The sequence below is a fragment of the Plectropomus leopardus genome, chromosome 10 (assembly GCF_026936395.1).
Source record: "Plectropomus leopardus strain MGB_pleo_1.0 chromosome 10, ASM2693639v1, whole genome shotgun sequence".
NCBI classification, from domain to species: Eukaryota; Metazoa; Chordata; class Actinopteri; order Perciformes; family Serranidae; genus Plectropomus; species Plectropomus leopardus.
In genome coordinates, this window is record NC_142185.1 from 16,889,834 (window position 1) to 17,034,012 (window position 144,179).

The following is a 144,179-nucleotide window of genomic DNA, read 5'->3' on the forward strand; positions in this document are numbered from 1 at the left end:
ATATCATTATCGGCTTCTATATTTCAACAATATTTATGTATCAATGCAGAAAAACACAAAATACATGGATGAATTGCTGAGTGGGTCCACAGGGCACAAGGCACAGGTCCCAGAGTCCAAACCCATTAAGAGAAGTTTAACAATAAAGAGATTTAAAACAAACATAAAGAGATGTGATGCCACCAAAAAGGGACATAAAATAACCACATGGAGGTGTGAAAAAAATGCAGACATGTAAAACAACCATAGAGGTGTAAAAATAAACAAACAAACAAAAAACACAGAGGCATAAAACAACCAAGAGACAACTACTGATGACAAAGACACACTAAAGGAATACAAAACATACAAACCCCTCCTGCCGTATGTAGGAGGGGTGGGGGGCGTTTAGATGTCTGGGCCCAGGTGCCCATTGTCTTGTATCTGTAAAATATTCAGAAATTTCATTCATAGACAGACAGACAAACAGATAGATACATAGCTGAAGTTAAATTGAAGGTAATAAATGCATGCATGTTCAAAAGAAAACAAAAATTACAATTAAATATATGATTATAACTTGTTTATATATTGGAATCAAACAGATACACGTCAATATTAACAATAAAAGGAGCTCTCTTTACATGGTACTTTTCTAAAATGGCTACAGAATGCTTTGTCAAAGGAAACAAATGTAAAAAAAAAATAAATAAATAGAAATAATCAAAAGTAGTAAAAATAGAAAGTTAAAGTAGATAGAGAAATAGTGTTTACTTCATTCAGCTAAATATTTTCACATTTTCTACACATTTACCTCTAATGTTAAAATAAAATACAGATATAAGCACTACATTGCTGTTATAGCTGCGCTGTGAGGCAAGAAAATCACCAACATATCATTACATGTACATACTTTTTTTAAATACCTCTACTTTTGTCTTTAATTTAGCATGTCTGTTATGAAACTATAAAAAATGTCAAAATAGAATCTTATAATATTAAATAAATACAGAAACAATCTAATAATAATTTTTGCGTAATTGCTTAAAATAATTGTTTTAAGTTACTATAACCAGTAGGTGTCACTGCATGCACATTAACAAATGTTCTTCACAGGCAAAGGATGTGCTGTATTAATAGGTGGCTGTAAGCAAGTTTAATGAAAGTGATGAGGATAAATCCTCTATTTTAAGTAAAGATCTTTCCTTAACGTATGTTTCAGATCAATTTGGTAGTTTTCTCCAGAATCCCTCTTCATATGTTCATAGATGGCTCCATTCACCTCGGTATGAACATCAAGTAGACGTGTTTTCCTGTCAGAACACAAACAGTTTAGTCTTTGGTTCATATGAAAACTGTCTGATGCTGAACAGAAGTTAGACTTGCTGTTAAGTGTTTCACCTCATTTGACCTCTGCATAAGGCGTCTGTCAGGGCCTTCAGGTAAATGGAGCGATGGTGTCCTTGCTCCAGTTGACGCTCATCTGTCCAGCAGTGACTCCAGAATATGTCTGCATCTGTGGGGATGAAATCACATCTGGAGAGCCCATCACACCCATCTGTCTCCAGATCCTCATCCCGGTGCTCCATCCTGGCACAGGGCTCAGGGTCGCTGTAGCTCTGGATGAAGAAGAGTTTGGGCTTGCCAGCCAATATGGGGCATTTATCAGCAGTGAAAAGGCGTCTGACATAGTCCAGATGTAGACCTGCACCGTACAAGTCTGTACCCAGGAGATGGTTCGCCGTACCACGGCTAATGATGCAACAGACAAAGCCGTCACCTTCAAGATTCTCTCTCTCTTTGATCCCATTGAGAGTTGAAAGGATGCCATCCACACTCAGCCATTTGTGGAGGACCACGTTGAAGTGAAGAGCTTTAAATGTCTGTTCCAACATGTCTGAATAAGTAAGGAAAAGTGAAACCAGAATTTAACTTTACCGTGGTAATATGTCACTGAAAGCATCTATGACAAAACGCTATCAAACGCTGCTTCTAATGCAACCTTGAACCCTGGAAATGAGACGACACTCAAACTATTTAAACAATTGTTTGAGGCAAACAATGGTAAAGTAATCACAGACAACACACACCCTGGCCACTCCCTGGTGGAACCGCTGCTGTCTGGTTCTGGACAATAAAAGCAAAACAAACAGACTGAGAAACAACTTTTCCCCTACAGCTGTGGCCTCTGTCAATCATACCCATCTTGACACAGGGACTGTAACACACAACCCACACATAAACAAAACTAATAATATCTGCACAAGTCACTTTTTACATGGTTGCTAGATTCTGATGCTGTTTTGATTTATTCTAGTTCTGGTTTTATTTTATTTAAATTTATCTATTCTGTAATTTGTTCTGAAGATTATCTTATTCATACTTTCAGTTTTTGTCTTTGTCTGGCTGTTTTGTTTTTGTTTCATCTTAAATTCGTAAGAGAAAAGCCAAAGTTTTATTTTACCAGTGCATATAGTGACAATAGGCTCATTCTCTTTCTATACTCTTATTTCACACAAAACAAAAAGATCAGAAAAAGTCCAAAAAGTGTAGAAACAAATTTGCGTAGCAGAACAATTCCTTCTTCCTCCCCTATTAATTGTTGAATGGCCTCTCTGCTTTATCTTGTAACTTTTTCGAGGGGGCAAAAATCATTGGACTAAACTATGTAACTGAACATAAAGCAGTTAAAACTACCTCAATCAGCTTTAACATGTTTACATGCATTAATGTTAAAAAAAAAAACACTTTTTTTTCAACTGTCTGCCTGAATTCACCTGAATTCACTCTGTCTGAAACACTGTTTCCTTGCCCTGTTGCCCTCCCAGTAAAGCCCAGCCTGCTCTGATTGGTCAGCATGTTCAGGTCTTACATATTATTGGCATCTTGGCTCTGTCATTATAGCAGAGGAATGACTGTAACCTCACTGCAGGGGCAGTTTTTACCTTTACATAGTATAGTTGTAACATCACAACTTCACTTAAGTCCTAATGGTTTGTTTAAAGGCACAATTACTAAATACGGATTGAGTGCATTTCTCTGTAAACTGAGCATATTGCTATTTTGACAGGATTTATTTAAACCTGCTTTAAATTAAACTGTGCATTTGTGCAATATGGAACCCTTGAGTAGGATTTTGAATGCAAGCTATTCACTTGTAATTAAGTATCTTAATACTGACATTTGGACCTGAATACTTCTTCAACCATTGGTGTGTAGGTACAAAGTGTTTTGTGTCTCACCTCCATCAATACCCACGCAGTCTATGATAACACAAACTCCTCTGGGATTAGTGTTGAATTTGTAGCAATCTAGTTGAGTCTGTAATGCAAAGGAGCAAGCAAACAAGTTTCATAAAAGCACTGGCCCAAATGTACAAGGGGAAAAACAGCACCTCTGGTGATGAAAAATGTACCTGATAGTTCTGCTCTCTGTAGACAGGCATGGGTATTTTTTCTGTGGCTGTTGACAAAGAGTAATGTGGTATTATGAATATAAAATGTAAATACAATGACTGACCTGGGGCTTTCCAACTATTTTTACTGCTTGGCTATAAAGACTCATGTGAAATAACATTTACTTATGCTTGTTCCAAATGTTTGAAAGGGGTATTTTCCACTTACAGTATCTCTGGCAATTGCAAATTTTTGAAGTTGCTATAATTTTCTAATATGTAGCCTGTCTTACCCATGTGAAGGGACTGTGCTTGTCTTGTTTGTTGTATGGAATGGGAACTAGCTGGAGAGGGAAATGGACCCTACAGAAAAGATTTTTTTTTCAAAAGTTAATTTGGAATCGAGAACGAAAACTTCACAAATAGCCTTTGTGCACTACTTACAGGAGCTCTGTGCCTTTGCTGTTGAGATGAATGTCCTGCAGATGTTGAAACTGTGAAAGGTTTACATGGACAGAAATAACAGTGAATACAAGTATAGTGATAAAGTATAACTTTATGTACTCTGTGATTGTTCTTTCTACACAAGTCCACTTTTAGCATGCATCCCTAGTTTTACTTTATACTACACTTTATATCTAAATCTGGAAAGCAGAACAAAATATTATTTTTTGTCACCTTCATGTGAAATAACTTTTTTGATCATCGGAGTATCTAGACAATGAATATTCACTGAGAAGAAGTGTGTTGTAAAGGCAGCTTTTGTTTTGTGTTTCTGTTCTGTTTCTGTGTAAAACATTTCATTTTATTTTCTCTAGTTGAGGAATTGCACTTGAAAGTCATCTGCCATTGCTTTTTCCCCCCATTTCTTCAATCTAAAAGTAAAAGTAAAAAGTCTCACCTGACATCTTGTATGCAGTCACTTTTTTGGCCAGGTCAACCCTGCCAATGTCTCTTAAACATCCCTCTACAAAGTTGACTCTTTCAGGTGAAACTATATCCAGCTTCTCGAGTTCAATGATCACATCAAGGAAACTCTGTCACAAAAAAAAAAAAAAAACGGGAAGTTGGGTTTTTTTCTCTGAATGACAGTTAAAACCACTGTTACGTTATCTTTGACATTTCTATGTCAAGTGGGTTTCCACCAAAACTCCCCACCCACAGGCACAATAATGAAAAATCGAGGAAGTGAAAACAAAACAAAACTTAATTCGTTTTATTTTACCTTTGCTTTCTCGATCTTCTCTCGGGGTAATGTGCTGCTTAACAAGAACTTCACACTGTTCAGATCTTCATCGGCCATATCCTCATTTATATTAGCCATCAAAACTCTGCAATAAGGGAAACAATTATCACTTAAGGGACCAAAAGTACTGGATTATGAAAATATCTATGACATCCGATTTTACCTGAACTTTGGCAGAAACTGCCTGTGTTTCAGAGTCCTCTCCACCTCATCCCTGCTGGTTTTATAAACCTTCCTCAGAATGTCAAAACGTCTCAACTGCAGCATCAGCTCTGTCAGAAACAGGTGATCCCTCCCGTGACACATCACTTTAGATTTCAGCATGTCCTTCACGCGGGCCACACTATCATCCGTGTCAAAGGTCTCACACAGGTAGAAGAGCCTCCTGCGCTCACAGCTGCTCAGAGCCTCCGCTGTTTGATTAATGACCTGAAGCTCACGTGGGTCCAGAAGATCCATATGGACTTTTGTAGAAGAAAAGTCAAAGCTGATGATTTTTAACTGCAATTAAGACCGATGTGATCGAGATATCGGGACCGGATATGCCTGTAAATGGGATTATTAAATTAAATAGTTGTAGCTCAGAGTTATCATGAAATATAACAAACTGATAATATGATTAAAACGACCTACCTTACACCGCCGACATGTAACAGCAGAGGAACAAACTAAAGAGGAAATTATAGACAGAAGTCCCACGCAGAAAAAATGACGCACCACTAAAGCCTCCTTTAGGGAAGTACCTCGTTTATGCAGGCTAGACTTAAACAGAAACCCATCAAGTCCTGCACTACGACTTACTGGCAGACATCTGTAGATCTGCACCCAAAAAAAACGCGACAGGCATGTGATAACAACTCAATTGTTTTAGGTTTTGTTAATAAGTGCAGAAGGCTGATCGTCAAAGTGAAAGTGAAAGTCAAAAGGGCGGCAGCGCTTTGAAAACAAAATTTAAAGGCACATCCGTGGCAGCACACCAAAATCCATGTTAACTTTTATATCTATATATATCTATATCTATATCTATATATATCTATATCTATATATATCTATATATATATCTATATATATCTATATATATCTATATCTATATATATATATATATATATATATATATATATATATATATATATATACACATAGGCCCCGTGTGTGTATGTATGTATGTATGTGTGTGTGTGTATATATATATATACATACATATATATATATATAAATATATATATATATATATATATATATATATATATATATATATATATACATACATATATATATATATATACACACACACACATTGTATTTGTGTTGATATTAATAATTACTTGTGTTTTTTGAGCACTTTTTTAGGATATTTTTTGTTTATGTTCTACTTTTTGTGCTTATTTTCAGGTAAATTCTGATAACTTTTTAACCATGTTTTGGCTAATTTTTGGGTTTACAAATTTGTTTGTTTTTTCTGTAACATCATTTTATGTTAAATTTTTATAATTATAAGGAAATAGTTTTCTGTACATTTCCCCTATTTTGGATAAGGTGGGCTAATTTTCTTCTTATATTAATTTCCTGCAATTTGTGGGACATTCAAGACAAGTTGCTGATTTTGTTTTTTTGTTTTTAAAATAAGTCCAACCAATTTTCTCGGGTTTTAGAGGTTTAAATACTAGTAAAAGGCGACTGAACGCAGCACAAGAACAATCATGCCCCCATCCCCACCCCCACCCCAGGTGTTAAAAGGTTACGGTTAATGCACAGGCGTGCTCAAACTATGATACTGAGTTTTCCGATAGACGTGAAAGCATCCCTTCTGCTCCCCCTGCAGGTCGCCTGTGCTTTCTGCTTACCAAAGCGCACTGAGTTCCGCTCAGCCCGGCCAATCGTGTCGCGCTGTGCTTCAGCACCATTGCAGTGTGGGGAGATCATACGGAGGTGTAGCTCGCTGAGACAGGGATCATTTGGAGGAAAGATACTCGACCTGGGTGACCGCTCTGGGCAAACACCATCCCCAATACAGTCACCGTGTGACATTGCCATAAGCAGCTTCAGTCCGGGTGAGTATTTCTTTACCTGGTAGCTGATGAAACAGTCAGGATTTTCCAGGTAGTCGCATTGAAGGGCTGCTAGTGACTTGGATCAGCATCAGTGTTTGGTGTGGATGTAAACCCGGGGAGGCTTCAGCGTTAGCGGGCTGGCACTCACTGTGTTTAGCTACAGAGCAGATGCTTCGGTGCTGGAGCCAGAGAGTGAGCAGCCAGCCGTTTCGGCCTGGTCACGACTGGTGAGAGAGGAGAGATGAGGATGTCCACCAGCTGCTGACTGGAGCAGGCACGCTAACGGCATGCCAGCCGAGCTAAGGTAGCTAACGTTGACGTACAGGTTCAGGCTGTCGTGGCAGTGTTGTAACGACCGTTAGCCAGTTAGCAGTTTACTCTCCAGCTAACGGAGCTGCGGAGAAACACCCAAGATATGTATAACATGTTAGCTAGCTACTGTGTGTGAGGTTAAACAGCACGTATGTGGGTTGTCACTTAACGTCAGCCACTGCACATATCGTGCTTAAATCCATTCACTAATTCAATTTGAAGTTGAATCCACAAAAACGCCGCAGCTTATTCGTTTAAAAATGGTTTTATTTTGAAATTTTAAGCGGAAGTGTAAATTTTTCACTTAACTTTTTAGTGCTAAAAGCAGCTCATCCAGTACATCTCATGCTAAGTAACCTAAAGATAAGGCGTTGGGTCCGCTTAAGTCTCATGTACGGAGCTAAAGTCTCTGAATCAGCCTTGGCTTTATTGTCAGTTAGCCAGAGTGGCCTGTGAGAGACTGGTATGCTTTATTTCTCAATTCTGTTGGTAAGTCATCATACCATCATGTATCTGAGTTTGTAGCAGTACCATGTGATTTAAAGGTCCCATATTGTAAAAAATCAGATTGCCCTATCTTTTGTTATGAAGCAGGTATAGTTACTCATAAATACAGTGAAAATATATATATATTTTAAAACAAGGCTAAAGAAATGCAGTCTTTTTTCAGAAATGGTGCTTTTAAATGAGCCGTTAGGACTTTCTTGAAGTTGTGATGTCACAACTATATCATTAAATTGCCATTACAGTGCCGTTACAATTATTCCTAGGCTGCAATGACGGTACAGAGACACCAACAGCACAGATGAGGAAGACCCCATAAACACTGAACAGTCAGTAAGGATGCATAATAATATTGACATTTTATCAGAATCAGCCCATATTGGCTTTAAAATTAAATATCAGAATTAGCCAACATGCTGATTTTGGCTTATATATATATATATATATATATATATATATATATATATATATATATATATATATATATACAAATTCCACTACAAAAGAGACTTTATGATTACCAAAATTAGGTATTAGGTAATACTGTGCATCCCTACCAAACAGAGCAGACTGGGGTCTTTTAGGAAAGGGGCTTAAAGAGATGGACGCTAAAAGGGAGTGTATTAGACAGGGAGAATACAGGTATATTCTGAGAGACAGTATGGGAAAAATAATGTGGGTATGTACTTGAAGAAATCCCAAATACAAGTATGGACCCAAAAATTATCACAATATGGGCTCTTTAAAGGTCCAGTCTGTAATATTTAGGGGATATATAATAATAATAATAATAATAATAATAATTGATTGATATAATTTTATTATTGTGTCATGCATAAAAAAATGCCCAGCCCAAACAGGCTTACAAGGCACCATCATTAAAAGAAAGAGACCTAAAACCAAAGTAGACACTTAACAATAATGAAATACTAACGAAACAAACCATCCTGATGTTTCTTCCAGGCTTTAGCCACAAAAAACTAAACAACCTAATAATATAACATGTTTCAGTGTATAATCACCTGGAAATAAGAATAGATGTGTTTCCCTTGCCTTAGAATGGCATGTTTATATCTATATAGGGAGCAGGTCCTCATTCATGGAGATTGCAATTTCACACTGCCATGTCTGTACAGTAGCCCAGAAAGGGACAAACCACTAGCTCTGAATAGGACCATTTTTGTTTCTGCATTGGCTGCAGTTAGAAGCCCATCTGCAATGTGGTTTTTTTTTCTGGTTTTAATCACCTGGTCCATTTGTTTTGGAGAGGAAGAGACTTCTGCAAATAATTTGTCTCCCGCTAAAAATCTCCTGAACAATGAAAACTGAGTTTCAGCAAGTTGCAATCTACAATCCCCCCTGCTAGATGCCAGCGAGTAAATCTTACACACTTTACCTTTATATGACAATATCAGTTTGTAAGTATGCCACATATACATTGCAATGCCTGTGTTTATATACATGTCTCAGTGGCCATGTTTGTTAGGTATGAACAAATAACTGAAAGTAAAAAAAGGGGAGGTGCACACTGCATAGCCAGTTTTGGAGCATCAGACCAGGAGCCTGGTGGTGCTTTAGCTTTTCACCCAGAAACAAATCATCTGGGTAGTTGTTTTAAAAAACAATGCCTACTCCATTTGGCTGAAGCCTCACTTTTCTCTCAGTGGCTTAAGATGAACTGAGTTTGGATAGAACAGTGTTTTACATCAGACCAGTAGTTCAGTGCTCACAGTTACCAGCAGCAACCAACACTCTTTACAACAGCAACATCACTAATTCATTCCTCCCCGCTCTGCCAAGCCAGTTTACTTCTGCCAAGATGCTTTCTTGTTGATCTTTTTGCAGTTGACTTGCTGTTGTTTTTTATACTGTCATCAGTAAATGAAAATGAATGCTGCTTGGAGTGGTATCGGCCGTGATAAGTAAACTAACTCCCACTAATAATGGCGTCATCATGGGCAAAGATGTGGTGTTGAAGATCCAGATAATTCCATGCCATCTGCTGCTCACCCTCAGTCATCATCCTCCTCCTCTCTCTTCCTTTCTCGCTCTATCTTTGCCACCATGTGTTTTGGGACTAGGCTATCATCAGAACTGTGGCCCATTTTAGACAGAAACTCCATTTACCCACTTAATCTGTGTCCCTGTCGCCATGAGTTGAGTTTCTCCTATTGCTCAGTGTAACAAATTGTAAATTATTCAGCCTAAATTCTTCAACAAAGCCAGAGGATGTATCAGATTATATTGTGGAGTTGGAGAAATCACTTATTGAGTAGTATACTGTAGGTCAGTGAAACTCAATTTATGGCCCACAGCTAAATCTGGCCCCCCAACCATTTTCTAATCCACAAACAATTAAGAGATTCACTCTGGGAAGTGTTTTTGAACTTTTAGTATACATAGTGTGCCAGAATGCATAAAACAGTCTCAAAATAGAGCTTGTTTATCAAAAAAGTGCCAGTGGAGAATCCCCTGCACCCCCTGACAGAGGTCATAGTTAAGCCCATAATGACACAAAATCCTAGAAACATCTTAAAATCCTAGAAACAACCTAAAATCCTAGAAATGTCCCGAAAATCCTAAAAACATCCTTAAGCACTTGAGATGTCCTAGAATTCTAAAAACACCCTAAAATCCTAAAAACATGTATGGGGCTGCTGTGAGTGGCCCCTGGCCTCTTGACATTTTGCAAAACTGGGCCTCAAGCAAAGCAAGTTGATTATTCCTGCTGTAGTGAGTCATGTGCTCTTGAAACTCTTCAGCTTGCCTAATGTTTTCAAAGGGGATTCACTGGAAGCTGAACTCTTACGAAACTTGAGTTGACTAATAATGCAAGACGTTGTCGTTTGTTGCCCACATGTCTGCAGCAGCTTAATGGGACAGCTCCAAACAAAAACAAATTTAACTGTAAGTGTATTGAGCCCCAGAGTGTGTTGCCTCCCTCCCACCTATGGTGATGCACACGCCTAGGGGATCAAAGCTGTAATTAGCCTGCCATGGATTAGCAGTGGGGGCTATTTTCCACTGTACTCGCTCCCACAGAGCCAGAGGATCACAGAGGCAGCAAGCCCCCTGTCCTTCCTCTTTTTCCAGTAGAGAAAATCTGAATTGCCATGTTTGTTGTTGTCCCCTCGAGGACCAAAAAACATCCAAAATCTGCCCTGGAGAATTTGGACATGAGGCATTTCTCAAATTGATATTTGTTGTCATTCGGAATCCAGATAGTCTCTTGTTGTACTTATCAGTCCCCAGTGGAGTCATTGTAGTCATGTTGCGTGCAGACGGACTTGAGAATCAGCTGGATGTGTGGCTGGCATGCAGAGCGCTGTGTTGCTGCTGACTCACTGCACTGCCAGGTATGAGCTCTGTCTGTGTGTTGGCTGTCTCCATGATGTACAGTATGCCTCTCCCCCAGCAGCCCCCCCTCTCTCAGAGACTTGTCTCTCTGTCAGCCAAACACGAGTTCATACTGTTCTTCTGGGGGCTCCAAAGAGGTGGAGCCGCATAATATGTGTACTCTCCTGTTTGTAAATGAATCAGGACTTTCAAAACTGATTGCAACAAGGTCTAGGAACCTCAGGGTCTATTGCCCAAGCTAATACGGGCAATTGTGCAAGATGCAATGCAAGTCTGGAGGCTGACTGATGTTTCATCATAATTCTTGTGTTTAGGGCCGCAACTAACAATATTTGCCTGTTGCAAATGCCTGTTACAATTTTGCACACTTTAGTTACCTAAAACTGTGTTTGCGTGTCCGTGAAAGGCCACAACATAGCGGATGGTATCGTTATCAGTGTAGGTAAGGTAGTGGTTGACGTGTAATAGAGAACTGCATGCGCTTGCAGTGAAAGATTTTAAATTGTGATCTCACATTATATGTGGAAAGTGGCCTATGCTGCTAAGCTATGCTGCCATCATCTGACTGCTGGTTTGCTGGGCGTGTGTAAATGTTTTGATTGGGTTAGATTAACTTTATTATCCCTAGGGGGGAATGGCTGGTTCCCATGGAAGTGGTGAAAGGCTTTGTCATTGTTCAGCTGTACAGACCGGTTGATTTCAGTGTGCCACAGACTCTCACCTCCTTCAGTTCATTTCATTGATTGCTATGTTTGCAGGCCTCCATTATTAATACAATGCTATGTTGGTAGATCAAGTGGTTAACCTTTAGTCCACTATTCTGCATCGGAGACAGTGACAAGCTCATTTACAGCACGTATTTTACACAGTTGGTACTAAACAGAGGAAAAAGATAGCTATGTGTACTTAAAGCTTCAATTTTTGTATTCTGAAAAAAATCAACTGATGGTATTGCTACTACAATTATTGACTGCCAGTATTAGATCCTTCAACTAGGTAGAGAGGACACATTAAGTTTCAGTGACAGGTGCACATAGGGTGTCTGCAGGTGCTTAGTTTGGTTTTAAAATGTCTTAAATTCAATTTTATAAATATAGGGTCTTAAAAGTCAGGAAACTGTCTTAGATTTGAATGTATTAGGTGTTGATTGCCACAAACATCTGATGGCATTTATCCATCTTTTAATTTATGTTTGCCAAAATGAGTTCAGCTCTTTTGCATGAAAATCCACATTTCTGATTTAAGAAATCTTTACCAATAAACCTAATATTGTCTTTTTACTTTATCATTGCGCTTATCTGTTGGCAAACCATTGAAACGCAGTCTAATAACCATACCCCTACATAAAAACCTACCTCTGCATGGGACTACATATATACTGACATTTACCTGCAACGCTTGAACAAGAATAGACCGTCCTTATTGTTGTTAAAAATATCATCAAAAGGTCTTTAAATTTAAGTGTCTGATACCTGTAAACTGGGTGCATATGGTCCCTATCACAGTTTATGAAAGTTGCTAAAGCTCAATTTTCATGATGTAGACATGTTGCAGAAGTAAAAATCGAATTAATCAAATTAATTTTTGATGTTAACGAACCCTATTTCCATGCAAAACCCCAACAAATTTAGATACAGTAAAAGAAAAACAGAAGCTCCTTACATGAGATACTGGAGCCTGTGATTGTTTGACATTTTTGATAGACCCTAGTGCTCTGTAGCGGTGCCCTAGAGGTCAAAATGGCTCAGAAGGTTGAACATCACAAAGGTTTTTCAAACCAGGACCAAACTCAATTCAAGAACTCTGTGGATGAATGAATTAGTATTTTGGGAGCTTCTTGCTGCTGGATATTTAACACTAATTTTTGCCCCAAAAAAGTTACCAGTTAAAATAAAGGATTTCCCAATCAAGTTTTTTTGCCCCCAATCCTGATCCGAGTCATTTGATGAAGGTGGTTTTTATTAGGAATGCACAATATGTTTCTCATTGCCGATACCTATAAGATAGCAGCTGCTGCTGTTGCTAACGCACCATGGATGGTCCTTCAGCCCTGCATCAGTCTGTTTAAAGGCAGCAGGAAGTTTGCTTATTTGGTTGGGAGTGAGGTGGTCAGGGATCAGACCCTCTGAGCAGTCATGTTGTCTCCTGAAACTGCAAAAGTGTGTAGATGCTGCTGTTGTTGTTGTAAACAGCCTGGCTTGATATTATTGGCACTATTTATCGACCATAATACATAATAATACATAACAAGGAAAATGTCCCATTATCTGCCAATAATTCACTGGCCCAATATATATTGTTCATTCCGTCCAGTTGTTCTCAAAGATTGTTCTCCATCAAAGCTTACATCTTTATTGCATAGTTTGACCAGAGGCTCATTCGACATGCTAACAGCAAGTAAAAAAGGAAATTACATTTCCTGCTGTTGACCTGAACACAATTTACATGAGACCGTAAGGCACTTTCACTTTTCCACTGTTGCACTGAATGTACGTGGGGAAAAACAAGCTTTTTATCATTAATATGGCAAAATTTAAGCAGAGATAATAGGTCATCATCCTCTCAGGGCCACTTTTTTTTCTGCTGGGCTTTACCTTCAAGGTGATCACCTCTCTGCTCTCCCGCTCAGCTTGCCGGTCACGACTCCGCGGCTGTCTGAAGTTGAACAGATGCCAGAGCCTAGTTTATTCCAGGAGCCTTTGAATTATTGCCAGTTATTTGTTGTTGTGATATGATGTGAAAGGCGGGGAGGGAAAGTGGGGGCTTGTGCTGGATTAAGCTGTGGGAGATGTTTACTAGAGGGCGAGGCACCTGTTAACAAAAGTGTTCTCCTACATGTAGTAAGGCTAATGCTGCTGCAATTCTGAGCAATGTTTGGTTTTAAGGTGTTGGAGGATTTCTAAAATTATGCAACCTAACTGATCAAATACAAACAGTCAGAAACACAGACAGAGTCTACAGTAAACAGTCAAAAGGAACAGTTTGCATTGTGTAATTACTTTTTTTTAAAAGTGTCAAATCCTAAAAATACCAAGTGTTTCATTAGCAAGCCAAAGTCTGGCCAGGGCTCAGTGGCTTATGCTTATTAACTTGGCTGCAGTTTCTAGCAGAACTCTGTCATTGTCCAGCTAGTGTAATTCCTTTGCGTCTGCTGCAGTGGGATAGACAGAGCCAAAATGTAGCCTATATTATTGTTGTTTTTCATACTGTAGGAAACAATTTGATTTAACAATCAGTCTCTGGGGTGGGAGGAAGTTTAGAGGCCAAGCTCTCTGGCTTGATTTTCTTGGTATTCAGCAGTTTTGCAGCCCCCCCCAGCAGAATCTGAGGTAGTGTAGTAATGCGCCCACTCTCCTCTATATCCCCCCCTGTTGATCCTTTGGTCACGCAGGCTGTGGGGCTTTGCAGTGGTCTTGGCATGACACAAAAGCTCAAGGTGGCCAATTGTTAGAAGACTGCTGAGCAGCTCATTTGGCAGTACAGCATTTTCCTCCATTTCTCTGGAGTGAAGTTAAATGCTTAGCTGCTCCCCCACACACCATGCACCCTGTCAGCAGCCGTGCTAAATACTGTGGAATTAGTGGTCATGTGTTTGTAGTCTGAACTGTCAGTGAACTTGTGACTCTAGGCTTTCATAAAAACAATCCCCTCCTTTCCGTGGCTCTTGTGTTGCAGTGTTTATTATTTACAACCCACAGTACGTTAACCCTGCTGGAGATCCTACCTCTTTGATACTTTTAGACAATTGTTGAATAACATGGTATTATTTTAAGATTTAGCGAGTGGTGGTTTTAAGGCCCAGACACACCAAACTGACATCAAAGATATAGGCATGTCATGATACCAGAAATTTAGGGGCCTATACTAGTACTAGTGAAATTTCACATTTATCAATACCAAATTTCATACCATGTTAATAAACAAAAACAAAACAATAATCCCATGTACTCGAACATACTCTGTTATTAAAAACACTTTAATAACATCTAATTAAAACTTTATTGTTATTTCCACAGGGTCCACTTCAAATGCTAAGTAGGCTACTCATCTATGAGATTTTGTAGGCTTGGTGAAATATGTTCACATAGCCCACAGTATATTTACATATTTGTCCTCCATTGTTGTTGTTGTTCAGCATTTTTACATAGTTGGTCTTTGTTGAAAGCTATTTGTCCCGCCCCTGCTCCACTGGGATTGGACGGCTGGATGACTGTGACAAGCAAAACGTTTTTATCTAAAACTGAATATATTTCAGTCCGTGTAGACAAGAGAAGAACATCAAACCTCCAGCGTTCAGCACAGAATAGACCCTCAAATGGTCACGCTTTCAGAATTTTGAACATCTAAGTATTGGTTCTTGTGACACCCCCCTGTTAGAACTCGTGGCAACTAAGGCTAACTGTTGCATCGCATCACACTGCCTTTGTCTGGGCTAAATAGTTGCACATGAACACATCTCAAAGACTATTGCCGACAGCCAACTTGCATGTATGTTCTTTGCCTGTTTGCCAACCATTTCCACACTGCTTTTACTCACTGCTTGGCCTTCTGTTATTTAATTCTAGATGGCCATGTCATTGTGAAAATATTCCATTTACTGGAATGATCAGATCAGATAAAACAAAAAAAGAGGAGAGCCTTTTGTATGTCCCTTTTGACTTGAGTCATTTGCTCGCTTTCCTCTTTTCCATTTCTCTTCATGTGCCCCGATTTGCTGAAGCTGAGCAGCCAATCAGAGTGATTAATCTCACAGACAAGCTCTGCCCCTGATTCATTCAACATGCTCAATCGGCTAAAAAGCCGCCATCAAGGGCCAACTAGTGACAACAGTGCTGGACACACCACAAAACCTGGAACCTAGGTTCTGTGAACGCAGCACAGGCAGTTATCCACCCTGTCACGGGGTGGATAACTGATCTGTAGATCTGCTCGGAGCTGATCAGATAAGATCAATGGAGAGGAGCAGCTGCTGCAGAGGCAAGTTAGACCTAGTTTAGACCCAGCAGAACGAGCGGTTAAGTTTTCAAGGCGGCTGATGTTCTACTGCTATGTCTGTGCTAAGAGTGCTCTCTGTGCTCCGACAGTGTGGTGCTATAAATAACCAAACATTATACATAAATTAACGCAGCATTCCTAATGAACGGTCCAGCTCCAAAAATAGAAAATCTATTTATGGCAGCAGATGTTTTGATCATGGCTGGCCGCCACAGATAAATGCATGTGTGGGGAAACCTTGCAATCTAATAAAACACCACCACTAACCGTATCTAAAAAATAACCTTAGTGTTAACCTTCATCATTTATCTATTTTAAAACTCTGTATTACTGACATTTTTTATGTATTGTACACCAAAAATGTGTGAGAATACATGACTTACTCAACAGCTTTGCAAATGGGACAACAGTAGAGTATAATGGTGTTATTTTGCTTTTTGTAAGGAAATCCATGACCTGTCAAGACGCTACAGCCTCAACACTTACCGTCTATACTAAGAGCTTGCTTACTATGATGCTCATCGGCAAAATTACAGGGCGTTGTTCAAAACAACCCATTGTGTGCAGATAAGGTCGCAAAGTAAATTCTTGAAATATAGCAAATGCCAGTGGCTTTTATAAGTTGTTCCTCTTTGATTCCAGTGCTGATACATGTAAGTGAGGTTACTATCGGGCACTCTGGGGGGTATGTGCATGTGCTTATCCTGTATGAGGATGTGTACACACAACATTTGCATTGGCAGCATTTGTATTCCTGAGTTTAGAGAGCAGAGAGGAAGGAGGCAGGATGCTGTTGGCATTCACCTGTGCGTTGTGTGTTGTGGCTGACCCTATCTAATTGGTGGAACCGTGTGTGTTTGCGTGCGTGTGTGTGCGCACGCTGGATTGCAACGCGGGCCCATCCCAACACGTCTGGCCCTGCAGCTGCAGCAGAGCTAATTTTAGCCCAGGATGTGCGTACGCCTCAGTTCCCCTAGCCTGGCCTATGAGAGATGAGGAGAGGATGAGGGAGAAATAGTATCCAATCTTTCACTCCCTCCTCTTTTCTAATTCTGTGCACCGATCTATCTTTCTTTCTTTCTTTTCTGTGTTACTACTTGTAGTATGTATTTTTTTATGCATTGCCTATGTCCACGTGTCCCAGGGGCAGAACTATTGATCTGCACAGGAACATATTGACTGTAGTCACTGTTGCCTGCCTGTTCATGACCTTTACCCACCGAAAGTCCTTTCTGTCAGCTGGCGTCTCACTGAGGTGTGTACCAGTCAGCCTCACTATTTTTATAGCTGTATATGGTCAAAGTCAGGCAATTGGGGTAATTTTTCAGAGCTGTATCAGCTATTAATAAACCCCATTGTATTCATGTGCAGACAGCCTATTGCACTGGTGAGTGGCTGGTTCTTGTTACGATTAAGAGAGGCACGGGGATGGAGATTACAGCCGCCTGGTTCACTGTGGTCAGGTATTAAAGTTAATCCCTTTACCTAGGCGAAAGTGTGTGGGTAAAATGTGAGTGTTTGCACTAGTATGACTGTGTGTATGTTTTATGATGAATGACCACCTGCAAACACACACAAAGAAGGTGAGTAAAATTCCCATGTAACTGTGTCAAAACTAGAGCCCGAAAGATATGGGATTTTTGCGACGATGCCGATTTTATAGTGGAAAAATTCACTAATTACTAATATGGCGACCAATATAGTGACTTTTTTTTAGCTGGAATGAAAATAGATAATTTCTATATGGATTGTGCACTCATTTTGCACCGATATGATTATGCAAGTACTCAGAAGGCTGCTCTCTTAAACAAACAACTTTTATTCAACAATTTACTTATTGAACATAACATGCAAACAAAATTAAGAACAAATAAAAAATAAAAATAAACGTCTGTACTGTATGTGTTAAGCATCAGTCTGCGATGACCATTCAAATAAACAATATAAAAATAAAATAAACATCAGTGCTATATGGTCTTTGCTGACCATTTAAAAAAACATCAGATATCGGTTTATTCTTTCAACATAACTGAGCTGGAAACTCACTACACCTGAATTCACACTGCGAGCAGCGTCTCTTCTCGTTCGCCTGTCACCCTCACACACACCTGGTGCAGGAGGAGGGACAGGGGGAGACGCTGGGCTGGCTCCTGCTTACAGCAGCGTTCCATGGTTATTGAGAGCAGCGAGCATGGTAATAAATGGCAATATATTCCCTCCTTGCTCCCTGATTATCGAAATAAGTCGCTAAATGTGTCTCTTGTTGCTTTTAAATATAACAATGCCCAGAGGGTCTGAAAAGCCACTAAATAGCGACTCAGTCAGCACGTTAGTAGTCCTCTCCTCCCGTCACCCTGGGAACTTAGATCGTCTTGTTGGTTTGTTTATTAACTTAACAATATGTATTTCAATGTGGCTTAAAGTGAAACATCCCCTTGACTGAGTCTGCTCCCCCATCTGCTCTGCCGTGACGCTAGCTCTGCTACATGTACTTCAGAGTGCTAAGAGTAGTGTAAACAATGGAGTCGAAGCGCACTGCTGAACAAACTATATAAATGAAACCATTTCTAAACCACCAGTATATCCAGTATATCTGTGAAAGGCTAATATCGGCCGATATTAGCGTGGTCATGAACCTGCACTAAATTCTTGTAAACCTAGCGTTTTAGCAGCTGGAGACTCACCTTAGTTCAGTCTCAGTTCAATAATTGGATTTAACTTTTATTTTTGGTTGGAGCAGATAAATTGCACTCATTTAGAAAGTGAAACTTAATAAAATTTTACAATATTTGCATGCCACAGTACCAACAAGCTGATTATCTTGAGCAAGAAAAACATCTTAAGTACTGTAATGGCATACAGCCATGCTTAAGTGTGACAGATTTGACAGTCTTTTTTTGAGGATTGGAAAAATCATGGAATTGTATTATGTGTAATAAAATATTTTTTGGGTTATAATCTTCCACGTAATATGTAACATAACATCAAATTATTTTCTGTAAGTTAGTCGTTGACAGTTAACTACAGCTGTAGTTTTAATATATGTTGAGTTAGTGCTGCATAATATATTGTTTCAGCTTCAGCACTGTGATGTGCAATAGTCACACCGAGAGACATATGATGTGAAGTAAGGCAAATTAACAGAAACAACTCATTTGCTGCTTTATATAATTGGAAAACTTGCACAGTTTAATTTTCCATGACTAATACCGGCCAAGCCCTTCCCTTTAGGACAGGTTACATAGCTGGTGAAGTGTGGCGGCATTTGTGAGTGAAAGCGAGACTCCTGCGTGAATGTAGAAGAGTGCTGCATATGCAGTGAAGAGTGTGCTTTTTTACAAAATGGAAAATTTATTGTGGGTCTTGAAAAGCTGTGGAAAAGTTTTTAAAATGTGTCCATGGAAATGTGTGGGAATGCTAAATAATTCAGTAAATTGTTTAACAGTGCAAGACATATATTGTTGCTTGCAATACACATGATATCAGTGTAATAAGAAGTAAAATGAAAAATGTAAAGTAAAAGGTGGAATAATCTAAAGTATCAGGGACATACTAATAATAGCATTGATATCCGTGCATCATATGACAATGTTAAATATTATCAGGTGACAGCTTACATATTACAGGTTTTTCAGTCAGTGTGAGTCCAGACGTGATCCCAAACTAGTGCCTTACCCTTGCTTCTGTCGTTCATTTTGTTAATCATGGACTCATATGAAGCAGTTTTTGTCATGGTGTTAGCCCATTTCCTTAATGACTGAGATTTAGGGCTGCAGCTATCGAATATTTTAGTAATCGAGTATTCTACTGAAAATTCCATCGATTAATCGAGTAATCGGATAAAACATATTTTTGTTTAGTTAAAGAGCAATTATAAATATACATGGGACAATAAGACATTTCACCTAACATGAACCATTGGTTTCCTTTTTTAACTACCCAGTTAGCTTTATTATGTTTTTATTTTCCACCCTCATCACTCTACAGTGCTGTGTTTTTACAGATTAAATAAAGCCTGTATGAAAGGCACGTCAGCCACGCATCGACAGTAGTCATAATTAATAGAAACCTAGCCCTCCGCAGGGCTAACGTTATGTTAGCAAGGTACAGTAACGTTAATCTCATTAATTAGCGCTACGTTAACTTAATTTTGCCTTGTCTCCGGTGACGGTCCTCCGCTCTCGGAGTAAACAGGGGGCCTTCGGTGAAGATGCTGCAGCATTGAAGACGTACTTTTGTGGTATGCAAGCGCTGTCTTACAGTGAATACACACAGCAGTGTTCGCCTCGGTGTCCAGCTTGAAATGCTCCCACACTTTTAACATTTTCTGCCTTTTCTTTGTGCCTTTCGCTTTCGTCGCCTTCTTCGTCGTTACCTCTACATCCGTGGTTAAAACCAAACATATCCGCCGCCTCTTTTTTATTCCTTTACGTGCGTGACGTCAGCGGCCGCATTAAAAGTAGTCCGGGCGAAATACCATGCTTTGAGCTGGCAAAATTAAACGATTCCTCGAGGCAGAGAAAATTCCTCGATCATTTTTTGTAATCGAGTTACTCGAATTATTCGAGGAATCGTTTCAGCCCTACTGAGATTTGGGTGTATTCCAGTATCTAAGTATTGTCCGAGCAGCCACTGTGTTGCCTACCATAAAATTCTACACCTGCTATGTTGTGTGTTTTGGTCCTGTTCCCTAATTAACATAATTTTGGAGATAACAGTAATTTTTGTTTTTAGCCCTTTGCTCAAATTTGCCCGAAATGTTTCTCCAGAAGGGTTAGATAGTTGGGAAATCCCAAATGCAGTGTATCAAAGTCCCTTTGTCTGTCTGACATTTCCAAAACAAATTGCTATTTGCTTAAGGGGATAGTTTGGATCTTTTGAAATGGGGCTCACCTATCTGATTTTTGCATATTACATACAGTAGATGTCTGTTGGCACATCCCCAGTTTGGTAAAGCAGCAGAAGCTAAGCAATGTTAAGCAATGTACTGCTGTGAACAGGGGCAGCAGCAAAGCACATTTAAGCCACCTAACAAAAGTTCCACATCAACAAATATGTATCAGTATGCTATAAAGACTATTTCAATTGCTTTCATTTTCCATCAGATAACCCTTTCCGTTTGGAAGCAGCTTCTAATCTATGCTTATCAAAACCACCAGACTTCACTGACAAAAACGGTATTTTAAAAAAAAAAGTTTGGCCATTTTTTTAGGTGGCTAAAAGACACCTTTACTCCTACATAGGAGTACATTGCATAGCATCAGCATCTCTCCAGCCTGCTTTTCCAAACTGGGGGCATGCCGAATAGCCTTCTAAAACCCCACATCAAAAGATCCGAAACTTCACAGTAAATGTATTTGAGCAAGATACTGAATCCTCCTGGGTCTTTGTTTGACCTGGTGACCTTCCTGTTGAACGGGGTAAACACAAAGGAAATTTCCCAACCAAGATCGATAATTGGTCACGCCATCGTTGTTGGATATTTAGTTTGTCATGGTCACAGCAAACAAACTTGAAGGAAGAAGGACAGCGTCAGAAGTAGCACAAACGGAACAGGCACAGAGCTTGCTAAAGCTCAATAATTCATGGCTGGCTGAGCTACGCTGACCTTGAAAAATCCCCAGTGTTGGACTGTTGAAACCTGGCACTGCTCATTTAGGGCAGAGAGAAGACGTTGAGACAGATAGATACAAACCCGCACATACAGTAAATTAAGTAAGTTTTTTCTTACATGTATTGATGCAGTTTAACATTGGTGTTTCTCTTTATCACAAAGGGAATTATTTTGGGTTTCATTGCTGTTGTTAAAATGATGTCTTTATTTGACTTTGATTGTTTTTGGCATCGTCACTGAATTTAATATCAAAGTACAGAGAAAAGTGTTCCACCACTTTGAATTACTTTGTTACAGTAAAGAAAGCCTGCCTGGTGTCTGGGTATTCATTTATCAGAGAAAAAAGGTGAAAATATGAGTAAGAGTTGGGCCAGCAGCCGCTATGCGATGAGACAAATGACATTGGAAAAACACTGATTTTGAATGTGAAACTTCTTTATTCAGTGTTTTCACTGATTTCAATCACCTGGTCTGTTTGTCCTTGACAGTAAGAGACCTCTGCGGATAATTCAGCTACCGGGTAAAGGAAGGAATCGCAACCGGGAGGAACTGACTGTAATGACTGTATTGCTTCGTCTTTTGGTATTGTTTTGATTGAGAGACTCTTAGTGGCAGAAAATTAGGTCTACAAACAGTTAGCCAAAACAACATATCTGCCAACACTGGCATAGAAAATGGCAAATTATGTACCCAAAAGTCAAGAACCAATACACGCTCAGTGTTGATTGCTTTATCTTTGGTATCCTGTGTAAAGGCAATTCCTACTTGGACAAACTAACTATTCAAAACATCCAGGTCTGTCATCTCTTCTCTGTTTTGGGCGCAGCAGCAGTTAAAAGCGGTTCTCTGTACTTTGCTGGGCTGTAACCTTGTGTATGTTTACATTGGTTTAATGAGTCACTTAGTCACGCATGCTCGTGTGATTCATCTCTCTGTAATGAATGATGAGTATTGTGCCTCGGGAGCCCTCCATTCAGTACTCACTTGACATAAGACTCCAGTTACCAAGGGGAAGCTTTTAGGCCAAACCTGCCAAGTTTAATGTTATGCATTGTTGCTAATGTGTTCTTTTATTGGCATAATCATTTGTTTTACTTGGGCTTGCCTCCTAATGTATTGTTCAGTCAAGCTCCAAGTGAATAGTTTCTCTTTTTTATGCTGAAACTAAGGTAAACACAAATATAGTACAGAGAACAGCAGTGTGGATTAGCAAACAAACGTGCTGTCTGCCATCGAACTGCCTTGATTAGCATGCTTGTTGTGTTTGTTTATAGAGCTGCACAGCATGTCGATTAGCATGCTGCAGCTGTTGTTAGTCCTGTATGTCCTGGCAGCTGGCAGAGGAGAGGGCTGGCTGACGCGCTGCGTAGGTAGGGGTGGACTTGTGGTAAACACGCAGCAGTACACATGCCCCAACATTTAAGATGTTAATCTTACGTTGTTGTTTGGGATTTTAGCACTGACTTGACTGATTGTATGAAGGGATTTTTCATTTACCAGCTGAGCTAACAAATACTTATTGAGTCATGCGACTGCTGAGGTTCCAGGCTCCGTTATGAAAGCAGTCTGAGTCACAGTGTGAATAGTGCTTAGTTCTCCTTCATAAGTGAAGGTAGAACAACATGTAGCACTCAGGATCTGCATGACTGGGCTGCCCACTGGACGTTCTCTTAGTTACGTATTAATGAGTGGCTATGTGAAAAGTTACACTATTTCAGCCCCATAAGATCAATGTACGAACAAAGTTGTGTCGAGACAGTGAAAGGAAAGCTTGTAATGTAATGGATTTAATATTTTGATTTTTCTTTATATTGTTGCCCTGTTTATAAAAAAATGTCAAAGTAAATTAAACACAGATTAAAAGCACAACAATAATTGCAATTGTTGTTTGGAACTTTGTCAATATTAACTCTTCAGTCTCTTTTCAACTTGAAAGAAAAAACCCAGCAACATCTGGCTTTTGTCTTTAGTGGGTAAGGTGTATTTATCGGTTAGCCTACAGCTCTGATTGGCTCCAATCTGCAGTAAAGGAAACATGACATGCGGGTGGGAACGCTAACGTCTGCCATTTTTGCACTGCAGCGCACTGACGGGCCTCCACAAATTCTTTCCATCTTTGTCCAAGCAGCGATCAAACATTGTGACCAGCGTTATATTGTCACTGGCCTACATGTATCTTTTAGTTCTGGCCCCTGAAAGTCAGTCTCTCAGTGTGCAGTTTACTTTCACGGGCGTTATGGACCCCAAATTTTGTTTGATATGTAATTTCAGCAAAAAACTATGTTGTGCACTTTTGAGCTGTTGTTAGTGTAGTTAGCAGCATATTAGCCCAGAGAGCTAACCTGGCTTGTTTACCTTATTACATGAACTTTACTTTCATCCTGAATGTCCAGCTGAACTCAATTCAGACTCTGAAAAGAAGGAACGAATAGTCAAATATTCAAATTGAACAGCCACGTCTCATTTGATGGACATATTTCTGAGTCTGGTACAGCGTTAGTATCCTTCTAGCATTTACTAACCTGCTTTCTGGCCTGTCCATGATGTCAAACGTACTCATCAAGTTACTCCTTGGTGCCCCCCAAACTTCTCTGCCAGCACCATCAGTAGGTCCATTAATAACCAGTGAAAATGTCTCATAATCTACAAGATAGGCTGACACACAGTTGGTGCTGACATCCATCTGCCTGACTGCTAATTCACACTGGGACATATTGTGTGCTAACTACTCTGAAACAAAATACACAAATTACACTTGTTGGCTTAGTTTCAACCTTGTGTGCCGTTAAGCAGTGTGTTTAACAATGTCATTGTGATTTGGGGTTTGAAGTGCCGTAAACAGGATGGGTTGGCACTCTTCTATTCCCTTGTGAGCCCCGCCACAGGACAATGAGCAGGTCCTGCATAGAGGAAAAGCGGCTCTTGAAGGAAAGTTCGCTTATTGTCATTTTCCAGGCCTCATTAGATGTGTGACATATTTAGCCAACAGTGACGGCTGGCTGGGGAGCACTGGTGTTACTAGACATGCAAATACTGGGATGAAAAGAGTGCAGAATAGGGAGGAGTTACACTGTAGTTCAAATGTGCATTTACAGCTGATAATGTTGTTGCTGATTGTTGTGAAGGGCGGGACAGAATTGTAATTCCTGTTACCCAGCCTTAGCTAGATGTTTAATATGTCTTACACTTAATGTAGTTTTATATGGATACTGTGGCTTTTGGGTTGCATCTGTAAGATGGGAATAGCTGCAACAAAATTGTTGTCAACTAATATATACATTGCCAACTAATTTCATAACTGATTAATCACTTATATTTTATTTTATATTTTTTTGATGAAAAGCTCAGCTCCATTTTTTTCCTTGTCCCAGTGATCGGCACATGTGGGTGATGTTTTCAAATGAGCATTAGCATGTTCGATTAACGGTGCAGCAACACCGACACACCTACCTTGTCTTATACACAACTCTCACTCCTTTGCTGTTGTAGCTGTAATCCACAGGCTGGTCCTCCAGCTCCAGAATTTAATTTGCTTGCTGTAGTGTGATGGATGCCTCTTCACACTATGAGTGACACAGCATTAGGCTACAAGTCATTTTCAGAGGAAGCCGGTGACATGAAGCTGCAGACTGAGTCCTGTCATTTGTTGTTGCTGATAGGCGTGATGTGCTACAAACAAAAGTTGAGCTGGCCACAACTTATTTCTAGACGTTGCAATGATGCAATGAAGTGTCAATCAGTCGTTTGTTTTTGTTTTTCGCTGTGGTACTGTGTTGTTAAGGTCAGTTCGCTGACACTTTACTAGCTATATGTGCATCGTAGTGCACATGGGAATACAATGGAGCAGCAAAATGTGACATAAAACTGGGGTCTGACATTGATCAAAACCACAGATATTTTATGGCTAAATACAATCTATAGATGACACTCAGTCAAGGTGCTTTGTGATGACGTAACTACGGTAACAAGCGCATGAGCAACACTACCACGGTGACTCTACGATAACGTAACTGGTTGTGCTGTTGCATTGTCGCTCGTAGTGTAAACACAGCATGACTCACACGCCAGTCTGCTTTTTGTGCTAACTATAGTTTTTGTTGCTAACGATATAAGCCTAGGACAAAAAGTTTTTGGGTGGAAGTCATGCTTGGGAGCTTTGTTACCACATTACATCAGCTGTACAGCTGCAACCAATGAAAATGTTTATTCACTCGATATTTGGTTGCACTCTGGAGCCCTCTTCGTTGTTTTGTCAGTGTAATAATTTTGAGGCATCAACAAAATGCTGTCTGACTTGTGCAACAGTTCAAAGACCAATCCACTGCTATTCTGATCATGTTGGTCTCTTTTAATCCTGCTATTCTTTGAAAGGTCCTTAGAGAGACTGTATTGATGGAGATGCCTTCTGCTTACTGTGTTTTTTAGTGTTACAGAACTGTGCTTTGGACAAAGCACAGGGGTCATAGACAATAGGAGAAACATATTTAAGATATCTAATATAGTTAGTGTAAAAGGAATGTGGGATATGGAAAATGGGAAGAAGGAAACCTCAGAAAAATGCTAGTTAATGCTAGTGTTTGCAATAAAGAATAAAGATTTACTTCTCTGTCCAGTATATGTCATTTTTTACTGCAAAATAAATAAATAGTGATACTGTATTATACTTTGAAAATCAGTTAAGGAATTGTTCATGAATAAAATAACTAAACTGATTGCCTGTTTTGGGTTAATCCAGCAAGTTAAAAGGCTGCCAAATCAAAGCATTTCATACGGATGCAAAAAAAAAAAATCCAGTGTAACTATGAAACAGCTGTGCTCATTGATTTGTAGCATTGCCCACAATGGCCTAAAGCTAAAGTGATCATATTTAATGGGTACTTGTGGTTGCCTGTTGTCCATGGGGAAGTCAAAAATATTTCCCTGTCAACCTTTAACTTACATAATTCTGTCATCTAATACGTAATATATTTACGTTTGTGTTGTATTAATCATCCCTCGTCCCTCCCTTTGCTGTATTCACTCGTCCTGGCGCCACTGTTACCCTCGGTTTGATGAGTCATACAGACGCTTTATCTGGCAAAGGAAAATAAGAACCTTCTTTATACACATCACTCTACACAGATGGGACTCCTGCATGGTAATTTCCTTAAGTCTATGTGATGAATTGCTAATGTAAGAGTCCTTCAGATAAACACAAGGCTGTGTTGGAAATGCTTAACATCAGATGGAGTGCTCAGTGATGTGGCACTGTCTGCTTCTCAGGGACACGCAGCGGCTCTCCACAGCGTCCTCTGAAGCCTTGATTCATTTCTGCCAAGTACAGTAAATACTATGGGTGTGGATCTTCAAGATGCATTTTTAGCTGTCGAGGACAACAAATCGCCCAGCTGACTGTTGCTATGCAACAATAGGAAACTTGGAAATTGACTTCTTGTGCCATGCCTCAAAATAACCTTCAAAACAAAGTGTTTGTTGAACAGATGCATAGTTTTTATCATGAAACAAAATTCATGTTATTGGTTTGTACTGTGAGAGCATGTACTAAGGCCTATCTTCTTCACAGTACTGTCCTCAATACCAAAGGTGTGCGTATTTAGTGGCGGTATTGTTGTAGCAACCACTGTTGGTTTCCATGTTGTCATGTTGTCAGCTGCTTTGTACATTGTCTTAGTGATTGTTTGTCATGTGTGCTGTTTGCTGCCAAGACAGTTTCCTTTTCCGCTCTTTGAAGTTTATTTAGAATTCCTTACAAGGTCTTAAAAAGATTAAATCTTTTTAATCCAGTATGAAATGAAACACATTTGAAGCAAATCGTACAGAACAATAGGGGTGCAACAAATAATTGTTTTCATTACCAACTAATCTGCTGGTTGTCTTCTTAATTGAAAAAAACTTTCAGAAATGTCCAGCACAATTTCTGGAGGCCCAAGGTGATGCCAGAAATATTTTGTTCTGTACGACCAACAGCCTAAAACTCAAAGCTATTTAATTTATTATAATGTAAGACAAAGTACACATACACACACACGTGCACACTTATAGTATGTATGATACTATGAGATATGTATGTATATGTGTTTGTCTATATATGCACTGCATAAATATATATATTATTCTATATCCTTTACTAATTTAAATACCCATTCTACTCTATTTTACTTATTTTGTTATTCATGTTATCTGTTGTTAATTTCATCAACTGTATTTTGATTGCAATTGTGCTTTGGCAACACATGTCACATGTCCTGTCAGAGAAGCCTATTGAATTGAACAGCTTGAATTATCAAATGTTTGTTTTATCATTGTAATGCAGTTGACCACTTTTCCTGTCATATGTCTTCCAGTGATGATCTGATCGTGTTTTCCTTGTTGCAGGTAACCCTCAGTGATTGACAGATGTGTGACACTGTGGAGAACCATCTGCCTCTCCTAGTGGAGATTTGAGTTCTGGGACACTGAGGTAAGCACAAAGGGAGGGCAACATCAGGCTTCTCAAACCACCTTATCTTGTTTATTTGTGAAAATTGAAATTTTTGAGTCTTTTAAATTGTGCCAGCCATTATTTACCTATATCATGTTTGTCAATTTAATAATTTTGCAAGTCAAGAAAGTCAGTTTGTCGTAAAACTGTTGAAGAGTAAGACGATGAAAATGTGTAATTAGAAGTCATGTAGATGACGTCATAATTGCAATGCTTGTGTGTTTTGCACCAGGATATACTTGGACGAGCAACAGGTATTTTCATTTTTATACTGATAAAAAGACCAGTAGCAGCTAGGTAAAACACATCAGATAAGATAATATCATATTTGTGCATGAAATATAACAGTTAAGCAAGTTAGCTAGCTGGTGTCGTTGATGTGTATTGTGAGACACAATAGATGTGGTTCACAAAAGACTAAATGGTTCAACAAACTGCGACTGCCTTGACTTGCAACAATATGTTTTAAATTGACAAAATATGTTCAATTCATGTTGCATCATTAAATGACTTGTCTGTAGACACTGACTACCATACATACTCCAAGATAAGTCCAAGATAAGATCCCATCAGGGAAGTCAGAAAGTGAAGGACTTCACCTCTCTATCGATACCCATGGTCACCAGAATCAAGAAGGTCTTGATGTTATAAAAATCACTCCTGTGCTCATGTGATTCCAGTATCAATAGATGATCATTGACATTTATGTAAAATGTTACTCTTGAAAATGACTTTTGATGCCAGAGACTGCAAATGAGATTTAAATGTGAGCTGTTGACGCTTCTTCCCCAAATGATCTCATCGATGGATCATTATTTTGCTTAATGTTGCAGTTTCAGATGTTTTCATTAAGGTTAAGAACTTTTTTTTTCATGTTTTCACATTAATATATCATCTTTATGCAAATAACCAAAAAAAAGCAGCTGGCATATGAAGGATAACACCAACATAATTTGACATCTTTTCATGTTTCACATCTTATGTTTTCGGATTTTTTATTGTGGCAGTGTATCAGTTCATCCCTTACGCAGCAGCTACAGCAGCCCCCTTGTTTTATATACATCATGACAGCAGTATGATTAAAGTTGCTTTTACAAAAGGACATTTCTTTTTGGTGAATATTTGCCATTGCCTGAAAGTCATTTGACTACAGTTCCCATGGTAACTGATAAGCCTGCCCTGCCGATGGAGAATTTCACTTCAGTGAGCCTTTGACAGTTTGACAAGCCAGAGGAAATGAATGAGTCAGCCTTTCATGAAGAGCTGAACAAGCTTACTAAATGGAGTCTTTCAATTCACACACTCCGATTTAAGGAGCGCGTTCACACAAAAAAGATTTGACTCGTTCAGATTGTCATCTGCTCTGAGCAGCAAACATGATCACAGTCTCCTCCAGCCTCACAGGAAATCGGATATTTTGCTCCCCTAAGCCTGTTTTGTAACGTTTTTAGGCTTATCTGCATCGTTCAGAGAGCCTTGCATCGTTTTATGTTGGATTTGTTTAAGTTGGGAACATCTAAATTCGGGTTTGAAATACTGAAGTGACTTTAAACTGTTACAGTCTACTCACAGGTAAAATTCTGCCTCTGAATGAAGTGAATGTGTCATGAATTTTAAGAAAGAACACATTTTTCCTCTACAAAACAATGATGGCACGTGATAGCAGTTGAGATATAAACAGCTGTTAGTGTGACATAATATCAAAGAATTGAATTTATGAAATTGTACTGTAAGATTTTAATTGTAGTATTTATCTATTAGTTGCACCATTCACTACTATCCATTTTATTTGCAAGAAAACAGTAAGAAAGTTTATATATCTTGTCTTGCACAAAAACTGTTAGAAACATAGAGAATTAGAAATGTAATTCCAGAGAAGCCTAAGAGCTTGTGCAAATTTCCTGGCCTGTAATGATTTGGGTGTGCCAAATAAGATTAAACAGGGGTGTGTCAACATGGCTTACTGTGGGGGTGCGCATTAAGAACTGTGCACACAGTTTTAAACTGTTTGGGATTTACAAAAAGGAACAGCGTGTGAACATCTTATAAGCAGGGGTTGCTAAATCTGACAAAGTCTATGTGTGCATATTCCCAATTTTGTGCCCACACAGCTTTTTCCTCGTGAATCTGAACAGTTTCTTACGTCTGAACTCTCAGAATAACTGCCTGTGTGATCTCACTTTATTCAGTTCTCTATGTGTCAGAAAGTTAACCCAAGGACACTGACCCAGATGCAGCCGCAATGAGTTTATTTACAACACTCTTCTGTCACATGTCGCACACTGCGGGAGCACATGTTGGTGTCAAAGGGAGGAACACAGAGTACGGAGAGGAGTACGTTGGTCAGATCTTAAATTTTGATTGTAATTGTAATCACAATGTGAACACATATGCTTTAATTAAATCATCACAAAGCACTTAACCCTTTGAAACTTGGATCAACATCTCTTTTCTTGTGCTGCATTCAGACATCTTTCATGCACGTTTAAAACTGTAAGCAAATAGGTCAGGTTTCTTTCAAAAACATGGAGAAAAGGCGCGAGGAGCAACATGGCATGAAATGTCCTGCACATAGCAAGGAGTTATTAAAAGGTGACAAGAAAAATGACCTTAAAATGCGAGAGAGAACTTTTAGAAAACCATCAAATAAATAAATAAATAAATAATTAAAATAAATAAATAAAAATAGCAGAAAAATGTCCAAAATGTTGTAACATTCTTATAATTATATTTTAAAAATTGTGTTATGTAATATGTAGCACTTCTGTCAGGTCTTTTTTTTTTTTGTCATTTTGTTTTTTGTTTTTGCAATTTTTCAGTAAATTATCTTGTACAGTTCACTAATTTCTTGCACATTTTTGGGGTTATTTTTTGTAAAGTAATCCATGTTCTTAAAAGAAATCAGACCATTTTGTTCAGGTTTGAAAGGGTTCAGTAGGGTGCATAGTTATATTTTGTCTGGACTGTGGCATCTGTGCAATAGCCAACATTAACAGTACAAATAACACGATGTCATATGTAAGTACAACTATAGTCTTGTCCGTGTTACCTCGATTAACTACCATGTAAAACTGATTTACCTGCACGTATGTGCTGCATATTATAATCTGTGAATGTATGATAACCCAGAAATGTTGTCACATCCACAGTGTTTGACAAAAAGAAAGACTAAAGGAACTGTCTTGAAGCAAGTGTGTTAGCTGTAGAGGATCACCTTAAAGTCAGCCAGCCAAGGCTTTTGCCTGAAATGTTAAGTGGGATCTTCCCACTTTGAAATGAGAATGTATTGAGTTAGTCCTAATCCCTAATCCCATCAACTGAAAACTATAAGGAGTTTATGAGCTGCACAGGTTTCCTGAGGCTAAAGACTGTAAGGCTGTCATGGCTGAACACAGGTGACAGAAGTAAGAAACCAAACTGAGAAATACACCTTTAGGATGGACATACACTCTGATTTGATTTTAGTGATGTTTAATCCCAACTCCTACTGCATGAGTAAATCATCTGAAATGTCAAGAAAAAGCTCACAATTTATGTCCTCACACACTAGAAGGCAGAAGTTTATATGGAGGTGTGAATCACAATAATGTAGAGACAGATGTCCCAAAAAGAGCTTAATGATCAATTTCTGCAAAAAGGGGTCAGTCTAAGTTTGCCCCCCCCATCCCCCTTTTTGGTCTCCTTGTCTGTCTCACTGTCTCTTTGTCACACACATATGCAAATACACAAGGTAGCAACACCAACAAACTAGCTGGGTAAAGTCCACAATGTATGATTGATTGGGAAAAAAAGCACTGATCTTTGTGAATCAACCCGTAGCTCTGGTTTAACCGTGTGATACACTGACGATAGCCAACCAAAAAAGTGTAATTAGCCCCCTTCCATGGCTGATACCACTGGATTCCTGAGGTCTTCCAGCATCATCAGTGTAGCTTTAAAACTCAGCCTGGTACAGCATCTGAAAGACAGGAATGTTGGCTGGTGAGTAACGTAACTAAAAACACACACATTATGCACAGACCTTAATTGCATTGCGATCAATGCATTAACACTGACAGCCCTAATACATGGTGTTATATTTTATTAGTTTTTCTAAATGTTTGAAATAAATTGTATTTAATTATTTTTTTTAAGCAAATACACACTGCAGCACCCAGCTAAACGGAGCCAATGTTGCCATGTTTTTGTCGAGCTTGTTCAAACAAACATCAGTAACTAAGGAGGGCAGGACAGACAATCTTAATGTCGAGAACTCGTTTTCAAATTTCTCAATATTGACTTCGCTGCATTAAGATATAATCTTTCAAGAGAGAATTTCAATGTATCCAATAATATTTTTTTTCCTCCACCCCAAGTTTTCACAGTAGCACCAGGTCCTTGAAATGACACAAACCTCAAGCAATTCCTTAATCATAAGATAAGACATGTGGCATGCGAGGATGAAGTCATGTGAACTGTGAGCTTGTGTCTTCAGGAAGGCTCCAGTGTGATTCAGTCACTACACTGTGGTTTTGTTTTTGAGGTTAGTTAGATATTTGTTAGACGGGGATTTTTATCTGTAATATTTTGCCGGTTGTGTGTGGTTCAGGTTTAGTTGCTTTGCCATTGAAGACTCATTCTTTTAAAATTTAATTGCCTTTTCCATCTAGTCAGAGTTGATGATTATAGATTTTATGCTGTGGCTTGTTTTTAAATAATGTATTTTTTTTCTTTTGTTATTGTTGAGAGCTGGTTGTTGTCACACTTTTATTGTGTTCTCTTTGCTTTCTTAAAGGCTAACAATGGTAGCTCAATCATCATAAGTGAAGGTTGTCAGATTGTATGAAAAGATTTAAGCATTTATGGTAAGCATTACCCTAACTTTAAAATTACATAAGCAGTGTTTAGGCCTGTCATTTTGACAGCTTGGCACACTGTGTCTCTTGCAGTGTCGCCTTCAGTCTAAATCCAAACCGTCACTGGAGTCTGTGACTGCTCCACCTCACTCCACCAATCCACACACACACTCGTCATAGCTAGCCTTTTTATGGGATAATTAATGAGAATGTATTTTCCATGGGACGAGGTCTGAGGGAGAAATGGCTTTTTATTTTGGGCAGTTTGCTGAAGTTAATTTTAGCTTCTGGATACAGAGAAGGAGACCAGGGATAACAGTGTGCCTGTAGCTCGAGATCAGAATATGTATGAAGAGACTAGGGACTAACTGTCTTTTGTTATCTCATCTCTCTTGATGTGCTATGAAGAAGAGGTGTCCAAACACTGAGGAAGTTTAGTTCTCTGGCTTTCTGTTTTAATTAACGTAGGGTTTTTATTGGGTATTTTTGTTTTTAACATCATTGCTGGTTAGATTAGAGTATAACTGCCCTGTGAGGTTTTGTGTCTGTTTCACAAGATTTCATAAGAATGCACACAAGCCGGAAAAGACTCAAGCTTGGCCACTTCAGATTTGAATAGTCAAGGGAAAGCCCATATGACTGCCTGTAGTGCTTCATGTTCATTTCATCACTTATACACAGTGACAGGCGAGGTCACTTAGGTGGCTCCTTATGTAACAGTGTGGTCAGCGTCAGATCTTCCACACTCAGAGGCATTTTTCATGTTGTATTTCATTTCCTACAATTAACACCACTGTTGACCTCTTTCCAGAGCATATCATAGTGTTTTGAATTACTAATTAGTGTTGTCCCTGCGGGGAATGTTTTTTTTTTAATTTTTAACTTGCAACACTTTAATGCATGGATGTAAAAAAAGAACTGGATACAGCGTTCGAGGCAGAGCTCCATTCATTCCTATAAATGTTGCACAGTGGTGCATGAAGCCAGAAATGTTCATCTACTACATATACAATTATTTGGATGATCAGAATTAGCTTTTTGCACTGTGTGGCCCATAGAGTAGGTGTGCTAGAAACTTTCACTGGCTAAGCTTCTGACTTTCGGTTTAGCACTCTGCTAATTTATATAGGGATAAAAAGAGAGGCAATTGTTTTGCCGAAATTGTGACGCTAAAAAGAAATATATCTGCTGATTTACAGAATTCTCTTTTGGCGTGTAAATCTATGGGAAAAAAAACTTTTTGGACCCACTGACATTTCACTGATTGACCACTATGTAAATTGTCAATAAAGCCTGGTACACTTCCTGTTGGCCTCCTTTAAGACCTCACTCCAGCCAGTGTTGCTTTTAGTTTATTGGTTAACTTAAACAAAGACTGGGGATGTTATTGTTAGTTGGACGAAATCCATAATTATGTCAGCCAGATTGTTCTAGCGTATGTGTCAAAAAGATAGCATGGATATTGAATAGGGATGGATAGGGATAGCGGTAACTCTAACATAAGTTAGGTGGTGGAATTTTCTCCACCTCCTTTACCTGATGGAAATATGAATGAGTATGAGTCTAACATTATCTGGAATACAATTACTTCTGATTGACGCCCGCTTAGCTTAACTTTTCAATTGACAGCAAACAGTGTGTATGTCAAGAAATTGTCACAATACATTATGTTTTTTTAAAATTATATTTTAATTGTTTTTTTTTTTTTTAAATTATAACAGATATTACATATCCAGTAAATAAAAAAGTCTTGGCAGCAAATATAGTATACCATAAAATGCAAAGGCAAGCTGTGAATCAGTGTATTACAATGTACAGAAATCTTGAAGATAAAATGGGCTACAACACTTTATATTCTTTTTCCGATTGCCCTGTCCCGACTCCCATCTTTGGTTGTATTGATCTTTTTCAACCTTTTGTTTCAAAATGTCCATGAAGTTCCTTTAGATATTTTCAAAAATTACCACTTTCCTTTTGTAATATAGTTTTTCCATAGCAACATGTCGATAAATTCTTAATATATTGCTTTATTCTTTTTTCTTTTTTTTTTTTTTTTCATCTTTCCATCCTATAGCCATAGCTCTCTCTGCTTTTAAGAGACACAAGAAATACCCAAGATGCACAACTTCGGCCAACAAGGGATTTTCAGTTTTATTATCTAGATAACCATGTCAAGTGCCTCCCTCAAAAAACGCCTGACCACATTACATTCCAAAAAGCAGTGAAAGAGTGTGCTTTGGCTGGTTTATTAGGATTTAGTTTTGATGGTGTAATATAGGTTCTTAAACTGGAGTGTGACTTTAAACATATACTGTAGTTAACATCATTTTAAAATCATTATCATTGCATTGCAGTTGTTATCACAGGCCAGATTGAAATAAGTCTTGGGCACCCTGGTAGCTCAATTGTTAATGTGCATATCACATAACCATAACGTCTACAGTTCAAGCAGATTTCAAGTCTCTGCAAGTTAACTTGTATACAGGACTGGAACTGAAGAGGAACACGTGGCTGCCTATTTAGTTAGAAAATGAATTGTACAACCTTTTCTAAATTGGATTATGGTTGGAAGTAGTATGAAGTGTATGTATTTTAAGAAAATGCACTGGTATTACCCCTCATGTTATTGCACATATGGTCTGAGTATATACTCACTGTTCTCATTTTCTTCCTCCGACTAACTCTTTGCTTTGCTTTGCTTCTCTCCCCTTCTGTCCTCTGTGTTTCTCTGTCCACCAGGCAGCCGAGGGGGGGTCTCTGAGGAAGATGCTGGGTTCAGAGCGCGGTGTTGTCGAAGAATGGCTCTCAGAATTCAAGGTAAAAGGCCGTCCTCTCCTCCTCTCTCCATCATGACTCATGCCAGTGAAATGTTCTCCTGGAGGTCATCTTTTTTTCTGCAGAGAAACCACAAACTGTGGGTGTAACTGCCATGAAAGGTGGTGATTAGTGTACAGGTTTGTGCATGTTACCTCCTCATCATTTTAGTCCTTTGTAAATTGTAATTAATTTTGGTGAATACAAGCAAGAACCGTGGGCATTTAAGACGGTTAAGACTCGGGGTCAGCTCTGCTTTCATCAGAGGAAGCTGAGCTTGTCCAGTTCAAGCTCAACACAAACTATACCTGAAGCATTTAACCGGTCTGTCATCATACAGAACAGATACTCTTTGATTTGATCTCTGAGATGTGTTGTGCAAAGTATAAACAGACTTTACACACACCGTTTGTGCATGAAATTTTAACAGTTTTCCTGTCGTCAGTAGTCTCCATGGGTTAGGCAGTTTGTCAACTGTAATAAAGATTCGCTATTAGTTGCCGGATGTGAATATTAGCATTAGCAGTTTACTGACGCACTCCTTTGTTTACAATATATTTTAATAATTCAACACCTTCACTAAGTCGCTTGGCCCTTGTTTGTAGACATGTGAAATAAGGTTAGGGTGCTGTCTACCTAACTGGCATCTACATCTTACGCATCAGCTACTGTAAAGGCATTCATTTTGATGCTTTCGTTTATACTTTGTATATGTATGTATGTTGGATGTGAATTCCCTTTTTATTTTTTTGAGCCCATTCACAGCCCATCTTCGTCTACTCACTGAATTTTTCCTTATTTTTCCTCCCTATTAGTGATACACAGGTCAGGTCAAGGTTCGTGCGGATCCTTAAACAGTCTTAAAAGTCATTGAATTCATTGATCTAAAAATAAGGCCCTAACTGTAACTTAAATAAACTTAAATTAATCTTTTAAAAGTCTTAAAAATGCCACCTGAAGCCGACTCAACCTGTAAACCACCAACTTTTTGAATTAAAGTAGCAAATTTGTGAGGACTGAGTGAAATAACAACTGAATGCTGAAACACCGTGTGTGTTTGAGAGAGAGTGACAGAGAAGGTGGAATATTAGGCCAATGGCATCATCTATCAATCATGTTAGAAGAATGAAGGTTAAAACTTAAAAGATGATTGCCACAGCAGTATATTTATGAGTCACACTGAGATTTCCTCTTGAAAGTGTTGTATTAGGATGTACTTATTAATATCACAAACACTGACAAAAAACATAATAGAGTCTCAGACTCTGTTCTCCATCTTTACTCACAGAGTCTATTTTTGATGGCCTAGCTTGTCTCGGAGGCTCAAAATTCACTTGTGAATGTATATAAATGCTGATTTACTTGTAAACAGACACAATTGTTATATTTAATGACACATTTTATTTCTTATCAGCGTTGTCTTTAGGAGAAAAATAGTATTGTTTTCCTTTGAGGCAGTGTGCTGCTATATTCAATAAAACAAGTGATGTGCAGCCATTACCTTATCAATCATTATTCAGATGTTAGACAGTATTTTGGATGCTTTTAAACGCACAAAAAAATGTCAGCCAAATAACTGTTAGCACTATTGCAAATAAGTGCTGCTTCACTTCTGAAATGTGGACAATGAACACCAGAACCTGTGGCAGACTCATCAGGATAACCATGACAACACATGGGTCAGACCAGTGACGGCTGACCTAAGCCTGTTAAATCTGAGATGCCCCCATATGGCCACTGTACATTGAGTATTTGAAATTATGTGTATGACATCTATGGAGTGCAACCAAAAGCCAAAAAATAAGAAATTATGTAGTTAAGAGGAGAGCACAAAATTGTGAAATCAAAAAAAGAGGGAGTATGATGATGAATAGTGAAGGACTGGTATGACTCATTGTGTGAGTTGGTGCAGATCGGGCACATTGTGTTCTGTCCTCAAAATGACCATACTTAGGCTGTGCAGAGAGGATATCTCTGCCTTCTGTCACCCGCAGACAAACACACAGTCTTGACCATTTAAAGAATTCTACTGCAGGATACTCTGAGCCTGTCAGATATCATCACCCTGTGACGTTCGGTTCCCTCAAAGTTAATTTGTGATTTTTGACACAGCTGATGCATGTGGTGTAAGTAGTAGTAGTGCATAAAAGTGATGAGGGAGGTGTCAGTGAATCACAGTTTGCTCAGGCCTTCACAGTGCTGTGGAGAGGCCTCCAGCTACATAACTGAAAACACCAGAGTTGATAAGTTTTAAGATGTGAGGGGCCTGAAACTTAAATGTCAACATTTATCTACTAATATTAAACCCTAGTAGCTATTTGCTAAAGTTATTTATTTTATTTTGAAAATGTTATGTCCCAGGGTAACCTCTAGCTCACCAGGTAGAGTGTGCGCTCCATATGCTGAGGCCTGGGCTCGAGTTCGGCCTGTGGCTTGTTGCTGCGTGTCTTTCCACACTCTGTCTCCCACCTTTCCTGTCCCTACAACTGTCCTACAAATAAATGGAGGATGCCCTGAAAAACAAATAATCTAAAAAAAAAAAAGAAAATATTATTTCCCATTCATATCATGAATGGGAAAAAAATTCATATCATGAATATTGTGACTTTCTAGAGGGATGCGGGGGGGGGGATGCATAAGACTTGTACCATTGTTCTGAAGAAATGTGAAATAAATTAAAAAAAACAATGTGTGCATGCGCTCAGCAAACCGCTCTCTCTCCTCACTGCAGTCCTTACCAGAAACCCACATCCCCAGCTACGCCGGCAGCCTTCATCTGAAGAAGTCCCTGGTGCCAGCTCTCTACAGAGTCATCCAGGACCCGAACAATGAGGTGAGAGGGCACAGAGGGCACGCACGTACTCATAGAGAGTCCCAAGTATGGCAATTTTTAGCTCTGTGATGTTTGTGAATCATATGACGTCATCTCTGTTGTCAGTGAGCAAGATAGCAACACACAACTGTGTCTGCAAGTTACACACGCACGCTAAAACACAAGCACACTGTACTCTGGGAGAGTATGATGGACGGGCGATGCCAGTCATCACCTGTGAGACGGCACACAGTGTGTTCCTTACACACACGCACACACACACACACACACACACACACACACACACACACAGAGCACCCTGACAGACTGGAGCATCTGCTGCCCACACTGGAAAAGATACATGCACAGTGTAAGATACAAACTCAAATAATTTTATAAACAAACTCAGTTTATTATTAAGTGTGCTGCAACACACAGTCTGTTTTTAAATGGGTAGTTTGATTTCTTTTTTAAGTAAGGTTGTATGAGGCTCTTATCTATAGTGAGTGCATTATAGACAGTCCACGGCGGTTGGCATGCCCCCAGTTTGGAGAGGCAGGCAGGAGTACAGAAACAAAGCAGAAAAGCAGTGTACAGCTGTGGATGGGGGCAGCAGCAAAATGTAATTTAGTCACCTTAAAAAAAAAACAATATTCGTTTAAGTGTATGCTACTAGTGTTCCAACTGTGAACTGTGGCTGTTATCTATGCTCTCTTCCAAGCCACCAGACCTTTGGAAAAAAAAACAGTAGTTTTACCTTGAAAAACAAAGTAGCTGCTGGTCTGATGCTGTCTTGATCAGTTGGTTTGTTTGTTATTGGGTGACTTTGGTGTTAAGAGGGGTTAGTTTGGATTCGCCGAGGAATGCCTGTATTTATGACAGAAAAACATACCTTCGGGATTTCTAAATACCCTGATATACCGTGATACGGCCCAAGGCCACTGCCAGGTAAAGTCAGTGTTATTTTCAAAGCAGCGTGGTGGCTGTGAAAAGTACAATAAAACAGCCTAAGGTCTCCATCAGAGAGGGCTTTCTGACTGCATGGTAAAGGGGTTGACATTTTTCTAAGTATAGCATACACTTACACTCAAAGATTATCTGTGGCTTCAATACGGTTTGCTGCTGCTCCCTGTCTACAGCAATATATTTCTATCTGCTTGTTTCTTTAAACTGGGGGCATGTTAACCACCATCTATAGGCTGTAGATACAACACCACTATCCCAACACAATCCCACCTATCCCTTAATTGTCTTCTATACCAGCATGACTTAACCAGTATTTTCTCTTTAAGGACCTAATGACACACTTTTTGAGCAAAAGGCCTGAGGCACTCAATGAGACAGGACTTTAATTTCACTCTAATGATACAGTTGGTGCCTCCAACCCCCCCCTCCCTTTTCCACACACTTTCATGGTTGAAATTGGGTGTCAAGCAACCAGGGATCTAAATTCCATTAGTGTTGTCAATCTGGCTGCACAATCCCATTAATGGTTGGACAAGTGATCCAGGAGAGAGAGAGAGAGAGAGAGGGTGTGTGTGTGTGTGTGTGTGTGTGTGTGTGTGTGTGTGTGTGTGTGTGTGTGTGTGTGTGTGTGTGTGTGTGTGTGTGTGTGTGTGTGTGTGTGTGTGTGTGTGCGCGTGTGCGTGTGCGTGTGTGAGTGTGTGAGAGAGAGAGACAGAGAGACAGAGAGACAGAGAGAGACAGAGACGGGTTGCAAAGTGTGCTTGACTGTCATGTGTTTTGGGTGGTTTCTTGCTGATGACATGGAGGGTCAAATGCCTTGCCAAGTTCATTAATGAGTTGCCGCTTATTTCAGGGTCAGCCACAGTCCAACACACACACACACACACACACACACACACACACACACACACACACACACACACACACACTTACACAGTAATGCTGTGTGGGCACTCACTTCACTGACCCTAGGACAGTATAAACACATTGGCTCAGCTGGCTCCCCTGAGAGTACATCGGACCAGACTTCCATTGTAGTGATTTATCCCCTCTGCTCCTACACACCTCCCACTATTGACCGACAGCAAAACTTTCCCTCCATCTGTCTGAACCACCAAGTCAGAATTACATTCATTCATGCTTTGAAAGACGAGATGTGAATCAAAGATACTGTCTTGATGTATGTCTGAGGGCGATTCAGAAAAGTTGCAGCTGAGACTGAGAGTTTGACATATGAGAGCGAGCAGTTTTCTTATAATTAGGTTATCATATCGCCTCCTCCCTTGTGTGCTGTACTTATTTGGGGATTTTTTTTTTATCACCACAGGCATATATTCATGCTAATTTGGTGTATTACCACTCTGTTCTCAGAACTGTACTTATTGGCTTTTACTCGTATCCCCCCCTCCAATCCAGCTGCTGGAGCCTGTGTGCCACCAACTGTTCGAGCTGTACCGCAGCTCTGAAGACCGCCTGCGCCGTTTCACCCTGCAGTTCCTGCCTGAGCTGGTGTGGGTATATCTGCGCATCACAGCAAGCAGAGATCGCCAGAGCAATGGGTGCATCGAGGCCCTCCTCCTGGGCATCTATAACTTGGTGGGTATCTGTGAAGGGCAAGATCTTGTACATTAAATACATTTGGGAGATGAATTCTTGACTCGTCAGCTGTGAGACACATGTTTGTGAGCCATTTTGTACCTCATATTCAAAGTATCAACATTTTTACTAAAAGGGATGCAAATAACAACCACAAAGTGGCTGCACGAAAGCAGCTGACCTGAAACAGAGCAAAGGATCAGTAAAGAATTAAAAAATTGTATTGATCTAACTCCCCTGATGGATTATTGGACTTGGCATTGATTGTCTTTACAGATGTGACTGTTAAGATCACATAAGTAAAGTGTTCCTTTGAGAAATCCCTACAGTTTAAGGGATGTTGCCCTGTGACTGAACCGGACAGAGAATCACACCATTGTTATCATCCTTATTACCGTCATAAAAGGCCAGCAAGGACGGCCACTGTGTCTCAGTGTTTCCCACACACAGACTTTGCTTCAGCATCCCACTAACCAAATATTAACGACTGCCAAAGTATATTTGGCAACCCATTTGTAGCATTTTTTTTTTCAGAGTATTGTATACAATCATGACATTTCCATTTTTTTGCTGTTGATTACAAACAGTTATAGTAATGCACTTTCGACTGTAAAGAGTAAATAGAATAATATGAAGTAACATAAGATAAAATATTACATACATAAATGCCTACATAAATCCTATATAAATCTTTATTTGTACAGGCAATCTCATTGAGACACGGGATCTCATTCTCAAAAGAGGCCTGTTTCAATAACACATACTCATATGCATACATACATTCACCCACATGCACACATTCACCCATACACACATACTTCCACATATTAAGGAAAATAAATGAGTAAGTTGAAAAATAAATAAATATAAAATATAAAGTAAAAAGTAAAAAAAGTTTTGTTCATCCAAGAGAGCAACAGCATCTGCGATTAACTAATGGGCAATCTTTCCTCAGTCTTCCCGTCCCTGCCTGTCACCGTCCATTCTGCTACCAATGCCAGGCCGAAGCTGGTGTTGTGTAGAAGTGTGCAACAAACCCCCCCCTCAGGGGCAACAAATATAGATGGAGAAACAGTCTTTGACACAACACCAGATCGTGATGTGCAGTGATAGTTTTGGCATCTGTTCTATTTTCTCTGTGAGCCATGAGAGAAACTTATTACTTACTTCCCTACTACTTATTCTACATATTTAATATATAAATGTCTTTAAACAGAGTTACAGAGCATTCAGACTAACATACACACATACACACAGTGTTGTTTTTGAGGTCACAGGTATTTGTTGTTAGTCACATGTAGCAGACCATTTTTGTGCTGGACCCTTTCCTCTGGGGGCCACCACAAGTGTATTTCTCAAGTGACCTGTGAGGAAAAACTGCAGTTGAACTTAACCCTTCAAACACATGATGCAATAATTGGCTAACCAAAATGGTGTGGCTGTTATATTGCCACACCGCTGTCAGTTACCAAAGAAAACCTCAGTATCATACTTTGAGGATCGCATAATAGTCAATTCAGTTTTTGTATCGGTGGATATGAATGAATATAGATACACATATTTTTTAAAGCGAAGTTTGTACTTTTCTTTGAAGCATATCTGATTACATGTGTTTCTATAACCGTGAAGATAGCAATGAATGGCCCTGCACCAAAACACTGATATGTCAATCTTTTAGACCTAACACAGGTGGAACACCAGTAAGGCTGTACATCTGTTGACATAAAAGACGATCTTCAGGGAAAACCCCAGTTAATGGATAGAGCCAGGATAGATTGCATCACCAGGAAACACCCTTGGGAATATGGGCTAAGAGCTAGAGATATCAATAGAAAGAGCTCCATGTCAGGCAGCACGGCTAAAGGTATATCCATGCATAATTTATTCCTCCGTCTATATACCACTCCACATGCAGTACATGCTCAAAGACCTCTCTCCTATGGTCATTGATGACTGATCTCTGATAAACAGCTTTGCTCTCAGCAGGCCCATCAGATATTCAGAGATATACTGCTAGCCAATGAAGGGCAGGACAAGGTTTGAAGCGACGGGGAGAAAGGGAGATAAAACGGATAAAGCCTTTTTGGTACCACATTCCAAAACCTAGATTATGGATGCTTGGATGGATGAATGGACAAACTGGTGTTGTTTCCTTTGCATTCATTTACTTCCGATAAAAATCTGACCACTCTGATCAGCACGTGTGAAAATTATTGCACATTTATCCACGTTTAATGATATAACATAAATGCCCCCTCCTTCTCCATCTGCCATAGATAATACAGATAAAACTGAGAAACGCTTGAATAAAATGATTATTTCTGTCTCTCAATCAGTTAATGATGCCTGCATTGCTCACATGCAGTAAAAAAAACAATTGCTTTGTAAACTCTTACACACTGCTTGAATCCTCCTCAGCTGCACATAATTGGTTTACAGAGCAAAGTAGGAATAACAAGTGCTTTCTGCCAAATGAAGAAAGCTCAACTCAACATCTCAGTGAATGTACTTCTTTATCATTTAGACTGTGGCTGGGACTGGTGGAGATAATCAGGCATAACTTTTATAAATGGCATCATTTTTAGGGACGCATTCATCTTTGTGTTATGTATCGCTGTGTGAAATTGGAATTGAGTGGCGAGGGTGCTGGCAGTGACATTTAATCTGTCAGAGTCAATAACATGTACCAGCAGAATGGTCTTACAACAACAGCGTGAGGGACAGTGGACTGTGCGGCCGTTGTTAACTGTGTGCTGCCAAATGCTTTCCTCCAAACCAAAGAGAAGGGCTAAACTGGGATAAGTTATGGAGGCAGAACTGTTCATTTCATTCATTTTTTTTCATTTATTTATTTGCACCAATAAAGACAGCAAAAGAAAACAGTTCAGAAAGAATACAGAAAAAACAGGGTGCCAGAGAGGTTAGAAACCCAAATGGGCTCATAGAAATACCTCACAGAAGGTAATACAATAAACTATAATGCTTTGATTCAAGCAATAAAACAATGGGGTCAACAAAAAATGGCAAAAAAGATCAAGACAAACTGTGTGTGTGTGTGTGTGTGTGTGTGTGTGTGTGTGTGTGTGTGTGTGTGTGTGTGTGTGTGTGTGTGTGTGTGTGTGTGTGTGTGTGTGTGTGTGAGACACACACTGTCACTGCCAGCCTGTTAAAAACCATCCTCCACTCCTTTAATGACACAGCTTTTCTGTCTCTTTGGTTTTGCAGGAGATCGTGGACAAAGACGGCAACAGCAGGCTCCTTTCCTTCACAATCCCATCTCTCTCCAAACCATCGATATATCATGAGGTGGGGCTGCTGTCTGTACTATCAATCAATGTTTGTCAGGGTTATTGTTGTACTTTCACTCTTCTTGCCTTTGCCATCTTTCTCTCTTTTTATCTTTCTTGTAGCTTTTGTCTTTTGTGTTTTCTCTCTGTCTGTGCCTCCTTTCCACTGACTGTTGGAGCATTATAGAGACTTATATCAGTGACTCTTTGGAAGATGACACCCCTTCAGTGTCCATGGCTACAGAGGGACACCTCCAGGGCTTGTTCATCTTTGTGTTTTAAAGGGGGGTGGGGCTTGCCCCTTTGCAAGCACAATGCAATGAAGAGGCCCTAGAAAATACAGTCCGTCTTGAACATCTTTCCAAATTAGTCTGCACTGAAAGGAACAAAGATGAAAAGAAGAGACCACCATAACGTTTTTCACTGGCCTCCATGCCACTTTCTACTGTTGACTAACCTGTTTTGCAGCCCATTCATGACGTAAATTGTGACACACCCGAGATAAAAAAAAAAAACACACATAGAAAGGCACAAATTTGCTAATCTCTTTTTGCCAATTTTCTGAAAAAATCTGTTAAAATTTGCACTACATTTGGATAGAAACCTTACTCATGACAGCTGGCTTTTCATAAAGATATTCTTGACATTTTGTATGCTTTTATTGATAGTGACAGAGATATGGCAGGGTAGAGAGAGGGGTGAACATGCAGCAAAGTGTCCTCGGCCAGACTTGAACCTCAGCCGCTGTTGTAAGGACTCAGCCTTAATGGCGTAGGCTCTACCTGGGGAGCTCCTGGGCACATCATGACAACCGCCTTTAATAGCTGAAGTCCATCTCTGCCAGTGCCATTTTTCTTACACTGAGTTTTCCACAAATCAAGTTTTTTGCATTTAAAGTTCAGACAAGCCAACGAGGACTAGCCAGGAATAAATTTGTTTGCACTTCTTCTCAAAGTTTTCTGTTTTAACTTTTTTATTTTAAAATAAGGTGACTTTTAACCAAATATTTCCTTCCTGTTTTTTTCTGTTTTAGTCGCCCACTCTGTCATGCTGGGTTTGAGCAACGCCCCTAACTTCTGACCTGACTGCTAAAACAGGGCACAATATTGACTACTGTGTTAGAATTCATTAGAAAGGTGTTTAATGGGACTTGCTGACTGAGGACCATTTACTGAGGGCAGAGAGAAGCAGTGTGTATTCCAGCTTTTCGACTTTTCTCCTGCTATCCAAAGCCGAGCAAACGGTTCACAGTATATTTTCATACAGTATGACGGCCCTCAGTGGGTGCTTGTGTGTGAGTGTTGATGAGACTTCAGTGTTTGGCGTGTGCTGAGGGCGATTTATCGCTGTAATTACAAGCTTGAGAGGCTCGTCCCTCCATGCTGTGAGATTGAAGAAAGCATGGAGGCGGGGTGAGAGGGTTCCGTGTGTGTATATGTGTGTGTGTGTGTGTATATGTGTGTGTGTGTGTGTGTGTGTGTGTGTGTGTGTGTGTGTGTGTGTGTGAATCACAACAAGCTTCCAAGGCTGCTGTAGTGCAGCGCTACACAAAACACAGCCTTGTCCCCAGGCCTCCAGCATTAGCATACACTCCACTCACTTTTCATATTAATCCATTTTCCTCTCCTCTGCTCAGGATCACCAAAGATACTGAGGACAGAATATCAATTCTATTTAGGGGTCACTTTGGCTCTGCACGCCATCAGAATAAAGTGGTCCAGCGACATATTCTCACACATAAATCAGTCATTACCTGTGCCACTTCCTCTTTCTATTTTACTCAAGAATGAAAGACACAGTTTATAGGACAATTCAACCCTTAATCAAAAAAACACATTTTTCCTCTTATCTGTAGTGGTAATAACCAATTCAGATCATTTTGGCGTGTTTTGCAGAGTGTTGGAGATATCGGCCGTAGAGATGTCTGCTTTCTGTACAGTAAAATGGAACTAGATGGCACTCGGCTTGTGGTGCTCAAAAAAATTTGAAAAGCTCAACAGTAATGTCTCTTTCCAGAAATCATGACCCAGTTAATCAAGATAATTCACACACCTTGTTGTGAGCAGTTTCATTTTTCCAAGTATTTTATTGAGTCAAAGACGAAATTACATCTCATATTATATCAGTGCTTGTTTCAGTTTACATAGAAGAATCTGAAATAATACAATCACAGATGAAGGAAAAAGAAAAGGAACAAAGACAAGAAAAAAAAATACAAAGAAAAAAGGGAGAAAGCTGACTAAGACTAAAGCTTTTTTAACCCATTTGTGTATGTGTTCGAAGCTTTATTCCCATATGTCGTCTAGTATTTGAATACACATTTTTTCCCAGCTGGTTTCACAATTTTCAGAAGATAGAGAGGTTGAAGGTGTGCACAGTTAAACCTAAGAACTATTTTTGGTCGACCAAAGTACACCTGCCAACTGTATAACTGCACAGAAGAAATCATTTATCTACTCATGGACAAAAGGCTCGTACCTGTGACAGCGTTAGATGTAAACATTAATGGCGTCGTCCTTGGCTTGGCTGTCACATCAACTGTCTCAGTGGTGCTAACTAAGTTAGCAGTAGAAGCATGCTTCCTTCTGCGCAGTGATACGGTTGACAGGTGTAGTTCAGCAAAACGTTGGACACATTTAAATCATTTTCATTGGAAAAATGCACATGTTTTTATTGGCATGCGTATCTGTGGATGGGTTGCTCTGTTGATATGTGGCGCTTTGTCTTGGAACATTTTCCCCTTTGGCCGAATTAATAACTGTCTCCATCTTGTTGTGTAGTGGAAGGTGTGATGAAACATGAGGTACATTAGTAGAAATAAGTCCTTCACTTTATTGTGAATGTTATATATACCTGGATCTTTTTTACTGCTGTATTTAAATTCTTTCCAAATAAACTAAACTTAAAAGGTCCATATGAAACTGCTCACAACAAGGTCTGTGGATTATCTTCAGTGACCGGGTCATGATTTCTGGAAAGACGCATTGCTGTTGAGTTTTTCAAATGTGTTTTTGGTGCTTAGAGCACCACAAGCCGAGTCCCATCTAATTCCATTGAATTAGAGAGAAGACGGACATCTCTGCGGCTGATACGTATCTCCAGCCCTCGGCAACTCTCACCAAAACAATCAAGATTAATAAATAGCACCACAGGTATAAAAAAAAAAAAAAAAATGTACTTTTGATTTTGGAGTGAACTGTTCCTTTAAGATTGATTTGCTTATTTCTATATCAGTCAGTTGGGAACTCTTCCAGTTGTTCTGGATTCACTCAATACAGGACATGAGTTACAAGTACTGCATCCTCTACATATCTGTTGCCAGTAGTTATATAATAAGATCACGAACCAGTAAAGACCAACAGAAGTAGAAAATGGTGGGTCTTCAAATGTAGAAACCCCAGGAAGTTGTTTAGCAGAGGCAGTAAGCCACCAAGATCCTGGCAAACCTCATGATCAGCTTAGTTAGTTAGATGACAGCCTAAATGAGTCATTGAAGGTCTCTTGTGATGTGCGAAATGACATTGTGACATTTTCCCATCAAAGGTTAATGTTTGATTTCATGAAAGTGAATTACCTTTTATCATGTTAACAGAGGGGTTTGTTGTGTCAGGTGAGGTGTCTCACCTTCACTTTAAAGCAGGAAACTGACCTGTCAGTGCAGCCGTGCAGAGGCCTTTTAATAAAACGGAGAGACTCAAATAGAGAGTAGTTGAAAAGAACTGGTGCAGAAATCCTGAGCTCAATGTTGCATAAAGGACTTTGTAGAAGACAGAGGAAAATTGCAACATATAACTTTTAGTGAAGGAGTTTTTCAGTCAGCAGTTTATCTACTAAAATTGGAAACAAATCTTAAATTTGGAAACTGATAAATACATTAGAGCCAACAGAAAGAAGTTGCCAGTTTGGCAGAGGTCCAGTAGTATAATCATCCCGCTGTAATAAAATCTGAGCACTAATCACAGCAGGTTTCCATCTGAGCGGAGTGAAGGCCTCCAGTTAATCAATCAACAAATTGAAGGGCGCTGCATCCTGTTTGCGTCATCATCACTGCACATTTACTAGCAAGTTTGAATAGCCAACGTTGTGGACAAGTGTTTAATTAACTATGTATTTCTTTTGTAGCCTTCTAGCCTGGGGTCCATGGCATTGACAGAGGGGGCCCTCTGTCAACATGACCTGATCAGAGTGGTGTACAGCGGCCTCCACCCTCAGAGAGAGACCTTTACGGCTCAGAACAGGTACCACTCTGACTCCACCAGCTGTTAACAGAGAGCAAATAACCTGAGACGCAGTAACATCACAAAAGACATTAAATGGCAGCAGTTCAGAGATGCTTTTTAGATACAGAGAAATGGCAGCGCTGTAGGCCGTTCAGCATCAGCAAACACACATGGCACCACCAGACTGTCATCATTCTCTCTTATATATTTAATTTTTTTGTTTCTCTCGCCTCACATCTCATCTTTCCCCATAAGATGAAAAAGACCTTTTAAGATGATCAGAGCGTAACCCTTGACACTCATTCAGCCTCCTCCGGCCACACTCAGCAGGCCTGAAAGCTTTTTTGGCTCTTGCATTTTCTTTGCCGCTGTGGATGAATGATAATCTTAGCATAGTAATGAAGCATGCTGGAGTCCTGCCAGAAAATGCTCTGCTGTTTGTTAACAGTGGCACATGCGCAGAGACGCGTCATGACTGCTGATACTTCAGAGCGGCACAGATAACACGGGTCATCCTGCATGTTGTCCAAAGCAGCGTGGCCCCTCGGCTATGATGAGCAAAGAGCGTCATAAATATAGTGAATGGATTTCAGCGTGGCCAGGCCTCGTAGCTTATCTGGAAACCCATTTGTGTGCCTGGGCCTGAGATAGTGTTTATGAGAAGAAAGCCCGGAGCTCCTGAGAGGTGCCGACTCACTCCGGCTGATGATCTACAGCCAGACCATTTACCTCCCCCTGTGCACAGAGTCAATTATGGCCCTTGCACTCGAGGTCCTCCTCCCGGTTGTCCTCCATCAACACACACACCCTAAAATACACTTGCACCAAATAGGGATGAACAATATTGAGATCTGTCCCAATATATGAAACAGGATCATCTCAAGTAGATTTATTTTGCTCCCGCTGTAATTCCACCATTTGTCTTTAAACAATAACTCTGGTTATATCTACTGTATGTTGTCATGCAAACACTGCCTCCGTCTAAACTGATCCCTAAACAATCATTGTTCTCAGGTATCAGCAGTCTGTCAAAAGACATGATTACGATAGAGCTCTCATCGGGCCATAATAGCAGGCCAGACCTACATTAATCTTCACAGTTTTTGTTCAAGCCAAACCCAAACCCGAACCACAGCAGGAGTTTTTGGTCCGAGCCCAATGGAAAAAACTGAATACCTACTGTAGAACAATATATTAATTTTATGTATTTTTATATTAATATACGATGATAAATTCACTGCTGGGACGCAAACACTGCTATTAAGTCGCATTGCAGCCACCCCGCCCACTCTTTTTTCTCTCTCCATCCTGATTTAAACTCCTCTCATTCACACATGAGAACTGCCACTTTCATTAAAAAAAGAAAAAGAAAAACTAGTACATGGGCGAGAACCTAACCCAATTTAAGCCCAGGGGAGTATTCACAAATTAAAGCCCAGCCCGGCCTGAACTCAGGGTCATGGGTAAAGTTGGGCCCAATCTGGCAGACAGAGAAACAGAGCTCTAGATCACAAATTACTTAAACTGAAATGTAAAATTTATTTTTGCTTTACAATTTTAAACATCTCTGTTTGTGCAGTTATTCTACAGCAGGTAGATTCTTCACAGTTCAACACAATGTACTAACCTTTGCACTGCTGAGTCGAGTGAAAATGAGACATTAGCTTGTGATTTACATCACATTTAAACAGACATGGCCTATTATGGGGTTTTAAATAAGGCACATTTTAAATTAACAGTCTAATTATACCCATAAAATGTGATGTCCGATATAAATCTGAGTTTTGCACTAATTAGAACCTCATTGCAAGTATTTTACCAATAAACTATAGTCTCATGCACTTATACATTTTGCCTGACTCTGCACCTCACACATAGAGTGTGTTGATGGTTTAAGTGTGATTACTGCAGTATAGTAGAGTGTCACCTACATAAAGTACTAGGCCTGGGTATTGTTCATTTTTTTTTTATAAATTCTGTTTTAAATTTAATAATGTGCTCTAATGTCAAGATAGCTGAGCTGTTTAGCCAGTCGACCCAATGGGTAAGCATATTTGTTAATCTTAAGTGCTTCATCTTTTGATTTAGCTAGCTATCTATAGTCATTAGCTAAAGCCACACAAACAATAACTAACATTACAGGGGTCAAAGTGTAAGTCACCACACCTACTACAGTAACATAAGTAAATAACCACACACAAGATGGACATATTTTTTGTTAGCTAAATGTCCCGCTACAGTCCCAGTCATCATTGCGCCTTTCTCTGTAATTTCGAATTGGAATTTCTAATAAGGAGAAATCAGACAGAGGAGATTTTGTAGGAGACTGTAACATAAGCTGGATTTGAATGCAGAGAAGAAGAAGGCCGCAACCCATTCTTCTTCTTACAGTTGAACACAGAGTAACTATATGCTTTTAAATGTATTCCATATACATTCCAGTGGTTCATTTTATTCATCAAAGTCTTTTACTTGTTGGTGTTTTAAAAAATGTCCCTTCTGCATATATTGTATTGTGTGCTGTCGGCGTCAAGCTGCACAAAATGCAACCATGCTTTTTATGGGACACACACTGTCAAGTCTTTGAAAACACAACACACGTGAGCACTGTCTGTAGGCATAATCATTTATGAATAATTTTTCTGTATGCCTCTATGACATTGGCTCACTGCACTGATGAGATTTACTCCTTAAGTATGGAAATTTGGTACAGAATGATTAGCTGATAGCATCAAAGCAGTTTGGTTAGTGTCATAAAAGTATTGAAGTCTGGTAAGCAGCCCTTAACAGTACAATAGTTGACAATGAACAAAACTGCTAAGGTAAGCAATTTGCTCAACAGACTATTTTATGGTTCAGAGTTCATAAATTGCATGAGCAACTCTGCGTAATTGCCTACTACAGCAAAGGTGTCGGAAACTGGTGGATGGAGTGTTAAACAGGAAATTGGGATTTAATCAGATTAAAAGTGAATTTTCTACATGATGTTATTCTTCTTGTGTCTGTAACTGACATTAATAAAAATTTCTATTACTGTGTTTGTGTACTGTTTTCTGTTCGCAGGTTTGAAGTGCTGTGTTTCCTCATGCTCTGCTACAACTCCGCTGTGGTCTACATGCCCCTCTCTTCCTATCAGTCAGTCTGCAGAATGAGCTCACGGTGAGGAAAACATGTGTAGAGCATTTTTTTGTCCGTTCTGTACCCAATTAGTGACCACCCTTTTCTCTTCTACCTCCATTACCTGCTCTTCTGAATCGAGCATGAAATCTCCTCCTCCTCTCCCCTGTAGCCACGCACTGACCTCGATACTCACTGCCCCGGTCGCAAGAGGATTTGATAAGTACGAGTTCTTTAGGGCTCTGTTGTCGGCGATTGGCCAAATGAAAGCGTCCCAGCTGGATACCTGTCTGTGTCTGTCTGTCTGGGAAGCTCTGACATGCCCTGGAGTTCAGGAGAAAGGATCAATGTGGAATTCATAATATGAGGCTCTGTGGTCGAGCTGTCGCCCAGTGATTGTTCCACCTGCAGCGTGCAGACGAGTCAGGATATGAAGACTTCCCCACTGTGAGCAAGCGCTCAGACAATGCCTGAAGCGAGCTCGGTCTAGACAGACGGCAAACTGTGACTGTGAAGTTTTCAGAGCACGAGAACAATGCTCTGTGTTTGAGTTTAGCCTCTGTACGTAGACCCCAGACACCCCGTCGTCCAACCTCTCCTGACCTCTACAGGTGTAAAGTAGTTTAAATGTCGCCCCCCTCGCTTATTGTTTGATGTGTTTGCTTTTTGTGTAGTTTGCTCAGGAAGCAACTGATATATTGATCCTTTATTTAACCAGGTAAAAGACTCATTGAGATTTGAAATCACTTTTCCAAGAGTGACCTGGCCAAGAGGGCAGCTTAAAACATGGTTACAACAATAAATACAGACAAACAAATATAACTAACCCCACAGTAAGAAGAGCAAGCACAACCTCCAGTAAAAATAGAAAACAGCAGTATTTTGTCAGAGCAACACCCGACAACTCACAACATCCAAACAGTCATGCAGACAGAACAGACAGAGACAGACGTGATGCAGCCATCTTGGGACGAGGTATTGGTATAAGCTATGACAACTGATGTTCTCTTGAGTTCTTCTCCTCATCAAGGCTCATCTGATCTGTTTCCTCCCTTTGCAGCATGACTTAACTCACTTTACTGACTTGCCTTTGAATGTTTTCTCTCCTCAGGCTGTGTGTGTGTGGCTTCCCCCGGCAGCAGCAGAAGCTTTGGAGGGAACCGTGCAACAGAGTGCTGCTGGACCCCGAGTTCATGGTGCAGATGCTGACTGCTGTTTATCACGCCATGTATGTATTTTACTGCAGTAACTTATAGTTTTGTCACACTTGTTAACAGACATTTGCTCATTTGCGCGTCCTGCAGTTACGCAGCATAATTATAATTCAGTTGGAGTGGTGTTTGTGGCCACCTGGTGAATACAAGTCTAATATTTACTTAACTCTGCTTTTGGTCTTCTGAGGAAAATATTTCTTTCTTTAGCTGCTGAATGTTCTGCTATGGTCAGGAGTTATATGCTAGCTGTCTCTGGCAAAAGGTAGTTAGCAGTGGTTATTTTACAGCTTTTTCTCAGGAAACAGCTGCTTGCTACAGCCAAAAATGACGCTGTGGGAGCATTGAGAGTGAATCAAAACAGTAAATCTGCAGCTAAACAGTGAGCTGAAACTCATTGTACATTTCTGTAAAGCTGAGCAGAGCTGATTCCAGTGACAATGCCCTTCAGGTTTAGACTGTATACAAAGATGCAACAGGTCCTCACTTTCTCCCAATACACAAATATAAAGCCAAAATATCCAGGATAGGGATGTAACCATCTTGTGCTGGTGATATTATTTGGAGCCAGAGTATCCCTCCTATTAGGCTTGAGTGGTATATAATTTGTTATACCAGGGTATATGGTATATGATTGTTTGTGTGGCAGCTCTGGTTTGGTCGAAATGAACCCTTAATTGATCTTGTTAGGTGTGAAAGTATGTTTTTCCCAATAGCCTCTCAGTGCCGAAACTGGGCGGTTGTTAGTCCTGTAGTCAAGATATTTGTCAGCACAGCTGCCTGCTCCACCTGTAGAGACAGACCTCTTGTGACGTGGGATTTGTGCACTACAATACATCCTCAATCCAGCATCTCCCTGCGGGTTTGATAAAAAAGAGAAAATCCTGAAAATCATACATAGGAATTTCTAATTACTCAGGTATACCATTATACCACCCAAGCCTGCCTCCCATACAACCGCCTGACTCAATCGTGAGTTACTACAGCTTTCACTCATGATGTCACACACCCCTTTCTTATAGCATCAATGAAGTGATTAAGACCAAACTTATCAGAGAGACAAACCCTTAAACAAACATCAGGGTAATGAGAACTATCCAAAATGACTGAAGTATCTTTGGGAAAAATGTATACGATGTATACTTTTTAGTGTTTGTATTAATAGTGTTTGATGTAAGTCAAAAATTCTCCCTAACCCCAAGTATTTGGTGTCAGGTCTTTTTTTTCCCCATTTTATCCCCCTGTTTTGGTTCACTGAGGACATTGAGTAACTGATAACAGCTGATTGTGAGGAAGATAATCTTGTTTGTTGCTCATCTTAACAGATATCATAATGCACGATTTTCTCTATGAGCAACTCAACACTGCATTTCTTATTTGTGTTATTGCGCCTCTCCGGGACATCACTAATGAGGGCAGTCTCACTACTCGTTTGCTGTGATCCGCTGCAGAAAATCTCCCTAACAGCATACGCTAGCACTCCACCACGGACAGAAGCTCCCCACTGTACAGACTGATTATATCAGCAGTGCATTGTGGGAGCAGGTGATTTCATCCCCTGTGAGGACAGTCGTTGCAAAGCTGATTACGGCTCCGCGATGATAGCTTGTCCTGGGCGATGGATCCCCTGATACGATAGTGACTGGAATCACCACCGTTAAGGATGGTGCAGCATGAGAGAGAGCGGAAAGAATACATATGCATTCTGCCTCATGGCCCCCACGAGGGCACACAGCAGCAATCAGGAGATTGAAGCAAAAAAAAAACAGACTGTGTGTGTGCGTGTGTGTGTGTGTGTGTGTGTGTGTGTGCGTGTGTGTGTGTGTGTGTGTGTGTGTGTGTGTGTGTGTGTGTGTGTGTGCGCGCGCGCAAGAATAATAGCCTTTTTAGTAATCCCTACCATAGGTCACCTCAGTGACAGCCTGAGCTCTCAGATTCACCCCTGGCCCGGGCAGGCGCACATGAAGGGCAGATAAACATGAATCCACAGCTCCACACATGCAGAGGGACCTTGGCACTTGTTGAGGACACTCTGGGATTTAGGTTAATATGTCCGCTAATGCTACAGTGCTGTAATACCACATGAAGAGAGAGACAGACGCACACACAGGGATATCAGAACAAATACACACATGCCAAATTTTTATTTATTTATATATTTTTTTTTCTCATGTCAGGTTTAAAATGTATTCTTGTGCAATTTTCCAGCCTTCAGAACATCAGACAGTCTGTTTTTACCTGCCCATTCATTTCATCCTTTTCATCTCGAGCCTAAAGGGAGCCCCACGCATTTGTCCCTGGCTGTGTGATTGTAGCATGTGCAGGACCAGATCAAAGAGAGTTCAGCTGCGCATTTCTTCTTCTTTTCTTCCTTTTAATGTTTAATGCATTTATTTATTGTAGCTGTTCTATTTAATCCCTCTTGATCGACTATGGGGTTGTGACATAGCCTCATGCAAAACTAATGATATTCTTCATCTTGTGCAGAGACCCAGGTGATAAACACAAAAATGTACCTACACCTGCAAGACCATTTATCCTTGACAGTTTTATTATTGCAAAATATGCAGGGTGAACGTTTTTTGCTGTAAAACTAAGCTTTTGCAAGAAAAAGGTGAAGTGTGAGTAAAGCTGCCAATAGTGCAGAGGTATAGTCACTCTGTCTCACTGAAGCTGCAGGCATTACTAAATTACTAATAATAGTTCACAGGGATGTAACTCAGACTTCAAGGCATCTTGTCGGACACGCTTGTTCACTCAAATAAGCTCACAACATGAAGTCGTTAAATGCCGGTGTGCGTGCATTTGTGGTTTTTTTGTTTGTTTGTTTTTTATGTGTAGATACAATGGAGAGTGGGAGATGGGACGGGAAGCTTTGGAGGACATTCTGTACAGAGCCCAGCTGGAGCTTTACTCCCAGCCTCTCCTGGTAAGAGCAACAACGTGGTGTGCACGGAGTTAAAGAATACTTCACCCCCAATTGGTCATTTGTATATCAGTTTCTCACCCTGTTTCATGTTGACTTTGTTAGGAAAACTCTTTTCTCACATACCTCCATGATGAAAGACGAATTAAAAAACTGAGTGAATTCTTGATGAATTGAAGTAAAGATGGGGGCCGTGTCTAACAACAGCAAAACTATATCAAAAGATGCTTTGACAAACTCGCCGATAACTTGTGCAGTATAATCAAAGTGGCATTTTTCAAGTATTATGCTCAGAAGTTCCCAAACACATGCATTTTTTCGTTAAAACTTTACTTTCTAAAAAATTCTTTCTAAATTCTTTAATAGTATTTCACATAACTAGTCTTACACATTAAGGGATAGCATGCCTGGAAGTTTGTCCATTGGCCAGGAGGAGACAGTCATGGGAGAATGACAGCAGAACTTCTGGTCAATGAACAAGATGGGAGCCAGGATTTCATTGCAATGCACGAGCAAAGTTCAAACACTTCTCATTTATGTGTGTAACTTTTTAGCGAAAATGCATGTGTTTGAAACATATTAAACATACAACTGGAAAAATGAGACCTGGAATATACCACACAAGTTATGTGACAGTCTGTAAATGGATGACTTGATATAGTTTTGCTGTGAATTAATGCGGCCCCCATCTACTTAACATCATCAAGATTTTCTTCATTTTTGGACTTTTTGTTCAAAAACGTTTTCATGACGAATTCAGCATAACACGCGATAACTTATAACTTATGAACAAATAATCATTTTGAGTGTGAAGAATTCCTTTAATTACACATTTATACTGTCTGCAATTGTGGAACTTGAGTAAAATCCAAAAACACTTAAGTAAAAAGAAATGCTTTTGATCAGCTACGTGTTACACAAATCAGCACGGGCTCTCAACAGCCCTCAAAAACTGTGATGATGGCCATAATCAGGCTTCAAATCTTGTAATACCATCCTGGTTTTTTCATTTAATTGTTTATTAATCTCCATCTGTGTATGTGTCATCTTCAGCTGGGGAACGCCATGAAGAACTCGCTGCCAGAGAGCGCTCCCGATGAGCCACGGGGGCGCAAGGTGCTCCAGGTGGAGGTGACGCCCACCATCAGCCGCATCTCCATCTCAGCCATCACCACCGCCTCCATACGACGCCACCGCTGGAAGAGAGAGGGTAAGACTGCAGCAGCCTTAGAAGCCATGCCATCATGGCTGCAGCACATAGTGAAGTGAACCAGGCCTAAGAGCAGGAGAGATCTCAGTAGATTTATGACTGTACTTTTTAAAATGGCCCGATTTATTGATTTTAGCGTTCTAGGGTAACGTGTTTTGTTATGCAAGAAAAAGCACCAGTTCTGATTAAGCTGTAAACTTACAAAAACTTTTTTTCCGATCAGTGAAAAGCCACAAGAAGGGACTATTTGGTGAGAGAATGACTCTTCTGATGTTTGTCCCAAGCAGTGAGAAGGAAACCTGTTTCCGTTGTAAACCAGTCACACCATTAGCATCATACAAATGGTGTTTCATGTCAGTTACTGTATGCAGTTGTGGTCATATAGTCTCTGTGTTGCAGTGCCTGTGCCACTCACTGCTCCTTATTGCTCTTTCTTTTGCTCGTCTTGTCTATCAAGTGTGTGCTGTGCTTTGTATCACCAGATAAGTTTAAGGTTTGCCGTTTAAGAGAAACTGACAAAATGGTGCCTGTAGACTCTATTTTACCCAGTAAATGGTCAATTGATGGGGCAGGTTATTTTTCTTTTTAGAGCTCTGCGTTCCTCTTTTTTTATATTTTGTGATCTACAAATGAATGACAGTTGTGCCCGTGATGAGGCCCGAATCGGTTGAGGCTTGCTGCCACTAAAGAAACACATCTCCCCATCTGTGTTGTTGACTCCCAGATTGTTTTGACTACTCAACCGATGCAGAGTTGAGCCTCGTCGTCAATCCTCCTAGCCTCGCCCAGCACCAGCAGCACCACACTCCCTGGGAGCCCGCGGCCAAAGAGGAACGAGAAGGGCGGCCTCACAGCCACCACAGCAGCAGCAGCAGCAGCATCATTCCCCCCATCACATTTGAGGGTAGGGGACAGGGGCAGACGCTCAGAGCAGAGAGGGTTTCAGGAGGAGGTGCCCCTTTGATCTGTATCCTCCCAACCCTCCTCCCTCTCCTCCTCCTCCTCAACTCAAGGGGGTTAACTCTGCCGTTCCCATTCTGGCTGCCTCTTCACTTCCCCAGAGTATACTAACTCCTCCAGTCTGTAAGACCCTCAGACAACAGCCCCGCTATTACCACGCCACTGCTATTTTCCGTCTTATCGAAGAATGGAAGAGTCGCCTATTCTGGGTTTGAAGGAAGTGCGGCTAGTGGCCATTTTGCATGGGCCTGTCATCATGTCATATCCTCTCTCTTTTTTCCTCATCATGCCTCCAACGTACTTTAGACTGCTGCCCTTGTCACTCACTGAGCATGTTCAGTGCCCAGCCCGCAGCTTGACCTTTTACTCTGGGCTTCCTCTGCTCTCCATGTCCGATAATTGGTTTTATAGATTTATTTTTTCTGTGGGTTTAACAGGAAAAATACACAACAAAACTTCCGCTGGATATCTTGTTTCTAGCAGTGTCCCTCACGGTGTTTGACAGCACCACAAGTTTTGGGTCACTCAGGCCAGCAGCAAGCTTCAGCTGCCGCCATTGTGCGGAAAGAGGCCATCCATTTCGTTTTTTTTAGCCCAGCAGCTTTCTTGTATGCTAATTGTGTGTTCTGCCGCATTTCTTTTCCTGGGCTCAGTGAGTGGGAACGAGCCCGTCATCATGCATGCGCACGCTACAGCAAGCTTCAAAAAAATTCTGCTAAAACATGAAACCCTAGAACACTAACATGTCAAATGACAAGGCCAAGTGAGCGGACTGAATATTGTCAACTTTTACAAATCCAATACTTTGAACCACAAAGGCTACTCCACTGCCAGGACCTGTCATACGGCCCATTTTGTCTTGTTGAATGTGTCCTTTTCCATGTGTGGTTGCTACATGTTTGTAATCTTGAAACCTCATTCAGATCCTCTTGACATGACCGAGAATCAGCTCATTCCCTGACTTTAAAGCGTTTGAGTGCTAATCAGTCTTTTTCTCATGACATTTCATTGTGAAAAAATAATTCACACCATTTCATTAGATAGAAATCTGCCATCTATTGAAGAGAGAACAGTGATCATTTTAAAGATTGAGTGTCTGTGTACCATTACTGGACATTCTGTTTCAGAAGAAAACCTACCTCACATATTCCACTGCACTAATATTGGAAGCTTCCACACTGATGGGTTTGCATGTTTAATCCTGTTAATTACAAATTGCATCACAATCATTTTCCATAGTGTACCATACTTTTTTTTATTCTGAGTACTTGTTTGATCCCTCTTGGGGAAAGTCAATTGATTTTCCTTTCTTCTTTGTAAGTCATTAGTTCCCATTCATTTCACTTCACAGTGGAAACAAACTTGTGCTAGGTACCAGCGTTGCAGTCAAGATGACCTAAGCCAAATTAAAGTCATGAACAAGACTAGAAGGTATAGATCGAGACAATACCAAACCTTTGAGGGGTTGAGACCAAGTCAAGATGAAGGCAGGGGGAGATTAAGTCAAGACTATGACCAGACCTGTGAGAATCCCACTTGGCATGACACACTTCTACACACAGTAAAATGTGGGTCATGCAAACCAAACGCATTCCTCAAACTGATCTGAAAGATTCACACTCATAAGAAACACCTACAGAAATCAAATGAAGAGCCCCCCTTCATTCACATCTTTAACTTTCTTCTTGTCTCTCAAAATAAAATGTAGGCCTGCCACACAATATTGATTAATCAGGCAAGTTAACTTCGCTTTCACCTCACAATGGCCTAGCGTTTTTACAGTTTGTAGACATGCACCAAGTAGGAACTACACAGGTGGAACTTCTGTGTTTTCATAAACAGACTTTAAAGAAGCAAACGAACGTTACCCAGCAGTTGACATTTCATGCTAGGTAGCAGACATGGTCACAGCAAAAAAAGTGTAAAGACTCAGAGTTTTTTGTTATTGGTGTGGTTTTTTTAATCACTCATATAACCCGAGAATCAGCCCCCCCCCCAGCACCTAACAAAATAACATTGCATTACAAATGAAGACAAAAACATGTTTACTGAGGTGAATGATCTGTCTCGAGAACATTTCCAGCTCTGCAGACTGATTTCCTCAGAACACTGAAATGAAACCAATAGCAAGCACAAACAAACCTGAGCACATTGTAATCAAAAGGCTGAAACATGCAAAACACCAGTTTGAACCTTTAATTGCAAAACTTTAAAGAAACTTTTAGCTCTCTATCTGGGATTGGGTTGACTTGGAATGGCTTGCAGACTGGCGCATTTAACCTCGTGGGCTGTCAGCTCTCACTGGAATGCTATTTATCTGATGAGGTGTACGAACTCGCCTCGGTGCTCTCCACAGATTGGCTGGCTCGTCTCAGCCGGCCGACCACCTGACCAATGGGCCAGTGCTGCAGCAGAAAGGAGGGATGGGGCAGGAGAGCATGTGTCTTCTCCTCATGTTATGTGCATGTCAATCCAGACCTTTTCTTCTCGGTTTCTCCATTTCTTTTTATGGTGCTGCCTGCGGTTCCCTGTCGTCCAGTTTTGCTTGTCCCAACGATGCATGACGGAGACAGGCGGCTGATCCTCTGTCTCTTCTGTTTAACAGGCTTTACTCTGCATACTGTATGTCAATAACATGCTTTTTTTCAAACTCAGTTTATCATCTTTTTCCTTTTCAGCTTTCAATGAGGTCTTAGATGGATTATTAAGTGATTTGTTTAATGTTTTCATGTTGTTAAAATTCTGTCAAATTTTTCACCAGATATTAATTATCTAAAAATAAATATGACATCATATGCTGGACAAGCTCTGCTCACTTACCCAGCAGGTTATTGAACTCATAGTTTTTCTAAGCTAGTCAGATTTTAGTCGATCTGTATTACATCAGATGATCAAAGAAGCTCAAGGTCATAGTGTATTGAATTGTACCTCTGTTTTGTGCATAATGAGTGAGCTAATGAAGCAGCATGCTCTGTTGAGTGTCAGTGTGAGCACTGGCCTGCTGCTAGATGGCTATTAATTTAGTCTGCTTATTTATTCTGCATTATTTGTAAACATTTTTAGTCTTGTTGCTCAGATCTGTATGAATTTTTCACAGGCCTGTTCACACCAGTGTTAACAAGACACTCTTTCTCTGGACTAAGGGTACATTTATTAAGTTTCTGAAATTCACCCACGAAATGTGTATCAATTACTCACCCAGTGTTACATTCAATTCTTGAAGAAAAACTTTTTTTTTCATGCCTCCACGGTGAACAAAGAATCCAAAAATCTTTATGAATTGAAGTCATAGGGGATTGCATCAGTCAACAGCAAAACTATAGCAAAACCTCAGTTTCCAAGCACTCATACAACTCGTAAAGTATAATCCTAGTCTCATAGTCCTAGTCCTTTCCAACAGAGAACTGAACTAAAAGGGAAACTTACTCATTCTCTCTTCACAGCACTTCATTGGTAAACTAGATAATTTTACCTCGCTGAACATGGGAGCTGCCAGATTGGTTAGTTTGTCACTGTTTGACTTTTGTGTTTTTTATTGGGTTAGTTCAAATTTACCAAAATAACACAAACAAACTGATCGAGACAGTGGTAGGCCACCTACTCCCATATTTAGTGAGGTAAAATGACAGTGGTTTTTGTCAGTGGGACTCTGGCTTCAAAGAGAAAATAGATAAGTTTAACTTTTCGTTCAGTTCCCTGTTGGAAAGTGTCCACTCGTGAAGTACTGAGCATACGATTGGATAGCTGATACTTTGATTATACTGCAGAAGTTGTGTGGGAGTTTGTAAACAGATGTGTTGGTAAAGTTTGGCTATTGTTTAACAAGGACCCACTTTTATTTCAATTCATCAAGAATTTTCTCAGTTTTTGGATTATTCATTTACCACAGAGGCATGTGAGGAAAACAGTTTTCTTCACAAATTTAGTATAACACAGAGGGAGTATTAGATATAAATAGTCATTTTGTGGGTGACGTATTCCTTTAAGAGTTACTGGTTTATTAGTATTTTGGAAGTTGCTTGCAGACTCTATCTCAAGATTTTCTTTTAAAAAGAATATGTGCATAGGGCATTAGGGTTAAAAGTTTTGTTCAGTCAGATTTAATTTCAATTTGTCAACATAACTTCTGTCCTCATCTGCTGTTGCTCACTTTTCTGTTTGTCTATCACGCTGTCTGTTTCTGTCTGTTCCTCCATGTTCATGTTCAGATGCTGATGGTATGAGCGGCGGCGAAGATTCCTTCAATGTCAATGACCCGGATGAGGGTTTCTCCTCCGGAGCGTCTAACAGCAGCCAGCCCAGCGGCACCAAGGCAGGCGGCGGAGTGGGGCCGAGGGGCGGCAGCCTGAACAGCAGCAGCAGCAGCATCAAGAAAGCCATCACAGCCCGGCTGTCTCGAGACAAGGAGAGGGAGCGGGAGAAGGAACGGGAGAGGGAGGCGGAAAAATCGGCCGATTTGTCAGCGGATCATCAGGCTGCTGTGAGGCGGCACCACCCGAGGCAGCAGTCGCCTCCAGCCAGCATCAACTTGGATGCCATCCAGCTGAGTCCCATAAAGAAGCACCTGAGCTTCCCTGTGGGGCCAACGCTGGTGCGGACTGGCAGCACCTCCTCCAGCAAGTCCTTTGACTGCATGAATTTCAACCTGAACGGAGGCGATGACGAACGAGAGGAGGCGGCGGGAGGCTCTGACAAAGAGGGAGGGCTTCCAGTAGGCGGCACCCACCGCCACTCTACCATCAGCCTGCAGGAGGAGCACCTCATCAGGCCAGAGGACGCCCAGGACCTCCTGTCTCCTGGAGCTCCTCTCACCAAGCAGTCGCGCTCCCCCAGTTTCAACATGCAGATCATATCACAGGTCTAACGTGCAATGCAGGGCATGGTACACACACACACACACACACACACAAACACACACACAAACAAACACACACACTCACACGTACACACACTCAAACACACAAAATACCTGCTCATAACACTCATCCTCATGCAGTTTTTCTCTGCAACTCTTTAAAACCCTACTATGACAACTTCTGTCTACCTATCTGTGTTGGTGTGTGTGTGCGTGTGCTCAAGAGTTGTGTCTCCACCCTTTTAACATCCATAACAATCTTGACCTGTAGTCATCGCTGGTGGGTTTTAGCGTTACTGAAAATGCACCAAGAGATAAATGATGACATCCCACTGCTGTAACTCCGATCCAGCATGTCACTGCATCCTCCCGTCTGACGGAGCTGAGCGTCCCACACACAGACTCCGCTCTGAAAGGAGGAAGTGTTGAGAAAACTTGTGCAGATGCCATGCTAGCTGTAGGGGACGTGTTTTACATTTCAGATTTTTTTTTGAGTTCCTGACTGAATCAGTCAAAAAAAATGAATCAGCAATAACACTTACCGTTGCTCATGTGGAGAAGAGTTACTCTTTCTCTTCATTCCTTCCCTTTCTTTCCCGGGCTCACGTGCAATCGTTCTTGCTGATTATCTTCCTTGTTAATTAGGCATAAAGGGTTTTATGAATAAAATGTCTTTAATTTTTTTTAATCACAATCCAAAGAAGGTAGCATTTCTTCTTTTTATCACTTGTTTGACAGTAATTTGGCAGCAATCATTCAGGAGTGATTCTCTAGTTTTCAGCCCATGACCTTCCTTTTATTCTAATATTTGATCTGTAAAATCAGTCTTTTAAGATTGTTGAAAAACCAAACTGGAATGTGGTATGGGTTTGTCTTGCCCCAAGCTTTTAACTGGACAAATCTGAAGAAATAACTACTGTGCAGCTTCATCTTGGGACTTGATTTAAAAATCTGAAGCTGAATCTTGTGGAAAAACTGGATGAAAACGTTGTAGACGGTGCGGATTTGTGTCTGAAGCCAAAAGGCAACGACTGTATTTTATATTGGATTGTTATTATGGTTCAAACCATTGAATGGGTCCTTCCATCTGAAAGCACTTGTAGGTGTGTTGTCGGGCTCCGGCTTGTGTAAGTGGTGTCGTGTCTGAGCTGGTGGCGTACTGCCCTCTGGAGGCTTGTACTTGTGCTCTGATTGAATGCTCATGAAACATTTTGTTCTACCTCATTGTGTGTTCACCCTGCCACTCAACCTGTCTCCCAGTCAAGATGCGGGATTCAAAGACCCCCATTAGGAACATGGAGTGCTTGACCAGTTTAAATAGTGCAACTGTAACGACACTGTAAAATCTGTTCATGTGAGGAGCTGCGAATGAATATCTCGGCCTTGCATTTCAGTTCACCACGCACAAAACCGAGCTGCAAAACTAGAACACGACTGTCTTCAGGTTTTCTGTCATATATCAAACAACCATGTCAGGATTACCCTGATCATTTCAATTCCCTACAAATGTCCTGCTTATCTTTTTTTTCTTCTTTTTAATGTAATATTTTTGAAGTGCAATTTTTTTACCCTCATGTGCATGGAGTTGGATCTTCTCTGCTGTTAAAATGCCTGCATCTGCGCACAGTGCTAGCCAGCCTTCTGTAGTGCTCCCTGCCCAGGCTGAGTGATTTGAACATGGCGTGCTTGTCTTGCATGTTTAGTGCCCTGCAAAGCACTGCTGTTTCAGATGCGTGAAACAGCCAGCGAGCCAAACCCCAAGTCTCGTCCTCGTCCTTTTGCCAGATGTGCCAATACACATCCTCTCCTTAAGGAAATTATGTTTTGCTTGGGGTGTCTTAAGTTAAAATGCCTATTTTTTTTCTCTGTTTACTGGTCTTATTTTAAAGTTAAGGGACATAAAAGGGATGTTTGGACGTATGGCTCAACGTGCCCTTAGATGCAGCTTCACCTCTTTTTTTTTTTGCCATGAATTTTCTTTTCACTCATCACAGGTGTGTGCTGTACTTTGACAGTCATCACTATTTGCTGTTCACATGTAAAAGCAGTATATTATGTGTACCGTGGATGTCAGCTGTTGTATTGCATTTCCCACGTCTTGCTCACGTGCTCGTTTAAAATGAGGATGAATGATTTAATGTATATAAAAGTCAGTTCAGTCTGCAGTGAAAAGTCCCCACATGCTCCCACTGTGCTGGAAAAACCCTTCACAGCTGCTGCTCCTGGTCCTGAGTGAGTCCTGTGTGCGCTTTAGCCTTAAACATTTTCAGGCCACAAAGTCGTCGGCTCTTTGGCCTCACGTGCTCCTGCTCCTCCTGGACTGTGGACGAAGAGAGGAGTGCAGCTACAGTTCACACTCTCACCTGGTCTGTCTGCTGTCACCCCCATGCTGTGTGGCTCACAATAAGCCGTGTTCCCATTTGCTGTATTTTGCGTGGCACCTTTTTTGCTGTTTTGAATACTGGTGACGTGTTCATGTCATTATTATGAGTGCCCCTTACAGAGGTTACCAGCAGCTATGTTGGTACTGTATGTTGACGTAGAGTAATGGATAGACGATTATCCCTCTGTGTCTGGTGTTATTTGCATGTGATCAGGGCGGGAAATGAACACCAGGTGCTGAATGTTGATAAAACTCAACTGTGGCTGCAAATTTTATCTGCTACCAATTTTTGGTAGCTCAGACATCCACAAGGTCCACTTGCATTTCAAAAAAAAACATTGAATTTCAGTGGTTTAAAAAAAGGGGTTCAATTTGTACTTGTTCAACCTCTTTTGCTGGTGGAAAAAGTCAATTTCCTGTCCTGCATGTGATAAGTGTGGGCTTTTGTTTTCATACAGTATAATGCACTTTAATCCATCCACCTCTCTCCTCAAGATAGTTATTGAAATGATATATATAGATGTGCAAACATGTATACACTCAATGCAGGGTTTTAGTCTCTTAAAAGTAGTACTTCTATGTGATGTCACATCCAACACAATGCTATTTTTTTTAAAGTCTAAGGGTACAGCTATTTATTTTTTCTTTTCAAAACCAAAAAAAAAAAAAAATGTTAAGGGGGTTCTGGAAGGTCTCAGGAGTTCAACAAAAAGCCACATTTTTGGCAGCACCAAAATTTCTGTTCTTGAAGTCAGAATTGATTCTATGCAACATTTTTTCCCCCTTTTTTTGTTTTTGGTGTAACCGGCTTTCATTGATCCGTGTCGGGTGGGAAGGGGCAGATGCATTTAAGCTAATTTTTAAAGTGCAACAGCGTCCCCCGCCCCTATCCACAGATTCTGTTTATACACCCTGTTGTGGTGCTGCAGAGCTAAGGACCTCTCTCATGTGGGTGAAATAAGACCATCCATTTGTCATCCGACTGCCCTCACAGAGTGAAAGCCACACCGGGACCTTTGGTGCATGTCGAGCCCTTCTGTCAGTTTGCTGCTCTGTGGCTCAAAGACGTCAGTTGGTGTATGAAACGTAAAGATTATCAATGATGAATCTAATCTAGATGCTTCGAGGGAAGCTGCTGGACGATGTGATAACACTGTACTATTGATGTTGTATAAATGGAGAGAAAGACTTATTTTAAATCTTGTAAATAGAAAATGTACAAAGGTGAAAGCAAAATAAATATAAAAAACCGAACATCAGTCTGAGATGTAGAGAGAAATTAATCTGTATATTGTTGAATAAATATTGTGCCGTAAGGGATATGCAAGTGTCTGTCTGCTTTATGTGTGGAAGTGATTCAATATGATTTTGCTCAGTCAATCATCAACATACAACTGCTCTCAGTTAATAAATATCCTCACTCAAGCTTAGTTTTACTAAACTTCTGTTATACTAGGTCACTAATCTAAAAATTATTAATTATTATTAATCTAAAATATTGTAAGAGAAGTTTTTTTATGTTACAATTTACCATCAATTCATAGATAATTATCTAAAATGCTAAAATAATTTTCTTGCAAAAATGCAAATTATTGTCTGGTTTCAGCTTTTGAAAGGATTTGCTTCTTTTCTTCTTTACTGAGATGATAAACAGTAACACCTCACAGACTTCATTCATCAGAAGGAGAATTAATGGATAATGAAAATAATAGTTAATTTCAACCCTAGTAATATATATACTGTATATATATTTATCAATGTCCTCTTATTTTAGGTGTATACTGTTTACCACACTGCAAGTCAAAATTACAATGTATTGCAGTCATATGGAATCTTATACCTAATATATATAAAGTATGTAGCAGTATATGTAAGTTAAATCTGACAAAAATAACTGAAATGCCTACTTGCAGAGAGACGTGACTGGATCTGTGATCAGTAGTGATGTGCTGACATCTAATGGTGGTAATGCAGAATAACAGTCAGTCAATGTGCATCAAAATCAATTAAACCTGTAAACTAGGGGATAGAACCCCAATACACAATATCTCAGATGGGCTGTTCTCAGTGATCATGCCCGAGCATCACTGTGGCCGCCAGGACAATACATAGACACAGGAAAACACCCAAGTCTCCACTTACATGATCTTGTGACCTGACCTTTTGAACTTTTAGACCTGGCCTATGCACTCTGCATACTTCTGCTTTTATGCTGCATCCACACTATGACACAAGAGGAGGTTTGACAGCTTGTTAGACAGACATATTATCAGACAATAAGGAAGATTAAGATGCCGAAGTGTGAAGTAGCTCGTCAGCAGGGTGGGGACTGTTTGATAAGTTAGACAAGATACACCCTGGCCCTCCTCAGCACTTTGTTTGACCTCTCCCAAACCACATGTTGTACAAAAACTGTATAAATGGTCTGTACATTTGTTTCTTCTTTGCCTCTCATGATCAGATCCCCAATCATGATGAAGCCCTTTTGTACAAAAGCAGCTTTAATAAAACCCACAGACGTTTCGTGTGTTCTCACTTTATTGGTCTTTCTTTGATAAATAGATTTATATGTTGGTATCAACACTAAACAAAAAAAAACCTTTGACAAACATGACAACATTGTGTAAACAGTTTCTACACATAACAGGGGGGCACTAGGACCCAGGCACAATTTGACCGCTCAAGGTGACAGCACCTGAACTGTTGAGACGCTCGTGGAGGACAGGTGTGTGTCAGCGTCATTCCTGATCTGTGTGAACTCCTGTGCACGTGCTTCCCTGGTGAGCCCAACAAACTTTGTGATTAAAGCACAATTATGTAATTCTTAAGGTAAAGTAGAGGTACCAACCAACCCAGAGGTATTGGATTTTTATTGAAATATTGTATTTGTTATATTTTTTATTGTGCAATCATTGAATTATAAAATATGGGTCTGCCAACAATTTCTTTCTTTCTGTAAAGGGTCCAGGAGTAGTTGCAGTGGCAAAGTATGAGAGTAATATTTAATATTAAACTGTGTTTGCCCGAGTTGGATTAATATTAACGTGTGTTGTGTTTAATTCACAGACCAAGTGCTGCTGGTCACATTATATATCACATTATTCATTTTAATTTGTTTCATCTGTATTTTAGTGCATATTAATTTACAGTTGTCTGTCTTAGTGCTGCAGCTGGTGTTGGCCTCCGGTCACGGGAGCAGCTGGTGCAGTGGGAGTTCACCTGTTGAGTTGTGGTGATACAGTTAAAGGTTCGTGGTGGCACTGCTAATAATTTGGGTGTTTTTCTGTTGGGGAGAGGGGGTTGACCTTGTGTGTAGTTTTGGTTATTCACTGATAGTATACTCCCAGTGCATCAGCCTGTTTATTGGTGAGCCACACCCCTGCAGCAAAACGTTTTAACTTCTAACTGCTTCTGTGGTTAAAGTACTGACCCCAGAGTTTAATAAAAAGCCTGTTATGGTACTTTGACCCACACTGACTATTGGCTTTGTTATTGAAGTTCACTTGTAGATATGTGAACGTTTGGTCGGGGGCTAAATATATAAACCTCGTTTTGAGACAGGGCTGGGCAATATATCGATATTAACAATATTGTGATAATCGAGTAGATGTCTTAGATTTGGGATATCGTTGTATTGTAAATGTTGTCTTTTCTTGGTTTTAAAGGCAGCATCACAGGAAAGTGATGTAATTTTCTGAACTTACCAGACTGTTCGAGCTGTTTTATTTTTCACCTTTACTCATTCAGTCATTATATCCATCTTACTGATGATGAATTTATTCAAATCTCATTGTGAAGGTCTAAATAGATAAATCGATACAGCATAGTATTATGATATTTTGCATTGCAATATTGTATCATTCCACAAATGCCAAGTATCAATGTTTTTATTATTACATTTATTAATATTTTTGTAGCTAATTGGACTAGTAGAATAAATTGCATTGGCAGTCCAATAGATGCAGGTTGCTACAGTAAAATTTCTTGAAGAAAATGAACAAAATGAAAATGTTGTCTGTGTAGATAAAAGCAGACGCTGGTAGTTTTTCCTTGATTTGCTATTGAAAAACATTAATAAATGGTGGGTCTGGCAAGTCCCATGCTTATTAAATAGTTTCAGAAAGCACCAATAATCTCCCTTAAAATATTGTCCCAATATTTTGCTAACCCTTTAACACCTGGATAGACATCAGATTTTTTTGTGCTGCATTCAGATGCCTTTCACTTGCATTTAAATCTCCTGAAACTTGAGAAAATTGGTTTGATTTTTTTCAAACCAGAATGAGCAATTTGACAAGGAATAAAGCATAAAAAATAAAATAATAAAAAAAAATAGTGAAGGTGACAAGAAAATTATCTGAAAATTATCTGACCAGCAGCTATGTTGGTACTGTATGTTGACGTACTTTCTTGCTGTTTTGGGAGGCATCTCTTGTTTAGGGCACTCTGTGCTGAGTATAAAGTGCTATATACCAGATTAGCAATGGAATAATACCTGAACTGTCAAGCACAGTGACTATTAAGTAAGTGGTGATAGATTTAATGAATGACAACCATCAACACAAGTATACAATAGCTACTGAGAGCAATCAGAGTTGCATTCGGTAACAAGATCCCTAGATGAATACTCTGGAGGTGTCACCTAGCAACTAAGGCTGTAACGCCTGGCAAAGGACATTAAACACACAACTTCACACATGTCTCAAAGTGTGTTTTGTCGAGTTGGAAGCCAGAAGCGACTTCATGCTATTGCTGTACTCCATCCAAGTGAAAGGAGCATCTGAAGGCATTAAACAGGTATGTTGACTATGATCAATTATACCTTAAATGTTGGCATTTTGTCACTAATGTTTGCAAAATTTGTGCTGATGAAAACACAGACTGAAAAGTGTTGAAGTGTGTGCATGAAACACTCAAACCTGTGAATCAAAGTGTGCTTAGATCACATTATGATATCACAGTCCTTTGATTTGGTGTTAATGTGAGGCCTGAGTGAACGGCAGCTGTCTTGACAGTAGGAGGCTGATATTTTTTTGAGAGGGTGGAGCAATCAATGTAGTATAACAAGGCAATTACAGCCTCTCTGTCCAGTTGATCATGAAGGATTTGCTACCGCTGCAGTCAGATATAATGACTGAGTCAACAGGTTAGTGTGGATTTTAAATATGTGGTATTGTGGGTTTAGGTCTAACTAAAAACACATTTGTTGGAGATGAGTTTCCAGTAGAGGAAGCAGAGATAATGCAGAACAGGTCACATGTCAGCAGTATAACTACATTACATCAGAATACTAAAGGCTCTGCAGGCTTTATAGATTACATTTCTGTAACTGAACTGACAAGATGCACTCTGGCACTTCTCTCTTCAGACTTCCTCTCCATCAAGCACTTCTTCCAAGCAGAGGGTGTCACAACTTTATGTTTTTCTTCCTCAGAAATGCTGCCTAAATTTGAGAATCAGGTTCACCCACATCAAAAGATTGAGCAGCTGCAGCAGCACAAACTTGAAGGGGTGGTTACTCGTTTTAGAAAGGTGAGTGTCCGCCTGTCAGTTTCCGTTTTACTTGCCTTTAAACTGTGTGATGCTGCATGTAGTAAAAGTCCTGCCTTTAAAGTGTATTTTAAGTTAAAGTTAAAGTTAAAGTAATATAAAGTAATATAAAATAAAGTTTATTAGTAAGTAAGTAAATACTGTAGAAATACTGTAGAATGTAGAATGTAGAATGTTGTTTGGATGGAGTAAAGTAATTCATTTTTAGAAATTATATGTTTTGTGTATAAAATGTTAATATTAAAAACAACAGTGAAGTAAAAAAAAAGGTACAATTTATTCTGTTAAACTGTGGCGGTGTAGAAGTATAAAGTACAAGGGTTGGAAATTGTGGGCATTTTCCTCAAGCAATTGATTATTGTTAATTATTGATTATTGTTAAAATTAATCGTTTTAATTGTCATGAAAAAAGGCAACAAAACAAAAAGCTTTATTATTTATTTGTTTGTTTTTTTCCCTTTTCTTGCTTATTATAGTTAATTTTCACATAATTTTCTTGTACCTTTTTTTTTTTTTTTACTAATTTCCTGCTAATTTTGTGGGTAATTTTTTCTCTCCTTAGTCATTGCGTTCTTCCCGTGTTTTGAAAGAAATCAATCCAACTTGCTCAGGTTTCAAAGGGTTAAGTATAGTACTTATGTAAGTGTCGCCTACTGTCCAAAAAATGTATAATTTCACTTGTGTGATAAGCCTGATCTATATCCCTTTCTTTCAAGTACAACAAATAGTTTTGAATTGATGCAATTTAATCATTTACAAACCACACAATGTATATCTTTCAATTTCCGTTTTTCAGTCTGGTGTGTATTTAATCCACTCTCAGTAATACAGTATTGTATCGATTCAGAGCTGGCGCCCGGCTTCTTTCTGTCCTGTAGCTGTACGGTTTATTCGTGTTTCAGCAGTGCTCAGCTTTAGCTCGCCTCTGACATCATTGATGCAGTGCTGAGTGTGAGCCAGCATCCTCAGCCCTGACTGCAGAGCCTGCGCTCACACACTGTCATGCTGTCAGCTCTCAGCCGGAGGCAGATCTGTGCACCTTAAGCCCCCCCATGCTGCATCCAGGATGAGTGAGGGGGAGTCACGGCTGGTTCACACTCTGGCGATCAGCGCAGCCAAACCCTCTAAGCACCTGTCTCTCTCCCCTTCTTTCCAGCGCTGCGCCTTCGCGTCCTGGACCAGGGAGAACATCAACAAAAGGGAGTGCTGCTTCTATGAAAAAGATGTAAGGTAGGAGAAGATGCTGTGATGTTTTGGGGAGGAAAGTGTCTAAAATGACCTTGTAGTTTACTACTGCTGCTGCACAATAATACAGAGACACTGTAGCATCAGCCCTCTGTTGTGTTTCTGGGAGGAGGCATCGCCCTCCGTCACCTCCAGGGCGGCTGTGTTAATGTTAACTGAATCTGTTGGTTGTTTGTGGTAGCTGAAATATTACAAGATTTCTTTTTGTTTCTCCACCAGAGAGGATGCTTGTAAGTGTGGCTACTCAAAGACTGATCATGTGGACGAAGCCATCAAGCCGGAGGACTTTGCAGGCGAGTTGTGGGACAGACACAGACACGTTCGAGAAGTGCCCACTGATGCTTTTGGAGACATCAGCTTTGGCGGTTTGGGACAGAAGACTGGCAAGGTGAAACCCATCATTCCTCTCCACTTTAATAACATTACATGTGAGTTTGGTTGTCTTTCTCCTCACCTTTGTGTCCCTCTGTTGTTCTCAGTATGTGCGAGTGTCCACAGACACCAGTCCAGAAATCCTGTACCAGTTACTGACTGACCAGTGGAAACTGTCCCCTCCCAACCTGCTGATCTCAGTGACCGGAGGAGCCAAGAACTTCTATCTGAAGGCTCGACTCAAGAACATGTTCCACAGAGGTCTTATCAAAGTGGCCCAGACAACAGGTCAGACTAAGATGATGATTAACCAGAGAGTCTGTGAAAGCATCTGTTATATGACTTCCTGTGTAGCTGTGGAGTCAATGTCTGCAAGTGATGAAATATACCGGATCACCCTCAGAGGTTCACTCCTTCTGCCTGAAACAGAGCTACTTAAATTGCATTCACTGCCCACTAATCTTGCTGATTGTGTCCCATTTCATACTGGTTACATTCTAACTGGATCTTACCTATGCCGTGTGTTCACGTGTACTCAAAGATGCCAGCGAGTAAAAGTCAAAACAAATTTTTTTGTTGGTAGTGAGGCAGCGCCAGAAAGAAACAAACAAATTAATTATTTACTTGGAAAATCATTTAGCTCTCCAGTTTACTGTAACTGGCAGAGGCTTTTATAAGCTGCTGCCAGTTTGATTGACATCTGATATTTGCTTGTAGACTAACTGCAAAAACAGTACATGGGACAGATGAGCGTGCACAGCACTAACAAATGCAAGGGAAAATGTCAAACAAGAGTGAGTTTTACAAACAGTTACAGATACTCCTGCATGGTAGACCTATACCTGTAATGCTACAGCATGTACAGCATATTTTACACGACCATGTGCTTCCAAATTTGTGACAGATATTTTCTGTTTGATATGAAAAAGCTTCATACACACATTGAAGTTCATGAAACAGTTTTGTGGCTCTGGTGTGAGCTCACCCCACTCAACACCTTGAAATACATCAGGACCCAGACTGCAGGCTAGATCTTATCTCCCAACCCAAACCTTGGACAATTTTAACTGAGCTTTTGTGGCGTAATAAAAGCAAATCCCTGCTGCTACCCAGCTGGCACCGGATGTCACTATGATATCAGAAGGGCATTTACTCTTACATTGAAAAGACATTAGATTTTGGCTGGAATGAAAATCAAGTTAACAATATTTCATATGCATAACAATGTTAGAATTTAATGTTTGTTGGTTGTTAACATTGAAATTTTGTTCTCCATATCACACTAAATGCCTAAATGTTGTTATTCTACATCATATAATGTTGGCATGAGACTTTGGATTTTGGTTATTTAATAACACAACTTAAAGCCAACAAAAAATCAATGTTATCTGTCGTCAGTATTCAACATCATATTGATGTTGGCATTAGAAATTATCCCAGTATTGACTTTTGTCATCTGACATTATAACAAAACAAATTTTAATGTTTAACATTTTTAGCGGCCAGCTGGGTTGCTTCCAAATTATTGTGGAAAGCCTTCCTAGAGGAGTGAGTACTGTTATAGCTACATGTTATAGCTCAAAATTTTTTGACAGTTTGGAAAATATGCTGATTGGCTTAGAGAGTTAGATGAGAAGATTGATACCACCCTCATATCTTCCATTATATATGATGCTACAGTCAGCAGCCAGTTAGCTTAGCTTAGCATAAAGAGTGGAAGCAGGGGGAAACAGCGAGTTCACTGAATAACATTTAATTTGTGCAATCTATGTAAAAATCAAACTGTAAGAAAGAAAAGTTGAGGTTTATTGAGGGTTTATACGTGTAACTTTATCTTGGCGATGAATAGTTACCAATAAGCATAATGACAATTTATCACTCTAATGCCCATGATTTTTTTAATGACATGCTTAAAAATCACAGATTTGTAGGTGTCCACATATTTCCCCCCAAATAGTATTCATACATACTGCAAATATACTATTTTGACAAATCATTTGGACATATAGTGTATGTGCAGTATGTAGTATTGAATTGACTCATGTTGTACACAGGTGCGTGGATCATCACTGGAGGTACACACACCGGTGTGATGAAGCATGTTGGGCAGGCTGTGAGGGACTACGCCCTGAGCAACTCCATGCACGGCCAGATTGTGGCCATTGGAGTTGCAACGTGGGGAATCATTCACAACAGGGACACTTTGGTGCATCCAGAGGTACACTAAACACATTTACACATGTGGCGTGTCTCTGTCTCTTGGTAAGTTTCATCAACTGCATATACGTCTTCCTCTACTTTACTTTCTCTTCACTTCCTCTTTGTCTGCAGGGTTGTTTTCCAGCCCATTATTTAATGGACATAAAGGACCAGGGCAGACTCTCCTGTCTTGATAACAACCACACCCACTTCCTGCTGGTGGACGATGGGACCCATGGACGCTACGGCGTGGAGATTGAACTGCGTAGCCAGCTGGAAAAGTGCATCTCCAGAAAGCGCCTTGGAAACAAAGGTTGAAAATAGCTGATGCAACGTCCACAGAAGCAGCAAGCTGTTACAGATAACATCTCAAATCTCGTTCTGGTTTTATCTGTCCTGCTTTTAATATCGATTTTTTATTGTCTAATCTGCAGAGAGTGGCGTGACCATCCCTGTGGTGTGTGTGGTTTTGGATGGAGGACCAGGCACTCTGAATGTGAGTCGTCAGTTTTCTGTGTCTCTCTTTGTCTCACTGTCTTGTCTGACTGTTCTGTGTTTCTCCTCTCAGACCATCTATAATGCCATGCTGAACGGTACACCCTGTGTGATCTTGGAGGGCTCCGGGAGAATAGCAGATGTGATCGCCCAGGTGGCAGGACTGCCAGTAACCCGAGTCACCATCGCCCTCATCCACCAGTTAATGAAAAAGTTCTTTGGCCAAGAGTATGAAAACTTCCCCGACCTCAAGATCATAGAATGGACCAAGAAGGTATTTTTCTGATTATACAGACGACTTCAGATATTACAGACCAGTTTCCAAGCTACTATTTCTTTCTTACTACTATCTTAAATTAGCATTGTTGTATGCTAGAATTTGCTGATGGTGATTTTTCAGGCATTTAAATTTATACCAAAGTATTGGACATATGGAAAGCCATAAATGAAAGAAAAAGGGATCGAAGTTATTACAACTCATCTTCTGGGGACAATGAATGTACCAAATTTAATGGCAGTCCATCCCATAGTTGTCCAGACATTTCACTCTTAACCAAAAATGTCCACCTTATATTGACGCTCGAAGTAAAGTCAGGCAATCATCAATCTATCCAATAGTTGTTGGGAGATGTCAGTCTGTTCTGGATAAACTGGCTGAAACTTTAGATCCATGGCTAAAAAATTTGTATTATCTAAATAAGTAGTATTATTAACAGTATTTTAGTAATAGCAACAATATGTTTTAGAGAAATTTCAATTTCACTCTGGGTTTAGATACCATCAGAGACATATAAACCACCCTTCTGCAGGTTTTTAACGATCTTCTAGTAGTGTCTGATGATGGAGACTGCTCATTATTATTACTGAACTGTAGTGCTGCATTTGGTACTGTGGACCATAACGTCTTGCTTAATCGCTCTGATACAGCTTCGTTTCGTTCCAGTGATACCTCAGTCATAGCATGGTTTATAATACTATATGTGATGCTTCATCCATCTCAATTGTGGTGCACCACAAGGCTCGGTTTGGGTCTTGTAATGTTTCCTGTTTTCTTTCTCGATCAAGGATCTTAAAAGAATACTTTACCCACAAAATGATCATTTGTATGTCAATTAGTCAGTGTGTTTTCCATTGAAGTTGTGAAGAAGACTTTGTTTTTCTCACATGCCTACAGTGTGATTGAAGGATCCACAAAAGGTGAACATTATTTATGAACTGAAGTCAGTTATATATAACATATATAACCATATATAACAGCAGTACAGTACAACAATACAACACAATGTGTTAAAGTATTAACACACATTATATCCAAACATCCATTTAAAAACTCACACAACTCATGCAGTATAATCCAAGTCTGAAGTATCCAGCTTGTGCTTCCCAAATACATGCATTGTTGCAATAACCTAACTATCTAAAATACTCCCACCTTAGGGTGCCCTAATCAAACCCTTCAATTCAAGTGCATTGACATTTTAAATCTGACTGTTTTGCGAAAATGCACGCATTTGGGAAGTATTGACTGTAGACTTGGATTAATCTGCATGAGTTGTAAACAGATGTTTGATATAGTTTTGCTTGTGTTAAATGCAGCCCCTCGCTACTTCAATTCATAAAGAATGTTTGCCTTTATTGGATTATCTGTTCACTGTGGATGCATGCAAGGAAAACAAAGGTTTCTTCAGGAATTTAATGTATCATATGGTGAGTAGTTGATATACAAATGGTCATTTTGTGGGTGATGTATTTCTTTAACAGATGAGACATGATCATATGATCCTTATTTTAGCCTCCCTTTCCTGGCTACCAGATGATTTCAGAAATGATTTTGAAATTTGACTCATCACTTTCAAGGCTAAAGGTCAAGCTCCCAAATAGACCTCTGAACTCTTGAACCCTTATTGGCCTCTGGTCCTCTGGGTCTCCTGGTTCTTCTTGGGTCCAGGTTTGATGTGAAACTGTGCATGTGTGTCTTTCTGTACCAGATTCAGGACATCATCAGAATTCCTCACTTACTGACGGTATTCAGAATAAGCGAGGACAATCATGGAGATGTGGATGTAGCTATTCTTCAAGCACTACTGAAAGGTGGGATTTGGTTTTCACGCTGATACTCAGCACAAGATTGGACTGACTGTAGGCATCCTACACAACATTAAGTATGAAGACGGAAAGGCTTGGTGCCAAAACAGCTCTTAGGAAGTATAATGTTGCTTCTCAGAAAAGTGATTGGACTGCAGTATCAAATGTGCCCAAATCAAAACCAACACAGATATTCTTGCAGATACGTTCACATTAACGATTGCTTTTTTATACAGAGAGACATTGATAACCACACTTGATGTGTTTTATAAAATTATGTAATGCTTGCAAATGTCTTCCTCCTCGTGCTGGTCTTGAGAAAGACTCATGAAACCCATTTAGATGAGGCTTAATGCACATTGTTATAAAGTACACTGAGCTAAAGAGCACTAAAAGTGGGTCCACCACACTGGACATTCACTTAGCTCATGATCATGATGATTCATGCATCTATCTAAACTGCTTTCCCTGTAGTCTCCATCTCTAAGCTCTTCGAACAATAATTAAAGTGCATTTCCAGGCAGTCATCCTGCTCACTTAGCAAGGACATCTGCTGTCGTTTTGGTCTGTGGCCACAAAGTTCATTACAAAATCTTTGTTTTTAAAGTGAAGCCTTGCAGTTTGCTGCTTGACCATGTGGTGCCATTCCAGTTTTTCTAACAGTGTTCCAGCATTGAAGTGCTAAAACACGATGTTCAATCATCATTTTATTGATTAAGAGAAACTGAATCATTAGCAAGTCAGTTATCAAGCAAAAATGCAAGATTAGTTTCCTGGTTCCAGCTTTTCAAATATGATGATTTGCTGATTCATTTATATGCCCCCACATCGCTGTAAATCTAATAATATCCATTCAGGGTTCCCACAATCATGAAATTCATGGAAACATGTTTAAACTAGAAAAACAGTTTTTCAGGCCTTGGAATGGTTTGGAATTAACGAAATGTTTCAGGAAAGTTTTGAATATTTTATTTTTTGTTTTAAATATGTCCAAAACATTTCTAACATTACACGAAATATACATTTCTTGAAGAACTCATTTAAAATATAGTTCTGCACTGTGTGACGTTGAAATGTCATTTGACCAGACTGGCTTCGCCCCCTATTGGGGAAAAGAAATGTCCACATCAGGGGAGAAGCACATGAATACAATGAATATTCACTGTCAGTGTGCAAAGTACCCCTCTGTGATAGTCTGGTCTATTGGCAAATCCAACTAGTTTGCAGTGGGAATGTCTGATGAGCAGGTTAAGTTAGTATGCATTAGTTTTTGCATCAGATTTTGCTTATCCGCAAATGTCTGGGAAGTGCGTGTTTAATAATGTTTGGCTATATCACTGTTAAGGCCTACCCATTTTAAACTAGTCAAATAAAGTCATTAAATTGGGTAAAATATTACAGAAAAGATCTGACAATTCATTGGAAAAAATATGCAGAAACCCTGACTGTTATTTGTGAACAATAGACATTTCTCTCCTGCATTCAATCAGTCTTTTGACTTAACGTTAACAGAATTGACTGACATATAAATTGTTTCTCCATGCAGCCTCGAAGACCAGCGTGTTACTGGGAACTGAGTCCTGGAAGAGGCAGCTGGAGCTGGCTATAGCCTGGAATCGGGTGGACATAGCAGAGACGGAGATCTTCACTGAGGAGAGCCAGTGGAAGGTTGGTTTTTGTTATTCGTTATTATACAGCATAACCATTTAATAAGTATTTAAACCTTTAAACTCTAAGCAAATTGGTGTAAAAAGACATGGGAAAAAGATAATGAGCAACTTGGTTAGAAATGTTCCACAAATTGCAAGAAAGTAGAAGTTTTAGAATTTATTTTTTAAAAAAACGGGGATAATATCTTGGAATTAAAGTTATATTTCTAATTATCATAATTATGTATTTAAAATTATATCATAGAATTATATAATATTAAAACACTCATTGTGTTATTTGCTTTAAAAAAAAAACTTATTTTAAATTTGTAATAAATTTTGAAGTTATTTCCGTGTCCTTTTTTTGTTAATTTCTTATGTTGCTCATCGCCTTTTTCCCATGTTATTGAAAGAAAAGCCAATTTGCTCAGGATTCAAACGATTTATCATCCAATTTCGAACAATTCTCCTTGCATTATAAGCTCAACATCCAACTTTTCCATATCAGATTAGAGAAGTGTGTTGCTTGATAAACTGTCATGTTCTCTTGTCTGGTTCCCACTCAGTCCAGTGACCTCCACTGGGCCATGTTCTCAGCTCTGGTTAGCAACAAGCCTGAGTTTGTGAGCCTGCTGCTGGAGAACGGTGTGAGTCTGAGGGAGTTCCTGCAGGATGAAGAAACTCTGTGCGAGCTCTATAAACAGCTGCCCGGCTGCATCTTTCTCCGTAAGCTGGCCAAGCGGGTCCACAGTGCTAACCGCAGCAGGAGGAAGGCGCCCCGCCTCAGGCGTCGAGCTCACTCAGGGGAAGGCGAAATGATCTCCTTGACTCACGTGTCTGAGGAGGTGCGCCACCTACTGGGCAGTTTCACCCAGGCGCTCTACCCTCCCTCCAGCACTGCATACAGCTTCAACATGTCTATGGAGGAAACATCTGCCTCAGTGAGTCTGTTTATCCATCATCTGAGACTGAATTAATACAGTTTAGCTATCAAAACTAAGTGCTTTGTGCTTTACATACACACTGAGGGGGGGTATTTCACTGGGCGAATTTTCATTCAAGTTTCATTCAAACGAATACATGATGAGTATTTTAGGATTCCAGTACCTTTTAAAAACTGCTTTTAATGTTTGAATAATGTTGCATGTATTTTTAGTGTGCTTTATTTTATGATCTTTAATGACTTGTGTGTTTTGGAGTACCTTGAAAATCACTCCATAAATTAATGTATTATTATTGTTGTTATTATTGATATTATTATTATTAGTAGTAATAGTAGTAGTAATAGTAGTAGTAGTATTTAAAAAAAGACTACTTTTGAATAAATAAAGATAAATGAATCAGGATTTTTTCCACCAGAATTGTGCACATGACATTTATCATAATTTGGGGAAATGAAATTTACAGAAGATGTAATTTAACAGTTATCCAAACAAAAATGAAATATTAAAAATCAAATTCTGTGTCTGGACATGCTTTAGTAGAACTGATATGGATACGTCCAAAACCCAGACAGTAACAGAACACGTTCCTTTACTTTCCATCTAGCTGTCTAAAAGTCCCAGTTCCCAGGCTTCAATCAGAGAGGACAATGCTGAAGCTGAGAGGGACCCAGCCACAGATCTTTTCCTTTGGGCTGTCGTCCAGAACAATAAGGAGCTGGCTGAAACTGCCTGGGAGCAGGTGCTCACAAAAAACACCAATGCATGCAGAATTTGAAAATAGTTGTTTGTATGTGGCATTGCATCTTTCTGTGTCTGTATCTGCATGTGCACAGTGTAGAGACTGCATGTCAGCTGCTCTGGCCGCCAGTAAGATCCTGAAGAAAATGGCAGAGGAAGAAAGTGATGTGGACGAGGCAGAGGCCATGAAAGAGCTCGCCAGTCACTATGAGGAACACGCAATTGGTAATAATATTACAGGCATAACATGTGTGGCTCTAAAAATGTGACATATAAGAATTTTTTACAAGGTTAGCATTTGTCTTCTGTGTCTGTGTGTGTGTGTGTGTGTGTGTGTGTGTGTGTGTGTGTGTCTCTCCCAGGTGTGTTCAGTGAGTGCCACAACAGCGATGAAGAGCGGGCTCGGAAGTTGTTGGTTCGTGCGTCTCCGTTTTGGGGAAGGACAACGTGCCTGAGGCTGGCACTGGAGGCTGATGATAAAAACTTTGTAGCTCAGTCAGGTGTTCAGGTAGAGCAGAATTTCAGATTGATGTTTTGCAGCCTTTTCTTTCGACAATTTTAAAATCCAGGAGAACCTTAAAAATCTTGAAACTTAAAAAAAATGTCAGCTGTTTGCACCCTGGCATTCACTGCACAACTGAGTTGAATACACAACTTTATGGAGTAAAAAACATAGAGTTGAATGTGATGACTGAGACTTTTGATACCCATGAGGTTTGACCTAAACAACATTACTGCTGTAGATTCAGTCTGATAATGTGTCTGTCTTTAAGGCTCTTCTGACACAGATCTGGTGTGGTGAACTTTCAGTGGACAACCCAGTGTGGAGAGTACTCATCTGCATGGTCTTCTTCCCACTGATCTACACCAGCTTTCTGGTTTTTAGGTGAGTCCTGTGTGTTACATGTGTGAAACTGTACGGGTAGCCATCTTATCGAAGTCAGCCCGGACAATGATCTGCATGGTCATACAAAGTCGAGGGGTCCCATGGTCATGAAATTCCTGGAATAGTTATGAAATTAGAAAAAGTATTTTTCAGGCCTGGAAATGATACTTATATGATATAAGTTTTGAATACACAGTATTTTGGCTATTGCTTAAAATATGATCATAAAAATCCCAAAACATATATATAGGTGTCTGGATAAGCAATATTCACCCACTGTGTTGAGTCTTCATCCACCTGGACACTGGAGACCTGTAAGGACATGAACACAATCAAACTTATTTTATTAAAGTATTGCGATCGCGCAAGTTGCAAAACAATTATCAGACTTGTCCATAATAATAATAATGATAATAATAACTTTATTTATATAGCACGTCTAAAAGCATAGTTTACAAAATGCTTTGACGCCATCCTATTGAACATAAGTGAGACAAAACAAGGGTAGGATTAGGATAAAATTAAAACAAAAGAGCAAATAATGCAAGATGCAGGTGACAAAATGTCAAAATAAGATAATACAAACAAATAGACCAAAAACAGCAAAAGTGATAAAAGCAGTAAAACCACACATAAATAAAATAGAATAGAATAGAATATATTTTTATTGTCCACCAGGATGGAAATTTGTCCTCGGCCCACCAAACACAGAAGACAGCAAAATGAACTGCAAACAATCAGTGGATAAAAACAGAGCACATAAACAGGTCATTAGGGACACTTAACACAACAGGTTCAGGTCATTGCCAGGAAACTGAAACCTAAAAAAAATACAAGACAAGACAAATGCATACAAACGTGTAAAAAATTATGATCCAGCACACATCAAATTGCACTGATATCTAAAATGTGGGTTTTTATCCCCAAAAAAGGGGCAGGGCCTTGACCTTTTTGCAGTGTACCCATACGTGCTGGTCTGGTCAGCTACTTGGCAGCTTGATGAGGAAAATAAAGTTAGTTAGTAGTTTGATTATCAAAATGCCCAAGAAGTGCTGGTTTACTGGTGTATGGTTTTATCACTATACAGGTGTGCACCTGCTTTAAACTACTTAAAACATGTGTGGGACTACTGAAAACCTCATGACGATAACAATGCCACCATGGAATTTGAGTACAGTTTAAAATGGTTTTATTATATCTGTATGAAGTCAAAAACTTTTTATGCCCCCTGTAATCACAGAATAATGTTTATACCAGTCATAAAGGACCTTAATGGAGTGCAGAGTCCAAGGCCACCCCCTTATTTGAAAAAAAAAAACCCCAAACAAAAACAAAACCTGGCTGCTTCTTGAGAAACACTTAGTTTAGGACTTTGTTACTTTGGAAGCATGTGAAGAAGGTCTGAAGCTGTTGTGCACAAAAGTGAATATATTGTGGGTTTTTTTATGAGACCAAAAAAGAAGAGAAGGGTTAGACTTGTATCTCACTTTGCGATCAATAAGGGACATTCTTTGCAAAAAACCAAAAGCCTTCAATAAATGGGTTTATCGGCCATATATTTCAACAAAGTCTTCAAAGACACCCTGAAGTTTAACCTCTCGCTCTTCTTCTTTGGTCATATGATTTGTCCTTGGATCCAAAGAGCAACTGTTGTTTGATACCTGCACTTGTGAAGTAGCACTCTTCACGTGATCTACTGGCCTTTGCTGTCTCTATCATTCCTTTTACCTCAGCTGATTAAAAGTTAAAAGTGTTTCCGTTAATCTGTACACACAGTAATAAAAAAGTAATAACCTGGATTATAGATTCATACATTTGGTATTATATCGTAATGGTTTATTTACTTATTTAAAAATAACACATTTCCATTTGTATTCATTTGAAACCCCCTGGCATCAGCGACAGCTCTTACTTTTTTCTCTGATAACCGTAACAGATTGATGTTCTTTGTCTTTTAATGTCTGAATGAACAAATGTACCACATCTATAGTGTTGTTCAAAGGCTTTATGGTTTCTCAATGAAGTTGTAATTCTCTGTAGACGTGATGAAGTCCTCCAGAGAGAAGCTGATAAGAATGAAGAGATCAAGACAGTGGAGTCAGTGACAGGAAGTACACTGAGAACAAATGCTCGCTGTCCGTAAGTTGACAGTTACTCTTTAATACATTGATAAATTATGACCCTTTTCACAGAAAAAAAGCTCATTTTTTTCTGGCTGTATGACCATTTCCAAGAGTTTCTAAACACTTAAATATTTTGAAACTAAACTATTAAAGGTCTGGATTTTAACTTCTAACAGTTGTAAGAGTTGTGATTTTTCAGGTAAGTGAGGGAAGAGCAAGAAATGTGTCTGAACAAAAAACAGTCACACAGTCAAACAGTCTCTGATCCACAGTGACCCCAGTCTGCAGCGCCTGAGGCCTCTGAGCCGTTGGTCCCGGCTGGTCCGCCTGTACAGCTCTCCGCAGGTCAAGTTTTACTGGAATATTGTGTCATACTTCGCCTTCCTCTTCCTGTTTGCTGTGGTGCTGATGATTGACTTCCAGACCACGCCCTCTGCTGGTGAGGTGCTGCTCTACATCTGGCTGCTCTCTCTGGTGTTTGAGGAGGTCCGACAGGTGAGAGGATGCAGCTTGGACACTTATTAGAAATATTAATATAGCTAATCTACAAAGCTAAATTAACTTTTCTGTCTCAGCTGTTTCATGATCCTGATGGCTTTGGGTTTCGTAAAAAAGCCAGGATGTACATCCAGGACCTGTGGAATATTTTAGATGTTCTGTCCATTGTCCTCTTTATTATCGGCCTCACATTCAGGTAAGGTTTCTTCCCTCCCAGACAATCACTTTAAGCCATAGAAGTGGCAGTCTATGAATAAACAAGTTTTTCTATCTCAGGCTGACGACTGAGCTCTTCTACGCGGGTAAAATCCTCCTCTGCATCGACTTTGTGGTCTTCTGCCTCCGTCTCATGGCCATCTTCACAATCAGCAGAACCCTGGGGCCCAAAATCATCATAGTCAGGAGGATGGTGAGAGGCTCACATGACATTATAATGAATCCAGAACTGATGTAATGCAGCAGCAATTGCAGAGAACAAAATGCTACGCTCCAAAACACCTTTTATCTGGTACAAAAAGAGGCCTCTGCCTCATTGGGGCCTCCATCTGGAGTCTGTTAATGAATGTGTGCACATTAAGTGAAAAGGTGTTTTGGAACAAAGTGTTGCAGCTGGTCTGTTTGGTCCTGCTCAGGGTGCAGAGATTATACCTAGAGCAACAGGCAGCCTTTTAAATTACTGAAACTTGTCACTGCTAAATGTATTAACTGTAAAAGAGGTGGTGCTTCAGGCAGCGTGCAAATCAGCTCTCTTAAATTTAAATTGCAAAATGTAGCTCAGATAACCCTTTGAAAGCTGAATAGACATCCCCTGTGCTGTGTTCGGACACCTTTTTCAAGTATTTAAATTTCCAAATCCCAAGCTAATTGATTTGATTTTCTTTTGAGAACATGGGAAAAGGGCAATAGGCAACTTGGCAAGAAATGTCCTGCAAATTGCAAGAAATCAGTAGATTTAGAAAAAGAAAAAAAAACTAGGGAAGAATGTCCAGAAAACTATATGTCTCATTATCATGATTATATATTTAAAATTATTTTATAGAATTATTAGAAATTTTAAGTTCTCTTTTCAGGTAATTTTCTTGTACTTTTTACAGTACTTTTTTTTGTTTTTGAAAGCCAATTTGCCCAGGTTTTAAAAGGTTAAAGTCAAATTCCAGAAAACAATACTCTCGTTACACTTGACATGTCACTGTTATTCAGATATATCCACATTCTGAAGCGTAACATTCGACTGATGTCTGTTTGTGCTCCAGATGATGGATATGTTCTTCTTCATGTTCCTGCTGAGTATCTGGGTGGTGGCGTACGGTGTGGCCAAACAAGGCATCCTCATCCACAATGACAACCGGCTGGACTGGATTCTCCGTGGGGCAGTTTATGAGCCGTACCGCATCATATTTGGGGATTTTCCCACAAATATTGATTGTGAGTGGAGATGGAAAATACTTAAGTATTGCCGTCTTTGTAGTTGAAACGCTGTAGTTTTGTAAAGTGAAACATGACTAAATGACTCTTAACTCTTATGAAGTGCAGACCTGGTTATTTAATGGGACAGTTCACCCCAAAATCCAAAAATACATATTTTTCCTCTTACCTGTAGTGTTATTTATGTGATATGCAGAGTTTTGGAGATTTTGGCTGTAGAGATGTCTGCCTTCTCTCCAATAAAATGCTACTAGATTGCACTCAGCTTGTGGTGCTAAAAGCATCACATTTGACTCAACAATAATGTCTCTTTCCAGAAATCATGACCAAGTTACACAAGATAATACACAGACCTTGTTGTAAGCAGTTTCAAGTAGGAACTATTTTCTTTCTATTAAACTAAAGCCATCAATTTTTTATCACGCAGAAGAAAATGTACACCTACTGCTAACTCACCAAGCATCACTGAGCTAACTAATGTTACAGCTCAGTCAAATGGGGCACTATTAATGTTTACATGTCATGCTGTCATGATTACGGGCCTTGTTTGTGAGTAGATGCATTTTTCCTCCTGGGTGCCAATGCGATTGGTGTATTTCAGTATAAAGAAAATAGTTCTGAAGGAAAAAAAATGTCTGTGGAATATCTTGAGTAACCAGGTCTTGATTCCTGGCAAGAGACATTGATGTTGAGTTTTTGAGATGTATTTTTTTGGCGCTTCGAGCACCACAAGGCAAGTGCCATCTAGCGCCATTATATTGGTGAGAAGGCAGACATCTGTACTGCTGATATCTCTAAATTCACACCAAAACAATCATGATTGATGAATAGCGCTAGAGGTAAGAGCACAAATATGTGTTTTTGATTTTGGGGTGAACTGCACGTTTAATAAAGATATTAACACAAAGAAAATGCTCTCTTTGCCCTCTGCAGATGCTGCGTTTGACATAAACACCTGCAGCATGAATGGCACAGATCCTCTGAAGCCCAAGTGTCCTGTGCTGAATGAAAACCAAATGCCAGCCTTCCCTGAGTGGCTCACCATCATCATGCTCTGTGTTTACTTGCTCTTTGCCAACATACTGCTGCTCAACCTGCTCATAGCCATCTTCAAGTGAGTTCTCCTCCATATCTGTATGTCTGAATTTAGATATTATTTGATCTTTTCTCTGCAACAGCTGTTCCCTCGTCATCCTCTGTCTGTCTTTGTGTTCCTGCACAGCTTTACCTTCCAGGAAGTTCAGGACAACACAGACAGAATATGGAAGTTTCAAAGATACGAGCTAATCAAGGAGTACCACAGCCGCCCCGCTGCACCTCCTCCTTTCATCATCTTCAGTCACCTTTACCTCTTCATCCGGAGCGTGGTGCTGTGCAGGCCCCCCATCATAAGCACAGACTTTAGTAAGTGCTGTTTTCATGTTCATACACCTTTACAGTTTTCTTTAACCCTTTAAATCTGAGCAAATTGGCTTGGTTTCTTTTTTAAAGAAAATAGAAAGAAGGCAGTGCACAGTTAAGGAGGAAATGACCCAAAAAATTGCAAGAAATTAATCAAAATACAAGAAAACCTGAACATTAGTATTTTTTTTTAAACAAATGGATGAAGACTACATTAAAACCCCAAAAAGAAAGCAAGAAAATGGCTCAGAAAAGTGATTAAAAAATTATACTAATCCTACCTTATTTCAAATATGTAACTATGATAATTACAAATATAGTTTCCCCCTCGCTTTTTTTTCGCTAGACATTTCTCCCTATCTTTATGAAAAATAATTTTCAAAATTTACTAATTTCTTGCAATTTGTGGACCATTTCTTACCGAGCTGCTCATTGCCTTTTTTCTATAGTTCGGAGGAAAAAAATTGCACCAAGTTGCTCAGGAGGTTCAAAGGTTTAAATACTTGTGAATGGCATCTGAAAGGAGCATTAGTAAAGTGATGTTGCTCTGGGTTTCAAAAGGTTAAGTTGCACCAATAGAGATATTAAGGTATGAAATGTAGAAATGTAGTCTCTCTGGTTAAACTCAATCCCAGTTTGTCTTTAATGCAAGTTTTTGTGTGTGCTTATGCAAACATGTTCAGATATGGAAGTGAAAAAGCATGCAACGCTTTTTTTCAGAGAGCACGCTTCCTCAGATCGAAGAGGAAGAGCTGCTGTCCTGGGAGGCCTTGATGAAGGACAGATACCTGTTGTCCACACAGCAGGAGCAGAGCCAGAGCATGGAGCGACGCATCCTGGACACGGCCCAAAAGTAAAGCTCTCATGGGAATGTAGCCTAGTATAGCTGCATAACGACAGAGTATCTCTGTCTGTGTAAGCCCTGCAATAACACCTATATGTTTTAGGTATGACGCAAAGTGTGGTTTACACAGTTAGTTTCAGACACTTTAAGAGTTTAGTATTTTAAAGCAAAAACAGCAAAAAAAAAAAACCAAAAACACAATGAATATCTTTTTATAGCATATAGAGCATCTATTTTGATACTCTATATGCACTAAATTGCACCAGCTATTTAGGTTCTCTCCTAATTTATATATTGTCGACACTAGAGGCTTATTAACTACTAGTTTGTTTTTAACTAAATTAGCTACTGAAATTGGTTGCACCATGACTACTTGGTGTATAACTTAGTATAATCTAGTTTAAACTAAAGCCATGAGGTAAGTGACCAATCAACAGTAAAAGATGGTTGGAGTTCCATCATTATGGTTGTGTTGTACACAAGACAAGAGGCTGTGTGTTGCAAACTGCAGTTAAACCCCGACTTTAGATGCATATTCTAAATGCACTGTTTACATGTTAAAAAAATGTTCCTGAAACCTGAATAACACCTGCACATCCCACATATCTTAACCAGAAAATGTAATATTTGGAATAAGGCCTAATTCAAAATATACAAACAAAATGTTCTGTTTACATGTCCTGTATTAAATTCAGAATATTGTCATAATCTGAATAATTAGTAGAACATTAGTGTGCACATAAAGTTATTTTAAGATTTACACCACCCTCAGGGCACCTATTTAGTTGTTACCTAGCATTATGTTGTAACTTATGTCCGTGGTGCAATTGCTTTTATTTTAATAATGCATGAAACAGAGATTAGTAATAATTTCTTTTATAATTAGGCCAAGTTTGAACTTTGACACAGCTGATGCAACAGGCTGCAGCTCTGAGCAGTTTCAAGCAACTTTCATCTCTTTTTTTTTGGTTTGACCAACTCCATCTTCACTGTTTTGGTTTCCCCCGTACCGCAGTCTTCAACTTTTTTCCAGCAATGCGCATATTTGCCCTCTTATCAAGAGTAAGATGAGAAGAACGATAACACTTTCATGTTTGACTGTTAAATATTAAGCTTGAGCATAAAAAAACAAAACAAAAACCAGAACACAGAAAGTTTCACTTATTTAATTTGGGGACATGGTGCGTGGTGATGCTGATGGTGACTTTTTAGCTAAAATGCATCCATGTCAATTCATTTTTGCTCATATTAAATAAGACACATTTCAGTGCTGATGCTGTGTTTGTTTTCTGATATTGGTCTCAACCATGCTCCTTTTTTTTGTTTTACATTTTCTGTCATTTGTATTTGTTCTTCTCTTTCATGTAAGTGTCTTTCAGTATTTTGTATTCTTTATTTTGTATTCGTATTTTTTTTCTTTTTATATTTCATGTAAAACATCTTTGAGTACTTAAAAAGCCCTACATAAATCCTATCTATTAGTATTTGTTAGTATCATTATTATGATGATGATGGTGATTATTATTATTGGAGTTGTGCGCACTGCTGTTTTTCTACATTAGCATACTAAAACAGAGATTTTGTTACTTTTGGACAGAGCCAGCCTGGCTGCTCCCTCTGTTCCCAAACTTTGTGCTAAATGGATGCATATTGTGCCTTAATATGTAACACACAAATATGACGGTAAAATAAATTTTTTCTAATCTAACTTTTTCTCTTAATCTGATTATAAGGAAGATTGTATAAGTTATTGCTTTAACACAGCAACATAGTCTGTGTTTTTAAGGTTTGATAATTCCTACGTGTACTAAACATAAAGAGTGTATGACATTTAACAGTCTGGGACTGATGTTCAAATGAATCCCAGATACTCACACATGTTTTTTTTTTTGTTTGTTTCCTCAGGGTTACCGTTTTAACTGATCGACAGGAGCGGGAAGAAGAGACGAGCTCTGCTGCCATGGTGCAAAGACTGGCTCGACTAGAGGAGCAGGTTGTGACCTGGTTTTTGGTTATCACTGATGCTGCACCTGCGTCTATAACATTTCACACTCTGCTGTGGGAGCAAGGCACAATGCCAAAAAGACACGACACACTTCTTGATGTGTGTTTGTCAAATTTTTCCTCTCCAGATGTCCCCGATGGAAAATCGGTCATAACATCTTCAACGCTGTGTAAACAGTCATCAAAAATATTTGACCCACTTTTTATTTTTTGTCTCATTAGGTCATGCAGTCAGCCAAAGCCCTGCAGTGGATTATGGACAGTCTGAAATGTCGGGGTTTTACAGCAAAAGAAGCACAGCCATCAGGTCAGCAAACAACTTCCTCATTTGTTATTATTGTCAACATATTACATGTCAAATCTCTTCTTGTTTGTGCTCACTTTTGTCCTCCCCTGCAGCGCTGGTTACAACAGACGAGTCCCTTGATGCTTTGAGGAATACATCAGAGAAAGAGGACGGGTTCCATGTGAAGGCCCGTCAGTTTCACTACCCCGACAGCAAACTCACACGCTTCCCTGTGCCTGAGGAGAAAGTGCCATGGGAGGTATTCCACAAACACCATAAAAACACCACCTGCTGCTCCTCACAACATAGCTGCATGACAGGATGGTTTATTAGATCCAGATCGTTCACGTTTTTTTTTTCTTTTTTTTTTCAGGTCGGCTTCAGCTCATACATGCCGGCTTATTACATTTCTGAAGACGACAGGGACAATGTGGATGGGTATGTTTCTACCAAGAGGATTTTTTTGTTCCTTCGTTGCTTGGTCTTTGGACATATTTGAAGCAACGACAAGACATTCAGAGAGTTTTTGTCAAGATATAACAAATTATTTTCCTATTAAAGAATGTTAAATCAAATACAGCAAACCCGTCAAGTTGCAGTTACAATTTACATCCATGTCTGTAAAATGTGGATCCTGGCAGCACAGAGGAGCAACGCTCAGTTTCAAGATGGACACCCAAGATCAGTGTCCAGAATGGCCAGAAAAGTGTTTTTGCAAAACACTGTGATGTCATAGTGAAGTTCATCTTTGACCTTTTGGATATAAAATGTCATCACTTCATTTCATCCTATTAGACATCTGTGTGAAAGTTTGGAATAATAAGTGTAGGAATTCCAGAGTTATGGCCAAAAACATGTTTTGTCAGGTCACAGTGACCTTTGACCACCAAATTCTTAAGAAATCATTAAGTTCAAGTGGACTTTTGACATCACATTAACAAAAGTGCAACAGATAGTTTACAGTGACCTTGACTTTTGACCCTTTACCACCAAATTCTAATCATTTCATCCTTGACCCAAAATGGATGTTTGTGCCAAATTTGGATAAATTTCATCGAGGTGTTCTTGAGATAGTGTGTTCACAAGAATGAGGCAGATACATACACACAGTGACCTTCATCGTTGAGTCCAAGTGAACGTTTGTGCCAAATTAGAAGAAATTCTCTCAAGGTGTTCTTGAGCTATCATGCTCACAAAATGAGACGGATGCTAGGTCACAGCGACTTTTGACCTTGAACCAATTAATTCTAATCGATTCACTCTTCTGTCCAAGTGGACGTTTTTCTATAAGTTCCCTCAAGGTGTTCATGAGATATCAAGTTTGCAAGAATGGAACAGATGGATGGATGGACAACCTGAAAACCTAATGCCTAAAAAATGTATCAGAAACGTTTTTTGACTCAAACTTCTCTTACCTTACCCTGGTTCAATGTCTCCTAGTTTCTTATCTTTTGTGTTTAATTTATTCTTTCTCCTTGCAGATCAGAATCAGAAGCCACAGATAATTACAGGTATGATAGCAGATAAGATACACCAGGCATCAAGTAGCACTTTCGGTAACCTTACAAGCACGTCATGATGTCTTAATTAACATCTGATCTGCTTTTAGAAACCCAGGAGGGAGGACGGGCATCAGGGGACGAGGTGCACTAAGCCGCCTTGGTCCAAATCTGAACACAGAACTCGTACTGACTCGGTAGGTTCTCTCATGTCCTAAGAGTGCTTTTAACAGGGTTCCCATGGTCATGGAAAACCTAGAAAAGTCATTGAATTTCACAATTATGTTTTCCAGGTCTGGAAATTAATGAAAATCATTAGAAGTTTTAGAAAAGTCTTGACATTTTGGTGTATGTAACTAAATTCGAACAATCTTCCAGGGATGACCGTCCACGTAATGTAACACAACGGCAAACATATTTTCTGAAACTGCCAGCGTAATATAGCTTTAATCAATGCATCACAACGTTTGTTTATCATCACATACATTTATTTATTTCCTTTGTCTCCTCTGTGTATGCAAGCTAGCTGAAATTACAATTATGGACAAGCACAGTAAAAGAATTAGAAATATCTTGGGTTTGAAAAGTCATGAAAAAGTTCTGAAATTTTGTGCATGAAAATGTGTGGGAACCCTTTCTCAAAAAGTTCATTTCACCACCCCTGCCGATCTTTGTCTGCTGAATTTTAGCTGGCGAGACAGTGAGAGGTCTGTTTTGGAGTACCTGGTGGTTTGGGATGAGAGCCAGGGAACCTTGGCTTTACCTGGAGTGAGTCATGCTGTTTTTTCACTCCAGCTGCTTTTTAAAAATGTTTTGAGCTGTTCAGACAAATGTACCTTTCTGAAACCTTCAGGGACCTGTTGAATCTGCCGATCACTTGCCAGTGACTCTTAAGAGAACCATGGGAAAGAAGCTCTATGAAATAATAAAAGCACTAGCATCAGAAGGAACAAAGGTGGGTCTGTTCAGCACTTCGGTTCGCCTTTATAGAGTAGAGCTTGAATGTTTTTAGAGGGGCAATTTTACAACAGCCTACAGGGGCAAACACACTACAACAACAGGCCAGAACAGTTGCATGAAGAGAAACTTGCTGCAGCTCCAGAAATGATCCCAACAACGAATACTTCCTGCAATTAAAAAAAAAAAAAAAGTGCTGAAGAAAGCCAGAACAGAATTAACAGCAGACATGCTGGAAATACAAAAATTATGCAATTTAACCTTTGAATTGGTTGATTTTTTTCAAAAAACATGGGTAGAAAGCAATGAAAAACTTAGACATGGCCCAGAAATTAGCAGGAAATTTGTTAAAAAAAAAACAAACAAACCAAAACCAAAACAAGTAACAAGAAAATGACCGGAAAATAAGCAAAGAAAAGGTAATAAAATAAAAACAAATAATAAAATGAGCCAAAAAATCATTAAAAATGCATACATTCTTTTCTGTAAATCTAAAGTATATGGTTATAATAATTATACATAAAGTCTTGTCAAGTTCCCCATTGCCTTTTTCCTTATGTTTTTCAAAGAAATCAAACAAATTTGCTTAGGGTTCAAGGGTTAAATGGCATGTGAAAGCTACTTTAACACAGCACAAGAAAGCTGATGTCACTCCAGGTTTCAAAGGCTTAGGGACAACTCAAGAAATGACCCAAAAATTAAACAGGAATTAGTAACGAAAAACAAAAAAAACTGACAAAAGATGAAACAAAACACAAAAAACAAGGAAATGACATAAAAGTGCTTAAAATAAAAATAAAAAAGTAAAAAAAATATGCTGTAACATTACTTAAGAGATGATATTATGGTAATTACAAATATAGTTACAGTTATAGTTCTTTTTCCCCCAGACATTTTTCTAGCTTTTTTTTTTGTGTAACATTTCTTACCAAGTTGCTCACTGCCTTTTCTGAAAGATATCGACCACATTTCTCAAGGTTCAAAGATCTGAATACTTGTGAAAGGTGTTTGAAAGCAGCACAAGAAAAGTGATGTCGTTCCAGGTTTCAAAGCATTAGTAGTCAGCACCTTGTTCAAGGATACTCAGATGTGTTGATTTGAACTCTGTTTAAAAAGTTAAATGAAGATGAATGATAGTGAATTCATTCATGCTTTTATTGACTGTGACATTGAGTTACTTGTTGACTCTGACTTGAAGTTGCTGTGTTTTAGGTGTTTGAGGGTTATGTAGATGACTGCAGGAACACAGATAACGCCTGGGTGGAAACCACTGTGCTAAACATTCACTTGGACAGAGCGAGCCAGGTGACGGTCGATATCAACAGTATGGTGAGAACATTATTATTATTTTAGGGATTTAAATTGTATTGTTTATTAAATTGGCCCTTTGCATTTGATTCATGGTTCCCACGTGAAATTTAAAATTAATTATTGCGTTGTGATTATTTCTGTTTCAGGTGACCAGCAGCCATGGCGCTCTTCAGTGGCGGGAGGTGAGCAGCAAAAGCAGACTTTGCTCAGACCAAAGAGACTTCCTGCGGCTGGTTGCTGAGCTGCACAACAGGAAGTTCTGATGTTCAACACTGCTGTAACTGTAAATGTGCCTCTCGATCTGCAGGTTTCTGCCTGTTCATGTGGCCTTTTGTTAAGGCTGATTGATTCTGTTGCACTGAAAGCACTTAAAAAAGACACTATAAAGCCATAATATATGCTGCTATGGATTTTTTTTCTCAACAATTTGCACAGATGTCATAGGACAATAAACTGAATGTGTAGCCCACATACTGTGATGTGCACGTACATATACATACATGTGTACACTGAGAATAAATGCCTCAGTTCTAATGTACTTCACATGAGTATTCCCATTCACAGAGGCAAATATGGTACTTTTTACTTTACTGCATTTATCAGTTAGTCCTGACTTTTTTCCATACAACACATATAAATGCAAATTGGCATCTTAATGTATAGAAAATGATCAATTATTCTCTGTAAAAATGCTGAACACTATTAAGTTCCAAAAAAAAGTCCCAGCTGCAAAATCACAATGCCACTTGCAATACTAACAATGCAATAATATGACTTACAGTATTTAGTAATACAAACATCTGAGAGGGATCACACTGCATAATGAGTACTGTTGTTTTTATATTTTGTTCCTATTATTTCTGCATTTTTACTTGAATAAAGATTTGAATGCAGGAGTTTTAGTGTGTTTTTATGGTTTACAGTAGGCCACAGCTGCTTTCAGGATTAAAGGAGTACTTCTCCCACCAGTGAAATACTTAAGGACTGTGATTTATTTATCAGAGTAGGGGGTGTCTGGGGTGTTTCCTATATTTAAGAGTTTCTGGCTATGATCAGTGGTGTTATTTGGGAGATTTTGAAAGAAAACATGCCTTTAATACCCACCTCTGGGTTTTGGGGTTCAGGGGATATTTAAAGAATAACTACTACTACTCCACTTTTAGCTTTGGTGTGTTATCCTTGGAATGTAATAATAATAATAATACTAATAATAATAATAATAATAATAATAATAATAATAATAATACTAATAATAATAATAATAATAATAACAAATGTGCAGGGCAGAGGGGGGGGGCTAAGACACTTCTAGTCAGTAAATCATGTCACCTCTCGATCAACAGCGCCTCCCTGGTCCTCGCACACACTCAGAGTAATCAGTTGGTGACAGTAGCTCCTGCTACAGGATCAGCCAATAGCAAAATTCAATTGCAATAGCAGATTTAAACCTTTAGAGGGCAGTCACTATAGATATTTATACATAATACACAAAATTATAATACTTTGCACTCAAATGTGAGTTTGACCTGAATCAATCAACAACACTACTAAATACTAAAAAACAGGTTTCTGGGGGTTTAGTAACTCTTTAAAATATATACAAAATACAACCATTTAAAGTTGACTGTCCCTCCCTTAACCAGAGTTGAGAAACATTAGTCCCTTCCCAGTGTTTACAAAATTATTTGAAGTGCCTCTCCAGTTTTGCACCACCCCCTTCTTTATATGTAAAGAACAGTCCCTTATTTGCTCAAGTTTCATCTATTCAGGGTTTCTGTGTAGGATTCGGCCTACTTTATGTGTGGCCTTTTTATAATCAAAACTCCTTGTCTTAATTATTATTAAAGACGCTTCTTAAACTGAACTGTCTTGACTGCTTTTGGTGTTAGATAGAAAAGTTTTTTTTTTGTTTTTGTTTTTGTTTATTTTTACATTTTTTCTGAAGGGGAATTAAACTTAAAATAAACACTCTTGGATTTTCTAAGCACGGTGAACTCGTCAATATCCCTTTATCTGTTTTTATTTTCGTCAGTGTTTTGTGCACCTGCCAGGCATGCAGGCCTGCAGTAGTTTCGGGGCAGCCTCCCAGGCTGCTCATTGGCTCAGGCAGAGGTCGCCAGACACGCAGTATCGGTTTCACACCCTCTTCATTCCGCTGCTGCTTTTCCTCCTTCTGATAAATCAATTATCCCCTCGCCAGTGAATCGGAAAGCATGCTCTTCCTCTGTGAAAACACACACAGCTGAGATTTCAGTGTGTATGTGGCCTTCATTACAAAGTTCTCACAGGCACCTGAATTAAAAGGTTAACCTCTGTGCACTCTGTAGGCCACCGTGTTCAACATTAAACTGTCTGATCTGCGCAAACATTCCTGTCTTTATTATTTTTGTTTGTCCTGTAAAGTCCCCTGCGGCGCAGCGCCGTTTAAAAGATACTGAAGCTATTTTTAACCACAGCGTCAGAGAGGAGAAAAATGAAGAACTCTCACTCTGCCCGATTTTCATGACACCACAAAGCGCAGCCAACCAGAGAGTCAGTCCTCCGTGAGTCAGTGCTGTGCTGTTACTGTGGACCAAGCTGTATACATTGTTTGTAACACAGAGCTGTGAAATTATCACGGATTTGTCAGAAGAACATTCATCAAATACGAAAAAGTACATTTGTAAAAGCAATTTTGTGTTCCTCTGTTTATATCTCTCTGCAAGCACTGATTAAAAAAACAACAGCACAAAAACAGTGAAAAACAAACAGCAATACAAGATAAGACAGATACAAACTTGTTTCTTTCTTTATTATTTGTATAGGTTTGATGTAAACAAAGACTGAACAAAAATAACAGAGAAACAATTTGACCCCGTTCCAGGAATATCTCGTATTATAAAGTCTACACCATTTATATTTAGGTTACTGCATTATTTCGGTAGTTGGGATATAATGTAGGCTATTACCACTTTTTTTTTTTTTTTTTTACTAAAAATGATTAAATGGTTAAAATCAATTAAATCAAATGGTGTCACTAGGCTCCACTGCTAATTTTACTTGTAGGGGGAGCTGTCAAGCCATCTAATATACAAATATTTAAATCAAATTAAAATAATATGGATAATGTGCTGAGTGTGTAAAGTGTGTAAAATATAAAACAGTGTCTTATGCCACAGTGCAATGTATAAAACTACAACTTAAGTTAATATATATGTGTGTGTGTGTGTGTGTGTGTGTGTGTGTGTGTGTGTGTGTGCATGCAAAAATACAAAAATGAACCATGGATCAATTGGAACAAATAGGCGTACCAGCATTATGTTCTTCTACTTTAAGTCCATTTTTTCTCAGTCGTTTGATTCATCTCTTCAATAGAGGATCTTTGATGACGTGAGCGCTGGGGTTTACAGGTGTACGGCCAGAGTGTCCGGAAGTGACGTAGCACGCTCACAAGACCATACCATTGGATTGGATAATAAATAGATGGACCGAGAGGGAGAGAGCAGTCGGACATCTCTGAGGGATTCAGCGGAGCCAAACGGTAATATTCTCACATTTTTATGACTTTTATCGACAGACGCAGCGTCACGGTGACATTAACACGCTTCACACGCGCGGAGTTTGTCGGGAGAGGATTTGGTTTGGCTGCGGGATGAAGCTGAGTGTGCAGGCTGGGGCAGCTGTCAGTGGAGCTGCGGTGTGTGTGTGTGCATTTACACGACGACTATGGACTGTGAAACCAACTGTTAATACTGTTTAGAAGCGAAATTTTAGCTACAAACATACACCTGTGACACGCAGCTGTCCTCAGAGACAGACTGCAGCGCGAGCTTGATTTACTCAAAGCCAAACAACAGATATAAAGTCCAGCGCGTGCAAGTATTAAGAGGTTAGAGTTGTTTTTCGCTTTCATTATGTAACCAAGTGGACAGTGTGGATGAATACTGGACTAGAAGAAAAAAAAACTCGTTCCTTGTGTGTTTTAACAAGGAGAAGCAGGAAATTATAGGCTGCTGTGTGCTGTTTTGCAGGAGAGGAGGCTAAATTATAGTGGGCGGTGAAGAAGTGTTTGTTTATGAGAAGGATGTTACTCTAAATGTACTTTTGTTTAGTATTTTTTGACTACGTGGCTTTAAAGAAGGAGGTACAGTTAGGCTCTGATTTATTATTCGGTGGTCTCTATTCAATAGAATATTTGTTGTTATATGGAGGAAACACTCAGTTGCCAGTTTGTTAGTTACGCCTGACTTAAAATATCGCAGTCAGATTTACTCTTTCCTGCAGTAGGTCCCGCTGACATGAATGTTCAGCTTTTGTTTAGGGTCGACAGATTACTGGGGCTATTTGGCATTTTGCCGATTATCTGTATCAGCGTTTTATTTGAATGATCACGGATTAAAATTAATTAATGAAAAAATGCAAATAAAGTGTCAGCATGGGAGGAACTTTTACTTTGTAAAACCTCAGACAGCTATTTCTATTTATTCTATTTTAAAAATGTAGCTGGAAACTTGCTGTATATGATGTTGAATGTTTCAGTTTTGATTTAACAGTTGCTAAAGGCATTTAAACAAAGTTTGGGGTTGGACTTTGTTATGTTCCAAATTCAAAATATCGACAGCAAGATTATTATTTTTATTATAAATGCATATTGGTTCCGAATATCGGTTATCAGTTATTAACTACTAATAATTGGTATCAACCCTGAAAGACTAATATCAGTCGACCCCCTTTATCGTTTAAACAGTTAGCTTAATGTTTATTTTTTACACTGATGGTAGTAATAATTCTGTAGTAGTCTACTGTGATACTGTGATATTTTCTGAGACATTTATCTTACTGTGAAAATCTTTTAGCACTGCAACCCTAACACAGCGTTACAAACCAGAAATCTGTCTCAACATTAGGAAGTCCTGAATCAGACCCAAGTCCCAATCAAGTTGTTGTGCATCCTTCAACAAACTGAATGCTATTAAGATATTTAAAATGCATTACTAGTATTGTAATGGAATAGCCACCCATTAAAAAGTGTTCATTACTTTTATATAATCGTAAGAATTAAGTGCAAATTGAGCAGATGTATCTTATCGTGTCATTTTTGTGACACAACTACAATTACTTGCAAAATGTTTTTGCATATTGCCTTTTCCTCAAAATTACAAAATGCATTTGCAATAAATCTGGGTTAATTTGCTCCACATCTTTTTGTCACATAAATTTAATCTTTGTGCTTTGGGAGGATATCAAGTAATAACATGGAAAAAAGGTTAAAATATTTCCTGTGTTTATATTTTTAGTGTAATTCATTTCCAACAAAAAGAGAGAGAGAGATAAAACTCACAATAAACAAAGTTAAAATAATTGCCCTCCCCAAATAAATAAGTAAATAAATGTCTATAGATATTGCAATAATATTGTTATTGCGAACTCTTTTGGCCACAATAATCATGTTGTCATTAAAACCTTCATGAAGGTGGGATTTATTGCAGGACTGCTGCTGTAGAGACCGCAGTAGTTCTACCTAGGCGTATATACACCGGTGGTGTGTCGTGTGGCAGATGTGGGACTGGTAACATGTCACCGTGCACGCTCTCAGCAACCATCTGACACAAATCAGAGTCGATCCTTCACCCGTTACACGTGTGAGTGGTGGACACTGTGTGCTTTCACAGCGGCAGCAGCATTGTGTTCCACCCTCATTGTGCTGAGTGCGACATTTCAAGTAAGTGTCCACGTGTGTCACTAATGGCTTTGCCTCTCTTGTAACTGCGGCCCATCTTCGGTGCAGTTACAGGTCACACACTCGGCACCAATCAGCTAAATGTGGTCCCCCACTAACAGCGTGTTGAAGGTTACACCTCTCAGGTGTTCTTAACTATGGCACAGAGACACCCAACACCAGGTACACAGCAAACGTGAGCAACGACACATGTGGGCCAGTTTTGCATTTTTCCTACTGTTTGAGTCACATTTTATAAAAGCTACAGTTCCCAGCTGTTTGTTGTATTTAATGATGTATTTCTATTGACTTCTCATCCATTTTGGCTTCAAGTATGAAAACAGTTTTGACCCAAACATTTACATCTTTAGTAGAAATGAACGGGGCTTGAGTGTGAGTGTGACAGACAGGACGGGACATGTTGAAAGACATACTAATACAGTTGTTTTTGTGTCTTTCATGGATTTTGGTGTCAATAAGAATAATATAATATACGACTCCCCTTATCCTTTAAGTGGTTCAGTGCTCAAATCCCCTCTTCCTGAAAAAGTGGGTCAGCCTGCTGATGCTGTTGCATGGCAACATGGTGTTTATCCAGGTGTCGAGTACCTGCACATCTGAGTTTCTGAGTGCCACGTTGAGCAGAACATCAGCAGTGGCATAGGAAGGGGCGGGCCCTAATGCTGGCGTAGAGACAGGAAGCTGTATTTATGTAATTGACATGTGTAGCGACAGCAGCAGTGAAGCCTTGCAGCTGGTCTGATCTCTCTAATCCCAGCCCCGGAGACTCGGCTTGTTTGTTTTGGGTCGCATTTATATAGTGGTGACTTCAGTCAGTGTCATGTCCCATCAGGCTTAATGAATAAGCTCATTGCTGTGTTTCATAAGATGAATCTGCATTTAACATGTAAGGTTTTTATGTGCTGTCATCATCAGTGGTGTGCTGCCTTCGATGAAGATCAATCACGATTGTTGTCTGATTTGAAAGGTCATATGTATAAGGGGTTTTTCTTGTCTACATCAGTTACTCTCCATCACATCCACACTTGCAGGTGTTTTGTTTTCACTTTTGGTTGATTAGACTTCCTGTAAAGACGGTGTGGACGAGTGCAGACTGACATCTCCATCACTCTGATGTCAGTTGGGATGCCATCATTAAAGCAGGACTAACAGAATAACTGGGAACTCCTCTGTGGGTCTTTTCTTTAGTTGTGTGAAAACAATTAAAGCCGGTGTAGGTAGTTTTTCTGGTAAAGGCATTAAAACACATCAACAAGAACATCAACATTTGACAATACAGCCTCTGCAGCTTTCCCTAAATTCTCTGTCCTAGCTGCTCCCACCAGATGAGCACACGCCTCATACAGTAACCTGTACTAGTACAAGTCATTCGTTTCAATCATCTGATTGCAATTGTGATTCCAATCTCCAGTTCTATGAGAGACGCTTAAACTTGTGGGCCTGTGAAGCATTTCGAGAACACATACTGTGATTCAAGGCTCTGAAATTATCCACCCCGCGAGTCACAAACTGCTGCTGAGCAAAGAACGGCCTCATGGAGAGCTCTACTTGCGCTGATTTCACAGACCTGCAAAAACCTGAGGATTTAGAGAGGGGACACAGAATTATACAAAGGGACACACACCCATTAAAAAAAAAAGACAAAAAAAAGTTTGAAAAAAAACAAGACATTTGAAGACATCATCTTCATTGGGCTGTGAGAGATATTAATGTGAATTTCTAGCAAATTTGAATAATTTTATAGATGGAAAATTTTCAGAAAAATTACAGACCTACACCCAAAACAGCAAAAAAAAAAGAGATTACAAAACACAACTGTCTCAAAAACAAAAAAAAGTGCAAAATAAAGGGTCTAAATTCATCATCTGTCTCAGAATCATCTTTTAAAATATCAGATATATTCAGGCGTGTTTGGTTTACAGTAGTAAATGTCTGCGGCTGTTAAAAATAGACATCACATTGTACACATCGCGTGCAGCGCGGCCATTGAAGGGCAGTTGAGTGGAAAAAGCCAAACAAGAAACATTGGGCTGAGGGAGGAATGTGGACGTGAATGTCTTGCCCCCTTCCTCTCCCCTCTCTTTATTGTCATACTCGCTCCCCCTCTCTCCCCCTCTCCTCCCTCAGGCCCTCTCCTCCTCTCCCTCCTCCTGACTGACATTTCTGTAATGACACTGTCTGAGCCCCTGCCTCCATCCCATCCTTAGCTTACTGTGCGCCACACGCAGGGCCAGCTTGTCACACCGAGAGCCCGCCTGGCACACCTCACATCTATATCAGACCGCTAAATGCCAATAATGGCAACTCAGCTTGATTAAGAAAGTAAGCATCCTCCATCATCCGGGCCCCTCTGTTCTGTTGGCTCTCCCGCAGTCATCGTTTGCCAAAAGGTTTAATAGACACATTCACTCTGCTGGTCAGCCTGTTTAAAGATTGGGAATCTGTGCAGAAGTGGGTTAAGCCCGACATGTCTTTATATTAGGGCAGGGGTATTTTTGACTGTGAGGGGGTTAGAGTCACTCAGTATTGGGCTCAGCCTGGAGTTTGCTGCTAATATTATGCAGGTTTTACCTGCTGGAGCAATGCTGGATGGATTTTGGAGATTTGTCTGATGTTTTTATGAGTCCACAGTCATATTTGGAAAAAATCTACACATATTTGTATTAAATGTGGCCAACCACAATGAAACCTGCACAGGAGACCAATTTAACATCAGAAAATGACCAAAATGCAATTAAATATATTTTAAATTCAAAATGTTACCCATTATTTGGACATTTTACAATTTTTACAAAGCATCATCAGCCCAAAAAAACCTACTTACTATGTCTCAGCATTTGTGAAATTATTAATATATTAATTTAAGACATTTTAAAACCAAGTAAGGCCTTGTTTTTTAAATAATAAAGAATAAAAAGGATATAAAGGAATAAAAAAGGATCTGCAGGAGCCCCACGTGTTCTTTTCCTGGTTTTAAAGGCTGCATTACCAGCCTGGACTTTGATGCAAATGTTATGCAGGTTTTACTTCCTGGAGCAATGGTGGATGAATTTTGGAGATTGGTCTGCTGGTTTTATGAATCCACAGTCATATTTGAATAAAATTGTGCTCATATTTTTATTAAATGTGGTCAAACACCATGACAGTCTACACAGGAGACCGATTTTACGTGAGAAAATGACCAAAATGCAACTAATGTGGACGATTATTTTCGATACAGCCATTTACAATATTTAGTTATGTGTGTGCCTTGGTTTGTGTACTGTATTCATGTAACTGCACATGGCTTTAAATGTACTTCTCTCTTGTGATGCGTCTGCGAGCCGAGCTTCTATAATTACCACAGCCTGCAGCGCCTCATGGGGAGCATATTAACACACACGAGTGGAGGAGCAAGAACCAGAGCACATGCACAAGTCATACAGGCTGTGCGTGTGTGTGTGTGTGGTTTGCTATCTCCCACCTCTGATGTGTGCATCTGTAGAATAATATGTGAATAAAAGGGTTGCACCCTTAGTCATAGATCATAGTATATTGCGTTCTTATTTGTCCGTGAGTAATGCTCTTCTAATTCAATCAGGATTATTTCCTAAATCAATCGCAAGGCATAAATGTGAAGCACGGACCATGTGACCAGAGCAAATGGTTAACTGGAGCAGCAACGAGCCAAAATAAAAGGCAAATTGTATGTGCAGCCCAAAAGGCAAACCCCCGAAGCTGAGAAATGAATTCAATGCAGAAATGCCAAAAACAGTTCATTGAATGGCCACTTGAGGCTGGCTCCAAAACTGAGTAAATCCCCACTGATCCCCATGTTGAAATCTCCAACTTTACAACAGAAATAATAAGTAGTTTTGAAACATCTTCATTCAAATGGTACTTGCATTGTTGTTCACAAACTAAAGAAATGCCTGATAATTTTTGTTTACTTTTACTGAATATTTGAAGGCAAAGTGTTCCCTTTACACAGACATATAAAACTATAACACTTTTTTGTTGTTATTGTTTGTTCTTGAAATTAATAATATATTTTTCAGTATTTTGTCATATCATCAAGAACATGGATATTGCAAAAATACCCTGAAATATTGTGGTATTATTTTAGGGCCATATTGCATTTACTCCTAAATCACAATATGAGTATCTATTAAGTACTCTGTATTGGTATCGGCAAAGATTAAATTTAACTTATTTCTAATACTAATAATTGTTAGTGGCAGTTTTACAAACGTTTTTGATGAGAATCACTTCATTTAATTATTATTGTTATGGCATTTAATAAGTGTGATTTTCTTTTTCTGATAATCACGCAGCTTCATACAGTGCTTTATATAAAGTGTATGCTCTGCCCTGGAGCCTCCTCCTGTCTCTGTACACGTAACCTCACATGTTCGTCTAACCTCTCACCCCAGCGAGCAGCAGGCAGCAGCACCACACACACACACACACACACACACACACACACACACACACAGCTACACAGTTGTAATCTCATGCAGACCTCCACTGCCTTCCACCCTCTACAGCCCCACACTCTTTCTTCCATCCTCCGTCCAGGGATGTGAAAGAAAGAGGCGAAGTGTATGTGACATCCCAGCGAGTGTTCACCTCCTCCCACTTCTGTAATTCTCTTTAGTAAAATAATTAGAAGCAAGACGGCTGGAGAGCCTTCATAACATTTTATGTTATCTAAGACTGGCTGCTGTGTTCTGCATTATAGCTCTGCACGCAATCCCATAAATCACGCTCGGGATTAGCAGGTGCATACAGTTGGGCGGGAGGACAGCGCAGCCAGGCTTTCTGTCTGCTGCTCCTCATCTGTTTGCTCCTGCAGTCTAACTGATAAAGAGGGAACCAGGATGGATGGATAGTTGTGGTGCGGGCAGAATCCTGCGGGAGCGTTGAACAGTCATTGTTATGTAATTTCCTCTCAGTGCGGATTGGTCAGGCTGTGGGGTTGTTGGTGGGCTCAGCACGGTAATCTCACAAGCATTATCTGTCTCTCAGAATCAGAGGTTGTTGTGTGCAGGACTCACTCATCCATGCCCGCTTTTGTAAAACCAACCAATGAGCCGGGCTGCTGTGTTTCTATCATCCATCTTAGCCGAACAGGTTTATCCTCGAGCACGAAGCCAACATACTCAGGACCAATCTATACTCATTAGTTTAGGTTTTTTCCCTGACTCATCTGACTTCTTTCTTCCAATTACTCCATTTTATCCAACAGCCGACCAGCTGGCCCTGAGCTGTTTGATTTATAGGATTACAGTTGGTACCAAAAAAGCATTTGATGATAGTGTTGTAACGCTGCTAACGAGACATGTAATCACAAGGATTTTTGTACAGTAAAAATAAAAATGTTAGTAATCTCAAGTTAAAGAAAAGATATTGTAGGAGTAACAGCTGCCTGGGATAGTAGGCTATCCATATTAGCAGATTATCCCCAATACTCAAAAATTCAAATTAGCACTTATTCTTTGGACAGTCTTCAGCGAATGATGGAAAAACAGTAAACTAAATGTGTTCTTTCTACTTTCTGTCTGAAATATGTTAATAATTACTTTGACACTGATATAATAAGTTTACTATATATAAATGTGCTGGTTAAAAGAATCTTAAAGGGACAGTTCACCCCAAAATCCAAATATAGTTTTCCTTTTAACTGTCCATTTATCATTTATCATGCCATTTATCAGTCTAGATTATTCTGGTGTGAGTTGCTGACATTTACCCCAGAGATTTATGGCTTCTCTCCAATATAATGGAACTACTTGGCACTCGGGTTGTGGTGCTTAAAGCGACAAACCGCAGTGTGTCTTTCCAGAAATTATGACCCAGTCACTCAAGATAATCCACAGACCTTGTTGTGAGCAGTTTTATATAGGAACTATTTTCTTACAGCTGCCAATGAAATCATTGTGCAGAAGGACGCGTGCATCTACTAATGGATGAGAGGTTCGTCCTTGTGATAGCATGAGATGTAAACATTAATGGCGTCCTCCTCGGCTGAGATTTAACATCAGCTAGCTCATTGGTTCTAGAAGATGCACTTTTGCCTCACAATTAATTTGATTTAGCTCTCCCAGCAGTCGAGGTTAGCTGGTGTTTTGGTTTGTTTTTTGTAGCTGCCTTTTGTAGTTTTTTTATAACCATTATGAAATGATGTATTTGTATAAGCCAGTATTTTGTATGATAAAAACAAATGTCAAAAGTGAGATTCTGGGGGCGTCGGTGGCTGAGTGGATAAAGCAGGTGCCCCATGAATAAAGGCAGTTTCCTTGCCGCAGCGGCCTCGGGTTCGACTTCTGGTCGAGGCCCTTTGCTGCATGTCGCCCCCACTCTCTCTCCCCCTTTCATGCTACTGATCTGTCCTATCTAATGAAGGCTAAAATGCCAAAAATAATAACCTTATAATAAACTAATATGAATAATGAATGAATAATGAAGTGAGATTCTGGTCTTAACTTTATTTACCCCTGAAGTGTAGTTACCTAGCGTAGACTAAACTACTGTGTTCTGGCAAGGTACTGTTATGTTGGAGATACAGCTGAACTGGTATTAAGTGTATATTATTGTTTACTACATCAATACTTTTCAGCACCTTAAAAACATGTTTATCTAAAATAATTCTCAAATGTTAAATTGTCAGTGCAAGCAGCTGTAGAAGGATTTTGTCAACATAAAATAGTGTAAAACTGGAAAATTTGAGATTTAAAGCAGAAGTTCTTTGATCAATGAAGAGTTTTCACAAATTGTCTTCAATTAGAATAATCATGAAAAGCCCCAAACTTTGCGACAGAATGTAATTTTTATTTTTTTGGGCAACTTTTTAAAATATATTTTTAAGTGTAAAAAGTCAACTTTAACTGATTTTTTACTGTAAAAAAAACAGTGTTTGATATATCATCTGAACAAGGATTTCATCTGACGGCATGAGTTTTCATTGATTCACGGGCTAATTTTGGTTTTTACTTGTTTACTACGTGACATTTGTAATTTGCATTGGATGAGTTTTTGTGGCCACATTGCTACATTCGATACTTCTTTCACCAGTGCTTTTATCATAATTTCATGGTCCGCAGAATGGTCCCAGCATACCTGGAAATGTTAACATTACTACAAGACTGAGCAAAGCAAACCTCCATGGATGTCTTATTCATGTGTCTGTAATGGTGGAATTATAGATGTGTGTGAGTGTGTGTGTGTGTGTGTGTGTGTGTGTGTGTGTTTGGGGCAGCGTGTCTGTACCTGGCTGCTTCATGCGATGGCAGATTGTAAAGATAAACCGCTGTAAGCTGCGATGGCACTTTTTCTCTTATTAATGTGGAGGACACAGGAGCTGTCAGTGCTGTTGTTCCGCTGCTGGTGAAATAGTAATGAGTGTGTATAACGGAGCTGGGCCAGTGTGGTTTACAGCTCTGTTGCACTCAGAGGCCAGGCCAGGGCACATGGAGCACTGACTGGCTGTGCATCATGTCTGTGTGCTGGTGATGGACACAGAACAGGAGGCTTTGGTCACCGCTGGAGAAACGCTAATACTCTGAGGTCTGACTCTTATTGTCTCTCTGATTTGGAGATGTTTAAAGAAGTTCATTTTTAACATAAAAGCCCTCTAAAAACTCTGAAAGGATGTCATTATCTGATTGTAACTATAGCCTTAGACACCCTATTAAGGGGCCTTGGAAAACGTAAATGTAAAACTTAATTGTTTGAATTCAAAATTTCTAGGTTGTTTTTTGTGGGCAAGTAATATAGGGTTGCAACGGTATGAGACTTTCATGGCTGTCTCATAAAATATCAAGTATGACGGTATTACAGAATTCAGCTGCTACAGTGGCACTTAAAGGAATGAAAACAAAGGGGCTTTTTGTTAATTTTTTTAATACATTTTATTACTATAATTAAAACTTGAAAGCAGTTTGTTTTGGATGAAAGTGTACAAAAAGTCTCTCTTTTGAAAATAAGTAAAATAATGGTTAGATTCTTCATTCAGTTGCATTTTTTTTTAGTACCGTAGATATGCAAATGTACACCTTTGGGCTAGTATACCATTGCAAAGTAATTTGTAGATTAACTCATAGGCATTGCTTAAATATTGCTGGATTGATGACAGATTTGATAACAACCTGAAAGACACTGTATGGACTAAAGCTGAAATTAGTCAATCAATGACTGATATTTGATCAAGAGTTTCATTTCTTTTCATTTTCAAGCAACAATCTGAAGATTTGTTGCTTTTATCCTTTTTTATATTAATGTAGATTGAATGTTTGGGGGTTTTGTACTGTTAGACTATACAAGAAATTGGGAGACGACAGACTGGGCTTTTAAAAAAGCAGGTGCATTTCAGCATGCATTTTGAAGGGGGTTGTTGTCTTTCCCTTAAAGGCTGCGTATCAAATGCTAAACATCAGCTATTGTTTGAAATGGATTCTGATATAGTGGACAAAAACCTCTGAATTTCCTATACAATTGATTTACTTTTGTTCTATTCACATCTAAAGGGGTTTGTTAGTTTTGTTTCACACACTTTCTTGTAGGATTAAATCATAACATGTCTTTGATTAAGGCCGATGTGTAAGATGTACTTTTTAGTTAATGCCTCATTATTGTTGTCACTTGAGAAAATCATTATTGTCTAGTGACTGGTGATGATTAAAGATTTTGGCTGTGACATAAGAGGCAAAAAAAAAAGATTTACCCAGACACTGAATGAACACAGTTTGAAGCAAGCGGAGGCACAGCAAAGCATTACCTGAAGTCGTCAGGCAGTGGCTTGTCCATGTTTTTCCTTAGAAAAGTGAATGTGGCAGATGGTCGGCGCAGCAGAGGTGTGTTGAGAGCACCTCAGAGGCCATGAGTGTTTTGTTTACTCATGATCACAAAATAACTGTCTTTGCATAATGAGCTTTTCTTTTATTTGGGGATTTTTCCTGTAATGAAGTCATTAATCAGCAGACATGTACTGAAAGTCAGTTTCTACATGAGGAAGCTGTGATCAAGGTGGAAAATTAGTGTGGTCAGATTTCAGCTGCCCTGCTCGTTGCTCTCCAGAGGTATTTGAAACTTTAAATTACAGTTAAATGAATTTAAATCGGTGTGGTAACATTTAAGAATTGAGCAAATACAATGAGAGAATCACATCTAATTCCAAAATTAAAGCCAGCTCTCTTTATGAATCACTCCAACTTCCATGGGTTTTTGATGGCAATGGCTGGATGGATGGATGAATAGAAAGTCCTCACAAATCAACACTTTGATGAACTTAAAGGAAACATATAATGATTTTCCTTTTTTTTGGTCCTACAACATATAACAATTTAAAGTATGCTTAAATATATAGATATGAGGTCTAGGAATCACCAGAGGAACCACAATTCGATATTTTCAGGACACTTGATTCACAATACAATATTACTGCAATTTTAAATGTGCTGAGTATTGCAATAACATTTTGTCTCATACAGTTTTCAGTCTGTTAATCTCAATTCAGTCATTTTTATTGCAGCAAATTGTATCAAGTGGACTGTAGAAGCAACTGATTTCATTATTTTAAGATGCTACCATATATGTGTTTCATTGAAAATATATAGGCTAAAAAACTTGTTCCTTTGCATCTATGTATAGATATGATATTGCCATGCAAAAATATCACGATACTGTGCTGTTTTGATTTTTCCTCCACCCCTTATAGATATGATCAGAAAACCCACTATAAACAAATTTACATAATAAATTAGACCAAACCCTACTACAATAATTTAACTCTAAATAATAGTTACAGTACTAATAACAGCAACATAAATTAAGAGTTGGGTCCAAAAATTGTAACTCTTAGGGACATGAACATGAGTTATGATTTTGTACTGAGAAAGGTAACCATTGGTTGGCAGAGTTTTGTGCATATAAAACTTCAGAATCTGCAAGAGGGAAGTTTGTGTAGTTTCAGGCGTGTTATCTTATTAGTTTATTTTTTTGTTACTACAGTACTTTAAGATGTGTGTGGTGTTTTTTACAGTGCATCCTTTGGTCATAAAATCTCTTAAAATCCTTAAACAGTGTCATCACAAGTCAATTTTCTGTGTTGGCTTGAAAATTCTTCAATGTCTACAGAAGAATACTTAGTTCTGGGTGTTTCTGGCTTGATTTCATTATACAACGGGGCTTTGCTTGTTCCCACGTGAGCACACAGGCTTGTGATCTGCTGACCTTTGGAATTTCGGCTATAGAGCAGAGCTGGATGTCCTCGCTAAGCAAACACATCACATATTTGAATTCCATGCTCCTATGGATATCTAATATCTCTCTCTCTCTCTCTTTGCCAATATTTAACTAGAGCCGTTTTTTGGGAATTCCCCTGCTGTGTTTATGCAGTGTTTACAGGAGTGTGTCTTCAGGCACACGGCAAGAATAGCAATTTCAGCTCACGCCCACTCTTGTGCTCCTCAGGGCCCAAATAATGTTTGACATTGTGTTAATTTTGGACTTTGCATCACAAAGGTGTAGCTTTCACAGATCCAACAACCCGCTTAACACACTCACCATTCCCTAACGTCAGTCCAATTAGAGCCACCATCCACAGCCATCTGCACCGTGACTCATCTGACTGTCATTTCACGCCATTTATAGGCCGTGTTTGGAAGGCTCCCCCTCAGCCTCGCCCCGGGATACCAGGCCTCCTCCTCTGGCAGTGTCCCCTGTTGGGGTGTGGCCTGAGGACGGCGATTTGACAATGCTGCTCCAATCTCCCAACCCCCTCACCCACAATGCACCATTACATTCCTACTACTCTCTCTCCATCTTCATCTTCCCCAGAGGTTTGGCCCTGTAACGAGAGGACTGGGTGGAGCATCTGTTCCCCGAGCATTTCCTTTCACCCGCAGGCCCTCCCTTTCAATCAGTCTCTTTTGATATACCCCCTCTGGCCACAGTCAGTCTCAATCTGTGCCATCACCACTCACCAACACACACACACTACAGACACACACTAACACTACCTCCCTCCATCTGAGCTGCGCCCCCTTTTCTATGCGGCCTTTTGATTATCTTGTGACTCCACTGTTCAGTCAATTTCTTAATGTCACCCTGAAAATGTTGCAGATGGCGATACCTTTGTTAGCTTTCCAATTGTGCATCATAGACTCGTGTATCGCTGTGTCTCAGCCTAAAATTTGCACATGAACACAGTAAACCAACAGCCAACCAACACGTATGTTCTGCACCTGCACCATGAGAGGAAATAACTCTCCATATAAGCAGGCAGCATATGTCTGTATTTGGCATTAAGAAAGGGAAGCTGGAAGGCCATAAAGACAGATTAAAGATGCTAGTTAGTCAGTTGGCACATTAACAACACAACCAGGCGTTGAAAGAGAAGAAAGAAGAAAGAAATCATATTTAATGTCCCTTGGTGAACAATAACACAAACAATTATGAAGTGTTTTTGTTTAAGAGCTCAGTGGCAAGAAAGATAATCTTACCTAAAATAAAAAGTTTGCTTTCACCCCCTCTTGACTTCAGCTCCTTGTTTGCTTTCTTCACGTCCGTTTCTCTTCTCGTACGCTGTGTTGAACTGCCAGAGTGGTTTCATTCACTGATGGGCTGTGCTGCTGATGCAATATGCTGAATTGGTGGGGAAAAAAGACGACTGGCGCCAATATGGGCCTAGGATGCTCACAGATGGCCTAACATTTACCGACTGCAGACCGTCAGCTTGGTGTGTCAGGGCATTAAGGATACTGGCACTTGTACTGATATTGAAATTTTTGAGACAATACCGAGCTCTAATGTTCATAAAGAGCACGAAAAAACAAAGACAAATTCTCCGTATGTGTGCACGCTTACTCAGCCATTAAAGCTGATTCTGATTCTGATGAACCTTTTATCTCTGCTCTGTGTGTGTCTGTGTCTGTCTGTGTGTGTGGGTGTGTGCGTGCGCAGGTGAGAAGCAAGACAGAGCCGAAAGGGAGTCCAGATCACACTCATCAAACCTGTGAGATGCTCAGACTCAGACACCATCGGACAGGTCAGTACAAGTACTCCCCTGCACACTAATGCTAAGAAGCTGAATGACTGAGAAAAGTGGTTTTACTTCAGCACATTGTGAGGGGTATTAAATAACCTTTTAGGGGGAGAAAAAAAACAGTTCTTTTGACAAAAATGAAAAAGGTCTGGACTTGACCTTTTTTTTCCTACTGTCACAGTCCTCCAGCCTGGAGCTCGAACTTTCTTATTCCTCCTGAGTATGGACTCCTGTTAGGTGTTCTGAGTTGACATTTGAATGCTCTGTCTGCATCCTGAGAAGCTTGGCAAATTGGCTGCACTCATATTAGCACGTCACATATATACATGGAAAACACTTGTGATCTATGTGGTTTTCGTGCTCTGTAGAAACACTGAAGTCTGTTTGTAGGCAAATACCTCTTAGTCTGGCAAGAAGAAGCACAGCTGTGCAGAGAATTTACACCCTGTGGTGAAAATGTAGGTTAGTCATAATTACTTGGGAAGTGCACTTATATATCCAAAATTTATTTGACACCAGGAGCAGGTCTGAACTGTGTGTGTGCTTGTATGTGTGAAATGCTTTGTCACAAATGCATACCGGATACAGTGCAGTCATATGCAGGATACAGTTAGCATGGAGAGAACTGGTTACTGATTTTGTACAAAGGGATTTTCCTCTTGTGCAGAAACAGTCTGTCCTACTTACAGAGACGCCACTGCAGCCTAACCTGCTGTTCCCAGCTGGTGCTGCTTTGAAATACATCCCCCCTCCTCCTTCTCTTCTCCTCTCCTCTCCTCTTCATCTCTCTTTACTCCTCCTCTCTGAGTCTGTGCAGTAGGCTCCACCCCCTCCCGCACCCCCCACCTCCCCTCCCCTGCTCTTTGAGCCGCGTCCTCTCTGCGTCAGACAGCTCCATTCATGAAAACTGTGACGTGAGCAGGTCTTCAGCGACCCGGTGACGCTGCCAGCCACCCACTCACATCCCAGGTGCTGTGGGAGTTAGAGGAATGTCCGACACTCTCCAGCCTCTGGCTCCCTCTCTCTCTGCTTTTCTTGCTGTTTTTCTCCATCTTGACCGTCAGTTCAGCCTCTTGCCCCCCTGCTTCTTTTTTTTTTCTCCATCCGTGCCTCAGAGCTGAGAGAGGACCATGGATCTGAGCTCTGTCTGCTGTGAGTAATCTGCTGCTGATGCTGTGTCTTTTCCATTCGTTTGAACGGAAGTGGAGGGACTCGTCCTCTTTGTAAATTTGTCTTAGATATTGTTTTCTTTGACTGTACTTGTGTGTGCAAGGAGACATTCACGTGCGTGCGCTGTTTGTGCGTGGATCAGCTGTGTCAGTGTTTGTTCAGCAGCAGTGCTGCAGGAGTGTGTTGAGCGGTCATGCGCCGGTGCGTGCAGGAGCTATTTTAGGCTCAGCGGTGATGCTGCTGCTGCTTTTTGATGCAGTACTTCTCAGTGCCCTCTGAAGGGCAGGTTGAAATGTAGGTAAAGGTATAGACCAACAAAACCCCCACCCTCCACCTCCCGATGGAGCAGCCAGATGATACTCTGAGGCATTGTAACGCTGTTGGTCAGAGATGACAGACTTTTCTGGGACACACGTGTATTGCGCACAGCCACGGGCATTTTAGTACGTGCACATAAACAAATCACTTTTTCCAGATTCTGTATTAGTTAACTCTGCCTCTGTCTTTTTCCATCTTCCCTTCCCCGCTTCATAATCTTTGACTTTTCTCCCTCACTTTGCATCTTTATCCATCTCTTTATTTGACTCAGCTTGACATCATGAAAGCACTGTGCATGCCCACCTCTGTCCTCTGCTACTAAGCATGTTTATGTAACTGCACAGGATGAGTAGCCGGCAGCCAGGCTTTAGAGGAGAGGAGGAGGAGCGGACAGCTCCATCCACTCTCCACAGAGCGGTTAAAATAATGGCTGCATATTCATATCCGTGGGGGGGTTTGCCATTTGGATTTTATTTCAGGAGCGTCTAACTTGTGGTACCAGATTTAAAATTAACACATAGATGAGATGCATGTTGCAGGGATAGTAAAAACCCTGGAGCTAGTAGAAGCACTAATGTGTATTGATTTCCTGGCTTTCTGCTGTGGTAGAGTCTGTCTTAAGGCAGAAGAAAGGACATGTAGTGCAACACTCACTTCCTCTCGATACACTCACATGCCCCATTTTTATTTCTTGCTCTGCATCTTGATTTATTTTCATATTACGTGCATTAAAAATGGTGTCTGTCACAGCCAGTCTCCTGCAATATGTTTGTCTGTTGTGTCACTTTTTGTGTGTCCGTCTCTCTCCTCGGCCCTTGTTGTCGGCGGGCCAGTCAGGCCGTCCCTATTAAGAGAGCACAAGGGGGATTGTTGTGGCAGCAGCTGCTCTGGTGTGCAGTGTTGTTGATTGTGTGTGTGTGTGTGTGTCTGTGTCTTCCTATATGTGTGTGTGTGTACTGCTGTCTCCTGGCCGTGCAGGGCAGACAGGCCCAGTTCACATGGAGCCGGCTCCTCTTGTGTCCTTTGTTGTCGCTCTGGGAGTCTTTCCCATTGGAGCGTGGTCGGTACAGTATCACGCCGCAAGCAGCCACAGCAGCAGCAGAAAAAGCAGTTTCTCTTTTTCCTTTTTGATGCATATTTAATTCATTTTCTTCACTCTCAATCTTTTAGCCACATAATTTCCCTCGCTATCTCCCACATTCATAACCCTCCATGTCCTTTTCTGTCCCTCTAATCTGCCTTTACTTTTCTCTAAGCCATTCTCTCCCTCCACTGTCTCCTTGGCCCCACCGTCCCTTTCTGTCTGTTTGCATTCATCATGTTTCTGGACGGATCTGGTTAGCATTCATACATAGAGCTCTACAAAGCTTTATCGTTAACCATCGCTAGGAACAAAGAGTCTGCCTGAATGAAAAGGCCGATATTGAAGCCCCTGTAAGCTTTTCAGAGCAGAGCGTGCGCGAAAGTTGCAGGTTTTTGGAGGCTGTGTGTGCTGGTTGCAGTGCCGGCTGCAGCCTCACTGAGAGGTTGGGAGAATGAAGCTGGAGGGGAGAGTGTGTGACGTGTCGATGGCGCACACTCTTTTCTTCAGTTATTTATTTTCTCTGATTCTGGCTGGTACCGGCTGAGGCTATTTGAGGCACAAGTTATGTGTGTGTGTTTGGAGTGCTAATGATTCAAAGCCATGTTAACCCTGAATTGTGTATTCCTCAAAAACATGTCAGTCAGCTGGAGTCTGTTTGTTGAACTCACTGTCAAACTAGGAAAACGCAATAGATAGCAGTAGCAATAGCAGTAGCAATAGCAGATAGTGATGTTTTGGACTTCAGAAGAAGACGCAGTTTTGTTTTTCTTTAATCTGGCAGTTTCATTCATCCACCTGACTGCCCTCCTCATGAGAAATACATCCATTCACAACACATTTTAGATGATCCCACCTGGCACTATCTCCTGTGGCCTCAGTAGCTTTGACCTTGTTCCTGTTTGCCCCAGCGACACCAGTCAAACCCTGAGCAGGCAGGCAGGGATTATTGCCCTGTGGCCTGCTTTCCCCTCCAGCCACCACCAGGTATTAAAGTCAGCTCAGGTGAGTCACCAGAGGGAATCAGAATATGATGAAAAAAGGATTATAGGGAAATGTCAGCCATGTGACGGCAGATGCCTGAACATCGTGCCAAAATTTGTTTATTTTCCCCTCCAACACTGTGCCCACACCAGCAGCAGATTATTACTTTCACCCACCTACAGCAGGCTGTCCAATCCCCTCTGGCAGGACTCACGGCCATGGTAGCAAGGGAAAGCTGATTTAGACATCGGCCCACATCCTGACAATCAAATCAGGGCTGTGCGGCTCTGTTGGCAGAGGCACGTTTCCGAAGTCTCCGTATTTGATGTCCGTGTTGCTAAATATGTGAAAATTCTGTCTGCTTCCAGTGACAATTAGGTTTTCGATTAGCAGTTTTTTCCAGATTTGTTTCATAACATTGTTTACTCACATGGCCATGAAAGTCCATAGTCTGCACTGACATAGGAAACAGATACCAGAGTCCAGCTGTTCAACTGTGACCCAGACTAACAGACACTCACATGTGAAGTGAGACTCCTGAGCTCCTGATGGTAAGAGACTATTTGTTTTTATACCCTAAACGTTTCTTTTTATTGGTTAGTTGAGGTGCTCAGGGGAGCCGAGTGCTGTTCTTACCGTCCTTTTTTTTTTGCTCCATTTGTTTGAAGAGAGGAGGTCAGGAGGGATAGAAACAGTCTGGAGCATTTTCCTTTTCCATTTTCCTTGTGCAGTATCTGTGAAAAGATTTGACTCAGTCAGATTTAATATAAATCTGCAGGGCAGGTGTTGGTGGCTTGTGAGGCTGATATTTGTAGGGCTGAACACCATTTTTTTGTCTATAGAGCTTCAGTATGTAGTAATCAACAGCAAACATTTGAAGCTTTGCTGGGGGGTGGCAAGGACTCAGCCCATAGACTTGAAAACAGTTGAAGTAGCTTCTGTGATGTCACCTTTTGGTTTGTTGACTCCTTTTTTAAGCCTCAAGTTACACATTTCGGCTGCCATCTTGGTTTTTAGGAGCCAGAAGTGAACATATTTGGGCGAGTAACTGGCGCTGTTGAGGATCGAGGGATGGATCTGAGAACCCTAGCACTCAATCGACAGACAGCCTGCTCTCAATTATGTGTAACTTTTAGCCTTAATTAAATAAAACAGATTAGTTATATAAAAAATAACTTTACGTGCATTTGTCATGAAGGGAGAAATTAGCTATAGAGACCTTAACTTTTTTTTCTATTAAGCTGTAAACATGTTTATTTCTGCTGTTAAGCTGGGCATTTTAACATGGATGTCTATGTGGATTGACTGGCTTCTGGAGCCAGCCTCAAGTGGCTCTTCAAGGAACATTAGTTTTTGGCACTTCCATGTTGGCTTCATTTTTCAGCCTTGGATGTTGCCACTTGACTCAGCCAGACGTTTCTCCATTTTCAGCTGATGTTAATGGTATAATGCTGCAACATATTCAAAAAGTCTGGCACATTTCATGCATGTTTTTGATCCTCTGGGGTTTGGTTGAGCGAGGTCCTATCTATGCAGTTTTTTATTACATAATAATAGCTTTTTGCAATAATTCTTATAGATTTACATAAATGCTCACAATAGTAGAGCTTGAGACAATGTCTGAAAAAGCACTGTGAAAACTGAATATTTACTCAATGAGCAAATACATTCAAATATTCAGGTCCAGCTCGGTAGTTTTGTACCCATCTTCTCTTGAAGTGAAGACCTATAACGTAATTTTTTGTTAAAAATTATAAATTCTGGTGAAGGATTTACCCACTTTTCACTTTAAACAAAGTGAAGACCATTGTCTTTTTGTCCTTTTAAGAGCAACACTAATCTGCTCTTCCTATGTGACAGGCTTAGTAGATTCAAAAGCAACCTCTAGGCTTTTTGGCCTCTCCAAACCTGAGTGTTGGATGCGACTGAGTGTGACTGGTAACAGAAGGTCAGGATGGATGCTGTGTTGACATGGTAACGTGTGAATGATGAGGTGGGATAGCAGCTAAATTGGTTCTTTGTTGGTGGCTCAGCTGTCACCTAAAGGGAGGTTCCCCCTATGTGGCCCAGCAGGGCTTCCCTTAATGAGGAGCAGAGTGATGGAGACACAGATGACACTGCTGCTGCTGATGCCGCTGTGTGATTTTGATTGTGAGCATGAATGCAAAGTGCACACCCGGTACATGTTAAAGGTCTGTCTGTAGCTGCATTTATGTATTGTGGAAAGTCCAGCTGCTTTTGTGAAGCTGCAGTACTTTGAAACACAATCTGAACAACCATGTTGTTGTTAGCTGAGTGGCACAAAAAAAGCTCCCTTCCCCAGTGGATTGCTGGGAGTAGTGGGATTATTGGATCCTACCGGACACGCCCCGGGAGTGTGTGGGGGTGTGTGTGTGTGTGTGTGTATGTGTGGTCTCTGAATCTGATCCTCCTGCACCACCAGCTGCCATGTACACACACACACACACACACACACACACACACACACACACACACACACACACACACACACACACTCATATATACAGTAAAGTGTGCTACAGTAACAATATCACTGAAGCCTTCTCTGCCAGTACTCCACATCTATAAGAGTTTTTATACAAAGATGTTCTTACTATGATGCATTCTGCTACTGGCCATTGACATTAGGTCGCCTTTAGAGAAGCAAGAAATAAAAGGAAGTGTTTAGAGGATATATGGAGGGGGAGGGCTGAATAGGGTCTGTGTTTGTACAAGCTTGTCTCTAGAGCCCTGTAGAAGGATTAAAGGATCAGCCCCTGATAATTTCTCTCTCTTTCTCTTTAGCTTTCTCTCCCTCTTTCTTCTTTTCATCCACTCTACTGAGCATCTGCATTGTTTCCTTCTCTGAAGCGATATCTACTTTATGCAAACATGTAACAAAACATATTAGAGCAGTGGTTACCCACTGGTCCAGCCACTGGGCCCAGATCTCTCCTTAGTCACTAGTTCAAGGTCTGCACTTAAGAGAAATGACCACATAATAGATTGTATTTGACCAAATGTAAATAACACGTGGGCTTAAAACTAAATAAAACATTATATTGCAAGAATAAAATGCAATTAGTAAAAACAATAGGTATTTGCCAATTTTAGTTTCCCTTTAAATTATTAATTTTTTTCTTTTTACTTTAAATTTTTTTTGATTTTAGCAATCTTTTGAATATTTTTTTCCTTTAAAATTTTTGTCAGTGATTTGATATATTTTTGGCAATTTTTTTTTCTCTAAGCATTTGGGGGATTTTTAAAGAAAATGCCTTCCGAACCCCTGGGCTCACCAAAATATAAACCACCAAAATGTTACCATTTATCACAACCAGAAAAAAAAAATTGTTGGATTTTTAGATTTCCAGCGGTTGCTTTGTATACTTTACCTGCGTCACACTGGGAGGCTCAAGAAAAAAAAATATTCGTAGCTTTGGGGAGGGTAAAAAAAACCCTAGCCACCCCCTTACACTGAAAAAATAAAGCACAGTCCCTAATACCATTTTTTATCTTTGAAAAAAAAAAGAGGCCACATAATGCCAAGAACATTGCAATAAAGTAGTTACAGCTCTTGAAAAAAACTCAGTTGTGATTCAGAATGGACCAGTGACCCACTTTTGGACCATGACCCACCAGTTGGGAACCACTGCATTCGAGAGACGGTCAGTGTGTCTTTTTGCCCAGTCACAGTCACTTTGGAAAGTCCTGTAAATAAAGCCCTGGGTCCTTCTTCATGAGGCGCAGACATTATTCATGGGTTTCTCTGCACATAGAGATCTTCCATTAGAGATTAATGGGAAAGAGCAGGAGGTCCGTTTCTTATTCTTAGCGTGAGATGCATAGACTCAGTCCTGATTCAGCCAGATAGAAAAGAATAAAGAGATTGGGTAGAGAGTGAAAAATTGTGAAATTGCGAAAATTATAATATCTGGTTTTCTGTCAGACTGTGCGATTTGTCATTATTTAGCATTATTTAGGTTATACGGGTTACTGTGTGTGCAGGCTTGTATGTGCACGTGCGTGCTTCTGTCCAGCCGACCACATCCACCCACTGCAACCAACGTCAGAAGCCCAGCTCCGAGAATCATCCGTGGGGTGGAATTACAGCACGGGCCTCTGCTCGCACAGCTCGATTGTCTCGGCTGTGGAAGGGACGGATTTATTGGATACCTGAGAGAGCGTTCTCTCCTTCCCTGCACTCTCAGCAACCTGCTTAGAGACGGCTTGCATTATAGATGAGCTCCTGGCAGCTGCTACACTCTCACAGCGCTCAGGTTACCCCCCAGTAGATACACACAGATACAGTACATATGCATTCGCACAAACATGTAAGCAGCATCTGCGTGGACCAAAGCACTCAGACGTGTATCATATAACTGTGAGCATCTCAACTTTGAGCCCTGTCAAGAACTTTTAATCCTCTGTCGTTTTGTTGTCAAGTATTCAAAAAGGCAAAATGCCAAATAATACATCTATTTTTACACACACATGTTGGGCTCTGTTGGTGCTGAGCACTAAAGTTATCTGCATCAGTGAAGTCAAAGCTTTATTGTACTTTGACCTATGCCAAGAGTTAGAGCTGTGCGTACAGTCCAGTCTTTCCTGCAGAGAGCAACATATATAAAGATTGTTTCAAATGGACCCTCAGGAAACCTCCACGTAACACAGAGCCAGCTCACTGCTCTGCCTCTCTGTCTCCTCCCTCCTGGACTTTGATCTCCTGTTCCCGACTGTACACACTGTACAGCCTCTCACTATCTCCCTCGCTCTCTGCTTTCTCCTGCCCCCTCATACTTGATTGGATTTCTAAGGGCATGTCCTCCTGGGTTTAAAGGGGAGGAAGAGTCATTTACAAAGCAATTTATTCGCCGCTTTGTGCCGCTTTTTGCCAAGATTTGGAAAATGAGCGCAGTCAGACTGTGGATAAATGGCCATCTGTTTGTCTGAAAACACAGTGTATGCTACATTTGTAACAAATTAAAGCCCCCAAGTGTAGGATTTTAACATTTCTGACTTTGGCAGCTCCCAGTGGTGGTGTTGAAAAGGACACCATGGCACACCACGCACTCATTTGAAATAGTCTGCAGTATCTACAGTATGTGCAACTTACTTCTGTGCAGACGTAAGAAGTAAAAGTTATTAGGTCAGGTGCCACATATCTTTTGACAGGTGTCTTTTTTGATGGGCACCAGGGACACTTTGATTCTAATCGTAAGTTAGATGAAAATACATCTTTTATGTGTAAAACACATAAAACGCATTTGGTCTCATATGCATATGGATTATGATGCAGATTTGGTTTGTATCCATGAGTGATTGAAATAGGGGGAAAACAAGATTTTGTATGGATTCCCAAAAAGCTAGAATCAGCCCTTCTTGCTGTTTTGTTTACTGTACAAGCTGCACTTGCTGTATGACCCCCCCCCCCTTTATAAGAGGCATAGCATATTAGCTTAATATTATTATTTTTGAAGCACAGGATATTCAAGCATAAAAAAATACTATCCATAAAGTTCCCCTCTGAGTTCAGTTGATGACACCTGAAGCAGTTTTGTTCGCTTATGAAGACTGTGAGATGCTATTAATAGCTCCGAAAAAAGGTAGTAGGTGGACCTGAGTTAAGATTAATATGTAGCGCTGTATTATCCTCGTTTATCCTTGTTTAGTCTTTAAGCTGTTAAATTCTCTACAGCTGTGCATATATTTTTGCTTTGAGCTCATTTATCATGTTTGAGAAATATGTGTTTTTTGTTGTTGTTTTTTTTTGCCTCAGGCTTTGGTGACAACTAGGTATGGACAATTTTACAATATGTACTTTTACATTACTTCAATTGATCAGAGATTTTGCCATACAGTGGATGGTAAACCTTTAATTCAATCTGGGTGCATTTGGCCATTGTGGGCAGAGTTGCAAATCAAAGAGTGTCTTTAATAATGGAAATATTGGGTTTTTATTTAATTGTTCAACAGTTTGATAATTTCTTGTGATGATATATTGATGTGTCTTGTTTTTAATTTTCTGGATTAGCTAAAACACAGACACTCCTGTCTGGAAATAATGCCTATTAGCAGTTTCCCAATTAACATCTCTGAAAAAAAATCTTTGTATGTATCAATATACACGCCAATAAACAGGTTGAGATGGTCAGAATCAGAAACAGAAATACTTTTTTGATTCCCTAGGGAAACTGTGGTACGTTATAGCCGCATCAATGTAAAGCATAGAGCATTATTATGAGGTGGAAATAAGAAGTATGTTCAATAAAAAATAGAAATATGTACAGTGTGCTTAGTCTAAAAAATTTGTAATTTTTTTTTTTTTTTAAATTGCATTGTGCTACATTACAGTCCATAAAACTAGTGTGTAATGTTTTAGAAAAATATGTGCATTAAACTTGTGAACAATACAGTAAATACATAATATGAATAAGAAATATGCACAATATGTCCATCATATATTATTATATGGTTTGACTCCTGGTGATTCAGTGGTTCAGGTAACATGCCAAGTATGTAAAGGGTGTAAAAATATGAAAATAAGTGCTTTATGCAACATTACAGTGTATAAAACTAGTCTTAACTACAAGTCTTAATACTAGTCACATAAAGATACGTGTATTATGTTACAATGTACAGCACAATGTATACATGGAAAAAAATAAGAAAAGGAAATATGTTCAATACGTGCATCTTCTGTTATGGCATTGATTTTACTCCCAGTGAGTCAGTGACTGAAGTAACTAAGTATGTTTGTTTTGCAGCTGGCTCTGAGCCTGTGGTGGCTACAGCCGGCTGTGCTGGTTAAGCAGTGAGGATGGCCGGTGTGTGCCAGATGTTTTGCTCTCAGCGGTCCTAATACACAGCAAGACTTTTAATCCCTGCTATACTGTTACTGCTTCAAAGAGAACATAGTAAAGCCTCAGTTGTGTGTGTGTGTGTGTGTGTGTGTGTGTGTGATTGGTTTAGTCCAAGTGTTTCCCAGAAATTTCCCAGAATTGCATTACTTCTATCTACTCTGCGGTGTCTTTCACTCAGCAAGTCTGTCTCTTATGCTGTGATTTAAATCCGATCTGATATTTCTGACCTCCTTCGTCCTACACTGTTTGCAGTCCATAGTTAAAAATAATCATCATCAGTGTAAGCTCTCTCAATCCCAGATCTATGAGAGGAAATGAGATGATTTCTCTATGTGGAAGTAAGAGGGCCCCATGGCAACAGCTCTAATCATGTTTATGTTGTATCAAAGGTGTCTACAATCATCCAAATGGATTTAACTTCACTTTATTTTAATCTGCATTTCAGTTTGCATGGACTTCATAATTTAGTTAACCTGTCTCTCTTTCTCTGTTCTTTATCCATGTCCCCGCTTTGCAGGTGATTTCCAGCATTCAGACCAACAAGTGTGCTAGGACGCGCCCCACTCATTGCTACTGGGTAGCCCATGCACATGCACGACACCATGGGTAGCTCCCCCGAGGTGCTCTCTTGGACTTCGTGCCCCAGTCTGCTGGTGGGCAAGCTGAAGGAGGAGCTCAAACTCACCGTGGTTGGGGACGGCATGAAGAAATCAAACTCGCCCAACTCCCAACACCAGCCTCCCCAGGCACCTCCATCCAATTTACCTCCTCAGATTATCACAGACCTGGCCCCGCCGACACACCTGCCCGTTCCCCTGCAGACGCTGCAGACACCCGGGCAGGACGAGGACTCGATGCTGGGGGGTATAAGTCCCCCAAACACAGCCTTGAGTGTGGACTCTACACGGAGCGAAGGTGGGCACTTTGACAACAGCGTGCTCCAGCTGCAGGAGCAGGACCACGAGGAAGCCGTATCGCCGGCCTCCTGTGAGCACGGAGGATGCGGCAGTGGGATGGAGGAGCAGATGGGGGAAGGGGACTGTCCCATAGATCACAGTGGAGAGGGGAGGCAGAGCCACCCCCATCACCCAGATGACATCAAGCTTCACTTTCACAGAGCGGGGCCTGGGTCGGGCGGGTTCCTAGAAGGGCTGTTTGGCTGCCTTCGGCCAGTCTGGAACATCATCGGGAAGACATACTCAACAGAATACAAGCTACAACAGCAAGGTTAGTTCCTGGTCTTTCTGCATGGCATCAATTTAGGAAACTAAATGCTATGTGTATAAAGAAGTATTTCAACAATATAAAGAGGGTCCTCACATAAAACTCGTCTGTCTGTGCAGTAGGATTGTGCCATGTCATGTTTTTAATGGTAATAATATGATTTTAGTTATGATAGGAAAAATCATTATTATGATAACGGTAATATTTCAACTGACGTAATGACGTCACACCTTTACGCATGGCAACTGAGAGTGAAATAGCTACTGATTACTGTCAACATATGAAACTATAACAAATATTTTGTTGCAATTGTATGTTCATGATTTTTTTTTTATTCAGTATTTTTGCTATATCATTAAAAATATCATTGTTGCAAAAATACCCTGAAATACCGTGATATTACTTTAGGGCCATACTGTGAACCCCTACTATGCAGTAAAAGGATTCAAATACTGTTAAAATTGGTATTACATGAATAGAGAAAAAAAGCAAAAGGACTGTAGCATTCTCTTTTGCCCAAGAGGTAAAAAACCTACAACTACCAGAATGCACTGGGAGGCATACTGTGCAGGACACAGTATGTCTTCTACTTCCTGTTCACAAACTTTCTGTTACAGCTAAACAGGGCCTAAAATATGTTTGTAATAAATGTTATGTATTGCCCATTTCTCTCCTAAAATGTAAAACATACAAACAGTATATATATGTATACACACACACACACACACACACACACTTGTGTGTGTGTGTGTGTGTGTGTACATGCATTTTACATTTTAGGAGAGAAATGGGCAATACATACATAATAGCATAATGCTGATTAATGATTAGTTATGTTAGTTAGTAATGCTAATTAATGAGTAGTTTAACTGTTTGAGGGTCTCTTGATCCAGCTCTGTGCTCTTTGTGTCCGCAGTGGCAGGCAACACAAACATGCACAAGTAAAGCCTGTAGTTCAAGCAACAGCTGGAGAGCCGGTGAAATTCCCCTGGCTGAGTTTTGTCATTGGGGGAGGAGGGATATCTAGGCACTGGTTAGATGGCGGAAAGTTTACCACAGTTCATTTCTGCATACTACCCACATTTGATTCAAAGCTGGTTGAAAATGGGCAAAGTATGTCTTTAATTCAAAAAACAAGCTTCAGATTCCCTTGCATTTTCCCTGATGCAGTCTGAAACTGTAATTGAATAGCCATCCCAACTTCACTATATCGCCGTTGTGGGTGAAGCTATACAGCTGTCAGTTTCAATTAAAGTTATGGTTAAGGTAGACTCATGTTGCTGCGGGGCCGCCTGCACAGGCTGGACACAGAGGCTGTAGGATACGAGTTAGGTCAGACAGAACTGGGCTGGGTCTTGTGGTTGGTCAGCTGATGTCCAAATGTAATGGGCTGCAGATTTCAGCAGCTTCTCCTCTACGCTGGTTTCAAACCACATAATGAGGATGGAACAGCACATGACTCACTGTGTGAATATCCAAGATGGTAATAGCAGTTGTGCAAAGGGCGTTTATTTTTGCTCTGTATGGACAGAAAATATGATATGTAGTGTAAACTGTGTTGGGTGTGTTTTTATGTGCTGTGACTCTGAGAGGCTGTTTTCACATGAGGATGGTTGTAGGAGACTTATAGTACATAACATTTATTTTGAATGTGATGGTGTTTTTTCTCAAGATAGAACTTCATGTTTTTTTAATGGAATAGATTGACATTTTCCATTTCATTTGCACTTCTTGCTGTCACTGTGAGGCTGCCAGACAGCCAGTGGAGACTCGAGAAAGTGACTGTGCTAAGCAGAAAATACTCCCAGGAAAATGGCAAATTATTATTGTTACAGTTTGGTTTTGTACAGATTTAACAAAAAAGAAATAAAGTGTTTATTTGTGAGCTGCAGCTGTGCTGGTTGACAGTTTTGTTACCTTAGAGGCCCTGACACACCAAGCAGATGGTCAAACGTCAGTTAACGTTGGGCCGGCAGTGATCGTCTTTCGCCCTAGCCGCTGCGGTGTATTCTGCAGTGTTGGCCTACACTTGCAATAGTCGGCACTAGTCCGGTAACTGGCTAACTAGCATCACGACTGTCTTCTATTTTCCCTTTTTAAATGACGAGTGCAGACTACTGCCATCTGCTGTTATGGAGAGTTATGTCCTCTCAGGCAGGTGCAGAACATATGTGCTTAATGGCTGTCGGTTGTAGTCTTTGCTGTGTGTTCATGTGCAACTTTTTGCCTGAGACACACAGGCAATGTGAGGTGATACAACAGTTGGCTTTTATCATTCATTCATTCAACCTTTATTCAAATCTTGAGGAGTCTTTGAGGGCAAGCCCTCATTGTCAATGACGTCGAGAGCAAAGAAAACACAAAGAAAGACCAAATTACCAACTACAAAAATAGGACCAATACAATTAACAGTTACATTCAAAAGCAGAGTAATTGGTAATCATGGTTTTAAACTGGCCGATAGTAACTATTGTGTTGAGTTTGAATGCATGTTGTAAGATGTTCCAGGTAGATGTAGTAGAAATACTAAATCATCGCTACTAGTTCTTTGATGTCAGTTTGGTTTGTCTGGGTCTTTAGAGCTGTGGTAGCTGTTTCCTCCCATTTCCTTCCAGTGACTGGTATCGGTCAAATCACCAAACTCTCTGCAGCTTATTCCTCAAAAATATTGAACTGTACCTTTTTTTGATTTAAATCTTTATTTATTTCAATATAATAAAACAGACAATGTTGTTATCTGTATTTGTACAACATCAAGAGGCCTGTGTCAAAGAAACATTTTTATAACAGCCAAAATAAACATTTAGCAGTTATAGCCATACATTTAGATCATCAATGACCCAGCAATGTTGTGAGCTAAAAAGTCTGATGACCTCTTAAAGGTCTCACCTTCATCTTTGACATGGGTAACATCTGCCCATATACCATTTCCCTTTTTTTTAACACCCCAGAGAGGTAGAGATAAACCAAAATAAAGTAAAATGAAATAAAATAAAATGCTTGTAGCAGTCCAGGAGAATCAGTAAACAAGAAGTTAAGAGCGTTCCCTCAAGTTACCATTCCAACAATGTATCATCTCAGATGCTCTGAACTATACCTTTAAAGAGTACACGTGACAGCACACAATGAGTATAAATGGGCAAAATAATGCTTAAGATCAAAATTAAACAATCATACACAGTTTTTTAAAAAGTCAGAATAAAAAGCTTTTGTTTTGACAAAATGTAACATACTTGTTTCCAGACATGTGGGAGGTTCCATTTGAGGAGATTTCAGAGTTGCAGTGGCTCGGCAGCGGCGCACAGGGCGCTGTCTTCTTGGGCAAGTTCCGCTCTGAGGAAGTGGCCATCAAGAAGGTGCGAGAGCAGAAGGAAACGGACATTAAACACCTGCGAAAACTCAAGCATCCAAATATCATCAGCTTCAAGTAAGTCAACAGCCACTTGAGCTGGTGGACCTCTGATGGTGTCCATATACATATTGAGGTTTGTCATCATCGGTATCCTTAGTCTATAAATGTGTTTCCTATGTTTTTTCCCCACGTAGGGGTGTGTGCACCCAGGCGCCGTGTTACTGCATCATCATGGAGTACTGTGCACAGGGCCAGCTGTACGAGGTGCTGAGGGCAGGGAGGAAAGTGACCCCCAGGATGCTGGTGGACTGGGCCTCAGGCATCGCCAGCGGCATGAACTACCTACACCTGCACAAAATCATCCACAGAGATCTTAAGTCTCCCAAGTGAGTTTTTCCTGGTATTGTAAGTTTTATAGCAGCAAAAGTAACGCTTCCTACTGATCTACAAATAAGTACAGTATGTTTTCTCACTATTATGCAGGAGCCCATGGGTGCTGCGGTCACATTCTTAAAGCTGATCAGCCTTGTTTAAGGTTTTTTTTAGCCCACAGCAACAACAACAATTCATTCTTTCAGTGCTGAGTAGTCTGACATTAACTCAAAATGCCATTCTCAGAATTAATAAAAGCTAGCTGCTTCTACTAAAGAGTAAGACACAGTGTCCTGTCTCATCCTGCTCCTCCTCTGCACACTGTAGCCCTGTTTCTCTAATCAATATCATCATGCTGCAGCACTGCCAAACACTGTATTAGTCAGCAGAATGATGGCGGACTGAATGTGCTGGAAAGGTCAGCCTCATTCAGCTAATGGGGTGTTTCAGATGCAGAAATGTGCTTCTGCAACAGCCGTTTAGGCTCGAAGATTGAAATGCAGCAAAAAGAAAATCAAAACCCTCTAAAGCCACTGGAGAATTGGCTTCAGAAAGTAAAAATGCATATATGATATTAAAGTTCAGAGTCTCATTAAGCAGCAACAAAAATCTGAGTGAAAATAAATATTCATAACTACTAGAAACCTTAATTAAAAAACAGGTAATTTTACTGTTTAGACCATTTCTCAAGACTGTGTAGGCAGATCACACTTTGACTGATCACAGTAGCATTACACTGACATGTGCTACAGATCACCGGGGATAAATGTTAGCAACATTCAAAAGTTAGATAACCTTTAGTATTATCTAATAATACTCAGTTGCTTGTAACATATAGCTTAACTTTATGTACTGTTAGCAACGTATGCTATCAAATCTCCATGGTCGGTACATCAGAGACATGTGCTGTCTAGAGAGGGAGAAAGTGAAGTGCAGTGAGAGAGGGAACCGCTCCTGCTGCAAGATGTAGCCAATTTGCAAAAAGCCATACTGGCTTTCTGGGCAGGACTATTGAATTGGTTTTGGGGGATAATGAATTCTGCACATGCAGGAGTTTTTGTGGGCAACTAGACCACAGCTTACCAAAAACGTGGCCTACTGTTTCTGCAAGTCTACCACAGTTGGAAAATAAAAGAGTGACACGCTGTCATCTTTATCCACCAGTGAAGATCTAAGCACAACCAGACTCAAACCCAATATCAGGAAAGTTTACAAAAGAATAAATCCAAAAATTTGTATTTACACTAATTTCTAACACATTTTAGATGCTTGCTGTTATGTACATAAGGCCCCTAAATTACATAGTTAGTCAAGGCAAGTTTATTTATATAGCACATTTTGGCAATAAGGCAATTCAAATGGTTTTGCGCAAAAGATCACAAGCATTAAGGAAAAATGCAAAAGAAACACATTATAAAAGGACATTTAAATACATTTAGAAACACTGTTAAAGAGCTAGACAATAGAAAATAAAAACAAGACTCTGGTATGACATGCATGAATAAAAGTTACATTGTAGTGTAAGAAATGAATAAATATTTGATTTAATAAAAGGCAGCAGCAAACACAAAAGTCTTCAGCCTTAATTGAAAAGTACTGAGAGTTTTAGCAGACCTGCAGTTTTCTGGGAGTTTGTTTCAGCTACGCTGTGTATAAAAAAGAAACGCTGCTTGCTCCCTATGTTTAGTTTTGACTCTGGGGATACAAAGTAGACCTGTCCCAGATGACCTGTTCAGTCTGGACGGATCATACTGTAGCAGAAGGTCAGAAATGTCAGAAACAAGTGTGTCATAAACCAGCAGTATTATTTTGAAAAGGATTATCGGAGAGACAGCCACAGTAAGAAGTCTGTTATGGGTTTTAGTTTCCAGTGGTTTTAAATCCAGTGGAAATGTCACAGGATAAAAATGGCATTGGTCTGAGTGGTTTAACCCAGGTCATCTGACCTTGATTAATGTCGGTCTGACACTGCTTAGTTTTAATATGAAAGGATAAACAGGGGGTTTTGTAATTACTGTACAGTTGGTGTAGGTTAGATTGTTTGTTGTGGTCCTTTTAGTCAAACGGTTTGACTTTGCTAACACTTCTCTGTGTTTGCTGTTTTTGTCTGTTTTTAGTGTTTTGGTCACCCACAACGACACTGTAAAAATCTCAGACTTTGGAACCTCTAAAGAGCTCAGTGACAAAAGTACAAAGATGTCATTTGCGGGTACGGTGGCCTGGATGGCCCCAGAAGTGATAAGAAATGAACCTGTGTCTGAAAAAGTAGACATCTGGTGAGTACTATGACAAACATTTTTAGAATAAAAAGTAAAGAAGTCATGTGTTGATGTTGCTGTAAGGAGAGCTGACTCTCTTTGCTTGTGTGTTATAGGTCATTTGGAGTTGTGTTGTGGGAACTTCTGACAGGGGAGATTCCCTACAAAGACGTGGACTCCTCGGCCATCATTTGGGGTGTCGGCAGCAACAGTCTTCACCTTCCTGTCCCGTCCACCTGCCCAGATGGCTTTAAAATCCTCATGAAACAAACCTGGTGAGTGTGGATCATATATTATGTTTAATAACATCGTTGTCCAGCACATATATTAGAATATTGCTATAAAAAAAGGATTTGTGCCATGTTTATGAGATAAAAACATCAAGATAAATGTTAAATACACATAGCACAGAATTGCCTAAAAATACATTCTTGCTATTTTCATCTTTCCTCTCGTCTCTCTGTTATTTGCTGATTCCAGGCAAGGAAAGCCCAGGAATAGGCCTTCGTTTCGTCAGATTCTCCTCCACCTCGACATTGCCTCTGCTGACGTCCTTGGAGCTCCTCAGGAGACCTACTTCAAGTCTCAGGTTGGCTCTAAAACTGCAAAACACAAAAACATTTGCTTTGTTTAAGTCACAGGGTTCTGTACACTTGATTTCTTAAGTTTCACTGTGCACTGACAATAAATGTGGTACATAAGCCTTAGACAGTATTAAAATGTCCTAGCTTATATTGGACCCCATGTACTAATGTCTTCCTATGTTTTTTCTTAAATTTATTCTTAAGAAATGTCTACGTCAGATTCATGATGTGCTGTTAAGCTGCAGAATTGTTCATCTGTGTTCCTATAATCATAATGTCATTGTCCTAAAATTAAATTGCATGTCAGTTGATCCGAATTAGCATAGGTAAATGCCCAGCCAGTCCTCATACAAAAGCATCAGACTGCAGTGTTGTGTGCTACCTGTGTTGTCTGAGAGCAGATGTCATCTTTTTGACTCTGTCCATCCATATCACAGGCAGAATGGAGGGAAGAGGTGAAGAAACATTTTGAGAAAATCAAAAGTGAAGGCACCTGTATCCACAGGCTGGATGAGGAACTGATCCGACGCAGGCGGGATGAACTCAGGTGTGTAAGAAAGGAGAGCCAGAAGGAGATGTGACCGCTTAAAAGAAACTAAGCACTAGTGAATACGTTTCAATCCATAGCTCCTCCTGAATTCAGAATTAGTGCTGTATTTTTAAAGTTGTATTCATGCATTCATAGAATTATAAGAATGTTACAAACATAGAGACAAAGGGTGAAGTTTTGTCTGTTACTATTTTTGACATATTTTAGAAGAAATAAAGATGGATAGCATTAGCATACATCCAAAGAAAATGGGAAAAAAAACATAGATACAAAACAAAAACAAACAAAAAAACTCTTAGAGTCATTGATTGATGATGATGAGTTAGTGATAATGTATCAAAGCTATTCTGTCTGTTTGGACAAGGTTTGAGTGTGTTTCTGTTGAGTCTACATAAAGTTGGTGCATCAGTTATCCCCTGAAATTGGTGATAACAACATATCATCCACACACTGTAAAAAAAAAAATTGAGTGTTGATCGCTGTTTAATGTGTCTAGTTTTTTCCAGATTAAAGAACTGCATTACTTGTGTATTTCAACAGTAATTTAATTACTTTTGCACAGATTTATTTCTTAAAGAAGAATGTTGTCGGAAATGAATATTTGTCTGCATTTCCTAAAACACTCTTAGGCATGCACTGGACATTCGGGAGCACTATGAGAGGAAGCTGGAAAGAGCCAACAACCTCTACATGGAGCTCAGTGCCATCATGCTGCAGCTGGAGGTCCGAGAGAAGGAACTAATGAAGTATGTAAATAAATCCTTTCTCACAGTAGACAGCGGCTTGCTTTACTGATGTCCTGCTCCTTTCCTTATTATATTTCCTTTCCTGATACTTGGGTGTATACTACAATTTCCTTTTCATTAAAGGCCTTTCCTGTAATGAAATTATTACAATGGCCTGTCAAAACAACTGACTGCATATTCAACTAGTTTAAAAAAAGTCATTGTTTTGAGTCAGTTTGTAGTCACGAGAACAATAGAGCGTTTTTGAGTCACATTGCAAACAATTAGCAGACTTTTTTCACATATCCGCCTAAGCTTCTGAGGCATTGACTTGTTTTTGCTCAAGAATGTCTCAAGTAAAAAAGACTTTTTCCTCATTGTTACTGATTCCTTGAGCTTGTTTTTCACCTTGTAGGATTTCTTCTGAATAATGCCAGCATATGTTGTCTCGTGTGTTTTCTACCCCCACACAGCAAAAAAAGAAATTAAAATGGAAAACCAAATTACTAAAGACGTCAAATTTAAAGGAAGATAATCTGCATTAGTTTCAGACGCACTTAATTTCTTTTAGAATTTGTAGTAATCAAAGTTTAACTCTATGAACTAAATTTAAATGCTGTTCACCGTCTGATAACTCCAAACTTATTCTGCCACCCCTAAAGGAGAGAGCAGGCAGTGGAGAAGAAATATCCTGGGACCTATAAGCGCCATCTGGTCAGACCCATTGTCAGGTCCAACGCTGTAGAGAAGCTCATCAAGAAGAAAGGAAGCATGTCCCACAAACCCGGGATGCCACCTGCTAAAAGGTTTGAACTGGAACAAATTCAACAGCTATTTGTAAAAGACAGTCACATTTTCAGAATCATCTAAATGGGATTAGTATAAAAATGTAACCATTAAATAGGGGGCAGTTTTCAGTAAATCAGAGTTTTCTCAAACTTGACAACTAAATGGGTCCCTTTGTATTTCCTGTTGCAATTTTTGTTAATCCAGTGGCTGACATAAAGTAAACAGGGACCAATATCAAATATCTAGAAGTCAGTCCTTTCAGTTTATTTTCTGTTTATCAGTATTTAACGTAAAGTTATCCGTCATGTTTAAGAAAGAAAAATGTATATAAGAAGATAAAGTGTTTGATGGATATGTGTTTGGTTGTCTCAATTTAAAGAGATTTACCAAAAAAAAAGACAAAAGGCAATGGTGTACTGCTGCATTCAAAATTCTATACTGACAACCTGTTCAGTACACTAGAATAGTATGTGAGACTTTTTTTTAGTATATTTGAAACCTTCATCTAAAACCACGATTACATGAATTGCATACTATTTTCAGCAAAATATTACATTATGCAAACTGTGAATAAATATCCCACAGTGCCATCCGGTAGAGGACAACCTTCATAACAGACAACCGCTGATAGCGACGAAGACACTTCTGTCACATCAGTTACACTTCAGTTTTAGTCTAACTATCAGATTCAACTTTGCTTCAGATACATTATGTAAATGTTGGCGAATGCATGTCTTTCAGGCCAGACTTGCTTCGTTCTGATGGCATCCCCAGCCTCGACCCTCTCCCCTCGCCCTCACCTCTATCAGCAAGCCCGAAGATCTCCACGCCTCCTGGCAAAGCCCGCTACCGAAGCAAGCCTCGTCACCGCCGGGCCAACAGTAAAGGAAGCCACAGCGAGTTCCCCGGGGTGTTGAAGCCTCTTGCTGGGGCACCAGAAGACGCCCAGTCTCTCCAGGAGCAGCCATTCCTCCATCACCACCACCATCACCCACCTCCAGAGGGGCCCTTCCTTCCCTTGAAGGGCCGCGAGGAGGCCGTTGTCAACTGTGCCAACAACCTGCGCTACTTTGGCCCCGCCGCTGCCCTCCGTAGCCCTCAGACAGACCACCTGCAACGGCGTGTTTCTGGCTCTAGCCCTGACCTCATATCCACAGCTGTGGATGCAGACACACGACAGCGGACTTCATCCACCAGCTCCAATCCTGTTCCAGGTGCTGGTTCTTTGTGTCCCTGCTGCCAGGCTCACCCGTTCCCCGGCTGCTTACACTGTCAGGAGACGCCGCCGGCATCAAACCACCCAGAGTTACCCCATTACTCCCTGCTCAACACCCAGGAGAGCACCCCATCCTCTTTAGGGGCCCCCAGCAAAGATCCTGCCTCAGACGGAGAGGCCACAAAGAAGGCTGAGCCACAGGAACAAGACGCGTCCCAACGCACTCACACTCTGCTCACCGCTCTGCCCCGCACTCTCAGACCTCTCAGGAAGGTGAGCAAAGCCGGTGGCATCACATCAGGGGGTCTGTGGTGTGTGTTTGTGTGGAGGAAACTGTGAAAGATGATGGCTTAACAGCTGCAATTGCTTTTTTTACAGGGTGGCGATGAGTCATCTGAGGAGGAGGAAGGGGAGGTGGACAGTGAAGTGGAGTTTCCAAGGAGACAGAGGTAAAATACAGCTGGTCGTTTGCCACGTTTACCATCACTGCGTTACAGTTACATCATGTGGTGCAGCAGAAGAAAATTACAGACCACTCACCGCATCATCACCAGAATAATCATCATAGTTTGTATGAAGCAGTCTGAAAGGTAACAACTGTACAAAAACAGTATTTTTTATCTTTCCTGTGCTCCGTCACAGACCTCATCGCTGTATGAGCAGCTTCCAGTCGTACTCCACCTTCAGCTCAGAGAACTTGTCAGTGTCTGACGGAGAGGAGGGAAACACCAGCGACCACTCCCACAGCGGACCCCTGGAGAGGCTGAGCGCCAGTCAGGAGGAACACTTGGATGAGCTACTGTCACACACGCCGGACATCCCCATCGATATCTCCACCCAGTCAGACGGCCTTTCTGACAAGGAGTGCGCTGTCCGCAGGGTGAAGACCCAGATCTCGCTGGGGAAACTGTGCTCCGACGAACACAGCTACGAGGTCAGTACTGTGGGTGTGTGTGGTCGATGCAGGAGCCCTGACAGGCAAGTGAGGAAACAAAATCTGGTGATCCATTTTCCAAGTATAGGTAAAACAAAGGTTTTGCCAGGATAATTTTGTAAAGTAGCTTTTTTAATTTTTTTTAACTGTAAAACTCAAGGAAAAAAGTTTTGCCAGGATCTTTTTTCTAAGTTACTTTTTTTCATTTGTAAAATGGGTGACATAAAAAGTTTGGTGTGTTTGATGTTGTAATACTCATGTCAGCTACAGGCTGAAGTGCACCACTGCCATATGTTGTAAAACTAAAAGCATTTATATTTTCTCTCAGGTTAGCTTGAATGTCTCCATGCACTCTGTCAGTCTAGGGCTTGTACTTGCTGTACAGTGCCAGAAACAGAAGCATCATAACTATTTTTTTGCAACCTTTACATGCTCCTGCATTGTCATTTTAAAAAATGCCTAAAAATCTTGCAGCATGCATCACAGTTTTTTTAAATCAACTGAGAAATCACCATTTTATGCCACAGCAATCACAAAGCCTGCAAAATCCTGGATGGACTTGTAGTGTTTCCTCCCCGTTGGCGTTTCCCTTCTCCTCCTCCAACCCTTTTGAAATCTTCCTTTTTTTTAGGTCAAGATCGTCAGGTTTGGTTATGCAATATCACTGTCATGTCTTTTTTGGGGCTAGAAATGTTTTCAGTTGGCGTGACAGAAAAACAAGACAGATGATAGTAGTGCTATATAATTTACTAAAACATACACATGTATGTTTTGTTTAAAACTATCCTGACATAAAAAAATCCCCCTGCGAAAGCTCTTTTTTTTTACCTGTTTGACAGATCAAAAGTTGCAGATGCCTAACACTGAATCTTCTTTGTCATTTTTCTCCCAGAATCCACTGCAGTTTGGGGACTCAGACTGTGATTCATCAGAGGCAGAGTGCTCCGATGCCACCATTAGGAACAACAAAGTCGGGGCTCCTTCCTCGTGGTGAAACCCGCCCCGGGGCTCGGTTCTGTTTTTGCCTGGAGGCCATCATGTCCCGCTCTGCCCTGCAGAAAATACAGCAATAAGAGGACGACATTGTAAACAAAGCTCCTTATAGCAAAGCCCCATGCAATCTCTCCCAGAACCTCCCACCCCGAAAAACCTTCCCTTCATAAACCTCCCCATTCCCCTCATGTCTAGCACAGCATCCAGGCAACCCATGGCAGGGATTCCCTTTTGAATGATAATGTACAGTAGATAGTATAACATTCATAATTTATTTTTGTCTGAGTTTTGAAGGAAAATTCAGGACATCTGTAAATTCTCTGAACAGAGACGAAAAAAACTGACATTTTGAAACTGAGCATGGGCAAAGTGTGTGTTGTGATGATGATGATGACGAGAAGGAGGATGTGTTGACGTATCAGAGGCGAGCAGTGCGGAGTTACATCACTGCGATCGTCGGTCTCAGGTGACTGACGTAGACAAGGAGTGTCACTACAAGCCTGTCATTGCTCTCAGCGTCTTACTGTTTTAGAAGGAAATTCCCAACCAACAAGGACCCACTCTTACTGAAGATCAACCTGCTTTTTCGTGAGTTTACAGTGCAGAGCCCCAGCTCCCTGCCTGGGGCTCATGAAAACAGTGCAAACACCAGCATGAACAACCTGCCTCGCAACTGGACTCCCTCTTTCCCTAGAAACCACCACGTGTGTCTAAGTCAGTCATCAGGATTCCCGCTGAATTGTCCAAGCATGCCTGTGCAGCTCGCAAAAAAACGCTGCCGTAAGACTGCATGAAGTGGACAAGCTTGCAGAGAAGAAGAGTCGGCTGAGAGTCAAGGAAAAGATAAACAAAAAAAACTCTTCCTCTGTAACCCAGCTCGTCCTTCTCCAAGACAACGTCATTGTCATCATCAATCAGATGTCATGACCATGGGGAGTTATCAGTGTGTGTGCGTGAACACAAAGCCCTTTCCTCTCCATTTGACATTACAGTTTCAAGTCTCATCTCAGGATTGTTCAAGGACTGTGAGGAACTGGACTGGACCAATTGTTGTATGTAGGAATCTTTGAGTGGCACATAATATGGACCATATATTAAAAAAACAAAGGTCTTACAGATAGCCTTGATGTCCAACCCTTTATTGTTGTAACAGACATTAATTTTATGTAGAGCATTTTAGTTGCAATCCAGGTGCAGTATCCTATTTCTTGAAGGTGCAGCATCTCCCATTTACAACTTTCCAGCAGGGTAATTTCTACTGTCTGACATGCAATGTCCAAAAATAATTGTTTTCTGTGCTGTGGTGAATAAAACAGCAATAATGTCGGTTGAGGCTCAGGTGAGAAAGAAGTGCTCAGGATGCAGGGCGTCTAGCTGGCTAGACACTACAGTGACTGGTGGCTAGAGAAAAGAGCAGTAAGTGTCAAACTGCTTCCTATTATAGATGCTATATTTTTTAAATTGTCCCATTTTTATGAACGGGCCTTTCATGAGGTGGGGGTGGGGGTGCTCAGGTTTTATGTTGCTGATTTGAGAGTAGGAGCAATATATTTAGAGCCACTAGATGGCAACAGTTACAATATTTTTCCATGTGTTAAGTAAAAGCTCCATTCCTGTTTTTTCTACACAATTTATCTGATGTTTCCTGTGACCATCCAAGAATCAATAGCAATATTACAATTTTTGACTTGTTGTCTTTGAAAGGGGATACTGCACCTGTGAGAGCTTTATTTTTTATTTTTTATCCCCATTAGAGTGTTTGTCGTCCACCTTAATGATTCTGCGGTTGAGAAAAATAAGGGTTGAATTTAAAGATAATGATGTCAAGACGTCAGCTCAAGTGTGCGCAGACGGCTGAGATTCTAAGTTAGGAATAAGCCAGAGACGAGACCACGGAGCAATTAAGCTGCTCTTGGTTTTCAACAACCTCATCTCAGTGTTAGTTACTCCTGTATATAAACATCTGTAAATGTAATCTGTTATTGTCCCCCCTCTCTGTCTCTCTCTCTTTTTCTCTTTCTCCGACGTATCGCACAGCTCTGACAGAGCACTTGTGTCGCTGATGACCAGCCCGAGGGGTTGAAAATGAGCAGGAAATCCTTCATCTGTATTACATCAGTATTGAACACTGCAGGAGGGTGTGAGTCAAGAGTAGCACAAGGTGAATCTAAAACTGTACTGATGGATCAGTTACCTTTTGCTTGAAAGCTTTGGGAAGGTACCGAAAGCAGCTGCTGCCTTTCCTCGAGCCTCCTTCTTCTCTATGTTTACGTTGGTGTGAAATAACTTAGTGTATTGTAATGACTGGGTGATCCGATCAAGCTGTTAATAACATTGTCTTTCTGGCATATATCCTGTGAAGTATGATTGTTGTTAAGTTTTAATTTAATTTTGATTTTTTTTGTTCCTTTGTAGCTGGCCTACATGATTATTGAGTTAATTTATTATGAATGACTGGTAAGGTGTTCTTTTTAATTTCAGGCAGCTTTAGAAATTTCATGACCTATGATTTCTCCTAAAGTATTATTTAAAGGAAGCACAATGAATTGGTGTGGAAAGAGGACAGTATTTGTGTGGCAGAACAAAAGCATTGTCATATCATAGGCATCATTTTTGTCTTTTTGACCCTGCGGGGGACCATTCATCATTTAGATCATCAAGTATTGATTTAGCATCAGTAATAAGCAACATCAGGCGTTCCTGAAGCTTTCTTATCTCGACATAAGCTAAAAGGAATCACTTCTACTACAGCCAAAAGCCAGTCGGTGCACTGTCACAGCAGGGTAAATGAGATAAGCGTGAAAGCATGCGTGATGCCGATTTCTGTACTTCTGCAGAGATCCCCTCCTCTTGTTTTTAAATCAAAGTTACTTACATCTGAATTTCTGTGAAATTGTTTCTAACGGTAGACATCATGTTGCCTCACCCCATGTATCAAACATCTGTTTCTTTGTTACTCTCATTTCCAACTCCCTTTCCTGTTGAATGGCATTACGATCAACCAATCCTTTCAGTTTCCTGTATTATCCAGTGTACAGTGCAATGGGTATCTGGGAGAATAAAATCAGAGCAAACAACTGCATGGAATAAATGCTGATGTACTGTACCCAATACACTGTGGTCTGTCTCTTATGTGACACAATAGATGCTTGCTAGTCTAAATATTTGATTGTAATGAATAGATTTATTAAGTTTGAGATGTTACTTTCATGCATGTTATATGTGCATAGATGCTGTAGTCCAAAGATTTTATACAACATTAATCATAACCAGGATTGTACAAGTACTGATGCAGCACAACCTCATGTTTTGACAAAATATATTATGTTACACTTTCATTATTTGTTTGAACGTTCAGTTATACTTTCTGTGAATTTTATAACACCAGTCACATGTTAAGATGCTGATTCTAAAGAACACCAAAAGTAGACTTAAAAAACATTATGTATGACTTGCAATTGTATGCACAAATACCTCCTTAGATTGAAAATATACTCAAATTCCCAGATAAAACACTGTGGCCATGACCAGTTGCTATAGCCCTGATATGAAGTTTTTGACTTGATACAGGTTTTGACTTAGTCACAGTATTTAGTTTTCATCAGTTTGAGTGTGCATTAGGCAAACTGGTATAGATTTTAATGTAAGATATACTGAAGTAGTTTATATTAAAAATTAAAGCCTTAATCAAGGGCCCTCAGGTTATTTTTTACCCTATCAGGGGCAGTGAATACTGTGGCATACTTAATATAATCTATTTTATTGTTAATATATCCTATACACACATTTCTTTACTTTGTGTACTGGCACAAAATATTATTTGACATTACACTGGCCTAATAACACAGATGGATTAATGACAACAGCATCATCAATGCATTATTAATCATTAATGATTAATGTTTCTGCATATCTGTATCCAAGGGCCCAGCATTACACATAATGTTATGCTGCCAAGGGAGATGAACATAAACCCATGGATTCATATTTTCATCGTTAGCTCTTGCTCCACAGTTCTACATCAGAAGCAGAGTGGGAAATCTTTTATTGATCCCCGCAAGGAAATTGTGGTGCCAGCACAAAAAAATAGAAAAATAGAAACAAAAATAGAAATACAATAATAGTAAATGTTTAAATATTTTTTTATAAAGTATGCATTATATGCTCAGTATGTAAGTCAAATATATGTAAGTAAGAATAACACTAAAAATATATAGAATATAGCCCACATTCAAGAGTTGGAAGAATATTGCACTTTTGAATCATTGCACAGAGGATTGCTGTGATTGAAATATTGCAACAAATATTGCAGTTATGGCAGTGATATAAAATAATGAATATTACTCTGTGACTAAATGTTGGCGGTGTTTCCTTGAGCGTGATTATTAGCGCAATAAAAACCTGTCGAAATTTGTTCGTGTTTTACGTGCTGCTGTTGAGTTTTATTATTGCGTAAACTTCGGGGCTGGTTGAGCAGGCGGGGTTAATGTCGTAAGAGACGCTGCAGATGGAGCACAGTTCAGCCGGGCGGTGCGGGGTCATAAAGTAAACGCCCACTCCGTATGCACTCCACCCCGCGAGCTCTCCTTTGGACAGGGAGGAGTCACGCGCTGGAAACTGCTGTACGTTTACTCAAGTTTAACCCACCAACGCAAACGAGGAAGCACCTCGGTGTACAAACAAACCACTTTATTTAGCTAGTTAACGGACATTTCTTCATTTTGACCCGGTTGCAGTGTTTTAAACCGAGGAGGTCAAAATGTCCTCGATGGACTTTGAGAAGCTGAAGATGACAGGAGCAGGTCGAGCCATGGCAGTGTTGACCAGCGGTGGAGATGCACAAGGTGACTTTCAACTGTCAAATTAGCATTACACGGCAGTTAGCGGCCTTAAAGTGCATTACCCTGCTGCTAAGACAACTTTCTGCAGGGAACATTTGACATTTGCTCACAGGTCAAAGGTCGTTTTGGGCTGCATAGACGTTTTGCAACTTGTGTAACGTTAACTCACGCACCGTACAATTACTCAACGAACTGTACTTAAGGTACAGTCTGAGGTAACGTTAGGGACTGTACTTTATTTAGTAAGTTATTAGTAGTAGTATTTAGTAAGGGAACGGCTGCGTGTGAGTTATTTTTAACTTTTTTGTTTTTCCTTGAGCCTCCCTCAGTGACTAAATGCATGACCCTCCCGTCACCGTAAATAACCAAATTCCACAGTTTCTGGCTTTGATAAATAGTGTAATTTTGCAAAAGAAAACATGCCTTTCAAACCCAGATGTGCGTTTTGGAGTTTCCAGGGTATTTGAAATAAGTAAATAATAGAACCAAAAGATAAAAATGTTTGTGTGCAAGGGAAATTATGTCTATCCAGATTTCAATTAGTTAAACTTAACCTACACTTAACTTAGTATTTCTGTTTTCTGCCACGTTATACCTCTTCTCCACTAGCCACTTCTCAGAGGCAGATATTTACTGATATGTACTTTTTACCCTACTATCCTTTTTTTAACACTTGAGTATTAGTCACTTTGCAGATTCTGATTAAAAACACAAAATATAGCCTAATCAGAAAAATGAATAGGGGTGTGTAATAGTTTAAGATAACCTTGTAGTAATCCCCTGGTGGAAATTCCTAGGCTATACAGTAGTAATTAAAAATTGTCCCACATTTACCAGCTGCGACATTGGAGTACTTATGACATGAATGCATCAAAAATTATAATCCAATATCATGCATTATATTATTCTGAAAGGACATTCTGCATAATGAGTACTTTTACTTGTGGCACTTTAAGTATACATTGATGGAAATTGTTCTGTACTTATTTTATATTAGAATTTCAAATTCAGGGCTTACTTATAACTGACTAGTGTCACTTATCTACAATAACAGAGCACTTCTAAACTATGATGTTATGACTTTAACTATGATATTATTACTTTAACTCAAATACAAGATACTACTTGTACTTCTCCCACATCTGGTAACTCATACAGTGCCAAGTCGGTTCAAGTTAATCTTATTAAGGACTTTGGTTACTGTCTCTCTGCAGAGCGGATGGCACCTTTGCCCAATAAGCTATAAAGAAATCACATCCCGCACAGTGTTTGATTTCCTCATGAAGGGTAATTGTGCAACAGCTTGTGTGAAATGACTTGAGAAGTTGAGGTGAATCTAATATTTTTGTGCAACTGTCCTTGACCCAGGGATGAATGCTGCTGTCAGAGCTGTGACCAGAATGGGCATCTATGTGGGGGCTCAGGTCTATCTTATTCATGAGGTAAACAAGCTGTTTGTATTAATATGACCTTATTAAACACAGAATAACGTGTTTATTCCTTATTGACTGGCTCGCTTTATTCTTGACATTAACAAACAATTTGAAAAAATACCCTTCAGGGATACCAGGGTCTGGTGGATGGAGGAGACAACATCAAACTGGCTCACTGGCACAGTGTGACTAATATCATCCAACAGGTAGGTTGAAATATTACCGTCCGTCATTGTTGACAGCGGTGGTAAAAGTAGCTATAATGGGGCTTTTTCAGAGCAGGCATTTTGACTCGTAATACTTTGAAAAGCACACGTTACAAAATAACACAGTAAGAAGCTGTGCTGTAAGCAGAATAATTATTTTAATGACTCACACCTGAAAAAGTGCCTTAATTGTATACTATTTTAGAATTATTGTTGTTTCTTTCTGGTCTTAAATATCTCTCTATTGTTTTAATACGACTTGTATTATTTCATCCATCTCCTCTCATCTCTTATCTCCCTGACTGTAAAATACTGGTTATAACCTGGTAAGTGGTCTTGCTGCATGTGCCTTATCAGTTAAAGAAGCAGCAAGTTGCATTAATCAAAAGAAAATTCTAAGCAATCCCATTGTGATTTTTGCATTAGGTGTCTTGAATTTATGCAGCAAATGTGTGTAAGGGCATGTTCCACTCTAAAGCAAGACTATTGTGTTTTTTGTTTTAGTGTTTAACCTACATCAAAATATTCAGATGTGTTCATATTTAGTGTTGCACTGGTTCCCAACCCAATTTTGGCAAGTTTGTATGCATTTATTTCTTGTAAAACTATTGTTTTATAGATATTTTTACTAATTGTTGTTCAACTTTGCCTGAACTTCAGTGTTCACAGTATTTAAAGTTAATGGCTGTAATGTTGCTTCCCTCTCTCCAGGTGTTTCTAGAGAAAAGTCTCAAAAATAAATCTAATTTTTATGTAGCAGAATGTAGTTGGGTTTTTTTTCTTATTTCCTACTCTAATAATTATCTCATGGCTCTTAGCTTCATCCCACCCCTTGTGGGCTTGGGAACCACTGCTGTGTAGGAGGTGGTTTGCAGTTCACATTTGGCATGAGAGAGCACATCACAAATATAACTCGAGTGACTGTGTGTGATCTGTTTCCAGTCACTGCTCACATTTCATCTAATCTGAATCCACCAGCTTAGATATCTGATGTGTCTAACAATACCAGAGAAAAAGAAATGTTTCTGTCACTGAGCATGAGATTTTTCAGAGACAGGTGACAATGTCCTGTTTCTTTTGATTTGGTTTGTCACTTGTTATATGACTTCTCTGCTGTAGGGTGGGACTGTGATCGGTAGCGCCCGATGCAAGGCATTCACAACTCGTGAGGGCAGGCTTGCTGCTGCCTTCAACCTGGTGAAGAGAGGCATCACCAACCTTTGTGTGTGCGGAGGAGACGGCAGCCTCACCGGAGCCAACATCTTTCGCAGTGAGTGGAGCAGTCTGTTGGACGAGCTCGTGAAGAAAGGTAAAGTGCTCTCATTGTCAACTTGTCACTGAGTCTTGAAAAGTAGTTCACCCTCATTATGTCTTCATACTGCATATTACAAACAATACAGTGAATATATTTATTTCTATCCTGAAATAGTCTTCAGTTAGCATTTATGTTTATCTATCATTCTGTAGTAATATTATCATAATTTCTTCGGTGTATCTGATAGTAAGCTGATAGTGTGACATTAAAAACATGAATGTGTGTGTTTGTGTTTCTTCAGGAAGGATCACAGACACTCTGGCCAAGCAGCACGACCACCTGAACATTGTGGGGCTCGTGGGCTCCATCGACAATGACTTCTGCGGCACTGACATGACCATTGGAGCTGACTCAGCGCTACATCGCATCATGGAGATAATTGATGCCATCATGACCACTGCACAAAGGTCAGACACTATTGAACAGAGGCAGCACTGAAGCAGCTGGTATTTTATAAAAGTAATTAATATAAGGTCACTGAAAAGAGTAATCCTTATTTGTTCAGCAATTCTTACTAAATATGAACATGTAAAAAGATCACAGTAGTAAATATATTTATAGAAGTAATAGACATACTATCTAGTATCTATTATGGCCTAAAACATGCTATTTGAAGATGTTGCTGAAGGCTCAGAGAAATTATCATAAGCATATTTTCCAAATTTATAGAAAAATGATTCATGAATAAAAAAAAAACTTCATGTAAAAAAACTATCAGTAGATTAATTGATATTAAAAGCAATTGTTTGTTGTAGCTCGTTTTAATTAAACCTAACTTAATGTGTATTTATACCTGCACAATGTAATGATAGAACATAATCATCTAAGCCAAGTTTTGTTAAAACCCCACTCACCCATTCAAGCCTCTTTGGCATGTGATCTTGCCTGGGCTTGCTCCCCTGGCTCTCAGCAAGCTGCTACAATCTGCAAATTCTCTGTTTCTATGCTCACATACCTGTTTTGTATCTTCTCCAGTCACCAGCGCACATTTGTTTTGGAAGTCATGGGGCGACACTGTGGGTGAGTAACCCTTAGCCATTCTGCTGTCCGTTATACACGGCCGCTGAATAAAACAAATGACTCTGTGCTATTTACTCCAGATATCTGGCCTTGGTATCAGCACTGGCATCCGGAGCAGACTGGCTCTTTATTCCAGAGGCTCCCCCTCAGGAGGGTTGGGAAGACCGGATGTGTGACCGTTTAGAGCATGTAAGACACAAAAACTAGTCAAGACTGTGTGTAGTGTTGTCACTAATGTACTATATATGTATTCACAGGAGAGGGTACTCTGTTTTGAAGTAGGAGAAACACAGACATGCTGTGGTCTACAAACATAGAGGAATAGAGGCTGAAGAGCTCTTTTAAATAAAGGAATTTGAGGCAGAATTGTGCTTCCTGAGTTGCTGGCTAAAATGTATGTATCTGTTTACTTCCAGAGCCGCATATCAGGGTCAAGACTCAACATTATTATCATGGCAGAAGGAGCCATTGACAGAAATGGCAAGACCATCTCCTCAACTTATGTAAAAGATGTAAGTCTAAAGATTTAAGAACTGGGGCTGATTGACGACTGTCTATACTGTAGGTAACAGTATAG

At 39.9% G+C, this 144,179-nt stretch overlaps 5 protein-coding genes across 12 annotated transcripts in view; 4 read left to right on the forward strand and 1 right to left on the reverse strand.

Annotated features, from left to right (window-relative positions):
* Window positions 1–547: 547 nt before the first annotated feature.
* LOC121949553 (CASP8 and FADD-like apoptosis regulator) lies at window positions 548–5,541 on the reverse strand. The gene is made up of 10 exons (XM_042495271.2): window positions 5,253–5,541; window positions 4,783–5,165; window positions 4,599–4,704; window positions 4,275–4,410; window positions 3,818–3,867; window positions 3,667–3,736; window positions 3,395–3,441; window positions 3,222–3,300; window positions 1,381–1,876; window positions 548–1,292 (listed from the first exon to the last, which is right to left on the reverse strand). Exons 2-10 carry the CDS (start codon window positions 5,076–5,078, stop codon window positions 1,163–1,165), a joined length of 1,410 nt encoding a protein of 469 aa, XP_042351205.2. The 5' UTR covers window positions 5,079–5,165; window positions 5,253–5,541; the 3' UTR covers window positions 548–1,162.
* A 930-nt stretch (window positions 5,542–6,471) lies between these two features.
* On the forward strand, window positions 6,472–66,445 carry LOC121948631 (hyccin 2-like). Of its 3 annotated transcripts, none has more exons than XM_088083161.1 (13): window positions 6,472–6,670; window positions 27,828–27,912; window positions 35,508–35,585; window positions 38,314–38,415; window positions 40,777–40,956; window positions 44,182–44,262; window positions 48,366–48,481; window positions 51,527–51,622; window positions 52,692–52,808; window positions 55,633–55,720; window positions 56,771–56,927; window positions 57,151–57,177; window positions 62,096–66,445. In XM_088083161.1, the coding sequence occupies exons 3-13, from the start codon at window positions 35,535–35,537 to the stop codon at window positions 62,749–62,751; spliced, it is 1,671 nt and encodes a 556-aa protein (XP_087939287.1). In that variant the 5' UTR covers window positions 6,472–6,670; window positions 27,828–27,912; window positions 35,508–35,534; the 3' UTR covers window positions 62,752–66,445. The 3 variants fall into 3 exon arrangements, with proteins under 3 accessions (XP_087939287.1, XP_042349963.2, XP_042349964.2); XM_042494029.2 differs by lacking the exon at window positions 57,151–57,177 and adding an exon at window positions 57,652–57,831; XM_042494030.2 differs by lacking the exon at window positions 57,151–57,177 and having other exon boundaries at window positions 6,474–6,670.
* A 3,001-nt stretch (window positions 66,446–69,446) lies between these two features.
* Window positions 69,447–94,532, forward strand: trpm2 (transient receptor potential cation channel, subfamily M, member 2). 4 transcript variants are annotated; one of them, XM_088083164.1, is made up of 35 exons: window positions 69,447–69,922; window position 70,166; window positions 70,560–70,657; window positions 71,832–71,905; window positions 72,140–72,308; window positions 72,400–72,580; window positions 74,347–74,510; window positions 74,624–74,804; window positions 74,926–74,987; window positions 75,060–75,260; window positions 76,975–77,077; window positions 78,618–78,739; window positions 79,287–79,661; window positions 80,269–80,403; window positions 80,498–80,627; window positions 80,765–80,910; window positions 81,176–81,288; window positions 83,329–83,427; window positions 83,684–83,906; window positions 83,987–84,105; window positions 84,186–84,318; window positions 85,163–85,334; window positions 86,268–86,448; window positions 86,557–86,738; window positions 87,456–87,588; window positions 89,485–89,572; window positions 89,806–89,890; window positions 89,983–90,128; window positions 90,243–90,307; window positions 91,351–91,380; window positions 91,479–91,565; window positions 92,058–92,136; window positions 92,222–92,323; window positions 93,538–93,654; window positions 93,783–94,532. In XM_088083164.1, exons 1-35 carry the CDS (start codon window positions 69,869–69,871, stop codon window positions 93,897–93,899), a joined length of 4,467 nt encoding a protein of 1,488 aa, XP_087939290.1. In that variant the 5' UTR covers window positions 69,447–69,868; the 3' UTR covers window positions 93,900–94,532. The 4 variants fall into 4 exon arrangements, with proteins under 4 accessions (XP_087939290.1, XP_042350815.2, XP_087939288.1 ...); XM_042494881.2 differs by lacking the exon at window positions 69,447–69,922 and having other exon boundaries at window positions 70,125–70,271; XM_088083162.1 differs by lacking the exons at window positions 69,447–69,922; window position 70,166 and having other exon boundaries at window positions 70,431–70,657.
* A 2,533-nt stretch (window positions 94,533–97,065) lies between these two features.
* On the forward strand, window positions 97,066–137,898 carry map3k13 (mitogen-activated protein kinase kinase kinase 13). Of its 3 annotated transcripts, XM_042494642.2 has the most exons (15): window positions 97,066–97,156; window positions 111,296–111,380; window positions 122,308–123,017; window positions 126,258–126,441; window positions 126,561–126,752; window positions 128,856–129,014; window positions 129,113–129,271; window positions 129,477–129,585; window positions 130,018–130,127; window positions 130,760–130,876; window positions 131,518–131,661; window positions 132,386–133,133; window positions 133,239–133,309; window positions 133,503–133,794; window positions 134,687–137,898. In XM_042494642.2, exons 3-15 carry the CDS (start codon window positions 122,375–122,377, stop codon window positions 134,786–134,788), a joined length of 3,030 nt encoding a protein of 1,009 aa, XP_042350576.2. In that variant the 5' UTR covers window positions 97,066–97,156; window positions 111,296–111,380; window positions 122,308–122,374; the 3' UTR covers window positions 134,789–137,898. The 3 variants fall into 3 exon arrangements, with proteins under 3 accessions (XP_042350576.2, XP_042350577.2, XP_087939292.1); XM_042494643.2 differs by lacking the exons at window positions 97,066–97,156; window positions 111,296–111,380 and adding an exon at window positions 112,298–112,529; XM_088083166.1 differs by lacking the exons at window positions 97,066–97,156; window positions 111,296–111,380 and adding an exon at window positions 115,356–115,481.
* A 1,480-nt stretch (window positions 137,899–139,378) lies between these two features.
* The window catches only part of pfkla (phosphofructokinase, liver a), a 14,040-nt gene continuing 9,239 nt past the window's right edge, over window positions 139,379–144,179 (forward strand). The window contains exons 1-8 of the mRNA XM_042494204.2: window positions 139,379–139,631; window positions 140,997–141,070; window positions 141,190–141,267; window positions 142,387–142,576; window positions 142,824–142,989; window positions 143,558–143,602; window positions 143,683–143,791; window positions 144,019–144,114. Coding sequence (XP_042350138.1) covers window positions 139,547–139,631; window positions 140,997–141,070; window positions 141,190–141,267; window positions 142,387–142,576; window positions 142,824–142,989; window positions 143,558–143,602; window positions 143,683–143,791; window positions 144,019–144,114 — 843 coding nt within the window. The 5' untranslated portion in view covers window positions 139,379–139,546. The remainder of the gene's footprint in view (window positions 139,632–140,996; window positions 141,071–141,189; window positions 141,268–142,386; window positions 142,577–142,823; window positions 142,990–143,557; window positions 143,603–143,682; window positions 143,792–144,018; window positions 144,115–144,179) is intronic.

Excerpts from the sequence above, each read along its gene's own strand:
- LOC121949553 (XM_042495271.2), bottom strand. The coding sequence starts at position 5,078 with ATGGATCTTCTGGACCCACGTGAGCTTCAGGTCATTAATCAAACAGCG. Across the intron at positions 3,868-4,274 it reads GACTGCATACAAGATGTCAG|TTTCAACATCTGCAGGACAT; the intron begins GTGAGACTTTTT and ends AACCTTTCACAG. Across the intron at positions 3,301-3,394 it reads ACAGAGAGCAGAACTATCAG|ACTCAACTAGATTGCTACAA; the intron begins GTACATTTTTCA and ends TTTGCATTACAG.
- LOC121948631 (XM_042494029.2), top strand. The coding sequence starts at position 35,535 with ATGCTGGGTTCAGAGCGCGGTGTTGTCGAAGAATGGCTCTCAGAATTC. Across the intron at positions 38,416-40,776 it reads TCCAGGACCCGAACAATGAG|CTGCTGGAGCCTGTGTGCCA; the intron begins GTGAGAGGGCAC and ends CCTCCAATCCAG. Across the intron at positions 51,623-52,691 it reads GTCTGCAGAATGAGCTCACG|GCTGTGTGTGTGTGGCTTCC; the intron begins GTGAGGAAAACA and ends TTCTCTCCTCAG.
- trpm2 (XM_088083164.1), top strand. The coding sequence starts at position 69,869 with ATGCTATTGCTGTACTCCATCCAAGTGAAAGGAGCATCTGAAGGCATT. Across the intron at positions 78,740-79,286 it reads CTGAGGAGAGCCAGTGGAAG|TCCAGTGACCTCCACTGGGC; the intron begins GTTGGTTTTTGT and ends GTTCCCACTCAG. Across the intron at positions 92,324-93,537 it reads TAGCATCAGAAGGAACAAAG|GTGTTTGAGGGTTATGTAGA; the intron begins GTGGGTCTGTTC and ends GCTGTGTTTTAG.
- map3k13 (XM_042494642.2), top strand. The coding sequence starts at position 122,375 with ATGCACATGCACGACACCATGGGTAGCTCCCCCGAGGTGCTCTCTTGG. Across the intron at positions 126,442-126,560 it reads CCAAATATCATCAGCTTCAA|GGGTGTGTGCACCCAGGCGC; the intron begins GTAAGTCAACAG and ends TTCCCCACGTAG. Across the intron at positions 129,015-129,112 it reads TCTGAAAAAGTAGACATCTG|GTCATTTGGAGTTGTGTTGT; the intron begins GTGAGTACTATG and ends TGTGTGTTATAG.